Below are 138,470 nucleotides of genomic sequence, written 5' to 3' on the forward strand. Positions count from 1 at the left end.
GGGAGTTGGACTTTCTGAATGTTGTTTGTGAGAGTAACTCACTTGAAGCTATTGTGATGTTAAATTATCCCCCTTTGATGTCGCACTTGGGAGCTTTGTTCTTGGAAATTGTTGATATCTTGACTCGTCTGTGGCGTGTTAGTTTCCAACGTGTTACGTGTGTGACAAACATGGAAATTGTTGATATCTCGACTCGTCTGTGACGTGTTAGTTTCCAACGTGTTACGCTTTTAGTTTGGTCTTCAAAATTGTTCCTTGCCTATGACTGAGTTAAGTATGCTTCTTACTCTAGGCCAACATTGTTATTTCTTAATCTATTGCTTTCTTGTTTTTAATTAATTTCATCTATTAAAAAATTAATATCAAAATTTATTTTTATTTACTATGAAGCTTTATGGCTTATGACTTGTGAGAAAAAACAGTGTCAAATTAAAAATAGCGAGATTTTTTTTTTAATATCCTCACAATTCATAATCTTAGCCATCTTTCGCCCCATGAACGACACACAAGTAGAGAATTCATCAAAAGTTTTTATTTTTCATTTGTAAGAATTAAGAGAACCACTTACGTGAGAGGCAAAGAGCCAAAGACAACTCACTAACTGGTCACTACGCAGGGCATTTCCACCAACCTCGTAAGGTCATAGTCTCCGCAGCCAGCCATTGACCAAACCAAACATTTATGGAACAGAGAAACAATTTGAATAATCAAAGACGGCAAGTTTACCACACTCCACTCCAATCAGCTGCTCTTCCTATCCACCTTCGCATCGCATATAAATACCTATCTCCTCTCACAACTTTGCAAACCAACAACTACTGTCTACTGCAACTTATTGCATCACTTCTTCATTTGCTTCCCAAATCACTTGTATTACAAACCTAGTTTCAGACACAAAGATGGTGAGTGTAGCTGAGATTCGTAAGGCTCAAAGAGCTGAAGGCCCTGCAACCATCTTCGCTATTGGCACTGCAAACCCTTCCAACTGTGTTGATCAAAGCACTTACCCTGATTTCTACTTCAGAGTCACCAACAGTGAGCACAAAACTGAGCTCAAGGAGAAGTTTCAGCGCATGTGTAAGCATTCTGCATTTTTCTCTCTAAGCTCCATTTTTTCTATATTACTTTCATTTACATTGCTAGACAGACTAGTCATTATCAGATTGATTTTATTGTACTGATGTTGTTTCTCTATAATTGATTTCAGGTGACAAGTCTATGATCAAGAAGAGATACATGCACTTGACAGAAGATCTTTTGAAAGAGAACCCTAACATGTGCGCTTATATGGCACCTTCTCTGGATGCTAGGCAAGACATGGTGGTCGTAGAGGTACCTAGACTAGGCAAAGAAGCTGCTGTCAAGGCTATCAAAGAATGGGGTCAGCCTAAGTCCAAGATTACCCACTTAATCTTTTGCACCACAAGTGGTGTGGATATGCCCGGTGCTGATTATCAACTCACCAAACTCTTAGGTCTTCGCCCGTATGTGAAAAGGTACATGATGTACCAACAAGGGTGCTTTGCAGGTGGCACGGTGCTTCGTTTGGCTAAAGACTTGGCTGAGAACAACAAAGGTGCTCGTGTGCTAGTTGTTTGTTCTGAACTCACTGCAGTTACCTTCCGTGGCCCTAGTGACACTCACCTAGACAGCCTTGTTGGGCAAGCATTGTTTGGAGATGGAGCAGCTGCACTCATTGTTGGTTCTGATCCATTGCCTGAAATTGAGAAACCTTTGTTCGAGCTAGTATGGACTGCGCAAACTATTGCTCCAGATAGTGAAGGAGCCATTGATGGTCATCTTCGTGAAGTTGGATTGACCTTTCATCTCCTTAAAGATGTTCCAGGGATTGTTTCAAAGAACATTGAGAAAGCACTAATTGAGGCCTTCCAACCATTAGGCATATCTGATTACAACTCAATTTTTTGGATTGCACACCCAGGTGGCCCAGCAATTCTTGACCAAGTTGAGCAAAAGTTGGCCTTGAAACCTGAAAAGATGAGGGCCACTAGAGAAGTGCTAAGTGAATATGGTAATATGTCAAGTGCATGTGTCCTGTTCATCTTAGATGAAATGAGAAGGAAATCAGCTCAAGGTGGCCTCAAAACCACTGGTGAAGGACTCGAATGGGGTGTGTTATTTGGTTTTGGACCTGGACTTACCATTGAAACAGTCGTTTTGCGTAGTGTGGCTATTTAATATGCTTTTGATTATTTGATTATTTTGTAACACTCACAAACTCATTAGATTTTGGATCTATGAGAAAGAAAATAAACTCATATTGAGTTTGATTATGTATGTTCAAATTAAAATAATGAATGGCTAATTGCCTTATTCTTTTCATTTGTTTGATAAATGATTACCTTACAACTAAGAGATAAATGTTGCCTACATATAAAGATGATGAAGAAATAAAGATCCTAGCAACTAGTTTCTCTGTTTTTTTAGTAATGTAAGTCATGCTTCTGACTTGCAATATTTTTATTCTATTTACAATAGATGTATGTTTTATATCAATAAATGTATATCAAAACATTAAAACAGTACAATATAAGTTGCTCAACATGACTGATTTAATATATTTGAATAGCTTCATCAGCTACACTGGTGTTTTATTACATAATGCAACAGTTAATCTGATAGGTGAAAATTAGTGGTCTTGGCTCCTTGCTGTCATCATAGCTCAGGGTAGCAGCAGGGGAACTACAAGTATTTCTATAAGACATGAATATGGTGTTAATTTGGGGGCTTGAAATTTTTCAATGTCACAGCCACTACTTGAGGTCTATCCCCACTTACATCTTTGTTTTTCCTCTTTATTCCAGAGTTCTAACTAAGATTCTTATTTGAGGCCCCGAATATTGTATTCTGGTAAAAAAAAAAGTGGTTCGTTCTCCCACTTTTAGCTTTCCCCTTATCAGTTGATTTCTAGTTTCTGTATATGTATATGGTTCTTCCATATTGGTAATTGGTATTACTTCATGAACTTCAATTTCATGTATAAACAGCGAGCTAACTGGACTCATGACTTGTTATCTATAGATTGAGATTCAGATTAGGTGACCTTAATGCATGCCTTCGTTCAATGCTTGCTGCATATCCTCTTTCACGGCAAGTCATGGATTTCAAAACATTCTCTTTAATTAATGATTATGATGTTGCTTGCATATAGATTTCTGACTTGATACGGTGTTTTATTCTTCTACCATTGACCTGATTAATATTGTAATTTCAATATGCATTGTTTTGGGTATTCTTTCTGATGCGAGACTTAAAGTTTAGTATTTTCCCTATGATTTACTTTTGGAATATGAATATGAATATGAATTAACAGAATATTTCTTGCCTACTTGCTTTGAAAGCTTGATTCATATTACCAAACTAAGTCTGATGGAAAGTTCATTATATGTAGCTGAATGCATGATTCTGGAAAGCTTATGATTTTAGGCATTTTGTTTTTCAAGATTATCACTTGACTGATCGGTTTTTTTTTCAATAATAAAAAAATAGTTTAGAAACAATTTATCAATATGGGGTAGTTTATAAGGTTGTGAAGCAGAGAAATTGATTATTTGCGACGGAGAGAAGATCCGTCACAAAATCCTTGTCAACGTGTTTGCGACAGAATATAAATTCGTCATGGAATTTTGCGATGGAGAATAAGTCCGTCACAAAGTCCTTGACAGGGCTTTTGCGACGAAAGATAAATCCGTCATAAAAAAATTTGGCATGTTTTTGCGACGGAAATTAGATCCATCACAAGATCCTTGAAAGCGAGGTGAAGTTAGCGATGGAAAGTTAGAGAGGACTTATTCCGTCGCTAGTCCCATAGTTAAACAGGCTGTTTGTATACCTGTGACGGAATTTCTCTCTACAAGAGTCCGTCGTTAATTCCGATTCAAACCAAGGATTTTGTGACGAACTAATTTTCCGTCGCAAACATCCCAATTTGGTAAATTGATTTTAAACTATATTTTTTTGGTAAATTGTTTTATTTTTTACAATATTTAATAAAAAAAGAATCTGACAGATGACTCATTTGCATAGCCCCTGTCACTAGGTGATTGCATGACCTTAATTTCTAAAGTTAGAGGCAGATTTGCTTGAAGAATTTGCATCTTAAAATAGTACCTTTGAGGTTTTGAATTAATTAGCAAGAGTGACTGGTGCATGTGCCTGTATGCTTTCAAAACTGAAAGTAAAAAGCAGTTTGTTCCAACCTAAAATTCAGGATACCTTTATTGACTGTAGAGAGATCGAGATGAGATCAAAGTAGAAATTGAGCTCTCATAGTATATGAAACTGCAAATATAGCATGCTAAATAATAGTGATGTATTGCAGTCCTGTTATATTCAAATGCTGAAAAATTAGTTTCCATAAGATGAGCTGTTTACAGAAGGATATATACTGTTTAAGTGGATTGCAAACTGAACTCTGTCCCTCTCTACTTGTATGTGTAAATAACCAATTATCTCATAAACTGTTGGGTATAAGACACATGAATGATTATACTTCCAACCCCTTCATGCAAAAACTCATTTGGGTTTGGAGTGTGAACAATGCATAAACTCAATACAACCATTTAGCAATCAAATAACACAGCATGCACCAAAGAACAAATAAAACATGCAGGTTGATGAAATTAGTAAGCAAGATAATATCTATAAATGTATACTAGTTGAGTTCTTAGCACAAATATATTCTTGTACCTTAGTTTAACTAATTAATAAAAAATTATTAGGTTTCAACTTGAACTCTATGATAAAGAAATTATAGTTTTGTATCAGTGATAATAAACTAAAAATTCTAAATAGTGATTTTAAGTGCTGAAAATTTCTTGCGTAAATTTCTATTAGAGCAAATACTAAAATCTATAAGAGGGATGTGATTAATTTCTATACACTGATAGAAGTTTTACACAGTCATTCAATCACATCCATCTATTTCCTATTTTAAATATTATTAAATTTAAAATTAAAACTGGCAAAATGGAGGGATATGATTGAATAATTATGTAAAACTTATTTGCACTGTCAGTGCATAAAAATTAATCTCTCTATCTATAATGCATTGAAAAAAAATCTAAAATATTTGGATTTGGCATGAAATTTAGAATATTATGTTTTGTCATTCTATACTAAGAAATGCTTGTAGGTAAAAATATAAACTCTAAAAACATTAGTAACGTAAAACAAGTAGCTAAAAAATTATTTTATGAGCTCTTTAAAGTGTGTGATTATACATAAAGTAATTTTATCAAATTATATTTTGCTACGTTTATTAATTAGTTGAGACAATACTAAATTCCTTTTAATTTAAATCGTGTTATTTTCAACTACCAAAAAATTTAAAGCTCTTACGAAATTCATTTAATTTCACTTTCCTCTACCTAAAAGCCCTACCTAATGATCTGAGCCCCCTCAAATCAAATTTCAGGTGCTCTAGGAGTTGTCATTCTCATTCCTAGAATTAAACCACACTCTTTTCCTTTCTTTCTTCTATAACCGCAGAAACCACCTTCACAAACCTCACCCCCCTCAGTTTTGTTTGTGTTATGAGGAGGGTGAAGAGAGTAAGAAAAGTAAAGTCAAAGAAAAGAGACGTTCTATTTTAATTCAAATGTTTATTCAGCAGCCAAAACAAATTTACTATGAACAATTTATAGTGGTAAGTATTATATTTTTCCTAATCATTCAGTGCTTTTGGTTTTGGTACCAAAGGCAATGAAATTGACACCGATATCATCTGACAAAGACCATTGTCCTGTCAAGGGGTTATACACAAATCCGGCCATCTCTTCCACCTGTGTGTGTGCAACCAGAAAGGTATAATTAGTGAACAAAATTACAAAAATAAAATTAAAAGTAATCAAGGTGTTTATTTGTGAATGCATGCATATCTTGCTTACATTGATACCAGCGCGTTGCAGGATCAGGACTAGTTCCCCTGGAGTGAGAAAACTTGACCAGTCATGCGTGCCTCTAGGAAGCTGCCAAGTTTCAAATGTAATGTTAATTGCAAATTTTTTCATTGGACATTGATTTTAGAGTACAAGGATCACTTCCTTTATTTCCTTCCAATTTTAAATGTGCATCATAGCAAGTGTAGTACTCTCTCTGTCGATATCTTATCAATGAGTTAACAATTTGCTCATGTCAATTGCAAGTGCAATGTTTTATAAATATAGTGTGCATGCCAACATGGATGTTATGGTATATGGTATAGATGATCCAACACAAGGAGCACCCTCAAATGAAAAGGAGTAAACTTCAGTGCATGATCTTAAACAGGATGTGAGGATAAAAAAAACTATGAAATGAAGTTAAGAATAATACCCAGCGGAGGATGTATTCTGCAGCAACAATGGCAGTTGCATAGGCTCTCATAGAGCGATTGATTGTCGATATGACAGTAGCTCCATCTGAAATTGTTAATGCTGACAAAGATTTGCAGAACTCTGCAGGATCTGCAACATGCTCAATTACCTGGTAAAATTCATGATAAACAATGTGGATATCAGAATTCAAAGAGCAAATGCTGGATAAACCTCTAAATGATCTTGATCAATTGTTACAATGTATCAGTGTCTAAATTAAATTTTAAAAAGAGCCTCTATTTGAGTTATTCTGTAAAAAAGGACGCCAACTCAACCAAGTATCTCAGTGATCCAGGAATATTAAGCATATTTCGTCTATAATGAGAGCATAGGAGAACTTAATCTTAACTAAATATCTAAAACTGAATGGTCAATATTAACTTCCCCCACCTCTCACTTCTTACACCCCCACCCCCCAAAACCCTTCTCCTCTCTCTCTTTACATGCATGTGTGTGTATCTCATATTTATGCAATACAATGTATAAGCACACAACCAGAGAGAGGGGGCAGAACGAGAGTACCTCCAAGGCCATAACTGCATCAAACTTTCTTCCTTCTTCAACTAGTGTCTCTGAACAGTCATTTAAAAGGCTGTTAAATTTTGTAGGTGATAAATACTACACATAATACGCAACAAAAACAAAAAGACTACTGTAAACAAACCATATAAATGCAAGCTACTTTAGCAATGATTACTGAAGTCATCATAGATGTACAAGGCAATCAATTTTTTACAAGCATGCTACGTTATTGACAAGCAAAGAAATTGGATGAACGTTACAAGAAAAATCAAGGATAGATCCAAAATGTTGAAAGAAACAAAGTAATAGGAATATGCGAGAAAAACAACTATCGTTCTGATTGAAAACTTATTCTCCCACTTCAGTCAGTGGTTTAGTTTGTAGAAGTATGACACATTGTTTAATGATAAGCATTTGAGGGATAGAGGAAAATATTTTTCCACCATAAGAACCTACAGCGACAATTCAGATCAAAGCTTAAAAATAGGGTTTGCCAAAAAATCATAATTCTGTTTTGATCTCTCCTCAGCCAAAGATAAACTATAACAATTACCAGAACTAGAAAAGGTAACATAAAGTGAAAATAATTTTTAATATAATATTGAAACATTTTCATGCCAAGCATCATAATGTCATAACTTCTTGAATAACTATCCAGAAAAGAAGGTCTACAATCCATGGAAAGACTACCTAGAAAATTATGTAAAAGGAAATTATGCTGGTGAGGCTTGTACTTCTAATCAAGCATGTGTCCCAAACTGTGAGAGCATTTAGTAGGAAAAGTAAGGCACTTCTGCAATAGTCACAGGTGGGATAGTTTCCAAATTGAAACAGGTTAACAGACTATGCATGTCAAGGACGTGAAACAGTACACCGCAGAGGAAATGAATTAAGATTTGCATACCAGCTGTTGTGCAACAATACTCAATAGTTGAAGTTGTTGGATCCAAATCCTGTAGATGAGAAATAATAAGTTGTCCAGCAAAAAGTGAAGGATGTAATGTACTCAGTTTACTTAATACTAGTAAGAATTCAACAACTGCTTCCACCAATAAACAGTACAGTAAACTAATCAATTTGGTACGACCATACTGATAACTTTCAAATTTGAAACAACTATTGCAAAATAAAAATAGTAAACATAAGATAAACATACAGCATGAAGTCGAGCAATCTTGATATTCTTCTCTACAGCATCAACGCCCGTCACTGTAGCTCCCAATCGAGCTAAGGGCTGAAGAACAATAGAGAAGTATAACTATAAATAACAATAAAAAGAGCATTCATTTGCAATTAAAAACAAATAACATTCTTAATGCTCTAGAGATGCAGGGGAATATGCACCAAAGAATTTAGGTTTCCATATTTCTAGCTAACAAATATCCTCCAAACCAATTTTAATGCTACAAATTCAAATGAGGATTATGATTAAAAGTGATATCGTCAACAAATTTAGATTTCATCATTTCTACCCAACAAATATAGTCACCACTGAACCTAAAGTTAATAATCAGCTAGAAGATATAAGGAAAAGGGTTATTTTTCCAAACAAAAAGGATAAACGACATACCTCAGAAAGAATTCCACCTCCACAACCTACATCAGCAATTTTAAGTCCTTCAAGCGGTTTAGCACTATAAGGGTCCTTCCTGACACAAGGGACATCTGATTATTATCCCAATAGTAGCCCCAGAGAATAAATAAATACATAAATGGACCTGATTATTGCACATTCTGCCCAAGTAACTTTACGCATAAACATCCAACAGACTCAAATGGATATCACAAGGCTAAATGGACTGGAAAAAGTAATAACTAAATAGAAGAACATCAAAAGAGATGGCTTACTTAAAATGCCGACATAGCACAGACCGGACGAAAGCAAGTCTTGTAGGATTCATAGCATGCAATGGTTTAAACGGGCCTTCAGAATCCCACCTAATTACATCAAAAAAATGGCAAATAGATGTTATCCATAATTCCAGATTCTCAAACTAGGCACACATACATTGCTAACATCCTCTTACAGAAACTTAAATCCTCGAGGATATGGGAATCTAACAAATGGAACCAAGCAAACAGCAGAAAATTCAGTAGAATATAAATCAAAATCTTCTCACCTTGAACAACAATAACATTCAACATAGTATCTAATCTATAACAACAAAGTTCACATGCTTTCAACTCTCACTGTTCCAGTGCCAATATTATAAAAGATTGGAAATTTTGCAATCTCCAATTGCAAAAGCCAAAACCCAAATCCCAATTTCTCAATTTCCCCTCCCAACTGTAGTTGAGTCTGTGGCAGCAAACAGAGTCAAAATCAGGATTAAAAGCTCACCAGGTTTCAGCGATGGCAGCGAACTTGGCGAGCTCATTGCGGTTCAGGGAAGAGTGTTCTTTAGCTGCACCGGAGAAGCACCTAGCGTTGGAGAGAATGCGGCGGTTGGTGATTCCGTTCAGGTTCCGGAGATGATTCATGGTCCCGGTAAGCTTTGGATCTTCTTCTCTTGCTTTGCTATCAGCCTTCGGATATGGAGCTCCGACTTGAAGCTGGTGGCGCCGCCGCAGGAGCTACCGCGTTGTGGTCTCCGACGGTTCCCGGAATAATGAGTGAGAGAGGGAGTTGGGTTTTGGGGGCCCCTATGGGGCTCCGCGCCCCACTTAAAGTGGGGAAATTACTAAAAAAAACCCCTTTAAAAGAATACGGAATATTAAATTTCGTATTCAATACGGAATATAAAGTTCCGTATTATATTACTATGTAATTGACAGGGGTTTTTTCAAAACCCATTTCAGCGCTCCAAACCCATTTCCCAACCCTTGCTCTGCAATCTTCGAGACCGACGCTCTCCTTGCTTCAATCATCATCTGGACAGGGTACCATCGTCTCCATCATCAACCCCATTCTCCCCATTCATTGCATTGAACCTAGAGGTAAGTAAGTTTGGATTTCAACTTAATTCACCATTTAACTTGAAATTATGGAATCTTTCAACCCTAGGATAGTCGATTTATGCTTAAGTAGATGTTAGGTTGGCTGAAATTGTATAAATTGGTCTTTGGGGCGAGTTCCAATCATGCAATGTCGTTAATGGAGTTCTGGTTCGATACGGAACATAATATTCCGTATTCAATATGAAACTTAATGTTCCGTATTGGATATGAAACTTAATGTTCCGTATTGGATATGAAACTTAATGTTCCGTATTGGATATGAAACTTAATGTTCCGTATTTGGTGTCTGTTTAGAGTTATAAACTTAATTCATAAAATGTTTTTATAAAACTTAATATAATTAGCTTAGTTTATTTATAAAACCTAATCTAATTAGCTTAGTTAATTTATAAAATGTTTTTAAACTTATAATTAACATCGTGAATTATTTAGTGATTTTATTTAGAGATTTAATTGAGAAATTTAGTAATTGAGCGAGTATAATTTATTCAGTGAATTTATTTAGGAAATGTTTGCTCTGAATATATAGTGAGAATGAAGAACAGAAAGAGGTCTCGAGCTAGTGAGGATGCGGGGCCTACAGAGGATAGACACCGGCGATTACATGCTTCTAGCCGGCGCGGCGATCATGCTGCGACCTCTCAGGCGGTTGAGGCTTCAGCTCCAGCTCCAGTTGATTCTATGCAGTCACCCATGGTAGAGGGAGGAGTAATGGTGGAAAAGGTGATGACTGTCAGAGTTATAATACGGAATTTTAACTTCCGTATTCTATTTTATTGAATACGGAAGTTTAAGTTCCGTAGGGCATTTATGGGTTAAAAAAAAAGATGTGGGGCGCGGAGCCCCATAGGGGGGGCCCCAAACCCAACTCCCATGAGTGAGATGTAGTTTAGTTTCATGATTTTACAGAAATAATGTGACATGTTCATATGTAATTTTTAATTATTATTTATTTTACATGTGTGTAATTAAACATTAAATTAAATTAATAAAAATAACATAATAATCTCAAATCCCTAATCTCTAATCTTCTTCTCAAATCTCTATCTTCTTTGTACATATTTATTTCTACATAAATTCATCATGTTTCCATCATCTTCATCTTTACATATTATCACTAAAAATATTCATCAAGCCCGTACATTGTGTTTGGTTGAAGGAGAGTTTTTTCTTTTTATATTTATCTTGTTTGATCAATTTTTCATGGGAGAAGATTGCAAAATAAAAAGGGTCAAAACCTCTCATAACTCAATTTTGAGTTTGCTCCAAAATAGGGAGGAATTTGAGGAGAAATATCTCATTAGACAAAAATGTCATTCCTTATGCTTAGTTTTCAAAATAGATAATGGCTATAAAAGTAAATATATTTTATAATCTCTCATCTCTCATTCTGAACCAAATAAGAAATAAGTTATTTCTCCTCTCTTCATCTTCCCTCCCCTTCATTATAATCTCTCACTTTCTTTGAACCAAACATACCCATATGAGCAAAGGTAAGAAATACGAACTTAAACATTATCAATATAAAATGTACCCATATGAGCAAAGTAAGAAATACGAACTTAAACATTATCAATATAAAATGTATCTAGCTTCCTGCCTTAATAAAACAGTGTTAAATTTCTCACCCCATCAACATAAATTCGCACCTCTATTTTTACCTTCCAATATTTAACATGTTAGTGAGTGAGAAATTGAACACCCCAATACAATACTAAACCTCATAACAAGAAAAAAAAATCTCACAGGCCTAATCCATGTTTACATCCAAGCTCCCCTTGCAACATTAACCTTCCCCATTCTCTCTACCTTTAAGTTTTGATACATTCACACTTTTTTTTCAATCTCATTTTCATTCATTTTTCTTTATATCTCTCTTTGCATTTCTTTTCATATCACTCATTTATCTCTCTTTTCTTCACATCTCATTAAGGTGTACGTGTAATTGAATTATGAACATATTTTTTCCCTACCATTTCAACTCCCATACAAAACAAACTAATGCTAGAAAAAACTAAAAAACTTCATATTCTTCTATCAGACTCCCTAACTCAAATCCAGTTTTATTTGTAATTAACTAATTATCATCTACTTAAAGCATTAAAGTTGTCCATTAAAATAATTATCAGTTATAAATACGTTTATAAATAATTGATACTTAAGGAATTATTATAATGTAATGGAAGCTGGTAAGGTCTATCTGGTATACACTTAGAAGCCACATATTTTCAAACATAATCGTCAAAAACATGAGAGCAGATCGATGAAGATGTTGATCCATGTAAGAACACAATAAGAGTAAGTGACAAAAAAAGCCTTGGTCAGCAGACAGCTAAGATATGATCTCATTTCTGGAATTAAGTTCTAAACAAATTTCATAACCACAATAGACTAGACAGCATAACTTGAGTCCATTAAGCTATAGTAGCATTAAGATGTTGTAGAATCAAGAGACCAAAGAAAAAATAGAAAAAATAAAATGATTCATCTGGCAAAAATCATGGAAACTGGAATGAACCCCCAATTTGGTTAGAACCAGCAGGGGGGTTGATTGCCACCCACAAAAGAGAGATTGTGATGGCTATGAGGCCTGACCATACAAAAACAATGGTAGGTGTCCTCCCTCTTCTTCCCATCAAACCTTTTGCAAAAGGGTAGAGATGAGCCAACACCCAAAAACTAAAGAAAACACCACCTATCAGACGACTCCACTGTGGTATCACACTGTATATGGTTCGGCTAACGCCGACTGCGATCGCGATCAAGTTAACCATCATTATCGTGATTGGTGGTATCATGAGGGATGACCATTTCACAATATAGAGATCAGCAAACTCGTCGTCTACATCATCACCACCAGATTTTGAAGTCAAGGTGAATGAGATTTCAATCCCTGCTATGACTTTGAGCAAACCTTGAATCACAGCTGCTAGATGGGCACTGGTTCCTCCAATCAACCAAAACTGCTCATTTCTCCACCATTCTTCAAGCGCAATGCCTGACCACTTGATTTCGAGCACTGCAAGTATGCACAGAGTCAAAGTGATGCCCAACAGATAAGAAAGGAATGTGACGTTGAGGGTTTGGACAATGAACTGGCCAGAGAAGAGGGATAGGGCAGGGAGAAAGCAGTAGACAATTAGGAATATGGATGTAAAAGGGTAAATCCCAACATTAAGGTATGCAATTCTTTGAAGAAGTTTCATTCTTGGGCTAGCCAGAAGGGCATTGTTTCTTGAGAAGAATATTTCAACCGAGCCGGTAGCCCATCTAAGGACCTGATGGAGCCGGTCGGTGAGATTAATGGGAGCAGTTCCGCGGAAGGCATCGCGCTTTGTCACGCAGTAAACTGATTTCCACCCCCTATTGTGCATCCTATATCCAGTGACCACATCCTCAGTCACAGATCCATAGATCCACCCAACGCGCTGCCCCCACTCAGTCTTGTCCTCGTACCAACATGAGATGACACTGATGGCCTCTGCCACAGTTGATGCATCAAGATGCTCGCGGGGTATGGTGAGAGCACCAGGCGCGCGCCCATTTTTCACAGCCGGGTGATCAGCTAGTGGCCGGCCTTGGAACTCTGCCATTGGGATTGAGTCGACGAGGAAAGTTGAGTTTCCAAACTTCTTAGGGAATGTAGACAGATTCATTTCTTCATCATCAGAATCACCCATCCTCAGTGCACGATTCTCTTCAGCGGTGCTTGCCGTTGATGCATGCTTCTTCTTACGCCCAAAGCAACAAGTACAGAAACCAGGGCTGTGCTCTTTGGAGCGGGGTGGGTCAAAACCATAAAGTGCAACCCGTCTAAAAAGACACCCAGTTCCCACATAGACTGGCCCTTGAAGTCCATCGAGGGCTCGCATATTGACATCAAAGAAGACAGTATTATGATTAGCATACCTATCAGAGGGATCAATCCCTTCAAACCTCTGGGGGAACTGGACATAACAAAGGCGGTCACCTCCACGGTCCATCATAAAGCACATGCCCTCCCTCATTGCCTTGGAGTTGTAGATATAGTGGTCACAGTCAAGATTGAGTATAAATGGACCATTAGACATTACAGCCGAGGCTCGAACCAAGGCATTCATGGCCCCTGCCTTTTTATTGTGATCATAGCCCGGACGCTTCTCTCGAGAAACATAAACAAGAAGGGGAAGACGGATATCAATATCAGTCAGGTCAATCAATTTTGTATCATCAGCGCTCCCGATAAGAGGTTCATCACTGGGAGGTTTCAGCATCACCTGCATCATTTATGAAGAACAAATTATCAATCAAAACTTATCTGCCCGAGACTAATTTAAAACTCAAATAAAAAGTCTCTGATGAATTATTAAGTACCTGAATTATACCATTATGGTCACCCTTAGAGTGATCAGATGTCGGACTCAACCAAGTCCCTGGCCAGTAAGTTCCATCAGCCATCCATGTCGCTTTCGGAACCTTTACAGTTTCTAAAGGTTCATCATCCCTGTTTTGTCTCTCAACTTTCATGACCTTGATTTCCTCTCTTGCGTGATAGGCATCTGACCGGCGACGGATAGAGTCAGGCAAACTATTGATCCTAACCTTGAACTCATCATACTCACGCTTCAACCGTCTACGATCCTTGACGAAATCTGGCTTCACTTTGTTCTTGTAAGGGTCTCGTTTTAAGTTGAAGTATGATTCAGGATTCCTGGGCTCTATGTCATGCTTACGGCAGAAGGGAACCCATACATTAGCAAAGCTGGCAGCTTCAGCCATTGCCTCAAAAGTTAGAAGTGCGCCTCCATCATCAGAAACATAGCAAGAAAGTTTCTCAACAGGGTAATCAGCAGCTAAAATAGACAAGATAGTGTTTGCAGTGACAAGAGGTGGTTCCTTATCAGGATCAGCAGTAGAGACAAAGATATCTATGCCCGGAAGATCAGACTTCCCAGTTGGATTGCTAGGACTTGGTGTTTCAAATTTTTCTTTCAGAACATTAAGATCTGTGGAACGATTTATCGGACATAATTTCGGCAGCTGATCCAGAAGCCAGGAAAAAGCAAACCATAACTCACAAACAACAGACATGCCCCATAGCCAGACTGCATCACTATTTTGGTGGCTGACCCTCCATGTTAGGAACAGTGCCAGGACAACCAGACGAATAAAAATGATAAGGCTGTAAAAACAGGCACAACAGCGAGAACGATATTGTCAGATGACAAATGATTGATGCAGTGCGCATTATTTCATGTTCATGACTAGTATACTTGATACAATTAGAGGCAATTTTTAAAAGGCAAAACTGTGAAGGTAACATCAATTTTAAAAGCTAAAACAAGACCAAAAACATCCACACAAATAGAATCTGTAAACAAAAAATTGGACCAAACTATTATTAGTCTTCATTGTATTACAATTTTATATGTTGGAAATTGGAATGCTTGGACAAAGGAATACGGCCAGGTTCATATTGCTAAATTGCTATACCCCTCATGTAAACTGCATTCAATAATCTATCAAAATTCAAATCACAAGCATATTGTAAACTGTTATCTATTTTGTGCATGGACATAGCTATATATATATTAATCTTGATATGCTACATTCAACAAGGGTGGAAATACAATGATAGAAATACATGGCCATTCAGATTATTTTTTAAAATTATTTTTTTTAAAAAGCCCTTAGGGTTATTAACACTAAATAACTTCTTTTTTTACAAATATTACAGTATTTGAGAATAAAGGCTTTATACCGATATGGGCTCAGAATAGCAGCAGGTATCTTGAGTTTCCGTGTAAGTGGCCTCCACGGTCTGCTCATCAACTCAGTTGGCTCAACAGCATCATGCTCTTTTTCATTTCCAATACCTCCTTTTTTCGGCCAAATAGCATTGCCATAGCCATAGGTCCCCTTAGTCTCAAAGAGCCACCGATTATGATCAAAGTCTCCAGTTTGGCTCCTCATCAACGCTGACTTTGTTGACTTCATCAAGGACAGTCTCCTCTCCATTTTAGACATTCCATTCGGCGGAGGAAGCGGACGTCCATTATCCACAGCCGCTTCATCTAGTTCTGTGTTCTTATACAGGTCCTTGCATCCCGGGCATATCCCTCCTCCGCTTTTTACTGCATCTAAATAACAATCCCTACATATCTTAAAATCGCACTCACATGGAAGAATATCAGCACCACGCTCATCACTCATCACCTTGGAATCACAACCAGGAATGGCGCACGAAGATCCTTTCACACCAGCCATCTGCGGATGGTTTGCTTCAGATTCTATCACCTTATCCATTAGTTTGGCGCGAATGTCAGTGTTGAATCCACCTGTGAAGAGTGAGTTTGACACATATTGCTCCTCAACTTTCTGTGAGATTGAAGGATCCATAATTTGGCTATCAATTTGGTTATCAGGTGTCTGGGGCAATTGCACGATATAATTCATGAAGTCAGTACTCCCTAGCTCACTGTCAAGATCATCTCTAGAGTAACTGACATAGCGACCCGAGGAAGTTCTCCGGCCGAATGTTACAGTCGGAGGTAAAGGAGGCTTCTGGCTGTCGGTTACATCAGACACTGTTGACAGAGACGACCGGCTTCCCCTTAATGATTTTTTTGACGCCATATCTGATAACTAGACTAATTATAATATCCTGAAACTCAAATATAGATCTTCATCAGAATTACATTTAATTAAATTAGATAGAAGCCAACCTATAACATAAAAGTTAAGGGCTGATATCAAATATCAAAGATGAATCATAATACATAACTAAGAGTGGTATGATAATGAAGGAAACAATGAACCGAATTATATGAAACGGTGCCACATTATTCTAGTATGAAGCAAGTGAAAGGTTCAGAATTATGTGAAAAACTTCAATTATTCTAATAATCAGAATATAAAATGCGATTCTTCTGCAATCAAACACCCTTTTGATAAAACAAAGCCAGAACTCAGTATAATCTTCAAAAACAGGTTCCCATAAATATCAAAGAAATAGTTCTAGAAAAACATAGTAATCAAGGAATCATGGAACTTTTCATGTGCGGTGATTCTTCCCCACCCCACTCCTAAAGAAAAAGTTGAAAAAAAGAAAGAGGCTGCATATTCACCCAGAATCTGAACAGAGATGCAGATACTCAACAAAGGACATTTGGTAAAAGATCCCAAAATCTTCTTTTTCCATTGAACAACAAAAACAACTAAAATAACTCAGGGCTAGATTCTTCAGAGTTCAGATGAAAAGATATTCAATTTTTCTTACAGAAAAAAAGACAATCTGATGTGATAGTTGGTCATAGTTGGTAAACCCCTTTTGACTTCCCTGCCATGATAAACCTAAAAATCACCATAAATCTAAAAAAAAAAAAAAAAAACTCAAACCCCATTTTGCATTGCTTTCTCTCCTTTTTAATTTCATCCCGTTACACATGAAAGAAAAGGAATCATGTAAAGCTTACAACTTGAAGTAGAAAAGCACTAATGAGGGCATTTCTCAGTAAAGGGTAGTGAAGACAGTGGCCATCAGAAGATGAAAGAAGAAGAAGCAGCATACCTTTTTGTTTGTTTGAGTGTGAAAAACTAAATGGCACTCATGAGTGAGGGTTTGGTTTCAGATCTCTCTCTGTGTGTGTGATGATGATGATCTTATGAGAATGAGAAAGCGATGATTCTTGAAGTGATGTGTGTTTGAATGAATGGATGAATCTGATGGGAAGCTTCAAAAGAGTACTATGGAAGTGGCTCTACAACTGTATCCAGACAGAGACGCGTACACACACGCGCAGACAAGACACAGAAAGAGTCGTGACCAAAAGTACAAGAAACATAGAAAGAAAGAAAAACACTACTCACACCTTTTCATACTAAAAAACAATTGTTTTTTTTTTTTGTTTCATTAATCCGTATATTTTACTACTAATTATGTGTAAAACTATTTATTAACTTTCTTTATTTTTTACGTTTATTAAAATTACTAATTACACCTTTTATTGATTGTTTTAATCCATTTGTTCAGTTTTAGTTGTAAATAATATTTAATGGTTGTGTTTTATTAGGAAAAAAATCATATCATAATCGTAATAAATCTTTTATTTCACAGTTAACGCATTAAGGTCCCGTTTGGAAGAGCTTATTTGAGCTTATCTAATAGCATATGTGCTTATGCCAGTGTTTGGAAGAGCTTATGCAAACAGCTTATGACTTACCATAAGCTGTTTTGAGCTTATTTTCATAAGCTATTCAGGATAGCTTATGAAAAACAGTTTATGCTTATGTAGTTATGTATAGCTTATTTTCAATTTATTTCAATAAATTTTTTAAAATAGCTTATAAATAAGCGCGCCGGTCATAAGCGCTTAATTAAGTTATTTTCTCAAACAGGGCCTAAATGGTACTCCCTTCGTTAAGTATGTTTTCTCTATTCGGTCTATTGTTCTAATACTTTAAGTATGTTGTTTTTATAAACAATACATATTAAGTATTAAGTATGTGAAATCCTTTGAGTGAATTCAAATCGGATCCCTCCAACTACAGTGCATCTTGAATAGTTGAAAGTAATATCAATAAACTTTAACCTTAACCTTATGATTTCACTTTTACGGAAATCTCGTTTGTCTACCACTATACTAAATAAATTATTGGTTAATCCATATAAAGTGAAACCAATGAGAAAAACATATTAAAGTTATATTTAAGTGTATTTGTTAATTTTATTATTAACGGAGCAAAATGAGGTCGACTCTCAAAACTCAAAAATCATGGAGCGGGACGAGTGGGGCAGGCTCCCAATCAGAATTTTGGTGCAAGCTATCATATCATAATATTCGTCAACTTTTGATGGTGTAAATTAATGAGACGGTGCTGCATCCCGAACTAAATATGCAGATATATATCATCATCATTAATAGGAAATATGGCATTATAATTTAACAATTACCATCGTAAAATTAGAAAACTTGTGAATCATCTGTTATTTTAATTTCAAATCTCAATTATGGGATCGAAACTACTTCCACGTACACTACATTCTACTGGTTTTGATAATATATATACTCATGAGAAAATTGTTGGCGATTGATACCGGGTGGTTTATATTAAAAAAATCAAAAAATTGGCAGAATTTTTTCTGCAAAGTATGTTATTTAGAAAGTGACATGTAGTTTTATACTTCTCAGTGAAAACTGTTTTAGTTTGGGTACTAATTATCTACTTTATGTAAGCATCATTAACTTTTTGACCAAAACAAAACATGTATTTACTATTTAGGACGGTATTAACGTTGCAAAGCATGCGTGTTGATATTATAAACGGACCATAACAACAAAATAGTACTGGCTGTCATAATGCTGTAACATGTTTTACATTACAACATACACGCATTCTCTTCTCCTCTTCAAGACGTTACATGCTTTCTTCATCTTCTTTTTTGTATTTATTATTTATTTTATTCATTGCTTATTCAGTTTGCCAACTTTATCTGCATTATTCACACACTTTTTCATATGAAATGAATGATTAATGTGATTTGTGATATTCACTGGTATGAAACGTGCGTAGTCACATGCTTCTGAAATGATGTCTCTAAAGGAATTAAATACAACTTTTATAAATGAAGCATTCTTCATCGAGCAATCAAGATGCTCAGTCTCAGAGGATGAAGCACGTATGATGGATTACTTCTTCACATTGGTATGTATGCTTAATTTCAGGTGTTTAGTGTAACTGTTCCAATGAAGCACCCTTTGCTTTTAACCTCAACAATATAATCGATCGAAAAGAAGAAGAAGAAAACCTGAACAATATATTAATACAATTGAGCTGCATATAAATGGCAAGAAAACTTTATCAAATGCCAAATAGTAGTGGCTCAGGTAGTTGAACATGGTGGCAATTGACAAATACCAAACCAAGAAAAACTAGAACACGAAAAAAAAAAAAACATGCGAGAAGGAGAAAATGATTCGAATCTTAGAGCTCAGCAGGAGAGAAGGTAGATGAGTTGAGTTCTAAACGTGCTTCCATATGTAAAAACCAGAATCCCAGTCATCTGAATAATATGAATGAAACCCATTGATTTTACAGAAAGTCTCCCATCTATACCTTGTCAAGAACTTCTATACCATATCTCAAACATAAATTGCACAGAAAGTGCACAATAACAATCATTGAACGAGCAATCTGAAATTCTGAACAAAGTTCACAATCAACAACTACGTTTATAGGTAGCAAGACATTAAAAGGTAGTTCAAGGTCAATTAACAGTGTAGTTTAGAAGGAAATGAGATCATCTTTTGAAGACTGCTGCTTCTTTGTGTCATGCCCTGCATCTGATGCATCGCCACTTTTTTTCCCAAAAATCATCTCATCAAGATCATCCATCATGTCATCATTGCTCCCTCCCTGGACAACAGTTCTTGATCCGGCCGGCTTTCTGATCAAGGCATCCTCTTTAGTATGTCGAGGCGACTCATCTGGCTCAACGGCAACAGGTATCATAGCTGGTTCAGGTTGAAGGGGAGCAGTTGTAGGCTTCTTCACCTCTTCGTACTTGTCGAGGACCTTCTGAATCTCATCATTAACATTCAAGGCCTCAAAAAGTAGTGCTTCATTGTCCCCGGAAGTTTCAACAATACGCTGGACAGTAGATTGGGAGCGACGACACTGCTGTACAAGTGTGGTGGTCAAATCATCCTGCAGATTGAAGAAAATATTACATTTCTATTTCAGTAACTCACTGATGCCTGATATAAGACGTTTCTTCACCAATAATGGCATGGCTAAACTTGACACTCCTCATTTGAGGAACTTACAAGGGAATACAGTATAGCGCTCAAAACAATGCAAAACAGTTTCTATTTTGGGGGTGGGGTGGGATGAATGTACAGAAAGAAAATATACAAGGTCATGACCGTGTTAGCATTTAGCAATGACCACATGCCAAATTGAAATTGACTGCGTTCTTAAAGAAACTAGGATAACTGGATAAGCTCTTGCATGGCTGTTGTACACTTTAAGTGAATGAAGAACAAATAGCATATCTCACTTCAACACCCATCATTAGATCTTAATAAGCCCATAGGACCAACCCATATAAACATTAGCCCTTAGTATACTACCCTGGTCAGCGGGGCAACCACAGTACCAGAAACCAGAGAAGGTGTGGTTGTTATCAATAAAAAATTTATACAAAGACATAGCAATTATCAGTGGGCCATTTTTCTTCAAAACAAATATTAATACTATCGTAACAGAGAATATCGTAATTCGTTTCATCAACTGCCTCAAAGGAAGGCCAATTGTCAAGGGTGTAATTTTTTAAGAACAATTTTTTACGTTCACATATTTCAAAAATAAAATCATCTAAACGGAAAATAAATACAAGGTTCTTAATTTAGACGACACTGAAGAATTTCTATGTAACAATATCCATGTATTGTCTTGTAGACTATACAACTCAAGATCATGAAAGGGCCACCTGGTCAGGGCCTACTGACAAGTTTTTTAAGTTTTAAGACATTCAATGTCAACTAACTAGTGCGACTTGTAAGGAACTAAGGATAATTAGTAATTACTTTCAAAAAAAAAGGATAATTAGTAATTACAAAAAGCAAAGGGTTTGCAACAAAGACCTAATAAAGTTTAAAAACAAATCCTTCTCCCATTGAACTCTTAAGTGATGCTGTTACTTGTCAAATGACCCAAAAATTAGAGTAAATTCAATTTAACATCATAAAACTAGAGTAGAGAGTTTTACACCATAGTGTACATACTTTATAAGATCTGCTAACTAAGTGCATATACAATAAGCACAAAACCATAGGCCAAACAGTGGTCATAGTCAAGTGTAGAGCCTGTTTGGATACATACCAAAGAGTACTTATTGGAGCTCCTCAACTAAAACAATGCACTAAATAAGCTCGAATAAGTGCTCTTTGGTCCGCGTTCAAACGAACTCTTGAGTGATTTTGTCTCTAAATTGAGTAGGTAAAGCTACATCCACCATTGTTTACATACTTCATAACCTCTGCTAACTAAGTGCATATACTAAAAGCACAAAGTAAGGGATCAGTACCATAGGCCAAAACAGTGGCCACAATCAAGTGTATACAAAGTAAGGGATCATCACCATCTAAAGTGAGTTTGTCTCTACATTGAGTACTTCAAGCTATATCCACCATTGATCTAATTTAATGAGCATCCTAATCTTAGCCTACAAAAATCTAACCATAAAAAACCCTTACTTCTTCCTCACTTTACTGGCAACTTCACTTCATAGTAGTTTTTTTCCCTAAACTAAAATTTAATGACAAAACGGCCACTGCAACATACAGGCGACACCCAATAGCTGCAAGAGCAAATCATATTCTATTCTATCAGCAAGTAACACATTTCAGTCCACAGCATCCATTACTAACAGTCAAAATCAAAGTAGAGCATTGAAAACGGCACAGTAATAAAAAGAAAGACCTGCAAAACATCTTGTTGCGGTGAAGATGATAACACAGTAGAAAGTAGCTCAATGCTATTTCTGGCAACATCAAATGCTTCCTTTGTCTGCTCAGGTGTAAAACTCAGCACAGGAACCTCATGCTGAAACTGCTCCAACTGAAACTGCTCCACATCCTGCTGCTGCTCCGGAACAGAAACAGATGGCGGAGGAGTGAAAATCGGAGCCAAGCTTTCATTGTCACGACCAGGGAACCGAATCCCCCTCGATTTCAAACTCTACACAAATTCACAAAAAAAAATCAGAAAATCAACAAATTAAGCTAAATTAGAAGTGGAATTCATTCAATTGAAGGATCAAACGAACAAACCTTGTAAGTTTCTTCAAATACAGGAAGATAACGAAGCTCGCCGGTGGATTCACCCCAAGCTTCGATCATGATGAGAGCCTTGTTGCGGTTGTTGACGACGGTGTGGGGATCGTCGATGAGGCGGACCATCTCATCGAGCACCCTCTCGGCGGCGACTTCAGAGAAAGCCTTCTCGCAGTTCTTGACACAGGTTTCAAGGAGGACGAGTGCGAGGTACTGAACCCTAGGGCTTTTGTCCATGATCCGCTTCTTGATAGCGCGGATGAGGTCGATGCTGTTGACCTTATCGGTGTTGATGAGGTCGCAGAGGTGGAGATTGGTGGCCCAATCGGGTTCATCGAGGGCTTCGGAGGTGGCGTCTTCGACGAGCTTGTCGACCTGGTTTGGTCCTCCTTGGAAAAACTCCTTGACCTTGAAGCTCATGGAGGTCATTCCGGCGGTCATCTTACGGCCAACCTCCGTGCCGCTGATCTTCAGTCGCTCGCTGAGAGCGTTCACTTTCTCCATCAGATTGTTGTCAGTCATCGTTTCGTTCAGTCCCACCTCGAGTGAGTGGAGGAGTTGAGGAAGAAGAAGAAGAAGAAGGGTTTGGTGGAAAAGGAAAAAGGAAAAGGAAGAAACAAACAACAAACAAACGCGTATGGACTCGGTAAAGAGTCTATGTCTTGTGATGTATGCTTTTGCTCCTCCAAGCAAATCATATTTTTCAAACGAGCTCTAAGTCACAATGATTATATTAGAATACGAATCAGGGCTCGTAAGGATATGTCAGAAGAATAAATTTAGAAAAGTCATTTATTCAGTGAAACAACATTGTATCGTGAATAGAGTAACACGTGTCAAGGATAAAAAAAAAACGTCATTGAAAAAGTGTGTGGTTACATTCTTTAACTGAAAATAATAATGAATGTGAACAACTAATGATTTAATTATCTTTATAACGATGGTTTAGTTGCAGTGGATGAACCACTTTTCTTTAAAAGATTGTGTGTTTGGACTATGGCAGTTGCCGATAACCGCTTATATACTTAAAGTCCCTAAAATATGTTCTGATCTGATGCGGTGGGTGATTGGAGCTGAACCTACCTAAATTTTTCTTCATTAAAAAAGTTTAATTATCTTTACTTTATGTTCAAAATATATTATAAGTTAAAATTGTCATAAAATTTGAAGATGACGAGATGGATAGAAAAATAATTAAAGTACCTTCTTCTTAAGTTGTTTTGGAGGTACTTTTTTGTTCTGTTAACATTCCTTGATCTTCACTCTTTAGTTAAAAAGAAAAGAATTTTCCTTAATCTAATTGCGTAGCGTGTGGTGTGTAGCTGAATGAAGTGAGTACCGTGTATAATGAGTCAAATTATGAATTTTCATTGGTCCCCCAAGGTTGCTTTTTACCTTTTGAAATGTTTTTTTTTATGGAGTTTGAAATGTCATCTATTTAATTTCATACCGTCAATTTTACTCCAGAAATTCTTTATTTCACATTCAAAGGTTTTTTCATTTATTTCCTCATTGTACCAAAAAAAAAGGTTTTTTCATAATTATTTTTTAAAGAAACAAATGTATATGTAATTATGTATTGTTGGTGTCAACTTTGTTTGTACAGGTATATATACAATTGAACTTTGTAAAATCAGAAAATATATGTTTACTTTAATTAAAATTCAAAATAAATATAATCATTCATCCTACACAATATACTATGATTAGTTATCAGTTTAAAAGTGTTTTGCAACTGTGGTGCATCACAATTAAACTATTTTTTTAATATCAGAAAGTTAATTAAACTATTTCTTTTGAATACATAATGCTTTCAAAAACATTCTCACTTTCAATAAAAATACCATATTCTCTTCTTTTTTTCAAAGGGGTAAGTTGTTTCATTCAAAAACCATATTCTTTTTCTTTTGTCAGAAAGTCATGGATAGTATACCATGTAATATTCTGGGCTGGGCTGAGGTTTCGTCATGTGTTTTGCTGAATAAAGTTTTGCAGCCCAATACGTTGTATCAGCCCAAAGCAACAACAAAATATATGAGGTCACACCCACACCCTCAACGAAGCTAACTCTTATTGAACAGAAAAAAACGAAGCAACTCTAATAAAGTCCCTACACATAACATCCACTAATAGTTCGTTGGATAACTACCGTTTACAAAAAAAAATGAGAATTACACAAACTTATATTTCACCAAACTAGTACAATTTTCTTCTATCAACATGTTCATTTGGTACAAATTAAGGTGCAATCCAAACATCTTTATGCATGAAGAGAATCGCGTTTCCACACACAAACACACGTTTGGGTCAACGTGATCCACAACCAAACACACTATATCCTTTCGTACAATCGTACCTGGTAACTAGTAAGTGTGTCCTTTATGTGTTTTGCTTAGTAAGGCCACAATCTATTGATAGGTCTATATTAGAGTTCATAGTTTTTGTGGCTCAAAGTTATTGAAGAATGGAGAATGAAAAAGAGACAAAACTTTAACAGCGGTAGATCTTGGGTTATGATGTGAGTGTTTTTCACTTTGTTTTTATGTTGTTATATGTGTGAGCAAGTATTTTATGAGTTCCATTGTTTTATTTTAAGCATAACAATATTGCTTTGTGAGAAATTGTTGTTTCTCACTTCAATTTAATCTACCTTTAAAAAAAATAATGGGGCATATAATTTTTGTGAACCTACGTGGCCCAAGTCTAACAAAACAAACTACTCCCTTCTTAAAGGGTATCTATCTATCTATCTATCTATAATCTATAATCTATAATCTATAATCTATCTATCTATAATCTATAATCTATCTATCTATCTATAATCTATAATCTATATCTATCTATCTATAATATATATAAAAGCAAAGTTTTGCAGCCTTGAGGGCAATTTGGTACTTCAATATTTTATTATACAATATTTAAAATTTAAGTATGGTTATTTGGGTAAAAATACTAATTACTTCTTCTTGATTAAATCACAGCCGTTAGTTCCCTTTACAATCTTCCTGGCTTTTTGGCTTCTCAAACGTATCCGCTCACTCTTTTCGTTTTCTCCTACCGTTCGGATTCTTCTCTTTCGCACGGTTTCAGTTCTGTTGTACGCCTTCCATTTATTCTCTCTGCCTACTGCCTCATTTAATTCCTTTGTCGCCGCTGTTCACTAGATTCATCTCACCGTTGGATTTGGAACTGCCGCCGATGCTGACCGTACCGCTGCTTCCGCCTTGGATTTGTGGCTTCGCCGCTGCGGTTGGCCTTGGCTGGGTTTATCATGGTGTTAGGTTTCTTTATCTGCAACTCTTTGATTGTTCTTCTTTTTATCTTTCATTTGTTCATCTCAATAAACCTTATTATGTGATTTAGGGTCTCATCTTCTCTTTCATTTTTAATTTACTTGCAGTTCTGCTCTAGACAGGCCGAATTTGAGGGACTTTGATTCATTTGAACTGACGCCCATGCTCGCATTTTCTGGTTAGAATTGAATTGATGTTTTTTATGCATGTGTTTTTTTACTGTTATGGAGTTGTCAATCCCCATTGTAAGAATGGTTCTCTTTTTTCCTCCTACATAAATTATAGAACTAATTTTTTTTTTGAAAGGCTGCTGATTTTACATTCTTTGATATTTACTATGTAGGAGAAATGGCTGTTGAAATGGTGTCTGGGCTTCCACACGTAATGTGCAAGGAACATGATGCGTCAGTGTGAGAATAGCAGGTCCTATATTGTTTCTTGCATAGTGCCTTTTCAATGCCTTTTTATTAAATCAATGCTCTTTGGACTGGCTTCACAAATACTCTTCTATTTGATTGTTAGACAAGCTCTTAATTAAAGCTTCTTCTTTTCATATTTCTTATCCAATTTGTTCAGGTCTATGGTCTTAGAGATGGAAGACTTTTGGTTTTCCAAGCACATTAATATTTATCTATGCAGCTATGAACCAGGGCATAAGCAATTAATCAGACATGATAAAAATCAAGAAGGTAACTTGAAGAAAAAAAGGAAAGCGTGGTGGGCATGTGGTCTGGAAAAATAATCCTTATCATATTCCCTATCTGACCTAAAAAGAAATTCAAAATATTTCATACTACTTTGACATTCTTTTGATTGTTATGTTGCTGCCAAATATACTCCCACCTCTTTGTTTCTTTTATCCATGATTCTGATATATTTTATTCATTTTAATGTAGCAGCTAGAGCATGAAAACACTTAATTTTGGTAGTACCTGCTGGATTTACTTCAGAATCAGCTGCAACCACTGAGTAGCTTACAAGGTTTCGAACAACATATGGTAGGTGAAAGTTCTAAACCAATGGGAATCTAATTTTACATCTCAAAAAATGAATAGGTAAGTGTGCTCTGTCTTTGGCTTTGGCTTAATTCGCTTCACCCTTAAATTGCTTCATTTACATGCATTTTATAAATTTCTTTCTTTAATGCAGCAAGTTTGTTAATTTTTTTAACATCTAATGTTTGTTATGCAATTCGCTGATCTCATAACATGGGGAGTTTTAACAGGTTAGCACTTTCTATGTTGGGTGTGAGTGTGACCATGTTGGAGATGTAATGTTGTCAAAGAAAGTTCTTACATTAGCTGCAACTAATAAATTCCAATGCTAGACATATATCTTTCCTATAGCTGATTAAATTTTATTTCATCCTACTACTTTTTGTCTCCTTAATACAAAATCTGTTGTGTTTTTGGACTCTGAGACTTGCTGTTCTGGGACATTTGTGCACTTGATCTACATTTTCAAATAAATTGATTTAGATTCATACATATGTTTCCTCAACAAGCTCTTTCCTTCTTAGGTTAATGGTCCAACTTCACCTTCTTGCATTTATGCCTTTTCTTTTTTTCCCCTTTAACTTTCAAATTTAGCTCCTACCCCTTTCCCATGATCAACCTAAGTTACCATGATCTATTAGCAAACTTTTATCTTCATGTACATTGATTTATTCATTTACTGAAATAACTAGAGGCTGCTTGGTTGTTGCTTCAGATCTTTGGGAATTAAATTTGATCTAAGATATTGAGATTTGGCATGAAAGCTTGAAATAATTTACTGAAATAACTTGAGGCTGAAGGTGAAATAATTTTAGCATCAAGTGTACAAATTATTTTAGGTCTTAGTCAGTCAAGGGGCATTATTCTAGGTAACCTCTTCTTTACTATTATTGATCAAATTCTCTTTGCATGTAGGACATTGTGTAAGAAGCGGAAGAGGGACCTGCCTTGGTGAAAAAGCCGGAGCTTGAAGCTGCTAAGAAGAAAAGAGAGCCAAGAGTCGTAAGATTATGTACAACAGGACTAAGCAGTGCGCGAAGGAGTGCAATGAGCAGGAAATGGAATTGATTCCATTGAAATGTGAGGAAAAGCTGAAAGGTTGATTTTATGTAGATCCTAATGCTAAGCTCTCTCTTATTTATTATTCGTATCCTTGGCATTAATGCCATGCATCCTAAGACAAGGAGGATTCTACAGCTATTGAGATTGAGACAAATTTTGAATGGTGTTTTTCTTAAAGTTAACAAATCAACAATGAAAATGCTGCATAATACATAGTTGATCACGTATTTGAAGAGTTCATGTTTGGAAAGTTGAACCAACATAGAGGATACATAAAGTTGAACAAGCAGATATTTGCTCTGATTGATAACTCTGTCATTGAGGGGGCCCTGTTATTGTTCAATGTTTATACCTCTATTATACTTATAGCTCTGGATTTGGATGCCATGAGGAAGATGTAGCGTTGACTGAAGGCGCAAAGTGTTTGTTAATTAACCAAAATAGGCGTAGAAACATCCTTGATATATGTCTAAGTCATTACTTGATGGAATATCTAAGTCATTACAGGTACAATGAAACAAGAGATGTTGATGAAGATGATGCTAATGTTAATGGCTAATGCTACGGTCTCCTAAAATAAATGAACTTCAGCTTGAGAGTTTGTAATTATCCGGTTAGTCTTCATTTATATATATTTAGTTTTAGGTGATGCAATTTATTTCATGACGTGGTAGATGAGTGCACTTTACTAGAGTTTTATATCAATCATCTACTGTTTTTTGTGGTTTAACTGCAATATCTATTCTATGCAAGTAGGAGGCGGGGGTAATGTATTTGCACTATCAATCATTTAACATAGAAATTAAATATAATTTAGTGGTTAGTTATTAGGCATTCGGGGGGAAGGGTAACTCACTTGGTGAGCAAAGGGAAATGAAGAGATTTGCAAGGTGAAGAGTCAGGAATCAAATCTTGGCGAATGAACCAGTTATTAAACATTCATTTCAGTAAATCAGACACATTTATCAAAAAAATCAATTTTTTGTTTTTTTTTAATCTTATTTTTTTTTATTCATGAAATTTTTCTTAAAAAAGTAACAAAAAACACAGATTTTAATCAATTACATGCTATAAACTAAAATTAGTATCCCGTGCATCGCACGGGTAAAAGTACTAGTTGCAAAAATAAAAAAGAAGAGGAACAAAGCAAAAACAGAGCACTATCATAAATTCGCATAGGGTGGTTAGAATCATCCCTTTTTAGCAAATGCATCTATTGATGTACAATTGTATTGAGATTTAAGTTCCTTTTTTTTTTGTTAACAGATTTAAGTTCCTTTTGGTGACTGAGAGTGTTATTTAAAATCTAAAATTAAACTAAAAATAAGAAGTTCAAACTGTTGAATTGCCTCTTTAAACCTTTTATTCAATTCATACTAGATTTAATAGACAATTGGAAAGAGAACTAAAATTCATAGCACACAAAGGCACTTGTTATGGCTATCTTATTTAAACGGCCAACTACTATAACAGCATTAGACTTCTTTATTTCTATCTGCCCTAGCAAAGAACATTTCTTAAAAGAACTAACAAAATCAATAAGTGCATCACAAGTAAGCATCTGCATCCCATATCAGTCCCAAATTTAAATATCCTAGAAATAATGACTATCCAATAAATTTTTTTTCTCTATCTTTTTTATCACATAAATATTATGTTTGTCACTTATTTTTATTTTCTTCTTTATTCTCTCCCTTTGAAGCAGTCATTTGGATGTAGACACCCCCCTCTACCAACCAAACATTTTCCAGTTAATGACTTCTTTTGATTGGAATAACTCGCAAGGATTCATCTTTCTTCAAGGCAAGCCCATGTATTGCATCCTCCATGTTCATATCTTCTGGTTTCATACCATTCTCAAGCTTCCAATCATAAGCAATGATCAATGATCCGATCATCAGGGGCACCACCCTCATAGCTAATGGCAACCCAACACATATTCTCCTTCCACTTCCAAATGGTGTGATCTGAAAATTCTGACCCTTGACATCAATTTTGGACTCCAAAAACCTCTCTGGTGAGAACAAGTAGGGGTTTTCCCAATATTTTGGGTCTCTTCCAATAGCCCACTCATTAACCAAGATTTGTGCATCCTTTGGAATGGTGTAGCCATTGAGTACCACATCGGTTTTGGCTTTTCTAGGGAGCAAAAGTGGAGCAACCGGGTGCAAGCGCAGAGTTTCTTTCATTATTGCTTGTAAGTATGGGAGTCTAGCAATGTCTGATTCTTCAAGTGGGTTACCTTTTCCAATGATTTCATCAAGTTCTTTTTGAGCTTTTGACATGACGTTTGGGTTGTGAATTAGCTCTGCCATTGCCCATTCTAATGTGTATGTAGTTGTGTCAGTTCCCCCAACAATTAGATCCTGTAATAAACCACAGTTAGTAAAATTGGATAAGAATTTCTTTGTATTATCACATGCAAGTATAACTAGAGAATGAAATACAATACAACCAATAAAATTTTAATAGATTTATAATTGACTCCCTTATGTCTTTTTTAATTCACATAAATTTTTATTGAAACAATTTGGGGACAGAAAATCTTTATTGGTATAACTAGAGACTGAAATATATAGATGGAAGTCTTTGGCATTTTTTTTTGGTACATCCTTTGGCATTTGAGAGAACAAAATTATAATAGAACAATATTCAAATGTTTGTAAATAACTGAACATATAAGAGATAAAGGGATTAGAAAAAGTACATGCATCAAATGTTTAATCTTCTCAGTGTCCATCTCCTTGCTGTTCCCTTCAGAAAGGTCAAGCAGGGAATCTAACCAGTCATAGTTGGTGATGAAACCTGCACCATGCCTTAGCTTCAACCTCTTGTCAATTATGCTGTCAAACACACCAAACAACTTGCCAATGTAAACCACATAGTTCCTCTTGATGCTCTGTGGATCAATGAACCTCAACCAAGGGAAAAAGTCAGCCACGTTTGGTGATCCTGCAAATTTTGACATGCTCAACACAATATCTTTATGCTCCCCTGTTCCACCTGCAGATTTAGCAAAATCCACAGAGAAAATTGTGTTTGACAACAAGTTAATTGAAGCCTTAAACGCTGCTTTTCCAATATCAACCGCTTCACCGCTTAAAGAACTTTGTTGAACATCACTGAGAAGCTCTTGCACCTTCTTGCGCCTAAGGTCTTGGTTTGCATCAAGGGATTTTACTGAAAATAGTTGATTTTTACACACTCTTCTCATGTCTTTCCAAAGGGGTGACAGAGGGAGGAAACCAACACCAAATTGGTGGTGGTTGAAAGCGGTTAAGGCATGTGGAATGGTTCGGTCGGAAAGTGAGGAATCATGGGTTTGAAGCACTTCTTTGGCTGTGTCTGGTGAAGAGACAACTATGGTTGTGACATGTCCTAGCTTTAAATGAAGAACAGGGCCATAGATTTCTGCAAGTTTTGCTAGTGATTTGTATGGTTTGTCACCCATTGCAAAGAGGTTTCCAACGATTGGAAGAGGGGTAGGTCCTGGTGGAAGGTTTTTTTTGTTTCTTCCAGAAAAGAGTGAGTGAAAAGCTAGCATGACAACACATGTTAGCAGGAAGAGAAGTGCAGAACTTAGTGTATCCATGTTTGGTTGTGACAGGAACAAGAATAGAGGATAGGGAAAAGAATTGATTGTGTGTTGTGTTTGTGTGTTGGTTTGGGTTCAATGGTGCATCCAATTTATAATGGTACAGACTACAGAGTCAAACATAGAAGTGCAACCTCAAAGCATTAAAAGAATAACGATTCCTTGGACTTGAGTACTTGACGATGACCATTGAATAATTTCATTTCAGGTCAGGGGCGGCGCGGGTCCTCAGATAAAAACTGGTTCCTAGTTATATATAGATAGTAAGTCTTTGGTGATATATTATTTATTCCCTTAGTTTATCCAACAGGAATACAAGATATAGAATCGGTGGCAATGGTATAGAAGGAAGAGAAACCAGAACCAATAAAACGCACAGCAGAGAAGACGAACGGTGGGTGTGGAATTTGTAAGATAAACATTAAAAAGAGTCACGTGGATTTTCTAGACTGGAATTGATCCTAACTGTTTATCAAGATCAAAGGGTTATTATTGGGTCTCTCACCTCTCACAATAACACACTCCTCCCACCTGATATGCTCCATATATATATATATATATATTTATATTCACCAAAAAAAAGTCAAGTGTATATACGAGTTGTACATTAATTTATATGTATATCGTCATATCCATATTCTTTTATTATACGCCACTAGAAATTAAATGCAGGTAATTTCTTCACTGACGTGAGAGGTTTTCTTCGTTCAAAGTTGAAAGCCCATTGGAGGTGGAGATATGGTTACGTAGCTTGATATGAACCGTAGCCTTGACCGGTGACATCCCGTATACAATTACACAACATGTGCATTGAATCAATTAATCAACTACGAATAATAAACTTAATTCGGGACGATATACACCCTCCGGTCACATATATAAGCAAAAAAATACTTTTTAGGTTCATTCATTTAATGAATGTATCAAGTCAAGATACATTCATTAAATGAATGAACCTAAAAAGTGTTTTTTGCTTATATATGTGACCGGAGGGTGTATTATGAATTTGACCTCTGTATATTTAACATTTAATTATTTTGAATATTGATTCCGGTTTGAATCAAAACACTTTATAAAATTTGGTTCAATTAATTCATATTGACTTCATCATTCAAATTTGTATACCTTTGTTTCACGAGCAACCAATTTTTTTTTTTTAATTGTATAACTCTTTCCAATAGGGGCTGCAGACTCAATCTACATACCCATTTAGATATAACTATAAAGGGCAGCAGACAGCAGACAATCAATCCACACGATTTTTTAGATATAATTATAAGGATAAAACTTATATTAACTTATTTATTTCTATTTTATTAAAATTTTCAATCATATAACGAATGTGTTTAATTTTTTTGGTAACAAAAATGGTAGAACAGAAAGATAACACCTCCAGACTGCCGGGCAGAACATCAGTGGATGTGTTAATTTTTAAATTTTAACAACTAAGGCTAGCTTAATAAGTTTCATTTATTTTAAAAAATAAAATTCATTTGTCATGGATATAAGAAAATTGAAATAAGTTTTTTTTTCTACTAATCAGTTTATAGATTTATGTATTTGTTATGTTGTTTTTTATGTTCATTATTAAACTTTATGTTTCTTAAGATGTGGCCATGTATGAGCTATGACCAGCCTTAATACTAGGAAATTTCCAGTATTCATTTTTCCAAACATTCATTTCCGTAGCTCACCTCATTCTTTGGATCTTGGCTCTCGGTTATTTTGAAATTTGAATATTGACCACAGATTGCCCATTGGAAGCACATTTCTAGATGCAATTAATTTCCCTGTATCTGCAAGGGAAAGCCCTATCATGATGGTTCAAATTGTTGCATCACCAATTCCACTCATGGGAAAAAAATATCATTTTTTATTAAAAAAAAGTATTATATTTCCTTTATATTCAACCAAAAAGTGGATAGAAAGTACACATAGTTTTTTCTCTTTTTTTTTTATCTTCTATTTCTCTCGTAACCAAATAAAGTGTAAATGCATGCGATGTGTAATTCTTAATATATGTAACATCGTGTATGAAACTTAAACATCTATAATTTTTATTTATTGACATATTTTTTCACTTCCATTTAATTTTCTCTCTTTTTTCTTTCTATCCATATATTTTATCCCAATCACATCACCTATCAGATTTTTTTTGTCCAAATGTGGTCCGAGTGTATAGGGTTAAATATTGGAACATTTGTTTTTGGGCATAAGCTACGAGGTTGAATAACATGCACCATCGTTGCCTTTGAGGTATCATTCCAGCCATGGAAATTTTAATTCTATTATTTAACCCTATGCTAGATGGACCATATAATGTATAACATAGATGAGTTATGAATTTCACAATTTTTTGTATTTTACTTTTTATAAATAATGTTGTTGGTCCACTATAATGTGGTTAAATAATTTTTGGGTAAGTATTTTTCTTTTGTTATCAAAGACAAAAAAAAACTACACTATATATGATTGATCTAGGAAAGAACACTCTCATGCAATGAAAGAGACAAAGAAAAGTAAATTCCTATATCTAGAGAAGCAACCTTTAAGTGATTAATGCCAAACTCCAACTCATATTTGCCAAGAAGTTTGGTACTTAACTAATAATACTATAATAGTATCCCTCATCATATGAACACAACAGATCAACCAATTTTTAACTAGTCAAGGGTGATGGTTAGTAGTCACACCCTTCATTAACCAAGTTAAACAATCATGTGTTTGATTTTCAGTTCACACGTGTTCCAAGACAATTTCAATGGAAAAACATGAATTTCAATGTGTGAATATGAAAGTAACTTTTAGGTTCCGTTGGATTGAAAATACTTTCGAGTTGATCTCAACTACTGAAATCCAAACACACTCTTACTTTTACCAAATGCAAAGTAATGTCTTAAATCTTAATTGAAGTGTGACAAAACTTTATTGGAGTTTTTTCAAATAACAAAATTCACATTCACAATAAGAAAGAAGAAAAGAAAAGACTAGACTCTTATCCAGCACCGATGGTTGTGGCGGTTGTTCCTCTTCGTCCTCACTGCTCCTCCTTCCACCATTTCACCCTTTCAAGCTCCACTCCGTCCTCTCACCACTCCCCCAAATTCCGTCTACTCCGACCGAACGCCACCTTAATCTCCGACTCCAATTCCTTCCAGGTGGGAAAACCCATTGGCAGCTATGGCTTCATGAACGTCACCACGTACGTACCCCCTTTCATCACAAACCCTAACTAACATTTCACACCACCATTGTTCCTTCCTGTAATGTAATTCGCTTTCAATGTGATCTTCTTTCTTTCTCATTTGTTCACCAGTGTGTTTCCCTCCTCGGGACCAGGCTCTGAGTATTCGTATAGCGATTTCAAAGGACTCAAAACCCAAGATGTTGAAGAAGGCAGCGTCAAAATCAGGTATCAAAATGCTACTACCCCAAGATGTGTGTAATCTTCAATTACAATTTTCAAACTGATTAACTGTTTCAGGCTTTATGAAGGGAGAGTTTCCCAGGGTCCACTTAGAGGAACTCCTGTTGTTTTTAAGGTACTATATTAATGACATTTTTATAATCAATGTACTGAGCATTTGAGCTAGCTGTTCATGTTTAATCTGTTGTATTGATCATGGAAACTCTTAACAATGAAGGTTTATCCGGGAAGACGAGCTGCCGGGGCTGTTGCTGATATGATGGCTGCTAATGAGTTGAATTCCCACGTGTTTCTTCAAGTATGATGAATAATTGAATGTCTATGGATCATAGTTCAGTGTGTTTGGATACTAATTGAGTTCGACTTGAACTGACTCTTAACCCAATCTATAAGTGTGTGTTGGAATTGAATTCCCATTACTTTACTTAATCTATTGTTAGAGATGGATTCTGCTGAAAGTACTTTTAAATTTAATTATTGCTAACTATTAGTAGAGAATATAGTTAGTTACCAGCTGGTTGTTCCATCCAGCTATAGGTTAGTTGCTGAATTAGTTTGTGGCTGAAACAACCAGCTGGCACCATAGCTAATTAACTCTATTCTCTAATACTAATGAAAATCCGAACACACACTAAGAAGAGTACAATTCACTTTTTGTGTTGAAGTGCATGTGAATGTCCTTTTGTCATGATGCATATAGATACCCAAACACACCCTTAAGCATTTGAATTCCTTTTTATCACTCTTGCTGGATGGTTTACTTTTTTTTCTCTGCAGAGCAGTTCTAAAGGTATCAGTGAGCATCTTATGTTACTTGTAGGTGGGTTTGAAACAACTACTGGAGAGCAGGTTTGTCCTGTGAGATTGACATGAGTTCTTTCACTTCACGTGCCTTGGCTCCAATTCTGCTAATTATGTTGGAGAAATCTGTTTGATCCAGTGGCTTGCTTTCCGTGATGTTGGGAGATACACTGCGGCAGACTATGCAAAATTTGCTAGTGAGAAGGTATCAAGAGATCGAGCTTCAGGAGAACCTTCTTCTTGGAATCGCTATGAACGAGTACAAACAATCAAAAGAAGACAATTTTTCATTATAAAGCTGCTTCATGGCGCTATGAGAGGTCTAGCTTACATGCATGACCATGAAAGATTGCACCAGAGTCTAGGACCATTTTCTGTGGCTCTCAAGTATGCAACTAGCAAGCATTTTATGTTGTTCAAATTCCCATCTGTCTCATATTTCTTTCTCACTGATGTTTGTAATATGATGACAGCACAATTTCAGAAAGAGAAGCTCGCTATTTGATTCCAAGACTTCGGGATCTAGCCTTTTCTGTTGATATCAGGTAAGGTAATGAATAGCCAAACCTTTTTATCTTGAACTAACCAATTGCTGTTGTTACATTGATCAAATGTATATTGACATTAACATGGCATAATAAACTTTCTATTTACTTCCTCTGGTCTTTTCTGTAAGACCCCTTCAAAAAAAAAATCGATGGTCCTTGCCATAAGACCCTTTACAAAGTTTTAGAAGCATTTTTTTTCATATTTACCTTCATGACTATTAAACCTTCCTAACTCTCAAGTTTTGATTAATGTGGAGTTTTATTTTAGAAAAGTGCTAGCAACACTCTTTTTTACACACCCTTTCACAGACTCTCTATGATTGGACTAGTTTCAAAATAGTCAATGTATTTCTCTCACTTATTAAAATATGTGTTGACTTTTAAAAGAACAAACCAATCACATAAAGTGTGTTGAATAATGTGTCTAAAAGATGTGTTGTTAGCATTTCTCTTGATCTTAATTAGAACTGAACTTGGAATATTGCCATATATTTAAAAAAAACAATACATCAATTAATTTTAACATCATTCTTTAATTTGTGTGATTCAGTTGAAAGACCTTACAGATAGGATTTGTTTTTCTACTGTTTATTTTATAACACTTAAGACTTCCTAGAGATTGATTTAGTGAGGTAGGATTTAATTTGGAGGCTTGTGCTTGAAGTTGCTGCTTAATATGGTGTATGCTAGCTTTATGCAAACAAGCTGAAGAAGAATATAACATAAATATGCTTATAATTGTGTCATTCCAGGTACTCGGAACTAGAGAATTCAGGATCACTTGCAGATGGGCTTTGGGCACGAGCTTCACGTGCTGGTGCATTCACATATTTAGAGAAAAGAGCTTTTGGAATAGCTGATGACATGTGAGTTCTTAGAAACTTGGGTCAATGCAGAAGTTTGTTTCAACATCTTTTTCAAGTCACGTCTTTCTTTTATGGGTTCCGATGTAGATACGAAGCAGGCCTTCTTTTTGCATACCTAGCTTTTGTTCCATTTTGTGAAGCTGGTGTAACGGATGGCCTTTCCTTGCAAGTAAGCTGTGCTGTGAATCTGACCTTGTCTTTCGTAGCTGATAATTGTTTTCTATGAAAGCTTTTCCTTCTCATAAGATAATATCTACGTTGAATTTTACATTCTCCATGAACTTCAGAGGCTTTTGGAGAACACTTTCCGACTTGATCTTGAAGCAACGCGGGAGTAAGATATCTTCTAGTTAATTGTTCCAGTTTAACTAGTACAGGGTAGATATCTGTTATTTTGCAGTCTAATATTTCTTTTGTTGAGGTGTACTTATTATGGGCTTCAGACTTGAGTTGTTAATTAGATGAACAAATAGCTGAATTATAAAGACTTTGGAGGTGTGTGGTAATTTTGAAAACTAGTTTAAAATAGTATAAATTGGAACTGAAGTTTTTTTTTGCCTCAGAATGAGAGAAATTGTAAAGGAAAGAAACAGGCTCATATATCTCATCTAAAAATGACCCTAACTCTAGCTAAAAAGAGAGAAAAAGAGAATGAAAAGGAAGAGAGAGAAAGAAAGAGTATGGAAAGGGTTGGATTAGAAGAAAAAAACCAACTTAGGAATATGGTGGAAGGACAAAATGTCTTGGAGACTAATAACATTTTCATACATCATTACCCCCTAGTCAACCCAATGGCACCTGAAAGATGCTTTACATTAGATTAAATAATAAATCATTCCTCAATCAATTTACATGGTTTGAGGGTTTAATTAATTTATCCATGTTGAGATATTTATTAAGAGATATCTATTATGATATATCCAAATTCTAATAATCCAAAAGTGACTGATGTCGTGTTTATCTAGCATGTCTGAACTCTGAAAATACAACTGCCTAGTGACTGTATAATTTTCCCAAACTAAATTTGCATTTTATAGCATGTCTAAACTCTAAAGAAGCAACTGCTTGGTGGAAGTGTATATTTATGTTTTGAGGTCATTGGTTTGGTCTCACTATGTTTTATGCTTCCTTTGACAGGTATTGTATAGCAGATGATAGATTAGTAGATGGTGTCGAGTTCCTGGATCTAGGCAATGGCGCTGGCTGGGAGATACTTCAGGTGATACATGTCTGCTAGTGCGAAACTATTAGTGTGAATGGCTTTGAGGGAGTGTGTGCTACACAAAAGTGGGTTTTTAGAGGAAAAATCTACGGTTAAATACTCCTTTGAATATCTCTAAAAAGCTGTTTAAGGGAAACTAAGTTCAAGGGGTAACTATTTTCTCATGACAAAAGTTTTGTTATTATTTTCTATTAGTTAAATGCAAATGGTTATTTTCTAAAAATTGTTTATGGATGACTGAAAAAGCTCCTTCTGTTGGGATATAAATTGAAAGGGAAACATAGTTAGGAGGTAGGAGGATGTGAGATTGGGGAGGCATCAATTCAGTCGTATACTTGAGAAAAACCGAGCGGTGGCTTGGTTGTAAGGGTTTTACCCTTGGAGGAGATTTCTTTCCTATTATTTTCATTCAATATTAAAAGATTCTTTCAATTCAGACTCATGGGGTCCTAACACCTTCCGATGTAAACAATACTATTATAGCTTCTGGGGTTACATATCATGATTTAAATTGAGTCTACCAATCCAAACACGCTATTAATGTATTATCATAAAAATGTTATGCAATTAAACTAATTAGGATCTATATTAAATTTTGATGTTTTTTCTCATGAAATCCAGGCAATGCTTAATGCTGACTTTCGTAAGAGACCAACTGCTGAGGCTGTTCTCAATCATAGATTTATGAGTGGAGCAGTCCTTTGAACTTCAATGTCAAAGAATATGATAGTATGTGTTTTTGATCAAATATGTACACATGGCTCACCACGCCATTTATGTTTGTCTGTAAATAAAATATCTCATGCTTTTGGGAAGAAATATTTTGGTTTTGCATTGCTTCTCACCATTACCAATGCCAATACTCAAGTAGACATTACATCTTCCTGATATTTGCATCGTTCATATACAAGCCATAAGACAAAGCCAAACATATCTCATACATCTTAAGGTTCCAATATATTCAATTCGTTCGAATATTTTAAGCTTCCAATAGATCCCAAATCTGAATTCACTTTGATTTAGCTGCTATCTAATCCAATGATGTTATTGTTGGAGAATCTGGATTCGTTGATTGCAATATTATATGTTTCCTTTCAGATTTTTTATTCTTTTAGTTGCAAGTGAAGAAATCAGCATATTTATTAAATGATATTTTAATTAGTAAGTTAGTCCAAAAAAAAGTTAAATCCATAAAAAAGGAAGAAAAGTTAAAGAAAAAGTGATGTTAATTTTATAATTTGAAAAATGCTCTATTTAAAAACAAAATACAATAATTTTAAGTTTAAATATAGAAAATGTTTAATTTTAAAATAAGATAACTTTTTTTTTTGAAAGTTAAAATAAGATAACTTTATTCTTTCTCAAAATTTGATCTCTTAATTGATAAATTTTTTTATCTGATTTTCAACCAATAACAAATTCCAATAATATTTTGTTTATATAAAAAATATTTGGTTGATAAAATTTTATCTTTTAATTGAGTAATTTGATCTCTTAATTTAAAATCATTACATCCTAATATAAATTGATAAAAAGGAAGGGAAATTATTTGATCTGCACAAACGAGTAAAGCCTGCTGAATCTTTGATCTGCACAAACGAGTAAAGCCTGATGAATCCATCACTATCCAACATGGAGTGCCTCCCTCTTGCATATGCAGAGTCAAGTGCGTGTCCGATCACCAATTCGTGAAACTACACCTTCACCGATCTTCATCTAACGCTGCAAACTTGGCGTACATCCGATTAATGTACGATTTGTTCAATTCTCACATACCCACACATGTTGGGTCTCGTTCCCACATATAAGGTGGGGTTGTGGACTTTGATGTAGAGCACGAGCAAAGTGTGGTGCAGGGGCGGAACTATGAAGGGACATAGGGGGCCACGACCCCTCAAAATTCTTGAAAATTTTCATAGGGTATACATATACATTTTTTCCATATGAAATTTAAGATATATAAATAATGTTGCATACACTTTGTGAAAGACTTATGAAAAAATACGACATGAAGGGTAGTTGTTGGAGACCCATTACTTTTTTCATGGCCAGAGCAAGGAGTTTATCTGAGTGACACTTACACCCACTAGTTCAACATTGTTCAATATTGTTTCACTTGATTTGGGCTTGATTTGGGGAGTGAAGAGTATTCAGTTCACAAGTCTTCTTGGGCTCACTCTACCCCTTTGATTATGAAGATATTTATTCAAAGACTAATTTCTTTCGTCTTCAAGGGTTCATTTTGTCTGATTTCATGGTTTCTTTACCCTCTCCTTATTAAGCTTGAAACACTCATTTTAAGTAATAAGACTTAAAAAAAAATAACAAGTAAAATAATATAAAACAAAAATATTTATTTATTTTTTATTTAAAGAAATTTAAGATATTTTTTGGAAAGATTTTTACAATGTTTACTTTGAAACTGTTCATCCTTAAAAATATTGAAAGTAATAGACATAAAATAAAATTTAAACTTTTTTTAAAAGTAAATAAAATGTAAACATAACGCTCTTTGAATTAGATAACTATATATAATAAAGGAGCAGATAGTCATATGAATTACATGTCTAATTTACAGTCATGAGAATTTGTAAGTAAATTAATACTCATAAATTTTTCATTATTGAAACATGCAAATTATATGAACGAACATATATTGTACATATGGAATATAGGTGAGTTTGTTTTGAGATAAATTGTCTCTAGCTCTTTGGTGCTCTTCCATGTGGAAGAAACCTCTTGAATTGGAGTAATTACTTATCTACTATTATTCACGATAGTCTCTCGTTTGTTCGTCGTTTTGATTTCTTTTATGTTATTTTTGTTCGTCGTCCTAGCAATTCAGTTGCAGACTGTTTTGCCAGCAATACCTCCTCATCATGCATCGATTTAGTGTTGATTGAAGAGGTTCCTCCGGAGGTTGATTCTCTTGCAGTCGTTGGCATTTTGGCTTCTTTCCTGGTTTAATATCAGTATGGTGTTTCGTTAAAAAAAATCTAATAATAATAACAAAAGTTGAATTACTATAGATAGTAAAAAATGTCTACGCATTTATGCAATTATTGTTATAATTAAATATATATATATTTTTTCTAAGATATCCGACAACCGACAACCATAAAACTAATTTTCAAAGTCCTAAGATTACATTAAGTGAATACGTCTCTCCTACACATACTTGTTTCATATGCTCACCCCACACTAAAATGAAGACTGTTAAAGACACAAATTTATTTATAGAATAAAACATAGCAAAAGGGTTAATTTGAGGTACGTTCAACAAAACAAAAACAAAAAAAAACTTGAGGCGTGATTCGAGATTCAATTGGGTACTCTGATCCGACTCCGAGTGAGGACATTCCATTCGCGAGCAGAGAGAAGTAATTCTGGTATGCCAAATCCCAATCCCAATCCCGTGTTTGCTCAATCTTCTCTGTGAATTGCAGCGTTTTTTCTGTTCGTTTGTTTCCTTCATCATCGTTTCAATACTTGCTTTGCTTATCATTTCTGTGTGGGTTTTGGATTGTTCTTTAGGAAAACAGAATTTTCATATTACTCTGAAATTTGTTGAGTTGACCCTTTCCAATTCAGATGAGAATATGAGAGTTTGCAAATGCATGTATTTGTTATCTTCTTCATTTCTGTACTTGTGATCTTTAAAATATAGATGAAGAAATTCTGAAACTCTTGTTTAATTTGCAGTAATAGCAAGTATTAATGGCCTTTGTCATTGTTGCTGTGTAAATGGAAGCAGTTGTTGTTGTTGCGCGGATTTTCCGAGTGCATAAGATATTTGCTGGGGATTAAGTGCAAAAGACTCCATGGTAAACCCGAAAGTGTCCGGTCACTCAAAGATATGCTACAGGCCCATTAGACCTTCTGACATTGACATCTTAGAGCATATCCATGGCAGACTATTCCCTATCAGGTAAGATCGACGAAGTTGCTGTTTGATTTACTTGAAGTATGTATGAGTTATGGCAATTGTGTTCATTTAAAGTTGTTTACAATTCTCAGGTATGAAAATGCTTTTTTCCAAGATGTGGTAAATGGACAGGACATTGTGTCATGGGGAGCTGTTGACCGTAGTCGGCCAGATGGCCAAAGTGATGAACTCATTGGATTTGTAACAGCACGGGTTGTCCTTGCAAAAGAAAGCGAGGTAATCCTCTTTATGTAGAATTGAATAGTTTACCTTTTCTCTAACTGCTTGAAGAATACAATGAAAAACTTATCTATACATCATTGTTTGAACTTGCACTAAAAATGGAATTTGTGTTCTGTTTCTACTACTCTGTGGGTAGGCATCTTTTACGTGGAAATTGTGGCTATTTAATGCTTTCATGATTTATCTGTTCGCTGATAGGGGATGCGTTATGGAGCAAATTCTCGTTGGAAAATTTATTCAACAAGTGTCTAGTTAATTTTCTTAAGCCAAAGATAATATGTCTATGTCACATGTACAATAAACTTTATTGAATTTATATTAGTTCATATTCATAGTTTGATCCAACTAAGCATTTTGATCCCATGGCAACTATAACATGCTTGATGTAATATTGTATTCCTTAATATCCAGTGTGCTACATCGTTTGATTGTTTTATTGGTCTTATGTTCCCAACCTTTAGATATGACTTGCTTAATGTATTTTGCAAAAGATCTGTTCTAACTTTCCCATAGTCTAGGCCCTCGTTTAACTGAAACTATTTGAGAGCCTTTTGCTGATAATTGTGAATTATTTCCATGATATTCTTGTAGATAGTGGATATGCTTGGATATGACTCGGCCAAAACTGATCAAACTTTAGTCTACGTTTTAACTTTGGGAGTAGTGGAAGCATATAGAAGTCATGGAATAGGTAGCAGTTTATTTCACACTCTAATTTTGTTGAAGCCCTCCATTGTATAATTGGCTGTCTAATTTGTGCCTCATCTGCAGCTTCTTCTCTGATTCGGGAAGTCATAAACTATGCTTCAAGCATTCCAACCTGCCGAGCTGTTTACTTGCATGTAATTTCTTACAATATCGCAGCAATCAATTTGTACAAGAAAATGTCTTTCAAGTGTGTAAGAAGACTGCAGGGATTTTATCTAATCAACGGCCGACATTATGATTCATTTTTATTCCTTTACTATGTAAATGGGGGACGGTCTCCTTGCTCACCACTGTAAGTATAACACACCTTTCAACTTTTTTTGCCTTGATTTGTTCAGACTGGCCTTGATTTGTTCAGACTGGCCTTAGAATGTTATGTTTAAAATGAATTCTGTTGGTAGATAGTGTAAAAGTTTTGCACTGTTGCTCTTAACTGGAATTAGTTTCTAAAGCCTCTTGACCCAAATCCATGAGGTTGAACATGGACCAATATTTAAACATGTTTTGACTTGGATATATGAAAAATATTTCATTTGCATGCTGGAATAGTTGTTTTGGATGATATGATGTGGCAAAGAATGAAAAGGTAATTGGATGATGCAACTGTCAGAATGATTATTGACCCATTTTTAAAGTTAAGATTCAATACAATGATGCCTTCTAACTCTGCTTTAGTTTCTTATATGAATAACTTTTATTTGTGCCATATGCATCACTTTTTGTAGTTCCTTTTATCTAAAAAGGTAAATTCATTTTCAGAACTGTACTTTCCATTTCAAATTTCAGAGAGCTTCTCTCTGCAATAGTAAGCTACATGAGGAGTGGCTTTAAGTCAGTGACTGCCAGGCTATGTAAGAACGAAGGAAAGAAGATCTCAAGGCGGGCTAAGTGTAAAGAAAGTTATACTCTCATGTCAGCAACTCACAACAAAAGAAATGGGGCAGTTGAGTGTACTGGTTATGAGTGTGTTTGATTTTTTTTTTTAGTTTTCTGTATCATTCAACCTCACTCTTTTTTCTCTCTAGATTATTGAAGCCAAAAATTATATTTACTTCATGTAACTATGGTGTCTTAATAAACTTTTCATGTTTTGTGTCACCAACAAAGTGTTGCTCCGAGTGGAATATTTGCTCTGGTCTCTTAAGAATGTGGTATTGAATTCGATCCCTGAATTCATATATATGAAAAAAACTTTGTTGGGAAGGGTCACTACACTGATGTCTAAGAATATCTCAGGAGTATACTTTGCAAAACCAAAAAAATAAACTTATAATGTCTTGAAGGTGATGCTGATAATCTTTCAAGTTACAGCAATCAGTGAAAGTTGTGATTCTAGGTGGTTTCTATGTTAGAATCATAATTGGCAAGAGTACCAGGACACGCAGCTTTCATTTTCATATAGCAGTTTGTTGTAATTGGTAGCATCTAAGGCCATGCTCATATTCTTGACTGGATTAATGAAGCAAGAATGAAATCTGGATGAATGAAAGAATCATTGCATTAATCAACAAGTTTTTTTTTATAAGCACATTAATCAATAAGTGATAATATGGTAATTTTTGTTTTTCAAAATATAATATCACTTGGCCGGTGAGAGAATAATGAGATTTGGTCAAATGCCAAATGCAAAGGATATTTTCTATTCATATTTATTGTTTTCATATACAATTTAGCTTAGGACCACCTGCTTATTGCTTAACACATGTTTTGGTAAGTGATAATATGATAATTTACATTTTAGTTGTCACCAATACAAATACTGATGCAACTTTAGTACTATGTGTTTAATATTTCTCAAATAAACCCGAATTAACATATATAGTATAATTTAGTCTATAAACAATTTTTTCTCTAGTAAAACAATCATGTTCGACTCGAATGTGGTAAATGATAAAGATCTCTTAAGAGTGCGTCTCATGAGAACACTCGACTTTAAAGTTTCAAACAGTCACTTTTAACCACTGCGACCGACATCCATTCTCAGTAATTTATATTTTTTATTATATATTTTATTTATTTGAATATGTTAAAAAACATAAAATCCCACAGTTATTATTTGAATATCTAATTAAAATTTTGTCATTTTCTGTATAGCGTGTGTGTTTAAGGCTAAGAGAGAAAGAAATTCTTGTGAGGAAAGGAAAGAATCCTATAATTTCAACAAAAAGAAAGAAAAAATCTGAAAAATCAAGAGGCTGAGGCTGTGTGTGTGTTTTCGTGTCTAAGGAGGTGCTATGGCGGCTTCAACTTCAGCCTCTATCTCCGTCGTTGGAACTGGCCTCGCCCTCACTCCTCCTCCTCACCATCACCGCCACCGCCACCGTCACCCTCCGTCAACTATCTCCACTCGATTCCGCGCCAATCGTTCCTTCTTATCTTCTTCTTCTTCACTCGCCTTCTCTCCCCGACGGTACTTCCAATGATAACAATACCTAATTTCATAACTCAATTTCTTCATTCTAATTCATCAACAATCTTATCTATGTTTTCAGTGAAAGAAGACCGCTGCTTAAAGCTCTTCATCACGGTGGATTGGGGTGGCAGAGGAACAAGCCTGATGCCTGGAACCACCACACCTTCCTCCTCGGCGAACGAACTTGCACCTCTTGCTGCCTTGCTTCCGCCAGGAAACGCCGTGCAAATCTTGCTCCGGGAGCTTTCCTTGATAAATCCTCTTTCCCCTTACACAGCAATAGGCTCAGGGGGGTTCAACCTCCTCGAGCAACTGTTGGTCCGGATGAGCCACACGCAGCAAGTACAACCTGGCCGGAGGGTATTGCTGAGAAGCAAGAGTTAGGCCTCTTTGATTCTGAACTTGTAGAACGTGTAGAAGAGTTTCTAGGTGCTGAACTTCCATCTCACCCTAAGTTGCATCGAGGTCAACTAAAGAACGGGCTGCGTTATCTCATTCTGCCAAATAAAGTTCCACCGAATCGGTGAGCGAGTTCAATAAATAATACATAGATTGGCATTTAATTATATATATGGACTTTGAGATTGAATGCCTTATGATATGTTAAGAGAGGACATGCATGATGTCGAAAAACAGGTGTGTTTTAATATGGAATTGTGGATTTACTGATTTATCATCCTTGAGTTTATACACATAGGGCATTTACTTGCTTGAGGCAATTTTCTGTGTAGGTGCAAGGTGCAAGGTGCAATGTAGTGTGATACCCTTAAACAGTGGAATTTGTTTTGTATAAAATGTGATTGCGAAGAGTATCCTTACTTGAAATGTGTATATAATATAACATCAACACCTTTGAAGTCAATAGTTTTTGTGTGCGATCAAATGACTTGGAGAAAGATTTATTAATGAACTTAATGCACCCAGTATTTATTTTGTTTTATGTTTTCTCTTTTGAACATTGTTTGGCTGTAATATGCCAATCGCAAGAAATGTATAGTGGGGGCTGTGCAAATGTATAAGTTTCTCTAGAATGCTTTTGTCACTGACATAGTTGTATCGGCTGATTCTGTTTTAGGTTTGAAGCACATTTGGAAGTACATGCAGGAGCAATAGATGAAGAGGATGATGAGCAAGGAATTGCGCATATGATTGAACATGTTGCTTTCCTGGGAAGTAAAAAACGCGAGAAGCTTCTTGGAACAGGAGCCCGTTCAAATGCTTACACTGATTTCCACCATACAGTATTTCACATCCATGCTCCTACCAGTACCAAGGTATGGGCCATTTGATCTGTGGTTCTTTGTCACATTCATTATGAATATTGGATGTCTGAACATTGTTTTGTTACAAAATACTAATTCAAATAAAGCAGATGAGAATAGGACAAATGAAGTTTACTTTATTGTGAATCTATTCCCAAGCAATACTTGGAAATCATTAATGATGTGATGAATATGGGTTCTGTTTATATTTTGAAAGGCGTGGTGGTGTCCACTAATTTTTTACTTTAGTTGTAAGAAAAGATTGTCAGATATACACTCAAAGTTCCCGTGGTATTACTATGTGTTCAGCACTTAAAATCATTGTGACACGTGAAGGTGAATCCATATCAATGCCATGGAAGTAAATAGTGATACTTGATTCTTAAATGTAAATAGCATGTTTAATAAAAGGTTCAACAGGATTAAAAGTGATAGCCTTTAGAGACAACATTAGGCTCAATTTCTAGGAAAGAAAATCTTCTCCTGAGGGAAGAGGAAATATTTATAAATTCAGGAATCCAGTACTCCTGTTTACTAATATTTATTTTTGTGCTGAAATTCATCCTAACACATTCAAACTGCCTTTTATTTCCCAATATGTTCCTTGCACATTTCTTAATTCTGTTCGTGTCTTGCTGCTACCCATCATCACCATCTAAACCTATTGGAAAATAAACTTGTGATATCTTGCTTTAAATAGATGTACGTATGCAATGAATCATATTGAATTGTTTTATATCATATATTTCATATTTTATATATGTTCTTGATTATAAATGGATATATGTATGTCAGGATGATGATGATCTACTTCCATGTGTTTTGGATGCCTTGAATGAGGTATGCTTTACTGAAATTTGCCTTATTTTGAAAATACAAGCCACTTCTACTTTTTGAGACATATACTAGTATTGACATGGTGTTGCAGCTGGTCTATCTGTTACTTTGATGCTTCGGTCTGACCCTACCTGAGCCATCCCTAGATGGATTTGAGGGGACAATAATAGGGCATAACATGGATATAGTATTCTAGATCGGAATTATTCACACCTTATTGATGCATGCAGATAGCTTTCCACCCGAAGTTTCTTTCGTCTAGAATTGAAAAAGAACGGCGTGCCATACTCTCAGAACTTCAAATGATGAATACAATAGAGTATCGGGTTGATTGCCAGGTGTGGAACAGAATATCTCTTGGAATTTCAGGCCCCAACTTGATTTTTCTGCAGAATACTGACTCAATCTTTTTTTGTTTTGCTTTTACCTTTTGTAATTTCAGTTGTTACAGCACCTGCATTCTGAAAACAAGCTAAGCAAAAGATTTCCAATTGGATTAGAAGAACAGATAAAGAAGTGGGATGCAGATAAAATCAGAAAATTCCATGAGTGTTGGTATTTCCCTGCAAATGCTACCTTGTACATTGTGGGGGATGTTGATAACATCTCAAAGACTGTTTACCAGATCGAAGTACGCCTAACATACATTCGTGAAGTACTAGGTTTGATTATGATTATTGTTACAATATTTACGAGTCTTATGCAATAGCTGTTGTTGTCATGCAGGCTGTTTTTGGACAAACTGGTTTAGATAATGAGAAAGGTTCTGTAGCTACCCCAAGTGCATTTGGTGCGATGGCTAGTTTTCTTGTTCCTAAGCTCTCTGTTGGTCTGGGTGGAAATTCTATTGAAAGATCAGCCAATACAATGGATCAATCAAAAATATCTAAGAAGGAAAGACATGCTGTTCGTCCTCCTGTTAAACATAATTGGTATCTTCCTGGAAGCAGTACCAATTTGAAGCCACCACAAATATTCCAACACGAGTTGCTTCAAAATTTTTCAATTAATATGTTCTGCAAGGTACGAGGAGGTTTAATTTTGTGTTTTCTTAATTTTTAGTCTAGCGCTTTTAGTGAAGATTTTGCAATTGCTTTTGTTTATATACTTCCCAAAGGAAATTCCTTTCCTTTACCTTTTTTCCTTAGAGTGATTAAATTTTTTGGAGGTGATAGCTTAGTTGCAAGGATGATTTTAGAGACCTATTTGTGGTGGAAAAATGGTTAATGAGGATGTTGGGCGTAACATATGAAAGGGACAGGAATACATGAGTTTCTGTTTCATCAGGAGCTACTGGTCTAATGAACAATTATAAAATGAACAATTATAGGAAATATTACTATATTCTTATTAGCTGTCTAGTACTCTGGTTGATGTTGTTTTGATCTACCTATGACAAGCATAATATATTTAGTATTGAGCAATATGCTTAAGAGATAAGGTGAAATGCAAGTTGTCCCTATCTTAACGAAACAAAAAGCCTATAGGCACGTGTATAAAAGGGGTGTTTTGAAGAGCTTTTCTGGAGTTTATTTAATCTTAATCGTATAACATAAGCACTTAATCAATAGTTTATAACCTACAATAAGCTTTTTTGAGTTCTGACCTTATTTCAGTAACCTCATATAACTTATTAATCAGTTCCCACCTTCTTCCTCTCTCACATCACATAGCTCTGCATTTTTTTCTTAATTAGTGATAGGGGATATGCATTGTCATTTTTTCCCTTATATTCCTTGACATTTGTTGTTTTGACTTGTTAATCACGCCTTAGATTGATGGTGATTGTATGACTTACTAAAACTTTTATTATTAACTATAAACATGTCTCTAATTTTGGGTCATTCTTTTACTACTGAGCATTTATATGGGTGTTTAGCTTGTATGCATAATCATCAGTATATAGCAGCTATCCTGTTACAGTGTGGAATTGGCTGCACCGTGCTGCTGGATAGACAACAATGTTCCTTACTTTTATTTCCTTTGATACTTCTTTTTTAAACATTCATCCTCTCTGGTGTTTGAGTATTATTCTTCTGGCTAGATATGATAATTTATATGATCCCTCTCTTATTTTATTGAAATCTTATGCAGATTCCAGTGAATAAGGTTCGAACATACAGAGATTTGCGAAATGTCTTGATGAAAAGAATATTTTTGTCAGCTCTTCATTTTCGTATTAATACAAGATATAAGGTGAGATGAAGTCCTTTTTTATCTGCTACAGTTTTTTTTAAGAAACTAAATACATTTTTCCTATAATCCTATTTTTATTTGGCTACTATAAAAATCCATTATGTGCTTCTTTTGTGTTTAAAATCTTGATGCATTATTTTGGTCTGAGTTAAAAAATGATTCAGTTGCTCGGGGGCATGTTATCTGTTTTATGTCTTTGTTGTTAATAAATATTTCACCCTTCCAACAGTGCCACAAATGTTCTTAGTTTTCCAATAAGGCGTGATTTAAGGAAGTTAAAAAAACTTTGAAAAATTTGAGACAGATAACTAATCTTAACTAATTTTCTTAATCCATGTGAATTACTTAAAAATGACACGCATAGGACCGGAGGAAGTAGTTTTTGTAATTTGCTGGATAGTCTATCCCTTAGCATCTAAATGTTTCTGATGCTTGAAACAGAGTTCAAATCCACCATTCACTTCAGTTGAATTGGATCATAGTGATTCTGGAAGGGAAGGATGTACTGTGACCACTCTTACCATAACTGCAGAACCGAAGAATTGGCAAAATGCAATTAGAGTTGCCGTTCATGAGGTTTGTTTGTTCTTCTGTACTTCAACTATCTTTGCGATACTGCATTATTAAATTTTCTTACAATTGGTTGTTTCAGTTAGTTATTTAATGCCCCATGTTTATTCTTCTGTACTTCAACTATGTTGATTTAGGCTTCAAATTGCTTGAATTACTGCATTCATTCTGGTACGATAGTCTAACATAAATTTTGTGATGCAGGTTCGGAGACTCAAAGAATTTGGTGTTACCCAGGGTGAATTAACTCGATATTTAGATGCTCTTCTGAAGGATAGTGAACACCTAGCAGCCATGATTGATAATGTGTCTTCTGTTGATAACTTGGATTTTATCATGGAAAGTGATGCTCTGGGCCATAAAGTCATGGACCAGAGACAAGGGCATGAAAGTTTACTTTCTCTTGCTGGGACAGTTACCCTGGATGAGGTATTTGCTGTTGTTGGATCTTCTTACATAACAACTTATAAATGCAAGTCTCTGTTGGAGGCATGATTTGAATGAAAAATGGCATATCATTTCTGAGAAAATTGATGATAAAAAGCTGTACATGGCTACAATATTACATAACTTGTAAATGCAAGTCTCTGTTGGAGGCATAATTTAAATGAAAATGGCACATCTATTCTGAGAAAATTGATCGATAAAAAGCTGTGCATGGCTACAATATATTGGCTGTGATAAATAATTACTAAGTTAGTTCTTTTTCTAAAATTAGAATTAAACCGGAAACTAATAATCTCTCCTAAAAACAGAATAATTTGCAATGATTAGAAGGATTTTGATTTACTCACACCTAACTTTCTCTTCCATCTCATTTTCAACCACTTTCTCTTCGTATCTATATTTTCTTTTCCTATCCCATCATCTCTCATTTCTCTCTCATTGGGTGTGGGTGGAATGGGTGTGAATGAATTATTATTGTAATTGCAATGATTGCAGAAGCAAACAATGTAGGGCTTGTACAACAGCATGCACTGATGCAAAGTGCTTGTGTGAATATTTGTTTGCCTTAATTTAGAATTTTCACTACAACCTTTAATCCTGATAAGAGATGAATGGTTCTTCCCTTTTCGTAATGATTGCTGCATTTCTTGCTTGCTAAATATGAGGTTTTAGTTTCTTTCACAGTATCTTATAATTTTCTGTTCTTGTAGCTCATTTGTCTTCTAGTTAAAGAAATAAAATATTTGAAATACTTATTTGGTCGCTTTTAAATGTATTGAGTCTGATGACTGTTATTTGAAGAAGTTTTAAGATGGTTGTAATTCTTGTTCCATTATTATGCTATATTTTCAGTATTCTCTTTTTGGGCATTGTTTTCTCTTTTCTGTTGTGAAGTTAAACAAAATCATTTATTGTATTTGAATTAATATATTTAAAAAGTTACCTTAGAAGAGATTATTTACATATTTTTGCGTAAGTTGTTAAACATAGCTGGTAACTTGTATTTCTCTATTTTGAATTTCTTCTGGTACAGGTTAATTCTGTTGGTGCCAAGGTGTTAGAATTTATAGCTGATTTCGGAAAGCCCACTGCACCCGTTCCTGCAGCAATTGTTGCTTGTGTTCCCAAAAAATTTCATATTGAGGGAGCTGGTGAAACAGAATTCAAGATATCATCGACTGAAATTACAGATGCTATCAAAGCTGGATTGGATTATCCTATTCAGCCAGAACCGGAGGTACTTTTTTCTTTAACTTAATTCCTTGTCAGTTGATCTTGATTTGGCAATAGAAGTATTGATTAAAACCTAATAACTAATGACTTTTCAATCTGCACTGTTTACTGTATATTTGTTAATTTTTATTTGATTGCATTTAAAATATGTTTTTGTTTCATATGAGTTATAGCCCCAATTCGAGTGGTAATTTTATTTTTTATGTTCTATGTACGAATCTACCACACTGGTTATAATTTATTTCAGTATATATGGATGTTAAAATTCTAGTGATGATAGCCAATTCCATTTATGAGTTGGATGCATCTTGTCTATGACTCTATGTACATGATTGATGTTCAGCTAATTGCTTATATTACATGTGTAGCTTGAGGTGCCAAAAGAACTGATACCATCATCAAAGCTAGAAGAGTTGAAAGAGCAGCGCAATCCAACTTTTATTCCTGTAAGTCCTGAAACAAATGCTACGAAGCTTCATGACAAGGAAACTGGGATCACCCGGCGCCGTCTTGCAAATGGAATTCCTGTTAACTACAAGGTAGACTATGCGAGTTTATATTATGGTTCTTATGATATGATTACCTTGTTTTACTAACTATGTCATTGTACTGCATTCAATGCTCAAAGGTGTCTTGTTCTCCATCTTACATTCTAGAAATGATGACTTAGGTCTTCATGGATTCCAAATTCTAGTACTCTGTGCGGCTGCTACATTTTGTTCTTTATCTACAATCATGGGATTATAAGGAGACCTTTCAGTTTCATATTATGTTAGTAATGCCATTCAATGTCTAACTGATTCCATAAATACAATAGTATGGACTATGGACATTGTTTTGAGATTGCCATAAAGAACTCAGGACTTGTACTGCTTAAGAGGATGGAAGTGTATTTGGTTTTCTTGTACTTACACTTTTATTGTTGATAGATATCAAAATCTGAAACACAAAGTGGGGTGATGCGGCTGATTGTTGGTGGTGGACGAGCAGCTGAGACCCCTGAGTCAAGAGGATCTGTGATTGTAGGTGTTAGGACACTAAGTGAGGGAGGTCGTGTTGGAAACTTCTCAAGGGAGCAGGTAACTTTTCTTACTAACTGATGTTTTTCAAATGTTAATGTCTGGAATATGCTTATTTTCCATTGACTCACAGTAGAGTTACATGCATTCTTATTTAGAATATCTATAATCTATGTAGTTGCTTCTTTTTACTCTTGGCATTTTGAAGTTAATGGTTTTATTTCTATTTTCTTAACTAATTTATTTGGAACTTTTTTCCTCTAAACTACATGGTTTGTTGATATTGTAAGAGCAAGAGATCACATGTAGCATTTTAGATCTTTCTCATGTTTACATTTGTTGCACAGGACTATGAGAACATGATTATATAATACCCTTCCTTTCAGTTCTTTCAAATTGAAATATAAACGTCCATTCATGGTTAAATAAAAAATGTTGAAAATGCTTATACTGCAATGCTAGGTGTAAACCTTTTCATTCAAATACACACCAAAATTCAAGTGTAAATTCACGTTTTGTTTTCAAATTTACATTTGAAAAAATTGAAAACTCGCAACCATTCTGAACGGCCCAATAATCACTTGTGGATAGTTAATAACAGAGAATTGTAGAATAGTACATATCTGTTGAAGTTAAAAAAGTCCACTCTTATCATAGTAATAATCATGTGACAAATGTTATCCTGTCATTACAGTGGGAGCTCATGTCTGTCATATAAATGCACAGACTAGATCATTCCTTTCATGTTGTGAAATTTTGGTGGCAAATGCACTTGATGTCAGGAGAATATTACACATGTGAAGATTTCAGACTTTCAGTATATAAGAACTGATCTATACCTCCATTTACTGAATATCTTTGTATTTCCCACATAATACCAGGTTGAACTTTTCTGTGTAAATCACCTGATAAATTGCTCGTTGGAATCTACGGAGGAATTCATATCTATGGAGTTCCGTTTTACTTTAAGAGACAATGGGATGCGTGCCGCCTTTCAGTTGCTTCACATGGTGCTTGAGGTAAATGTCTTGCGGGTTGTAACTGTTTAGCCTTTTGGCTGAATTACTTTAACTGCATTTCATTTACTTGATTATAAATCTTTGTTAAATTTCCTATGTTGTTTCTGCCATGCAGAATAGTGTCTGGCTAGATGACGCTTTCGACAGAGCAAGACAGTTGTACTTGTCATATTATCGATCCATCCCCAAGAGCTTGGAACGCTCTACTGCTCACAAACTCATGGTGGCAATGTTGGATGGAGACGAGCGGTTTATTGAGCCTACTCCAAAATCACTAGAAAATTTAACCCTGCAAACTGTTAAGGATGCAGTTATGAATCAATTTGTTGGCGATAACATGGAGGTATGCTATTATTATATTCAATGCATAGTTCTTCTACCATCACATTAAAATACTAAAATACTTTTTGCATTCTTCAGGTATCCATTGTAGGTGACTTCACAGAGGAGGAAATTGAATCTTGTATTCTTGATTACCTTGGCACAGCTCAAGCTACAAGGAATTTTAAAAGAGAGCAAGAATTCTACCCACCCTCATTTCGATCATCTCCATCTGATTTACTGTCTCAAGAAGTGAGAAGCTATGCATAAATTACCTATATTCATGTGTTGTTTGTACTTTTTTTAACTAAATATCACAGTTTGATTTCCAGTACAATATTTGGTTGCACCGTCAACTTCTTTTCCCTTTAGACTTCTAGAATTAGTGGCAATACTTGAATGCATTAGGCTTCTGACTGGTATTTATCTGCTTTTGCCTTTTATTAGGTTTTTCTAAAGGACACCGATGAGAGGGCGTGTGCCTATATTGCAGGGCCAGCACCAAACCGTTGGGGTTTTACTGTTGATGGAAAAGACCTGTTAGAGTCAATTAATAATGCAGCAACAATCAATGGTGGGCTTTGTTGATTTTGTTTATTCTTGTGGGTTATGGCCATCATATCCGCATTGTCTATCAAAATTATCATTTCAGAATTACATTAATGGTTAAATGTCGGGATTGGCTTGTGCAGATGATGGGGCAAAATCTGATGCTCCACAGGCAGGTGGTCTGCAACGTAGCCTTCGTGGTCATCCTCTTTTCTTTGGTATAACAATGGGACTGCTTTCTGAGATTATAAATTCTAGGTAACTCTTTCTATTCTCCTGTAGAGATAGCTTAGTGTGGAAACTTTGGAAACCCTGCTGACTTCCAGGCTGAAAAATCAGGCCAGGCTGATCATCTTCGAGCTGTAAATGGGAAAATCCCACTACTTAGGCTGAAATCTGTAAAATATCTAGGAACTAGGATGTCTTCTACTAGGATCCTGAATATACAGATGTTATTTTCAAAAGGTTTTTACTGGGAGAAAACTCCAGCTATGCTTTACGTCTTATTACATTTTTTATGTACAGGCTCTTCACAAATGTCAGAGATTCACTGGGGTTGACCTATGACGTGTCATTTGAACTAAACTTGTTTGATAGGCTTAAACTAGGGTGGTATGTGATCTCAGTGACATCAACTCCAAGCAAGGTATGGGCTCCATTCTTAGAGCATTCACTTTTCCTATTTTTGCTGTCAAATTCCTTCTGTTCCGAAGTTTCAAGTCATATTGATTTGCAGGTGCACAAAGCTGTTGATGCTTGCAAGAATGTTCTGAGAGGTCTGCATAGCAACAAAATTACTGACAGGGAATTGGATAGGGTTAGTTATCGAATGTGCCGGACTTGTTTTTACATTACAATTTAGTGCCTGCTTTTTCCTGCTAGACAAGTGTTACCAGTGTTCATATTCAAGTTATTTTTTCCCTCTTGTCGTGTAAACCTGATCTTTCTGCTTTATATTCCATTTCTCCTAGATGATTTCTTCCTTTCTCCAAAAAATAAAGAGTACCTTTCTAGCTAAAAAGCATGCATTTGGTGGTCCTTTCATTCTAATTCCATATATAAATTTCTTGATATTGGTACAGATTTTATCATGACTTGAAAATTTTGAGAATTCCTTTGGTGCTCTTCTCTCTAATGTAGGCTAAACGGACCCTTCTTATGAGACATGAAGCTGAAATTAAGTCAAATGCATATTGGCTGGGATTGTTAGCTCATTTGCAAGCTTCTTCTGTTCCCAGGAAGGTGAGATAGAGATGTTTGAATCTTGCAGTTAGAATATTTTTTATTTTTATTTTCATGTGAATAAAACTTGGTTTAAGCCTTTTAGTCCTGCCAAAGTTAGAAGTGCCTGAAATTTTATATTATGTGTTTTATTATCAGTCACTCTACTTCTTCTAATTTATTGCATTATTGTGTTTTTGATTGTGCGATCCAGGACATATCATGTATCAAGGACCTAACGTTTCTGTATGATGCTGCTACTATTGAGGATATATACCGTGCATATGAGCAGTTGAAGGTGGATGAGAATTCTCTATATTCGTGCATTGGGATTGCTGGTGCTGAGGCTGTGCAAGACATAGCAGGTGCAGTGTATACTCGAAATGGTTAATATTGGGTATTTCTTTTCTAATTTCTGAGGTACATAGCTATCACAATTTTGAAAAAATCCTGTGTTCATCTTTTTCCAAATTTTAGCAGTAGTTTTGAAAATTGCTTCTTCAATTCCTAGGTTTGAGCATTAAAATTTGAACCTTAAAAAAATATTTCAAAAAAAAAGAGAAATGGGATCCCAATTCTGAAACTGGCCTTGTTCTCTGGCATGTTCCTTGGGTAAAAACACTTCGTTCCTTAAAAAGTTGGAATTCTGAACTGCAATTATGTATCTGAATTCTGAAGTTAACATTTTCCTTGGAGAAGTTGAAATTCTGAACTGCAATGATGTCTCCAAAGTAAACTAACCACGTTCAAGCATCCATGGACTGGCTTAATTCTGAATGAAAATAAAGTTTATCGCGAAACCTTTTTTTTCCAGAAAAAAAGGAAATCAATTTGATGTAGAGGCTTTTCTTTGCTTTATTGAACATTGCATTTATGTAGCTCCACATCGTTTTGAGAGAAGAAATCTGCCTCATCTGAACAAGTATAAATTATGTAAATAATGTCGCTTCAATTTTTCAATTTTTTACACTTGCTATGCAGCTCCATTAGTAGAGGAAGAACCTATTGATACATATCCAGGTGTTATCCCTGTCGGACGAGGTTTATCTACAATGACACGGCCTACTACCTGAAGTTTTTGGATGACTTTGTGTTGGCCTGTTTGGTTTAAGATCTGGGGTTAGTATGGCTTTGCTTATTTTCAGTTGAGGCCTATTTATTGACTTCTGCGGATATTATCCATATAATCCTTTTTATTAAATTTTGATGGTTAGTTTCCTCTCATATAATCTGGGTTGGGACAATATATCACTCAGTTTGTATTTTTTTCTTGTATCTGTTTTGCTGATGAAGTTTAAAACACATCTTTTGTATATCTTGACAGGAGTCGTGTGTGGAAGTTAAATTATGTTGTGGTTCAAAGAATAATCAGCATGTCTGCTAAGAAGCTGCTGCATTCATTTAACATTCAAACAAGTTGACAAGCAGTTCGACAAACCTGAGCAGAAGTGGATCCTGATTTGCCTGTGATTGATTTCTTAATAATCCTTTTATCTTCAGTTGATCCACTAATATAATGTTGTTGCTGCCTATACCTTTGTAAGATTAGAATAAAGAAAATATAGAATCTGCTAAAGATGTATAGGTGCCATTTTTATATTGGCCATTTTTTTGGGATAGGAAATTAGGCAGTCGCATAAATTGTAAATCATTGTTTTTCCGCACATGCAAAATTAGACTTTTCAAAACTTCACCTTTCTTCCCATGAAAACAGGGAACTTCAGTGGTCATTTCTTGTTTTCTATTATTGTCTTATTCTAGGAACCCTAGTAATGACAGGGTGGTTTTGCAAGCACGTTAGTAGTTTGAGGAGCCCTTCCATGTGATTAACCATTTTCTTCTAATTGCAGTATGAGATGAAGTGTTAGTAAATATATATAAACGTAATTTAGATAGTTAAGATTGTAGTATTGTCTGGAATGACATAATATATTAAAAAGTGGAAGTTCTTTGATATTTTAATAGCAACAGGAGTGTTTCTCGTTCAGTAGATATCTCGCTTTTACCTAATGTCTAATACTATGAAGACTTTACATTGCTCTAAACTTTGTATGCTTTCATAGTCATAATTCATTAGGTTGAGTGTTCATGCGTATATCTCTAGTGCATTTGCTCAACTTTTTTTTTTGATCAAATGCATTTGCTCAACATTTGCTCAACTTGAAAGTGTGTATTTAAATCTATTGGGAATTGAACTTTTTAATGTTTTTAAAAGTTTTTTTTTTGAATTCAAATATGAAGCATTTCATTAATGAGAAACATATGTGGCTGCGTAAATACTATTACCTCCATTTCTTATTAAATGTCAACTTTGAAGAAATTTTTTTGTTCCTATGTATCTGTTCACTTAGAGTTTTAAGGAAGTTTTCAGAAAAATTAACAAAATTAATTGCACTCCAGGTGTGTTTCTTCTCTTCCTGAACAATTATATAGGAACGGAAGGTAGTACTAAATAGCTTCAGCCAAAGCTCTTGGAGGATCATCCCACCAAATCTTTGATGGTAATTGAAAGCCAGAGATGCCAAAACATGAGCAGAAGACTTAAAACTTAAAACACATGTGGGTTCAAAACTAAAAACAAAATTAGAAAACGTATTTAAAATTTAAATTTTAAAAACTAAACATTATTGTACTATCAAATAAATATGAAGATTAAATTTCCGGAATACTAGTTTCTACTATCAAACAAATATTTTTGTAATTAAACACTCTATGAAGATGAGGTTCCTTGAAAAAAAAACTTTTGGGTTTATTGCTCAGTGTTATGGAATGAATAAATTTCTTTCCCATTCAGAAAAAAAATGAATGAATGCTTAGTTATTATTGTTTGAACGTTAAATGCTTAATTATCAATGTACCAGTAGTCATATTTTACTGTATGAAAAAATTGTTCTGGTCCATGATTGATGAAAAATCAATATATATGTATGTTAAACACTAAACTGAAAATAAATGTACGTAGAAGGAAAGTATTACATACATTAGTCTACATAAAAAAAAACGCACATAAATCGAATAAGTAGACACAAGATAAATCTTAAGCAATCGACTTAAAACGTAAAAAAAATCAAAGAAGTAATCCATTTAAATAATTTCTAGAACTGTTCTCTGTTTATATATACAGATGTGACGTTCAAAAAATATATACACATGTGAATGTCAAATGTAGAAGATGTAGAAGTGATGTTTTATAGTGTCTGATCACATTGAACAGAAAATCACTCATGTTGAGGTAATTGATTCAATACCTAAACATAAGTGATGGCTTAGACAAACAAGATCCAGAAGCAAAAGTAGCATTCTTGGACTCAAAGGCAAAGTTCAGATGTTGACAGTAAAAAATCATGCCGTGCTTATAAACCGTGGTCCCGCAAATTGGTCGACCAAATTGATTTGAATTGGGAGGGTGGTGTTGTTGTTGGTCCCGTTAAATTGCAAGAAAAGTGGTGCCATGTGATTGGAGGCAAGAACGGTGCCATGGTAATCGAGAGTGGCAACGATGGTATCAAAAGAGATGTTGTATGTCGTATTAAGGCTTGTGACGAGGAAAGTGATGTTCAATTTGGCTGTGAGATTAGGGCCAATGACATTGTCAAGTGAGGTGAAGGAAGTGTTGGGGTTGATTGCAATGTAAGTCCCACATTGCTAATGAAGGAGAAAAAAGATCAAGTTATGCATCTTGGAGAAGTCTCACATCGCTTAGATTAGTGAGGGGTGTGAGGGTCCAAGACTATATATAAGGATCTCAAGCTCCTTGTTTAAACACACCAAAACACCAAAGATGTAGCACCTGAAAATTCTTTAAGTTTATATTTGTGTTTTATTTTTCTCTTATGCTCTTATTTTAGAGCATTGTGAGATGTAGTTCAAATATTTACTTTGGAGAGTGTGGGTGTACTGGGGTCATGGAGTGGTTGAGAAACATAGTGTTTATTCTCTGGTTGTCGGTTTTGACAACGACTGTGATTTTTTCTCCGATTTTGGAGTTTCCACGTTATGTTGAGAAACATAGTGTTTATTCTCTGGTTGTCGGTTTTGACAACGACTGTGATTTTTTCTCCGATTTTGGAGTTTCCACGTTATATTATTTCCTAACAGTGGTAATCACTTTATGTTGTAGGTAATCACTTTATGTGGTATTGCGAAGGTGCTGAAAAAGTGTGACATTGTGAAGTGCTGTTTTGGGAGGTTCTTGTTAGGAACCAACCTGAGACACAGTTTACAGTCGGTCTACAGCTGCGATGCTGTGATTGAGGAGTTGATGCAATCATGATTACACAAGGCGTTTTGGGCATGAGATTGTCCAGGTGGCACACGGGCATTAATTGATATAGATGCAAGGTGTGTGGTGATAGCGTGCGGGATATAGATGCAAGGTGTGTGGTGATAGCGTGCGGGCATTGGTTGGCATTGATGCAAGGTATGTGGTTATGTCGATGGTTGATGAACTTCCGGAAAAAGCCAACATGGAAGTTGCACCATAAATTTTCAGCAAGGTTTCGGCATGTGGAAATTCTTGAATGGTTTAGTTCCAAGTGAAGAAAATTCTTGGGATGGTTTAGTTCCAAGTGTAGTGTACTCTTTTATGGTGGAGTATGATAATTTAATTTGTCGGTATATAGACAATGAAAATTATGTTTGTCGGTGAAGACAATGATTGTCGTGTAGACAATGAAGATTGAAGACCATTACAATTAAGGTGGAGATTGTTGGGGTTGATTGCAATGTAAGTCCCACATTCCTAATGAAGGAGAAAAAAGATCAAGTTATGCATCTTGGAGAAGTCTCACATCGCTTAGATTAGTGAGGGGTGGGAGGGTCCAAGACTATATATAAGGATCTCAAGCTCTTTGTTTAAAGACACCAAAACACAAAGATGTAGCACCTGAAAACCCTTTAAGTTTATATTTGTGTTTTCTTTTTCTCTTATGCTCTTGTTTTAGAGCATTATGAGATGTAGTTCAAATATTTACTTTGGAGAGTGTGGGTGTACTGGGGTCCTGGAGTGGTTGAGAGTGAAGTATATGTCTGGTTATCGGTCAGGAAGCTGAGTCGAATTCGAATCGGAAACCGGGGTATTTGGGACCGGGGAAAGTCCGGAAAGGGAGCATAAACACGGAAGTAACACACATGATGGTGAGGCAGTACATGATAATAAGGCACGGTGGGTAGCGAAGATCATCTTCATCAGGTGTTGTCTTCTTATCCATGTGAAACAATAAGGAGTGTTACAGAGAGTGAGTGTGCACGTAGTAGCTATGTCACTGAAGGGTAAGTTAGTTCTGGATTAGGTTGATAACTGTTCTATTTATAATAAGTAAAGTAATTTCAACTTTTATCTGAAATAGATTGCAAATTGAATCTATTCAAAATCTAAATCAATCTTTTTTGAAAAAAATCTAAATCAATCACTCAATTAATATATATCTTATACGTTAAAAAAATCAATATATATCTTATCGTTTTATTTTATTTTTTCTCATTTTCTTTATGAGTCCTTATCCTCGATTTTAAATATCTCAGATCATCATTCTCGATTATGATAGCCCTTTTAAAATTTTCAATTCTCATCTAGTCAGGTAATCAATAAAATAATAAAAGAAACAAAACTTGAAATGAATAAAAGATTAGTGATAACTAATTAACTACCACTACTTTTTCGGACTTTATCTGTTTATTGTTCGGGAAAAAAAAATCTATCACTACGTTTTTGTTGTTAAACATTCATATGTATAATTACTTGTTAAAATAGATGATATAATATTTGGTACATATTATCTATTTTTATTTGGTTTATCTTCAATATTTCTTTTTTTTTCTATTAAATTTCTCATTTACTATCTACCAATTTTTTTTCTCACTTACTTAATTCGAATTCAAATTTCTTTGCAGTCCACTCTTTTTTTTACGGTTATTCTTACTTGTTGTGCACTCATACTCAGATCTAACTTCCTTAGTTCCTAGTTTTTTTTTTTAAAAACTTTCTTAGCTCCTGACCACTAATTACTAAATAAATTAGTTAAAAAAATTACTAAATAAATAAATAGTTTATAGATTTGCAATCCAATCAAGTTAAAAAGTATTATTTTCCGTAAAAAAACTAATCTATTTTTTTAATTAACTAAACTGATTGAAATCCGTCCATCACATTATCACCCCCACTTGGTAAAAGAAAACTAATCTGATTTTAATTTTGCTTATTTTTTAAAATTTTATTTAAAGAAATACTAAACAATCACTCAATATATATATCTTATCGTTTAATTTTTTTTTGCTCAATTTTTTATAACTCACTATATGACAATATTATTAGTCCTTATCCTTGATTTCAAATATCTAATCAGATCGAAGAATGTGTAATAGTTGAGTACTTCATTTCTTAAACAAATAGTTAGGGTTCAATTTTCCAACGCTATTGTGAACACAAAATCTCTTTCATTGTATATCCAAGAAAAGAAAGTGTTCAGTCTCTTAAGTCAAAACTGAGCATATAATCATGTTAATATTTCTTTGCATGTTAAGACTTAAGACTATATTTACATAGTTATTAATGTATGGATTGACAGAATTATTCAAAGTTGTGTTGTATCGTCTTCTTAACTAACCTTCTAACCTTTGGTAAATCTTCTTATTCCGTGAATCCTTCCTTTTACCAACTCTTTTATTTAGTAATAATTTGCAATTGATTTGACTTTCTAAAGAGTAATAAGTTGAACAACTCCTAGTTTGAGAACAACGACCTATCCCTTTTACTTATTCTGTTGATAAATTTATTTCAATTTAACGAAATGAGTCTATTGTGGTAAGTGTAACATGTACCAAGCCCGCAAGTAAACCAGAGTTTTATTAAAAATGGTGTGATCAACTATTCAAAATCAAGTTCAGCAAGCAATTAACAAGGTAGATTTCTATAGTGTTGTTGGCAAAAAGTTCCACTATCACGAAATCTTTAGGAAAAATGAGTGCCATTTGTTAACGAAAATGAGATGAAGTGTTAGAAAACATTAAAACCTAAGCTAATTAAGTGGCTTGTAATAATGGATAATGATGCATGCAGTAAGTATCCTACGGAATAATAGAGCTAAAGCAAAATGGTTACACCTCCCTCGCACAACATTGTTAATTTTGCTGAATATGTGTTACATTTTCACCTGCAGCTTCCATCGCTGAGCTAAGCTTTTGGACACGTAACCAATGGCATTGTGATGTATAATAATTTCTTAGCAGTTGCAACTTTCCTAACCAACCCCTGAACTCACAAGTGGAAAAGGTTTCATATGCATTGGAAGATGTTCACGTTGCGTGGATTGAACACCACATTTTTTTTCTTATATATAAACAACTCAACACTTCTTTTATTATTTAATATGAGATTTTTACTCACAATTTACATTCCAACACATAAAGAAAAAAAGAGTGATAAATTAGTTAATGCTCAATTACATGCTGAGAATGGACAAAAAAACATCCTTAAATTTACATTGTCACTCTCGCCAAAATTCTTTGAATAGAACAAATTAATATATATGGTCATGTGGATTACACTAGAGAAATAATAGTGAAAAATACAGTGTTCGTGTTCCTCTGTTCCGTAAGTTTTTATGTGAGTTTTTTTTTTCTTTTAAATATGAGTTACTTTTAGGAATTTTTTCTTCTTTCAAATTTACCTTTATTTAATAGGTAAGAGATAACGGAATTAGAAATTTTACTAACAAAGTCTAGCATAGCTAATATATAGCTAAATTCCTTAAACATTTTATCCAAAGTTTAATACTTTTACGGTACATATGAAGATTTTTTTTAGGAAAAACCTATTTATTTGTTATCTTTAAATCTTAAAGGGATTAATCTCATATATATGATTGTGAGGATGTGAAGAGTATTTTATAATTTATTGTGGAATATATATGCAATTTTGTTTTTCGTTTTCCACGAGAGGTTTGACCATATAGTAGTCTAATGTCATGATTGTTTCATTTAAAATATGGTACCGTACACATACGGAAACAATTTTCACACTACCTAATAAGATTGAATAGAGGCTACCACTTGGTATTCTTATATAGATTTCATTAAACAAACGGCACTTCTAGCTATACTCATTTCGCAATCTCTTACACTTTGTTTGGTGGAGGGTGATTTGAATAGAGAGAGATAAAGAAGAGAGAGTTAGAGGGGATGGAGACAAATATATGTGTTTGGTATAGGGGAGAGAGAGGGGAGAGAGAGGAATGGAGGTGGAAATATTGCACTTTTTAACATCATCTCATTTTGAGAAGAAATAGTACGGCCATGCTTTTAAGTGTGTGTTTTTACAAAATTGAATTATTATTTTAAATGGTTTCTTGTCCTTATTTGGATAAAAGCGTATTTTTACTACAATTCACCACTATCTTTCTCTTCTATTTTTCTCATACCAAACAACCTCAAAATCTACTCTATTTCTCACCTATTTCTCTCTACTCAACTTCTCTCTTCTCTACTATCTCTTCTCTATCTCTCTCTACCCTACCAAACATAGTGTTATTGACAATGTTTCAATGTGTATGGAAATTTCAGACAATGCATGACATATATTTAAAATGTGCTTTAGCCTTTAGGTCATACCTATAGGATAATAAAGTTGTTCACTCATCCTAATTAACTCTTTCTATTTTATGAATTTACTAGTAGTGATTTCTTATATGAGTCCGGCTCATTTAAAGCGAGAGACAAAAGTGTTATGTATGTCAATTGCGTTACTTTATTGATTTTTCAAATTAAATATTAATAGTTGTAGTTATTTACTTTACATTTTAAAGTAAATTCAAATCCTTCTTAGATGTGGTCATATGAGGTAAATTAAGAACCCTCAAACAGAACGATTGAGATGTCCCAAAATGATGTTTCATTCTCTGTCTCAGCCAATGAAATTATGTCATTTCAATTAAAAAATACTGGATATCACATTTAAAATATTACATGTGTATTTCTTAATTGACATGACGTAATCTCATTAGTAAAATACTAAGAAATAAGACATCATTTGGGAATATAAGATCTTGATCCAAAAAGATAACCTTATGTCCCCATTTAGGGCTCATTTCCCACTAATTAAATTGTGTCTTTAAGTATACCTCTGAATTATAATTTTGTGTGAGTGGTTTTTTAATAAGATGACACAATTTAATTAATAGAAAATGAGACACAAATGAGGAGAATGGATTTCAATGCCAGTAAAAATTGGTAATTTGAGGAGTGTCTTGCGATGTCCTTGTAGGTCGTTACTATCTCTATGACTTTGAGTGTAATAGACATAAACAGGACAAAATTGAAATTTGCCTTGACAACACATGATGTACAAAGTCAGACATGGCACTGATATTTTCAAACATCACTACCTTATATATAAAATCCCTGGTAAATGGTTGTTTGTCCTCCACTTCACACAACAGTTCAATTCAAGGTTTGGATTCTTGTGCTGGTTCTCTTTCTTTCTTTTTGGTCATGTAACCTACTAACTGAATCAAACTAACTATTGTACTATATATTTCTTCTAGATACATATATGCAGTAATGATGAGAACACCAAGCATTGATGAAAGTGGTATGAAGAAGGGGCCTTGGAGCCAAGAAGAGGATAAGGTATTAGTGGATTACATTCAGAAACATGGTCATGGGAGTTGGAGAGCCCTTCCTCAGCTTGCAGGGTTGAACAGGTGTGGAAAGAGTTGCAGGCTAAGGTGGACTAATTATCTGAGGCCTGATATCAAGAGGGGGAAATTCTCTGATGAAGAGGAGCAACTCATCATCAATCTACATGCATCTCTTGGCAATAAGTATTAATCCCCAAACTTTATTATTCACAATATGACTCATTATGGTTTTGGTATTCTACATTTTGGTTTTATTACACTCTTCTCAAACCAGAATCAGTTCTAGTGGGAGAAGCTCTACGAGTAGCTTTCAGTGTGTTTGGTTCTACGTTGGTGGGTCTTGGATAATAATATTGAAGTTTGAATATTATTTTGGAGAATTGATTTCAGTCTCAAAATCAATTCTGCTAGAAGCTAGAAATAGTAACTTCAGCAATGAGCATAATTAATAATAGACTGTACAACTGAGTTTCACAACTTCACATTTACAAAAATCACTTTTTTTATAAATGTATACAAACATTAATCATTTTCAACTCATTTTTACTACAATTAGTCTAGCCAAAGTCAATTATGACAACGTTGATCAAAACACAATTTACTAGTCATTTCAAGTTATTGGTCATGGATTGATAGTTTTCCAAATTGATTGGTATATTTTCAAAAGCAATGCTTACAATGAAAATTATTGTTCACTTTCGTCTAGGACTATTTTGTTAAATTAATCTTGTAGTGTTCATAGCATGTAATTTATTTGATTATTTCCATTGTTGTAGATGGGCAACTATAGCATCTCATCTTCCAGGGAGGACTGATAATGAGATTAAGAATTTATGGAACACCCATTTGAAGAAAAAGCTTCTGCAAATGGGGTTAGACCCAGTGACTCACTGTCCAAGATCAGATCACATGAACATTCTCAGCAATCTTCAACAGATATTGGCTGCTGCAAACATTGTCAGCAGTTTCACAAACCCTTGTGACATGATCCATGCTCTGATGCTCCACTCAGATGCCACAAATCTTGCCAAACTCCACTTGCTGCAGAACATGCTTCAAAACAACAATTTCCAAAACATTTACAATGGTTCTGTTGCTTTTCCTTCTTTGCATCAAATTCAGCCCAGTTTCCAAAACTTTGAAGCCCCTCAACACTTGAGTGGTGGCAGAGATGATATTAGTAATTACAGGGAATGTCTAAAGTTTGATGAACAACTTGGTTTGTCGAACATTGCTGACCCAACACCATCAAATTCCCTTCCAAAGCTGGTTTCAGCTTCACCTGAATGTTCCCCAGTTAATCAAGAAGAAAACATGGCAAACCATAAGGAATGGTCTAACTTCGACCCTTCTTCCACCGCCTTTGAGACTTGGGGAGAATTCATGAGTGAAGATACAAGCGAAACTTATTGGAAAGATTTCATGGAGTAAGTGGTCTTAGACATTATTTTTTATTTGCTCTTCACACATTATATCTCTAGCTTCTCTACTTTCTATTTGAAGCATGTGGCATACTCATTCATTATCTTTCTATTTTTTATTTATTTGTAGGCAACATTCTAACCAGCCTTGGTCGACAGTCCCATGAAAGATCACTGCATTTGAGGGTTATATTATGCCAGCAATAATGGGAAGCTACTTAGTTTTCCAAATAATCAATTCTAACGCCTAGAAGCTACCTACATAAGTTTCTGCCCATAACTGATTTTGACTTTTGCAACGAAGGATTTCTGAACATAAACATAAGAAGGCACCATATGGTATATTAAAATATGAACTTTACACCATGGAGATTGTAATTAATATCACAGGCCACATATCACCCTATGATGTTCACATTCTTGTATAAAATGCAGTAGCAGGCTTTCCTTCTTAAATGCAGTCTTTATATGTTTACAAAACTTATGTGTGAATGGTTGGAACTGAGACATGATTAAGAAGATGCTTGAAATCCACTTGTGTCTCGGCTTCTTTTTTCCACATAGAGACCTCAGTTGAAACTTAAAGAATGGGCAAAAGTAAGTGAATATACTTGTACTGAAGACATTAAAATATATGTTCTTCATCAAAAAGTTACTTGGACCAGAAAGATGAAACAAACTCAAGTCCAACTTGTATAACAATGCCCTTAGACTATTTGTTTATGCAATAATTTCCACCTAGCTTGACAATAAATAAGCAACAACGAAAATCAAATGGTATAATTTACTCAAAAAGTGAAGTTAGTGTGTTCTTCTTTCAATAACTTATTCATAGTCTATCTTTTGATACAAAGTCAAGTGTTTTTGTTACCGGTTAGGTAAGACTACTTCTTTTCATTTGGACCCTACAAAGAAGGCAAATAGATTGAATAGTTTCTGAAAATAAAACTAAAAAAATTTGCTATTACTATTATTATTATTATTTCTACCACTTGTTCTGTTTCGGTTTATGCTACTACCACGGCTGCTACTGCTACTACTATTATTATTAGGAGCACACTTATGGCGCACCCAAGCACTACTCCATAGAAGGTTTAGGTTCCTCTGTTTTCAATTCAATGCAATGCTTTATCTCAGATAATTTTTCTTGCAAAATAATCAAATTTTTAGAAGCACATGTTATATATGATGTCTAAAGCCTAAATATGAATCTCACATGTGTATACAAAACTGTATATTAATATATATGCATAACGAGAGCTGGCAGGAGTAGCTTCTATGTCGAGCAAACAGAAATTTGATATCTTAGTTTGAGTAAAACTTCATGCGCTAAGAAGCATGGAGGTCACTGAAGAAAGCTTAAACTTTCTGACTTTAGAAGCATTTTCTGGCTGAAAAACGATCTCAGTGCTTGATCTTACATTTACTTCATTCAATTCTGGTGGTGTTGATGATCCTTCAGTTCTATAATCACGCAAGGAGTATAAGACTTGAAGCCTGGAAGGAGCTGCAAACAAATCGTCCCCAAGTTAATTCAAAAAAAAAAGAAACCACAAAACATAACAATGCAACAACAAAAAAGCTTCATTTCTTGATGTTTTCCCCTTCATCACAGACAGGTTATCAGTACACTAGATTTATACCACTGGTAATTATACGATATATCAACTAGATGTAAACTCAAGCTATAGATGGATTAATTTAGAAACAGCAAGAAATATGTATCAAGATTTTAATAAATAGTAAGTGACAACAAGGGAATTGTAAGTAAGTAAAATATTTGAAGTAATAACCATGAGTAATATGTATTATGAATTTCTGTTGAATACAACTAGAATGCAAAAGCATCATTTCTTCCCAGAAGATTACCTAGTCCAAACATGCTTGTCTTTTGGATTGTCACACGACCGACTTTTGATCTTCTAATATAGCTTAAAGCCTCAATATCTTCTTGCTTTCCCTTAAACTCAAGGAACTCTCCCAATACATACTTGCTGCCTTTCAGTTCCAGCCTGCAAGCCAAACAATCTGTTTTGTTAGGGAATATTCATGACACAGTAATATTAAATGATGCTAACAAAGCTCCAAAAGTACACAAATCTGAAGGCATGCACATCTCATTTGTAATTAAAATATTAAAAAGTCTTTTATCAGAATTGCAGAATCTGATTCACTGAAAAATTTATAGTTTTCCTGCAGTATGTTTATATATGGTTAGTTTTCCCTGATTTTTTTTTTAAAAAGAAAATGGAAAAATAGAAGAACTGTAAACTAGAACTACTTTTGTGAAGGAGTACTGAATTCTCAGTCCTCCCAAAGTACTAAAGATTTGTTCTTGATTCAGATGCAGAACAGAAGCAAAGAGTGTTCCTTCCTTTCAACAGGGTGCTCTCCTGATAAGCCTCAGTGCTTAGTAGGAAGAAATAATTCACACGAAGAGTTATGAAATTTAAGAAGAGCCCATCATGTTTCTGATAAAAGCCACACGATAAAATTAATAACCATACACTTGGGGTTAGTTTTTAAGAGAGGAAGCCACACATTTTTCGTTACCTTTCATGTATTTTAAAGTTGTACCAAAAATCATTACAGCCAGTTTTGTCATTTACTTTTAATTCCATAATTAAGGTTTCCAGTTTGAGATTAGATATTTTTATTTTCTACTTATGGCATTTTATTTTATTTAAGAATATCATATTCAAACTTAGAATGGAAATAATTCATTAGGATGTCTGGAAATAATTCAGTGCAAACATTTGAGGCAGTTCTGATAGTTATATGACGAGTTTTTATTCAATAAGAAAGTATCTAATATTTGAGTAGGTGGAGCACTACGCCCTTGTTGAGTAGGTGTGTTATTCTGTCACACATAAAAACCCACCATTGTGCCTTCACCTGCTGCTTTGAGGTTGAATTGGTTTTGACAGAAATCAAGCAAAGTCAAACCAAACTTTTAGCAAGCTAACATCAAATAGCTAACAAATGGATTGACAGATTTACTTCCCTAAGCCAAAGTTTTGACAAGGCCCCATTAGCAGAATTGAGTTGCAGGAAATTTTACTAATAGAAAAAAAAAATACAAGAAACGTGTCAAGTATAAAAGTTAACTAACCTATCCCATATTGGAGCTGTGCTGAGTACAAAATCAAGATTCTGAGTAGATTCTTGCATATCCTTCTTCCCAGCACCAAAGGCACTCTTTACCCAACTAGAAAACATACTCTTATGCCCTGGCTTAAGTTGAACCCATTGTTCATGGGTGATAACTTCAGGTGGAAAATCACTTGCAGGAAGGGTACTGCAAATACAAATAAAGAGATGAACTTTAACATACATTAGAAAACAGTTGAAAAAGAAAAACAAATTATCAGTACCTTTTAACTAGAGTAAAACTAGATAAGCATATATGTTTCTTCCTGTCATAAATCCTTCTAGTCAAGTGATCATTAAACTAACACTTACAATCTTGTCAACACACTCCCAACTTATGCATAACTTTAACTAGATATTGCACAGTATTTCATTTCTTCATATAGAATGCATGAAACATATAATGAGAAGAATGGCTATTTTATAGGTCAACCAACGAAGCCGGATTTGGCAAATTTGAAATCATGAATCAAAAGAGAGAAGCATAGAAACTGACACAGGTGACCCTATTTACAGCCAGTAATAATATAACCAGAAGATTCAAAATCATACCATAATTTAGGATTTGGAAGTATAACTTTATAGGATATGTATCCTTTAGGTAAATCGACCCCTCTTTGTTTGAGATACGATTCAAGGATAGAAACTTGCTTCCTAGCTTCTTCCACCTGTATAAAAGTCGAGAAAACAACTAATTCAGAAAATTACTTATTCCCATGTTCTTCCACATTTAATGCATCCTCAATTACAAAACTTGAACAGAATGAAAATCCAAATCTATGTCCATACATACTACATGATAAAAATTCGAAATTAGTGTCTAAATTCTAATCAATGCCATCTTACAAAACAACATTTAGCCAAAAGAAAAAGAAAAAGAAAAACAGCTAGTATTCTGCATTTATAAGAACAAAGAAACTCAAGCAGGTTCCTTACAGGATCAGGGTGAGTCTCTTGTTTATGCTTGCCTGGCTTTTCAGAGACCCAACTACCATCACGATGAACTGCCAAAATTCCTGAGAAATTCTTCACAGAAATCACTGCTAGCTCTCTGCAACATTAAATTGAAACTCAAAAAAAATACAAAAAATTGAAACAAAATTTTGATTAATTATCAATTGAAGAGAGATTAAGAGGGTGAAAATTGATACTGTTTGGTGACGAGAACTATATCAATGGTCTGTCGAGAAGCAGAATCAGCATCAGGAATTCGAAGACCCACATGCACCTTTCCTCCGTAAAGCTTCTTAAGCCTGCAAAAATGATAAACTGTAAGGGAAATTGTGTGCCCTAAAGAGAGAAGAGGGGTGAGAAATTGAACCTATCAGCGACGGAGAATAGAGCTGAAGAATCAGATCCTTCAATGTCAAGAATGTCATCATCGTACATGAAGCGTCTGAACAATTTGTAGATCACCAAACCGCAGATTATCGCTGCCCACATCTCTTTGCTCTCTGCAAACATGAATGAAAATTTCACTTGTGTTGTTTTTCTCTGGTTCTGTTCTGCTTCCTCACTCTAGTCAAAATCAGGGTATTGAATTGTGGAGAATCTAGCTAACTTGGTTATGTTATTCTTAAGCCTTAACCATTAAGGTTCTTTGCAATGCAAATAGTAAAGTAGGGACTAGGAACTACCCCTCCATTTAACATAACCCTATTTTATTTCGTGACTCTCTTCATTAACACAATCTTATTCGAGTCAGGTCATTTTATTAGAGTCGGGCATGATCATTATGAACGGTAAAACTCTCCATACTTATATTTGATGTAGTTGTATTAAAATGAGGCTTTTGAACGTGATATCTATTTAAGTTAAAACAATCACACACCAATTGATTAGAAGCTTGGTGATTTATCCTCAAATCTCAAGTATATGATATGATGAGCTTTATTATTTACTATTTAGTATTGAGAAAATGTAAACATTTATTATTATAAAAGTATATAAATGAATAATAAACATTGAAGAATTTAATTTGATATTGAAATTGGTAATCAAAATGTATGTATTATTATAAGGGGTTGTCTAAATGACCCATGAGAAAGTTTGGGTTAAATAACTCATCATCCAATCACAATAGAGATAAGTGGCTTGGAAATAAATTAATAAATAAAATATAGAAATTTCAACTAACTTATCTTCAATGTGATTGGATGATGAATTATTTAACCCAACTTTTTCATTGGTCATTTAGACATCCTATTATTATAAAATTGAAAAAGACATGAAGTTGATTATTTGCGACGGAAAATGTATCCGCCACAAAATGATTCCGTCACAAACCATATCAGCACAGTAAATCCGTCACTATATTTTGCGACGGAAGATAAGCCCGTCACACAATCCTTATCAGAGTGTTTGCGACGGAAAATACACCCGTCACAAAGCCCTTGTGGTAAAGGTGAATTTAGCAACAGAATATTAGAGAGGGATTTAATCGGTCGCCATCCATTGTTGAACGAAAGTTGTTGAAGTTGCAAAGTGAGTAACTTGTGGGAGACTGTTTTCACATTAACATCCCACTTAAATTGAGCAAACTCCATTCGGTGAAATATTATTCTTTCTTAGAATTTTTATCAAAAAGCCATTAAGGTATAGAAATTATTTTGGTTGATTAACAGAGTTGTAGCAAGTAAAGATAAACACTAATTTTGCACTATGTATCTATTGAGAAACATTAAAACTGAACTTTCATTAGAATAGGGGTGGCATGAAATTACAAGCCATCTTAGCCACTTTCTTCAAATCTATAAAGGAGGGTCAAAGCAATAAAAGGGGAAAAAAAATAGTAATTCCATTCCAGCACATACAATTTACTACCAACATGGAAAATCTCAACCCAAAAGAAGTGATTAGAGAAGAATCCTAAACAACATTACAAGCCTCATCATTCTTTAAAAGCTATTTCAAGAAGAAAAAATATAAAGCAAATAGATGCAAACAGTGTCATGTTCAAAGTACAGCACTTTTCTATTTGTGGTTGCTACCACCCTTTTTCTTCAGCAGGCTTCCAAACTTAACAAGCAAAGCCTTCTTCTTCTTCTTCACTTGTTGCTTAGAGGGTGAGCTACCACCATTATCAATGTTCTCGGTTACAGAGCCTCCATTTATCTGCTCAACGCCCACACTATCTTCTTTCTTTGACTCAACTTCCTCCTCTTCATAGGATACAGGCTTTGGTACTCTCTCTGGTGAGAACTCCTTTTTCTCTATCGTGCAGCTTTCCCACATTTTAAATTCCCCTTCTACTGAATCACTTTTTTCTCTGCTCTCATCTTCCTTCAGTTTTCCATTCACATTCTCAGGTTTGGGAGATTCAGTTTTTTCAGACTTGTCATTCAAGAGAATACTTTCTTCCAGCGAGCTTCGTCCGAGTCCGTTCTCTTCATTGGCGGAAACCTCTACTTTAGATATGTCCTCACCTCCATGTCCATTTTCTTCCGAGAATTCAACTACTTTAGGAAGCAAATCATAGTCCTTTTCACTGTCTGTATGATCCCCATTTTCTTCTTCAGCATGGTTTCTGATTGTAGCTTCTTCAAGCAGCTTAGATAACTCCTCAACCTTCTTAATAGATGTGGATTCCCTGGATCGGAGGTCCTCATTTTCTTGAAAAATGTTTTGAAACTCATTTTCTTTATCCAATAACCTCTCCTTCAATTTCATGCTCTGAGCACTTTCTTCTTTAAGTGCTTCCTGCAGGTGGATCACTTCAGCCTCAACTTCCTTCAGGTTTTCCTTCAGTTGAGCTTCTTCCTCCTTCTTGGCACTAGCTTCTTCCTCCGTTTTCTTGAGTGAATAAATCAATCTATTTATTTCTTTACCCAAGGATGAGTTTTCTTCTTCTGTTAGCTTTAAGCAATTGACAAGATGAAGTTCTTTCTGCTCCCACTCTGCCTTAGAGTTCTCGATGTCATTCTTATGGTTTTCAACACTACAAGTCAGAACATCAATCTCATGTCGCGCATCATTAAGCATGGACTCATATTTCTCGTCAGTAGCTTTCAAACCCGACTTTAAATCTTCAATCTTGGCCTCATAGAATTCATGTTCAGCTTGGTTGGCTAATAGCTTTTCTTTGGCATCTCTAGCCTCGGCAGATACTTCATGTAATGCAGAAGCTAAGCTTTCCATTGCATTTTTAGTCTTTTCTTCTTCATCTCTACAAATCTCCAATTCATTAATAAGTTTGTTTTTCTCGTCTATCAGGGACTGCACGCTTGAAGCTGCAACCCTTTCATTCTTCAAAGCCTGAGCCTTTTCTTCATTAACTGTCTCAAGTTCGGATTTGAGAAACTCAATCTTCTTTGACATTTCAAGACTTTCATCCTTAGCCACAAGAAGACGATGCTCTGAATCCTCAAGATCTGCTCTCTGTCTACCAATTGTCATTTCCAACAATCCCACCTTCTCTTTAAGACTAGAAATTTCAGATTCTGCATCGTGCAACAAATCATTATTTCCTTCTAGCTCTTTCATTACAGATTCCAAAGATAATGATGCAGATCTCTCTAACTTATTTGCTTCTTCAACCCTCATTTCTAGCTCCTCAACTTTTCTGGTCCACTCCTCTAGCATACAGTGTGCGTAAGATTCAGCCAACTTCGCGGCTTCAAACTCCACATTAAGCTGTTCAATATAAGTCTCTTTCTCCATCAACTTTTCATCATAACCCTTTGCCTTTTCAAGTTCTAGCTTTAGAGCTTCTATCTCAGCCTGCAGCTCCAATACAATCTTGTTCTCACTAGCCTCTGTTTCCAGCTTCGAATCTAGTAAGGCCTTCAACCGTGCTATTTCAGCAGAAAGAATCTCTACTTTTTCCATGTGAACCTCAGCAATTTTAGTTGCATCTTCAGCATGACTCAAAGCCTGGTTCTTTGCATCACAAGTCATGACAAGTTCTTGCTTAACGCGCTGAAGCTCCTGAGCGGTGGAGAGAAGAGAAGCCACATCCAAAGCATGCTGGTTCCTCACACTTTCAAGCTCTTTCTGCCATTCTTCATCCTTCTTCTGAACAGCTTCAAGTCCAGCCTGTTCCAATTCAACAGCTCGGAACTTCTCGATCTCAGAGTCCTCCTCAGCCCGCTTTTGAGCCACCATTGCCTCCCTGAGTTTCTCATTTGCTTCCTCAGCCACTCTCTGTGCTTCTTTTAGCTCATCAATTGCTTTTGCCTTTTCTTTCTCAGCCTGAATCAGCTGTTCCTTTGCTTTATTTAGATCTTCTTGAGCAAGATTTAACTGGATTTGCAATTCTGAACCCTTCGCAGCTTTTAGGGGTTGCTTCTGAACAATCAAAGAACATAATAAACACATATCAGAATACAGATAACCAAAGAAAAGCATGACAATAGATATTTTTTATTGTTGTATCGTCAACTATCAAGCATAATGAAGGAAACATCTTCAGCAGTTCACTACCACATACTGGACTGGATATTTAAAAACAGATATCGAAAAAAGTCGAACTATTCGAGTATTTAGTAACAGGGCTAAACATGACTGAATCTTAAAGTTAATGAGGAAACAAAGTGTATATACTATAACTTACATCAGGTGTGGTGGAGGTGGGCCTTGGTGATTTCCGCTCAGCAATGGGCTTTGAATTTAAAGATCGTGGCGATTTCTCTGCAGGAAGACGCGAATTCTGCAAAGGTGATGGCAATTTCTCTGCAGAAAGACGCGTACTCTGCAAAGGAGATATCGATTTCTCTGCAGAAATGCGAGAATTCTGCAAAGGCGATGGCGACTCGGAATCCGGTTTGGACACTCCTTTGCCGAGTTTACTAACTCTTGGAGTTGCAGGTGATCCTTTGTTGGGAGTTGACGGCCGTGCTTTGTTAGGAGTAGCTGGTGGTGCTTTGTTGGGAGTTTCAGATAAACCGGATCTATAAGATTCACAATGCCAATTCCATATCAAACAAAAGCATTAAATGAAACAGAAAAAAGACAAGATACTATATAAACTAGCAAAAATTCCATATTAGTATGCAATCGGATAAATGGATCTAAGCCTAATGAAACCAACTCATCACACCAAATTCAGTAATATCTAGAAGCATTGGCATTTGACAAGCCAAACTCATCAAACAATAAACACTCACCAGGCAAAACCAAAAGAAAAGAAGAGACATAGTAATTATCACCGAGAATTGAGAATTAGGGCCAGAATCACATATAGTGATGCAACCACAACTGTAAAAGCATGAAATAAGAAGAATGGAAAAAGATGAACACATGAAAATGAAGTGAACCTAGAACCCCATCTTAAAATTCTACGCATACCGTGTAGAAAACAAGAAAAAGCACCGAACTTTAGGCAGAAAATGCTTTTTTAAACCAGCAGATCAAACCCCATTAATCAAGAAATCTCACAATATGAAAAAGGAAAGTGTGAAGCAGTGCAGAGAGGAAGTTGAAGAAATCCAAATCAGATCTTAAAGCAAAACAAAAAAAGCACCAAGCTTTGAGTAACTAACCTGGACTTCGAAGCCATGGTGGTGGAGAAAACACCAGAGAGTGAAAAGGGTTTACTCAGTTGCAGAATTGGAAATGCTCAAGTTCCAGCATTATCAAAAAAACATGAAACAGAACAAATTTTAGATCAGAATAAGATCAAAATGTTTTCTTTTTCTCAAAAATTGGAGAGAGGTTACAAAACATAAATTTGGTTGGTTTTCTTGTCTCCAACAAACAAACCCACTTTGTGTTTGTGTTTCTCTCACTAACTGCTGTTAGTGTTAACCATTTTCTTCAGTATCTCTCTCACTCACTCTCACTTTCTCTCTCCCATTGCTATCTAGCAGAGTGTGGTTAGTTCGTGTGAGTATGTCTTCAGGTGGAGTATAGTGAATGGACGAAAGTAACCCTGGATTTGCATAAATCATCAATCTGTGAAAGCTAAAGGCATGTGTAACTTTATCAGGGGCAAAAGACATGTCTCTCTCTTCCAACCTTACCCTTCTTTTCATGAAACCCTCCAACTCTCTTTAAATTTTTTATACCAACTGGTACCATGTGCATGGCCCAAGAATTTCAAAAGATAAAACCTTTGGTCCCATATATATATATACGGGAGAATTAATAGAGAAAACAATAATAAAACAACTCTCTTTAAGATTGTTTACTTTCTTCATTTTACATTTTGACATTAAATTGACAATTAATTCACGGAATTAACTAATGTGAATGATTTTTTTAGGATTAGTTATGGGAGGAAATAAAGTGATTCAACTCTAGACCACATTTTTAACACTATTGCGGTTGAACCTAGTGATTGCCAAGAAAAAAAAATATCAACAACCACCTTTTCTTACTCTTACCTCTCTTCTCTCCAACACACTAACCAAGTAACCACCATAGCCTACCTTCCATGACACCAATGCAACCAACAACCCACCGCAAACCACCACATCGCTTCGCCTCACGCAACTAGCTTTCGCACTAGCTCCCCTCTCTCCGCCGCCCCTCGAAACCTATGTTGCTTCATCTTCCTCACTCCATAACCACACCTCTATAATTGCAACCCTGAAACTTCATATCATTAGTCACCCATTTCAACACTTAGCGCAATAGCTTCCAGATATAGGCATTACGTACAACATGCGCAAAGCGGAGTACGAAGGTCTTGGTTGTTCGTAGTGGTTCGCTGGATAGAGGTTTGAGCTTCGATTTGAGTATTTGGGTCATGGAGGTTGAGATTGGCATTTTAGGGTGTTGAAACATAATTTAATTTTAAGGTGAAGTTTGTTTGGCGTTCGATGGGGGAGAGAGTACGATGGTTTTGTGGGTGCTTCTAACTCGTGCATGTGGTGTATCTTCATGAGTGAGTTTGAGTCCTTGCATGAGATTCTCATCGATAATCTTCCTATAATGGAGATGTTCTTTTGTATAGCTACCACAGATATATTCGTGAAAAAAATATTCAAAAAAAATAAGATAGATAGAGTTAGTATTAGACCATGAGCAATGGTTGTTGAAAAATTGTGTTGAGGATTGTTGAGATGTTGTAGTGGTTGTTGAAGAATGTTGAGGGTGATGTGGAGGAGAGAGGGAGGGGAGAAATGTTGAGGAAGCTCAACAAAGTTGAGAGACCTGCGGAACGCCACGTGTCGAGCTCTAGTTGGCCACCGACAGGCGCGTGCAGGCTACGCGCAGACAAGGCGCGTGACGCGACTGCGAGAGGGAGAGAGAAACTGACATATTTAATGGGCTGCCACATGTCCGCTTCTGATTGGGTCGCCGGATTTCTTTTTCCCTTATCTTTTGAACTCAATTATTTCATCAAAAAAAAAATTCTGGAAAAAAAATTTATACCAAAATTCATGATTTTTTTTTCTCTATAAATAGAGACTTGGTTCGTTTGATTTGGACACAGAAAAAAAAAACCAAGTTTTTCACTCTCTTATTATCTCTCTCACCATCTTACTATCTTTCTATTTAGCCTTTGTTTTGAAATGGATCACAACAATCACCATTTCAACACCCAGAATTCATCTAACTACCCATATAACAACCAAAATCCCAACAATTATCAAGATCCAAATCAATTTCCCAACCAACGTCATCAAAATCCCAACAATTATCAAGATCCTGGTCAATTTCCCAACCAACGTCATCAAAATCCCAACAATTATCAAGATCCAAATCAATTTCCCAACCAACGTCCTCAAAATCCCAACAATTTTCAAGATCCAAAACAATTTTTCATTCAACGTCCTCAAAATCCCCATAATTTTGGTTTGGCACCAAATTTCAATCTGACATCCTTTGTATCGTACTAATTACGTTATTTGTGTGTTGTGTGCTTAGTTTGTTGTCTTGCATTTTAAGTTATTGTGTGCTTAGTTTGTTGTCTTGCATTTTATTTTAAGAAAATAAAATAAATTATGGTGTGCTTAGTTTGTTGTCTTGCATTTTAAGTTAAGAAAATAAAATAAATTATAGTCTATATTTAAAAAAAAATTTAAATTATTAAGTGTTTATTGTTTTAATTTAATTTAAATCGATAATTGTAATTTTATGTAATCATAAAAACAAAAATATAAAATTAAATAAAAAATGTGAAATAAAAAAGTGGTGGGGTAGGGTGTTGAGAGTTAAGTAAAACTATTAGAGTGGGTAAAAGTTGAATGAGTGTTGAATTGGAGAGAGAAGATGATGTGGAGTATTGGGAAGAGAAAAAGTGGGGTTGAGAAGAGGTAAACAAAACAAGATTCAACCAACCATTGCTCATGGTCTTAATGAGCAAAAGAGGGTCAAACTAGGTGTATATAAAATTAAATATAGACTTTATTCATTGGTACTTCCATGTACTCATCTTCAATGCTTTGAACTTCCACCATGTTGGTCGGAGATAGGAAAAAATAAGAAATGAATACATGGGAAGGATGTAAAAGGCTTCAAAGGTGAAGAGGAAGTGAGTGTGACTCATGAAAGCTCCATCCATAGCGGTGGATGAGGAGAACTCTGACACCCAAAAATGTAATGACAAAAAGGTTTCATGGAGAAATATATTGTACAGGTGGCTGGCAGTGATGTTGGTCCATGGTTCAGCTGGTGGCGAGGAAGAAGATGAATGAGAAAGATAGATGACATGTACTAGCAGGTAAAAACAAGGTGGTGTAACTTTACTCCATCTATTACTAATGCATATTAATCAAACCCTCATTATTTTAGATCTAAGTGTTTAGAAATCAAGTGTTAATAAGTCTCATTTGGTTAGAATTGGGTTAGCCAAAAAAAATTGTGACATATAAGTATCGAAAATAGTAATAAATTAAACAAGGTATTATCACGATAAAAGGCCAAAATTTGAGCTTTAGAAAAAGCAATTGTTAAAGAAAAAGCCCAAAAAAAAAATCCTCTAACTCAAAAATAAGACTAAGGATAAATCCAAACACTTAAATCACTTAACTCTTTGATACAATGGATATTTTGGCCTTTTGGGGAAAGTCATGATCATGTATTTACGTAAAAAACGAAACCAAGAAAAAACATCCAAGAACTATTCACCGTAAAATAATGCTAATAAGTGATTAAGCATGATTTTTTTTTTGAACGTGATTAAGCATGATTGTTAATTCCTGTCAAAAACAGCATGATTGTTAATTTGTTATTCTCGTGTATATTTGCTTAATTAGTACGTCAAGTGCATGATTATTTTTTGGTTGTTAGAAGTTGGACAATTCTTTTTTATAACATCAACTATTTTTTTTCCATATATAGTATGGGATCAACTCATACAATTAAATAATGTCAAATTTATTGTAAAAAAACTTATGATAGTTGATAAAAGTTGACTAAGAATTTAGATCTAACAATGTAGACAAAAACCTGTTGATAGAGATGTAGAATGTCAACTTACGCAATGATTTAAGATTTTCTGTTTAAAATATAGTGATAGTTGAACTAATTAATGCAGACAATTAATTTAAATAATTAAAAAGCGTCCAACATCAGGTCATGAAATTTCTAGTTGCTAGTTTTATTATAAATTAACGATGGTAAGGGTAACCACCAGCTTGATCACGAAATGGCGTAATAAACAAACAAATATAGTGAGTGTCATTGGATCAACTTTTGTATGGTGGGAAACTGACTGCCAACCTACTTAGCCTTCCTTTATCTTGTGACTGTGGCAAAATGGATCGATGTAATTATGTTATATATATATATACTAATAGAGCAATGCTATATGGTACGAAGAAAGAGGTACGACAGATGCACGAGAGGCATTTTGTGGCGGTTTTGAACCGCCACAAAACTACAACTGTCAAAAAAAAGATAAAAGCTACGGTTTCTAGCGGTTTTAAACCGCCAGAAAGTGCTTCGTGTGTGGTGCACGACGCCCAAGGTCGTGCCCCACAGCATTTTCCATACTAATATTACATATAACAGGTGCAGCTTGTGCTATTTTTTTAATAAATTGTTATCTCAATTTTAACTCATATGTGGTGAAGGATAAAAATTCTCTCAAAAGTGTCTGCTCTTTATGGGGTTGTCTAAATGACCCATGATAAAGTTTGGGTTAAATAACCCATCATCCAATCACATTAGAGATAAATGAGTTGGAAATAAATTAATAAATAAAATATAGAAATTCCAACTCACTTATCTCCACTGTGATTGGATGATGGGTTATTTAACCCAAACTTATCATGGGTCATTTAGACATCCCACTCTTTATAATCAAATTTTAAACTACTTAAATCAACAATTATTGGGCAACTTGAGCCATCTTTTAATTTGAAAGGGATATATAGCTACTATGGTATATGAATATGTCTCTAATAAGTAATTCCTATAAACTATAGCTAGTAGTAGTTACAATATTGAGTATATCTTTGTATACTTTAAATCAATGCGTGTGGTTGGTTAAAGTGATACATGTTTGATTTCTCTTAAATAAAATTTTGAGTTGAGTCTTATGGATGGAAAAATCTTCGTTGGAAAGTTAGCTCCACCATAATGTGGGTGTTTTTAACTTGAAGATAATTTACTTTCTATAGAAGATACTTGTAAACACAAAGAAAAACTCTCTATACTTTTAAACAATCTTTAAGTATTTATTCGAAATGTGTATTAACTTGTAAGAATATATATATATATATATATATATATATATATATATTACTCAAAAATTACATTATTTAAAGGAGAATCAAACATATACCACCCGAAGAAATGCAATTAAACATCGTATAATCTTGCATTTGAAAAATTAATAGTGAGTGAAACTAAATCATGACTTGCCCTGCTATATCTCATCATGACATATTTACACAATACTAGTGACTAGTGAGGAAGCCCTTCCTCCACAAAGATATTTAGCTAGATATTATTCTATACTATGCCTTGTGCTTGCCCAGTCCATTACTTCAAAATTCCTCCCCTATGTACCTGTTAGCAATCCCGAAAAAATATAATGAAAACAGATTGCAATTACAAAATGATATGTACTATCAAGCAATGGCAGAGCAGTAAACAACTCTTAGTAAAGAGATCACTTACCATAATTTTGGTGCACTTTGGTGAAGTTGTGAATAACTTTTATTAAAGAACCGTATCTCATTGAGTTCAATGGTCCCATATGCCTGAAATAAACATCCGTCAGGATAAAATCAAAGAAAGAATAGAAAAAAGAGGCTATGCACAAAATGGAACTTCTGACACTCACATCACAGACAACCAATGCAATGCATGGAAGTTCATTTCTTAACGTTTAAAGCTTCAGCACAGAACTTTGGAATAGCAATTCTAAGACAGATTTAATACCCAAGAAAGGAAACAAAAAAAGAGGGGGGGAGGAAAACATAAAGCAAATAAAGAGAAACTAAATCAGATCCAATGATATTCAGTATTCACTGACCACTCAAAGATTACTAATTTCATTAACATGGACTTCTATTTCAGCTTATTGTTAACAAACTAAGCCAAGTTGATAAGCCTAACGCAGAACAGAAAACACACATAACAGAGTCACTGGTTCTTTTAGCTTCTATGCATAATAAGCATTGTTGCACTTCATGAAAACAAACAAGCTAATTTCTTTTATTGCACTGAGATGATGATGATTTCCTTGAAACAACATACACAATCTCTGTATACCGAATTCTCCACGCAGGAAAACCGAGATGGCTCCTCACAGGTCCATAAACCAGTAAAATTTCAGGTTCTGGGCCTTTGCCACCTGACAGTAAAACAAGATTGTTGCTATTTGGATAAGAGCTATATTGAACCAGGAAATCAACTCTTTGAATAATTAGTAGGTTTAGGAAGCAAAAATACCAACAATTTGCAGTGCCTCATTCAGTTGCGACTCTAACAAGATTTGACCCTTAAGTCCTCCACCCAAGTTATGTTGTTTCAAATTATCCACAAAAATCAAGTTAGCTGCCTTGGCCAATGCCTCCTTCCCATCTACATAAGAAATAAATTCTAAAATCATGTGATCAGGAACATGGTGCGTGACAGCTCCATTAACTTCCTGCACTGAGTTAAAGTTAGATGAGATCAGATAAGTGGGAAAACAGAAGTGACTATCTATTGAGGCTTGTTAGGACAGCTAAATGAGAGTCCATACAATATACTAGCATATGTTTGGATGTGAGGAGAAAATGGAAAGAAAGCAAATAAAAAGAATTGCATTTCTTTCTCCCTCATTTTCAGGTGGTGTGTTTGTGTATCAATTTTCTCATGATTGGGGGAAGTGAAATTTTAAAAGATATGGCTGCTGCACTACAGAGTATGTTCTCTCCCATTTCACGTCATCTTCGATCAGATGGAATTTTCTTGTAGACTCAGGTACCTTTTCATCAATCCTATTTTCAAGCAACCATCCAAATACCTAAAATTTATAAATTACTTTATAGACTTTTCCCTTGTTTTTTCTCTCCCCTCATCTTACCAGATCATAACAAGTCTAGACAGAAACATGTTGCTTATATAATATATCAACAGAAACATGCATTTCATCTCCTCGTCAATAATTTTCTTAGATGGCAATTGGAAATGAGATAACATTCATTCAACAAATATCAGGTGTAAAAACATTTTAACTCCATCTTTGATGCATCATCTCCCATTGTCTAAATAAATGTTTGTCTATATCCTCCACCACCCCCGCACAGAAAAAATAACCAGACAATAGAAATGAGGTGCATGTGAGAAATACCCAAACTATGAGATTAACATTGGCAAACATATAAGATGAACTGCTTGGTCAAAAGCAGGTTAAAATCATGCACCAGGAAGAAAATTTATTAATATGTTAAAAAAGAATCAAAATGCCGTGGGAAAAATAAATCTACGGTACCTCTATGGATTTTGCATTCTTGAACTTTTGAAATATGGCTTCCTTAGACTTCTTCAACACTCCTAGAATGTAGAGTTCAGGGAAAAAATTAACAAGAAGTGGCCTAAATAAAAGAAAGTTGACAATCACTGCTTCTCCAAACCTTTCATACCATTCATGTCGTAGAGGCAGACATATTTCACACCAATAGAGTCCAGCCACTCCAGAAGTTTAACAACTTTTGACGTCTGGTTAGCATCTTCGCTTTCTATGACAATGGCAAGGTACCTAACCTTCCCTATATGAACAGACTTGTATTTCTTCAATACTCCATAAGAGATGAAATAGCTTTCAAACAAACTAACCATGGCTGATACAAAACACCATGTGCTGACAATTATTTGCAGAAAGTACCATAGAAGCTGAAGCCCAAGATTTCCAATCAGCACCACAATGAATGAAGTTTCAAATTTCAGATTGCATATAAAAATGTGCTATGTTGCATTTCATCCCCAAACCGAAATACTCGCCAAGCACATGCAATTCAAGGGTATAGAAAATTGAACACTTACAGTAACAAAGCAATTAGACAACTTGAGAGCTTCATCTCTAAAATTCACCATCCTAAAAGTAAGAAAACATCAAATCCATCAATTTGAAAACAAAAAAGAAGAAGAAGCTATCAGTCACTAGTAATGTCTAAGCCCAGTAAGGATAATTATCATGAGTAAATTGAACATAATATGATTATCACTAGTAATCCTGATTTTTCTAAAATCGAAATGAAAAATTGAACAGAACTAACTGGAAAGGAAAAAAGTGATTCCGTTACCTGCTGCTGCTTTTCACGTATTCCAATGGCCAGCAGCACCACCCTAATCGACGCTAATTGCTGCTGCAACTCTTGCGTTGATGACACAATAAGCACGAGAGAGAGAATGATTGGAATGTGGGAAAATAATTTACCAATATGGGAATTTTTGCGACGGAGAATATGTCCGTCACAATCTTGGTTCCATACGGAAACTAAGGCAGGGAAAATCCGTCACAGATAACAAACAACCACATCTGTTGGATGAGGAAATTGCGACGGAACAAAAATTCCTCTCTAATATTCTGTCGCTAAGTTCACCTCGTTTACATGGACTTGTGACGGATATATTTCCGTCGCAAAATCGCTGATTAGAACTTTGTGATAGATATAATTTCAGTCGCAAAACATTGTGACGGATACATTTCCGTCGCAAACTCTTATGCCGACAAAGATTTTGTGACGGATTTATTTTCCGTCGCAAAGTGCGGAAAGAATTTACTTTTTCGTCGCAAACTCAATGACAGATTTTGTGACGGCTTGTTTTCGTCGCAAACAAATAATAAATTGTTTTAAGGAACTTTTTTTGCCAAATAGGAGTACTAGTTTTGTTTTTTATATTATTTAAAAAAACAAATGGATCCACCGATATTATTGGCAGTTAAAAAAATTGAATGACACCGGAACTGAAGCTTCTAAGCCCATAGATAAGATCATACACCGGGCCGCAGAGAATAAATCATAACATGAAAACAAAAATTCTATGTAGCCGAGGCTAGCTTTTACATCAATTTACAGTGACAAAATACTGAATGAACTAGATGAAGCTCAGATACACCTTCACAAACTCGTCCTAAAGAGAGCATGATGTGGCTGTCCAAAACATAACATTTTCTGTAGAAAGAGCACAATGCCAAATCACAGTCCTTCTAATTTCCAGAGCCTCTACACAAGAATTGAGCCAAGGATACTTGGGAAACCCCTTGCTCCTCAAACATGTGAAAAAGCTGATTCCCTAGCTCCCTAGTTCTTCTGGATAATGAAAAATGCAGATGATTATCTGCCTCTGAACTTCAAAAACAGACAAGAAATATAACACAATAAGATTCCACTTAATATAAAATTTATCTCCTACTAGAATTTCAGTAAATAACAAAAACATTGTTGTGTTTGTAATTTTGCTCCAAAAGATAACAAGTCTCAACATTTAATTTTATATACCTTGGCATCAATTAGACCACAGAATCAATCATCAACCCCAGCATGATGTAATGATAGGTGAACAAATACACCGGATTCAGAAACTTGGAGATCAATGAAATATGAAGAGCATTTTTCTTCAAAATCCCTTGTTTCTGCTTCCATTATTGGTGTTGTTATTACCTTAACTGCAAAACCCCGCTTTTACAAATGAAGATCAAAATATAATAAATGGAAAGCATCATAAAACGAAAATACTAGAGATTAGAAGAGAGTTATCTTTTACCAGCTTGACCATTTCTTCCATGCTGCTTGCATTCGTTTTCCTTCAGTTACATTCACCTGTACAGCAGAAACCTACTTTATGCTGGTTGGCTCTTCATAAATCCAGTGGATATCCTGCAATATAGATAGGGAATGCAAAAGCAAAAATAAAAGAAGAAAGGTCAGAGTCAGAATACAGATGCCAAAATATTAAATCAATGGTCTAGCGCAGCTACGTCTACACAGCAGTTTGCTTAGGAATTATTGTAAGTTTGAAGCATATTTCTAACTACATGTGTAAAGGAAGCTTTAAATGTTGACAAATTTAAAATGACTGAGCAAAATGTCACTGGAAATTTTTGTACTTCAAAAAGTTAGAGAGAGCAAGTGTGACAAACCATCTGGCATATGCTGTCTGATAATTGTAGTGCTTCTTGCCACTTATCAACCCTAGTAAGGCCTTTGATGAGGTGGACAAATGTGCTGAGCTCCGGAACAACATTCTTACTTATCATGCTTGCGTACAGTTCCAAGGCTTTATCAACCTTATTTGCATATGACAAATTCTCAATTAAAGAAGTATACAGATACTTGTTTGCAACTGAAGGGCTTGGAGATGATGAAATCTCTTCAAGCAGATTCAGGGCAATTTCCAGTCTCCCAGCCTTGATAAAATTATCAATCAAAATTCTGTACAAAGAATCAACAGGAACTGATTCGTTCTCACTCAACTCATCTAACAGTCCAATCGAGGCTATAAATTCTCGATTAAAGCCCTCAATAACTTTACGGTGACTTGATAAATGCCTCGGCCAATATGTTTGTTTCATTTCATCTAAAAGTATGTAAGCTTCATCAAGAAGGCCATTGGAACAAAAATGATTTATCAAGACCCTATAGGTTATAAAGTTTGGAGCACAGCTCTTTGAGCACATATCTCTGAATAGCTCAAGGCACTGTTCAATTTTTCCTGCTTTCCCAAAGCCATCAATCATTGCAGTATACGTTACAACATTTGGATGACAACCCTTTTCTTCCATCTTAAGCATGAGCTTGTAAGCTTCATCTGTCTTTCCAACTTTACAGAGACCATCAATCATCTCTGTGTAAATAACAACATTGGGAATGCAAGAATTCTCTAGCATCTTGGACAACACTTTCATAACAAGATCCAGTCGTTTATCTTTAAACAGACAATCAATTAAAGAGCTGTAGGTATACAAATTTGGACTGTATCCACGCTCTGTCATCTTTGCAAACACCTCTTGTGCGTCCTGAAGCTTTCCGGTTTTGCAAAACCCATCTATAACAGCATCATACACTATTTGGTTAGGCTCACAACCATGAGCTGACATGGTATCCAATAATTCACGGGCCTCTTTCACCTTGTTCGCTTTGCATAAACCATCGACCAAAGCCCCATATGTAATGACATTTGGTCCTTCACAGTCGTTGTCATTTAACTTAAAATACATGTCTATGTCAGAGGATTCTATGTCACCTCGCATCCTGGCATAGATCTGGCAAGCTTTTTCGATCTGCCCAGCCTTACAATGACCATCAATTAAAGCTGTATACGTAACAACATTAGGCTTGCACTCTTCGCGCAACATCATCTCAAATAGCTCATTTGCATCAAACACCTTTCTTGCTTTCAGGTATGCATGAATAAGAGCAGTATAAGTCACCACGTTGGGGGCGCAACCATCCCTTGACATTTCATCAAACCATTTGCGAGCTTGTTGGATGAGCCCAGCTTTGCAAAAGCTATCAATTAAAATAGTATAGGTGTAAACACTTGGAACAATGCCATTCCTTTTCATTTCGTTGAACAACAAAAAAGCCTTCTCTACCTTGGAGGCATCACAGAGGAAACCAATCACTTTAGAATATGTGCTGTCATCGGGGATGAAACCCTTGCTCATCATTTCGCATATTATCTTAAAGGCTTTATCAAACTTCCCAGCTCCACAAAGACACCGCGCAAAGTTGCTGACATTGACCTTATTCAATACAGCCCCTGAATCGAGCATCTCACTGTAAGCCTTTTCCGCCAATTCTAACAAATCCGAGCTTGGCTGTTCCTCATTGCCACATAAACTACCAATGAGCATATTGTAAACCAGATATCCTGGCTGGCATCCACATTTTACCATTTTCTTAAACAACTTATAGGCATAAGAGTAATCCTTTGATTTACAATAAGCATGTACGAGAGAATTGAACATTTGGCGACTAGGATAACAGCCTTCCGTAATCATCATACTAAGAATTCTCTTACACCTGCCAAGCTGTCCTTTTCTCAAACACCCAGAAAGCAAAACCCTATAAGTGACAACATTAGGAATGCAAGAACTAGACCGCATTGTATCTAACATATCCATAGCTTCTTCAAAAAGCGAAGCTTCACATAACCCAGAAATCATCCTAGTATAAAAAACCGTATCAGGAACAAACTCCTCCTCCTCAATCAAAGCAAGAGCATCCCTGCACCTCCCTGCTTTGCAGAGAGAATACGCGAAACAACTCAGTGTATACCCGTCCACACCAAACCCATAACTCGACATCTCTTTCTTCACCAAATAAGCCGAATCCAACTTGCCAGCTTCAAGAAAAACCCGAACCAGAGCATTGTAAGTGGCTCGCGAAGGCTTGTACCCAAAATCCTTGAGCCTGCCCAGCTCCTCCAATGCCATATTCCACCACCCATTGCGGCAACACTTGTGAATCAAAACATCGAGCAACTTTCGAAGCAGCTCCTTATCACCATCATCCCTGATATCAAGCAAGAACTTCAACGGCACTCTATCATTACCATTGCATCCAAGTAGCTCAAGCAAAGCATCATACACTGGTGGAGTGTGGGTGTAACCAATTTGGCGACCAGCCCACAAGAAAAACTTGACACAGAGGTGAGGGTCTTTGACATGGTTCATGACCTGCACCACCAGAGACTCGCTTAACCTGCCCCGGAAGTGGCGAATGAAGCTCTGGGTTTCAGTGCTGAACCCGGTTCTGATTGCATTTGAGATGGAAACGACGTCGTTGGCGGAATCAAGGGTTTGCGTTTGCGATGAGGAATTGAGGAGGGAGTTGCGGAGGAATGCGTAGTCTTGTGACAAATCAGGGGTTGGGGTTGGGGAATCATGGGGAATAGGGTCGTCGGGGTGAACCAAACCTTGGAGGGTGTCGTCGGAGAAAGTGGTGGTGGAGAATCGGAGAGAGCGGAGAGAGCGACGGAGAGAGAGGAGAGTGTTGAAGTCCGTCTTCTTCATTTTGATTTAGGGTTTAAGAAAGAACCACACAGAACCCTGAACCTCCGAGAGAGACAACATAGTTTTGCTGTCATGTTCATTTTCTGCCTCAGCCCTCAAGTGTGTAATAGTGTTGAAAGCAAAAACTTCATCACCTTTCTCATAAGATACATCCCTAGGTGATCTTATGTGAGAAAATGAGAATAAATCACGACCGTTAGATCTAATCATGAATGGTTCAGATTAAATCAAATTAATGGTCATGTGATCATTTAAAAAAGTCATGTGACTTTTTTACTTTTTAAAAAAGTCACATGACTTCATGTTTTAATCCAGACTATTCATGATTAGATCTAACGGTCGTGATTTATTCTCATTTTCTCATGTAAGATCACATTTCTCATAAGATACATCCTCTATATATATATATCATGTTATATAACATTATGCATGCATATATGTTTCCATGGAACCATTGAGTCTAATTTGATAAAAAAAAAATACTCAATTTAGGTTGATTGGTTCTTATTGCGATTTTTTATCATTGATTAGTGTTGCTTCGTCATGACCTCTATTGAGATTGAGAGCTCAAGGCTCACATAGTCCAGAGATTGTTAAACTATTTCTAATTAAGGTGGTGTGATGCTTAATAGCCTAGTTCGAGTCCCGTTGTCATCACATCTAAAATATTAATATACAAAAATGTTAAATTTTTAAATTGAATATCTAATCTAACCATTAATATGTCCAAAAGAGAAAGGGTAGCATTGCATTGCATGAAAAGGAGATGAAAGAAGAGAAATGGAGAGTAGGGAGAAATAAATAGAAGAAAGTGAAAGAGAGAGGGGAATCTTGGTAGCATCATGAAATGCAGGAAAAAATTTGTAATTAGGTTTATTTGTTCCACATAAATTGACAAAAGATAAGGCATTTGACGAATGTTTATCAAATTTGTGATTTTGTCATTCTCACGACCTCACACTAGTTGTTTACAACATTGTTTAGAAATTTAGAGATTTCATTGATTTTGATAGTACAAAAGAATACTCTTATGTAGAATTTACACACTATTGATGACGAGGAACATGGACGATTGCTATTGATTTATCCATAACTCTTTCTCTTCTGAAAAATAAATCCATTTCCGTATGCTTTGTTTGCTTGCACCATCGTGCTCATCAAATTCTACAAGAATTCTTTGGTACAATGGTATTATGTTTATCATTTTTCCATTACCAAAATGCTTGTCCTTTCTTATGTTTAATAGATAGCTTTCTTTCATTAAAATGTAAAAATAGTGATTTATGTGGAGACTACTAATTTCCCTCCATTATCTTCTCAGCATAATTGCAAAACTCCAAAAGATATCTGTCACTCAGTCAGCTTTGTAAAACACGAGTGTTGTGATTTTGTTTTGGTACTTTCATTTGATTAGTCATAAGTAGTTTCCTAAATCTGAAATTTGAAATTTTGGCCTAATTAAAAGGGCTGCATCTACCGTGCTTCAGTTTTTATTTTTGTGTGAGTAGACACAAATACCCTTCATTACTAAAACAATTCCATACTTCTCCTTCACTGTGTTCTAGCACTTTTCCAGTTTTGTTTCTCTCACTGTCGGTGGCCACCAAAGTTGAAGTTGGATTTCAACAAACCAACAACATCATCCCCTTCACTCACTTTCTTCCTCCCTGTCTCACACACTGTTATTGCTGTTCCTCCCTTTCCACCCCAGCTCCTCCGCCACCGCAACCTCCACCCGTCAGTGCTGCCACCCTCCTCCGCCTTCACCACTCAAGATCGCACACCGTCGGTTTGAGCCACCGCTCCACCACCCTTGCCTCTCGACCACCATGGCGCCGATAGCATCTGCGACCGTTCATTCCCAACCACAACCGCCACCGCCACCCTCTACAGCCCCTCTTCTCTCCCACACCACTGCCTTTCTTCACCACATCTGTTTTTTCCGCAAATTGTAATCACAGGGGATGAGTGTTTGGTACCAGAGATTTGTTATGGATCTGAGTTTTGTTGTTGAAGCCATGCAATTTTGGGTCTGGGTTTTGCTATTGAAGAGATGCTATTTTGGATCTGGGTTTTTGGAGGGTTGGCTTTGGGTGGAGGCTTGAAGAGTGCAGCATCATATACCTTTCTCTGAACCCTATTCAACTGCGTCATTCCTTTGAAGGCGGGTTGTACCCAATCAGGCATTGAAGATATTTTCACAAGCTTCTCATAAGGACCAAAGGGTTCAGCGTTCAAAATCAAGCATATGGCGATACAGTGGTTCTGCAAAGGGAGGGCACGATGGTGGGGTGGAGGAAGCATGAGAAAGGAGAAGGGTTTTTTAGTAAAGTAATATATATTTAATAAATGATTTTTTAAAAATCTAATTAATCTGAACCGTTAAAACATAAAAACAATTAAATCAACGGATGTCTGTGAACTGAGGCACCGTGGGTCAGTTTCGGTAGATGACACCAATTAAAAGTTAAGATGAGAGATTAAATTCATTTGAAACACATTCTAGTAATCCAGGAGTTGTCAAGCATCAAAAGGAGACAGAGAATGAGAATCCAATCACATTCTGCTATTTGAACCACTCATTCACCGGCCTAACAAGATCACATCCCACTTTCAAGTCTTTCAAAGGACACTGACAATAGACATATACCAAGAGCACTGATACATCAACATACACTTTTCTTTTCAAGATACACTCAATTAATATACATTTTACCGGGGTTTTAATGACCACTAAAATGTATGTCTACCGAGTATCGTTGAAAAACATACATCTATAACTCATTTTTCTATACCAAATCTGAGGAATGTTTTAATAATCATGATAAACACTTTTATTGTCTAATCTTACAACATTTTACAAACCACTGCACATTCCGCATCTGATACCAACACATATCATTGCTATTCTAGCTTATACCAGCACAAAGCACTCCCACTATTCTATAAATATTTGATTTTTAACCTATGTTTTCCCTTTATCATTATTCTTGTTCTCTATGGAATTTTCCTCTTATTCTATATACAAGATAGAGCTGTAATTTCCAACACCGGCTTCAGTGAACAGGCTCAGGTATTGTAACTTCGTAAAATATAAAAAAAACATGTATCTAAAGATGCCAGATTGCCACTTGATGCAAGTGGGTGGAATTCTATCTAATACTTACTTTAATATTACTTTTCAAACACTAATTTTTCTCATTGATTGAAATCCATGTCGGTTCTGTCAAATTGAGACGGAGACTCGTCTAATTTAGCGGATCCTATATTGATTTTGATCAATAAAGAAAAGTGTTGAAAATATATCGTTAAAGTAAGTGTTGATAGCGTTTATCGTATTGTTTGTTAAGTGACGAAAATTACCCTTTAATGTCGCCATACCTATAACATTAGTATTCTATAATAATTCCTCCACCCATTGGAGCTCTATGTGGTACTCCCTTTCTCCTCTTAGCACTTCTGTAACTTACCATTATTGATGGTGGTGTTGACGGTGTAAAGCTATGGATTCTGTTTCTGGCACTTCCATTACTAATGCCACTAATTGATCCTTCGCCATCAGAACCATATGTCTCAACTAACTTATTCTTTTTCTGGAACTCCTTGGAGGTTCCAACTACCTGAAAAAAATTGGAATCTTGAAGATGTCATTTATGTTCACCTATAGTAATTTCTTACTTTTCCAAATTCCAAATGAAACACCATAGATAAATTTTAAAAGTTAACGGTGCCAAATACAAATTTCCCATTAACATATAAACTAACTACTTAAAAGTTAAATATTTAATATCTTATAAATATTGTTGAAACTAAGCCCACATTGAATGATTGGAAGGGACAATGAGTATTTATAAGTTTATGACTTTATGTGTTCTATGACCAATTACCTTAATATTTTTGAAGCCCATTACACTCACTCAAACTAGACTAACATTTTGGGTCTGCGCTTCCAAGTCTAACAAGTAGACTCAGAGTCTAAATATCTTAACCTTTTTAGACCACACATAACACTCATACTAACCCATTACACTCATCCCAAACTAGAGTAACGAGAAAGAAAAATAAAACAACTATCAACTAATATGATAAGTTATGGACCTTTGAGTCTCAGGTTAAGATGAAAGATGAAGAAGCACAGGTTCACAAGCGACTTTCGAGGTCCTGCTTGTATACTAAGCCAAATAAGAGGGGGAGTTTGAAACTAAGTCTCACATTAGATAATTAATTGGGACAATGAGTGTTTATAAACTTGGGTACTCTTTGACCTATTGCCATAAGGTTTTTTGGCCACACAACACACTTATACTAGCTCATTACGCTCACCACGAACTTGAGAAATATTTTGGGCCCATGCTTCCAAGTCTAATCAATATTTCATGTATTTCTCTTGACAACTTTGCAAATAGACGTTACCACGCATTTCAATTAAAATAAATAAAGGCTTAATTACAATTTTGGTCCCTGACGTTTACCAATGCCACGATTTTGGTCGCCCACCTAATTTAATTACATGGATGGTCCTCGACGTTGTAGGTCGTGTGCAACGTTAGTCCTACCGTTTATTTCTTAATGGAGGAGGCTTACGTGGACGTCTAGTTGGAGAGAAAAATGAGATCTGAGGAGAGAGGGAAGCACGTGAGTATCACGTGAACTCACGTGAACCTTATATGAACTCATTATACCCAAATCTGAAATCCTAGGGATCTAAATCGCGTTACCTTCTTCGTTCTAGGGAGGTCAGGGGTTTGGGTATAATGGGTTCAGATAAGGGTCACGAGATACTCACGTGCTTCCCTCTCTCCTCATACCTCCTTTCTCTCTTGAACTGGACGTCCACGAAAACCTCCTCCATTAAGAAATAAACGGTAGGACTAACGTTGCACACGACCTACAACGTCGGGGACCATCAATGTAATTAAATTAGGTGGGGGACCAAAATCGTGGCATTGGTAAACGTCGGGGACCACAGTTGCAATTAAGCCATAAATAAATTAATTAAATTCTTATGAATTGAAATGAAAATTCATTTATATTACACAAAAAGTAACTTGATGGAGAGTTGGGTTAACTATAAATACCTTACAACCAAGAGAGCAGAAGCTGAAGGAATCAAGAAGGCTGCGCTCACAGACCTGACAGGTATTGGTGACCCCTTTGCCTGGCCTAGGTTGAGGCCTTTCATTCAAGAACACAATCTTGGCACTGTTTATAATGTAAGTCTGGACCCCTGTTATGTCTACAAATTTCTGTATCTCGGATACCCTTATCACATCATGGTATGAAGACCTTCTTATCTATGAAAAGTACAAAACAATTAGCCAAAAAATTAACATAGTTGAAAAATAAGCCATCAGAGAATAATATATATCCACATATATTATTTATTCTAGCTTAAAATAAAATCTAAGATTTTCAAATAGTATAGATAATTTGTCTCACAGGGTGAACTAATTGGGCATTTAAATTGGACTATATTAATCAATTCTTGAATGGAAGAAAATTCAAAGTACAAGCTTTTTTATTGGCCAACCATAGTTGACTTTGTAATTGCAAATTGAGTATTGAATGACACACGTGTGTAGTCGATGAAACCAATACATGAAACAAATCTTTTTAGGATCAATTAACAGAGTAAAAATGCAGGAAGGTTATACGATCATTGAGTTTTAGTGCAGGTTTGCAAAATCAATCAATTTTTGGGAGAAGCCTAACTTAATGATGTCAGAATTGATTCTAAAAAAAAGAGAAACTGATCAAAAATATGTTTGATTTGAAATTCCCACAGGGGTGGATCAAACTGATTCTCAAAGACAATTAGTAGTTACTAATTAATTTTTCTCCTATAACTCTATAAGCTTTTACCTGAATAGCTCTGTGTTCTTTGTGAGAGGCAAGACATGCTGAGCAAAGTGCTCCATTCATACAGTCCAAGCAATACATATTGCATTCACTTTTGTGGGAATCTGAGTGGACTTTGCATTGAACAAAGAAGCTTGTTTGGAGAATTGGCCTCAGCCATGGTGGCCATTTGTTTCCTTCATCATGCTTCACAACATCATCTTCATTGAGAGCTCTCACACCAACTGCACCTTCTCCACCCCCCTAATTCCATATGAACAATAACAAATAACAATTTACAAACAAATGAGGAAGAGAAGAAAAAAGTAATAAAAGATTGAAAAACTAGAAAAAGAAATTCCCATGTGAGTGCATGTGTAAAGGGGTTGCATTGATTGTTGATACTAGTACTAACCATGATTCTTGGTAGTGTAAATTTGGCTATGATTTCTCTATGGTGTGTTAACAACCAAGTTTTGCTTTGGAGAAAAACAAAAAAGGGAACTTTCTCTCTAAATATTGTATGCTATCTTTGCAGAGAGACAAAAGAGAGAGGAGAGAAGTTTGCAACTTTAGAAGTGGGGTTATAAGATTGTAGTAGTGGGTGGAGGATGATGAAGGGAGAAAGTAAAGGTTGTGTTTATTATCTTTGCCTTCTTCAAAGTCCACAACCAAACCTCACTCCGAACCAAAACCAAATAGCATACCTTATTCATAAAGAACAATGACTTGACCAGGTGTAGTAACCTTCTGTTTTTTTTCCTTCTTATTATTTAATTTCTATTATTAATAGTGTGTTTGGTTAAGATTATTTTATGTTTGCAACAGTTTATGGCTGCGGAGGGTACTTTTGAGGAAAATTGTTTTTAAAGTTAATTTATTATCAATTTGCCATAAGTTTATGCAAATTTTATTCTAATTTAACATAGTCAAAGTAATTTAGTTTTTTTTTTTAATTAGAAGTTATAGAATTTTAATGTTATGAACTCCCACTTCAATTTTCAGTTCATGAATTATGCATAATTTATATAGACCTAGTTAAGTAGTGTTGCTCAATTTTGTTTGGCTTACTTTTTGTGGCTGAAAATTTTTGAAGCTGGGACATGGTAGGTTTGGATTTGGCAAGTTGGCTACAATGTTTGTTTCCTTGATGGACACTTGGAAGGTTGAGATGTTGATAGGTGGAGGAATATAAAGATTAGTCAGCATTTATTTATTTAATGGAATATAAATATTGGAAAGTGGATAGCCATCTGTTGGTTTGGTAACACAGCAAGTGGAGCCCTAATTAACACAAATATTTTAATTATAAAATGCATAAAAAACTTTTATTTCAATAAAATTTAAAAAATTAGAAAAATTAATTAAAGATAATTAAATTAGTTTAAAAAAGTATTTATTATTAGATTTTTTTTATAGATATTTATGAAAAAAAGGTTAAGAGTTAACCAAAATGTAGCCTATTTTTCATAGTAGATGAAACCAAGGAATGTTTTCCAGCTTGGGCAAACCAGACAGAAACCAGCTTCACTCTGATTCGAATCAACATTATAGGAGTGAGGTCCGTCATCTCTAATCTGATCTTATCAATATGTTTTTATATTTTCACTTTCTTTAAATGATTCTAGTGTTGCCACATTTTTCAATTATGAGTAGAATAATGAGTTGCTCTAAATTATTCTGGGTGGTTAAATGCAAGTGAACTGTGTTGCACGCTACATGTTTGATAAAATGTCTGAACTAAACTAGAGTATTATTTTTTGTGTGGCAAAATTGTATCTGTGATAAATTAAACATGTTAACAAATGTCAATGCTATTTGGCTTTCTTTATAACTGTTTACAGTTGTGAGTGGTTCATATTCTAAGCCAGCAAAACTTCATAACCTTTTATCTGACCCCTTATTTTCTGTCTTTTCAGATCATATCAGGCTCTATAACAAAAGAGATCAGATTGAATATTCAGATTGTTCATATATAGTTGGTGCTTGGGTTATTTGAGTGACTTCCCATCCATTGTCATCCTTATCATTGACTTGTTTTCTCAAGTTGGGTTCTCTTGTTGGATCTGAGAGCAAGGATACAAACAAGCTAAATGTACACAATAACTTGCCGGTGCTCTTGGGTACATTCCAATTCTTCAGTGGTGGCAGTAGCTAATGATAAAATTAATGATGTGAGACAGACTAATTTTGCAAAAATCCCTTCATGGATCTCTTTGAAATGCAGTCAGTCTTCTTTGAAAACCCATAAAAATCAACAAGGCCAAGTTGAAAACTTGCATTTGATTTCCTTAGCCAAAGCTGGTAAGCTTAGAGAAGTGCATGAATTCATCAGAAGCATGGATGAAGCATGTATTTCCATTGATCCCCGATCATACAAACACCTCTTTAAAATGTGTGGAATGTTGGGAGCTCTGTCTGATGGGAAATTATTTCATAATAGATTGCAGAGAATGGCTAATGGCAATAAGTTCATTGACAATTGTATACTTCAAATGTATTGCGACTGTAAGAGTTTCACAGCTGCAGAGAGAGTCTTTGATGAAATGGTTGATCGGGATTTGTTCTCTTGGGCCACCATCATATCTGCTTATGCTGAGGAAGGGCATATGATTGGAGCTATTAGATTGTTCTCGCGTATGCTGGATTTGGGAATCAAGCCGAGCTCTTCTATCTTCTGTACTCTTCTAGGGTCCTTTGCAGATCCTTCGGCGTTGGAGCTTGGTAAACAACTACATTCTCAGCTGATAAGGATTGGATTTACTGCTGATGTTTCAATTGAGACGACACTCTCCAATATGTACATCAAGTGTGGGTGGTTGGATGGTGCTGAAGTCGCCACCAATAAGATGACTACAAAAAATGCTGTGGCTTGCACAGGATTGATGGTAGGCTATACTCAAGCTTTAAGACACACAGATGCTCTGTTATTATTTGCCAAGATGATAAAAGAAGGTGTGAAGTTGGATGAGTTTGTCTTCTCAATTGTGCTAAAAGCGTGTGCTGCTTTAAAAGACATAAACACTGGAAGGCAGATTCATAGTTACAGTGTAAAACTTGGCTTGGAATCTGAGGTCTCAGTTGGTACTCCACTAGTGGACTTTTATTCTAAGTGTGGAAGGTTTGAAGCTGCATGTCAAGCTTTTGAGAGCATACGTGAACCAAATGATTTTTCATGGAGTGCTATAATCACTGGATACTGCCAAAGTGGTAGATTTGATAAGGCTCTTGAAACTTTTAAAAATATAAGAAGTAAAGGAGTGATATTGAATTCATTCGTCTATACCAACATTTTTCAAGCATGCTCTGCTATCTCAGATTTAGTTTATGGTGCTCAGGTTCACGCAGATGCAATAAAAAAGGGGCTAGTTCAATACCTTTCCGGGGAGAGTGCTATGATCACGATGTACTCAAAATGCGGAAAATTGGACTATGCATATCAAGCATTCTTGACTATAGAGAAACCTGATACTATTGCATGGACTGCTATCATATGTGCTTATGCTTACCATGGAAAATCTGAAGCTGTGAAGCTTTTCCACAAGATGCTGAGGTCTGGTGTAAGGCCAAATGCTGTCACATTCATTGGTTTGTTAAATGCTTGTAGTCATTCAGGTTTAGTTAAAGAAGGAAAGCAGTTTTTAGATTCAATGAGTGTGAAATACGGCGTCGACCCAACAATTGATCATTACAATTGCATGATTGGTGTATACTCTCGTGCTGGATTATTACAGGAGGCTCTGGAGATGATAAGGAGTATGCCATTTGAACCTGATACATTAAGTTGGAAAACTTTACTAGGAGGATGTTGGAGCCATCGGAATCTCGAGACCGCGTCGATTGCAGCTGGAAAAATCTTTCACCTTGACCCACTTGACTCTGCTACTTATGTGACCATGTTCAACTTACATGCTTTGGCTGGGAACTGGGATGAAGCAGCCCAATATAGAAAGATGATGGCTGAAAGGAACTTGAGGAAGGAAGTGAGCTGCAGTTGGATTATTGTGAAGGGTAAAGTGCACCGTTTCGTGGTAGGTGATAGGCACCATCCTCAAACAGAAGAGATATACTCTAAACTAAAACAGCTATATTCTGCTGTCAAAATGGGTGAGGAGAGCCTTCTTAATACAGAGGATGCACTATGCGGCTTTACAGAACGGAAAGAGCAGCTTCTTGATCATAGTGAGAGACTTGCTATAGCCTATGGTCTGATATGCACGGAAGCTGAGACCCCCATTTTGGTGTTCAAGAATACTAGATCATGCAAAGACTGCCATGATTTTGCAAAAAGAGTTTCAACTATAACTGGTCGTGAATTAGTTGTGAGAGATGCCAATAGGTTCCATCATATTAAGTCAGGGGAATGTTCTTGTAATGACTATTGGTAATTTTTAGCTTATTTCTTAAAGCTGCATCAGTTTATGAAATAACAAGGAGATTCGAAGGATTTCATCAGTGAAGTGCGGGCAAAATCCATTAAGTTAATGTTGTTCCCTTGCTTATATTTTATATGTGAACGCATGTAAACAAACTTTCATTTTTAATCCATCATGCGACAATGATTTTTTTTTCTAGGTTGGGAGAAGTTGCAACAGATTGCTCTTGGTGTTGGCACAGGGGATCGACTATCTCCATTATAGTTGTGTGATCATAATTCCAACCAGTTTTTCAAATTTAAAAGTAAAATTGTCAATTTAACAACTAGTTATCGGTATCAACATTGTCTCAACATATCGGTATCAAATGTTGATACTGTGTTCATATCCATATCGTAGTTATCCATATTAGGAAGAGAGAAAAACAAAAGAAAAAATATGGGGATATATGATATAATGTGATAAGGAGTAAGATAAAGAGAAAATTGTGTGAGTGTCTAGTGTCTACTATTTGGTTGTCTAAGAAATCAGTATTCATTCCAGCACGTATGGGATAAAATGCACCAGAATCCAAACGGCATCATACTATCATGCACAGGACAAAAATATCCATTGAAGAAAAAAAAAGTAATAACTTGACACCATTCTCACTATATTAGTCCAACACCCAAGACTTTTACCCTTCAAACCGTGAAAAAAAATCCAATTATCATTTCATTATATTTCGCTACTTCATGGCTGGAGTCAGAATCAAATTGGATGTGCCTTACATGGTAGCTTCCACTTCAGGATCATTTTCTATCTGTGCAGCAGGCGCGTTATTGTTACCCCTCAAACGTGAAGATACATTATCAATGGCCGAATTTAGTTGGCTTATCTTTTCGTTCAAAGTCTCCCTGGTCCTCTGCTTTTGGGAACAACATAACAAAATCATAACAAACTCAGCATATTCCAATTCAAATGAAATAGAATATTAAATCTAAAACCAATGGAAGCAAGCCTAATTACCTCTAGTCCTTCGTCATAATATATTGGTCTCTTGGCCTTGCGGAATCCATATTCATCTTCATTTAGCAGAGACCTTCTGATCTGCATCAAAAAATAAAGTCAATACCTAAACTTACAAGTATTTTAAGAGCCTTTAATATGGAGTCAATGATATCTTTAGAGTAAATAGTGATAAAAATAACAGCAATACAACAATAAGATGGATAATGCAAAGATGAATCTTTGCTAAGAGAAAAATATGTGTCTATGTGATGATAATATGACTATAATTTTAAGCCATTTAAGTGTTTCTAAGAGAACGCTCTTTGGACTTAAGATATGATGATAAGCCTACATTCAGCAATGGAATACTTAGTAGCATACTTTGTACTTCAATATCATTAACCATATTCCAAATAAAAGCAAAAAGTCCACTCATTCTAGTCCTCTCTTAGAAAAAACAAATTGCGTCCTCAGATTAAAAGTAGTTAATGAAATGAAACAAAGTGATGTAGCGAATAATGAGGACTCCATTGTAGACTCAGTCATGTAATGACTGGTCACTGCATCTCTTTATTAAAAGTAGTCATCTCTCACATGGTTAATCTGTCTTCCTTTTTCTTTTTGAATATTATAATCAAGCTTATTCATCATACAATAATTTCAGTTAAGCTTGCTAGACATAATAAATTTAAAATTAAGAAAGGAAGAAATCACCTGGGGAGCAAAGACGTAAGCTAGAGTTCCAAAAACAGCACCACCCAGAAGAAAGCCAGCAACAAAATCCCCACCTCCACCTCCTTTACTATCACTGCACAAAGGATACTGTGGATAAAAGGAACTATAAAGCTTTACATAATCTTCCAAAATAAGCAACCAATAAGATGAAGTAACGTTCAAACTCCAACCATTACTCTTAGCATTTAAAAGACAATTAGCACTAAAATTTCCCCAAATATCATGAAATGAATCACTAGTGTCCCTATTTTTCTTTTGATTCATTATACAGAGAAAGCAGCTTCAAATGCCCATCTATCATTTGTTTTAAAATTCATAATATAATCTACATCGAAAAAATGAGAAGCGCCTAAATTGCAATAAAATAAGGTGAAATCAGAACATTTTAGTGCAACAGACAATGGAAAGAAACTTGAACAACATCATTCCTTCCTCACTTCTGGTCTTTCATTGACAAAATGCAACCCAAAAAACTAGGGTCCACAAGATTATTCTATGATTCATTAAGCATCAAAGATAAACTAGAACTACATAAGGTTAAAAAGACTTGAATGAAATATTCTGATTGATTATTCCATGAAGCTGAGTACATATATATATACAAGAGTTTAGGGATAGCTAAATAAGGAAAAGATCTATCCTAATAAAAGATAAAATATACTAAATATATTTATTCCCTATTTATTTTATCTACATATCTCAACACTCCCCCTCAAGTTGGAGCATATAAATCGTATGCATCCAGTTTGTCACATATATATTTTATCCGGGGACCTCGTAAAGACTTGGTAAAAATATCAGCCAGCTGATCTTGAGAGCAAACAGAAGAAGTCTTGATAGTACCACAAAGAATCTTCTCCCTAATAAAATGACAATCAACTTCTATATGTTTTGTTCGTTCATGAAAAACCGGATTAGAAGAAAGATGTAAAGCTGACTGATTGTCACATACTAAGTTCATAGGAGTAATCGCACAAAACTTCAACTCCTGAAGTAAGTGCTTCAACCACAAGAGCTCACACGTAGTATGAGCCATAGCACGATACTCAGCTTCGGTGCTTGATCTAGCAACAACACTTTGTTTCTTACTCTTCCAAGAGATGAGATTTCCACCAATAAAAACACAATAACCAGAGGTGGATCTCCTATCACCTGCATCACCTGCCCAATCCGCATCTGAATATCCAGTAATACTAGTATGACCTCTATCAGTATAAACAAGACCTTTTCCAGGCGACCCTTTTATGTATTGAAGTATCCGAATAACAGCCTGCCAATGACTCTTACAAGGAGAGTTTAAAAACTGACTGACAACACTAACAGAGAATGATATATCAGGCCTGGTCATTGTGAGATAATTCAACTTTCCTACTAACCTCCTATATCTTCCTGGATCAGAATAAGGCTCCCCCTGGTTAGGCAGAAGCTTCACATTAGGGTCCATAGGAGTATCCGCAGGCTTGCAGTTAAGAAGGCCTGTTTCTTCCAAAATATCAAGCGCATACTTTCTTTGACAAATAGCAATGCCAGACTTTGACTGAGCTACCTCAATCCCAAGAAAGTAATGCAAAGATCCAAGATCCTTAGTCTGAAAATGCTGAAACAGGTGCTGCTTAAGAGCTTGTATGCCCTCTTGGTCATCACCGGTGATTACAATATCATCCACATAGACAACAAGATAAATGAACGTCTTTGAGGATGAACACCTAAAGAAGACTGAGTGATCCGCTTCACAACGAACTAACCCAAACTGCTGAATAACATTGCTGAAACGGCCAAACCAAGCTCGGGGTGATTGTTTCAGACCATACAGAGACTTTTGCAATTTACAAACTAGTCCTGACTCCCCCTGAGCAATAAACCCCGGTGGTTGCTCCATATAGATCTCTTCTTCCAAATCACCATGTAAGAAAGCATTTTTAATATCCAGCTGAAACAAGGGCCAATGTCGCATAGCAGCCATGGCCAAAAATAAACGGACAGATGCCATCTTTGCAACTGGTGAAAAAGTATCACTATAATCCAAGCCATAAACCTGAGTGTACCCTTTGGCAGCAAGACGAGCCTTCAATCGATCAATATGTCCATCAGGGCCTACTTTAACATTAAAGACCCAACGACACCCAACAATAGATTTCCCTGCAGGAAGAGGAACAAGCTCCCATGTATTATTAGACTCTAAAGCTGTCATCTCGTCAATCATCGCTTGACGCCAACCTTTGTGAGATAGGGCCTCCTGTATAGTCTTAGGTACAATAATGGAAGATATGGTAGAAACAAAAGCGTAGTATGCAGGGGACAAGCGATGATATGAGAGAAAATTATAAATAGGATGAGGATTACGAGTAGAACGACTACCTTTCCGAAGGGCAATGGGCAAGTCAACAGGATCCGAAGCAGGAGAGGAGGCTGGATGAGGAACCAAATCACATGTCTCATTTCCTGCAGAAACTGAGTCGTGGGGCTCATCCGTTACAGTACGTCGTGGGCGACGCTCATAAGTAATGCGATAACGAGACATATCAGGAGCTGGCGCTGATGGAGTGGAAGTGTCTGCTTGAGGAGTAACGACCGAAGATGGTGACATAGACACTTGAGGAACAGGTAAAACCACAGGAAAGATATCTAGATCAGATTGTTGACCAGTTGTAACAAAGTAAGGTGTATCTTCAAAGAACGTGACATCTGCAGAAGTGTAGAACTTATGTGTGGATGGAGAGTAACACTTATACCCTTTTTGAACACGAGAGTAACCTAAAAAGACACATTTGACAGCCCGAGCAGACATCTTATCACGACCTGGTGAAAGATCATGAACAAAGCAAGTACAACCAAAGACACGAGGCAGAACACAAAATGAAGATTCCCTAGGATACAACATGGAATGAGGAATCTGATTACCCAAAACAGATGATGGCATCCGATTTATCAAATATCCTGCAGTCAAAACAGCTTCACCCCAAAACTTTAAAGGTGCATTAGCATTGATCAATAAAGTACGAGCCGTATCCACAATATGTCTATGTTTTCTCTCAGCTACCCCATTTTGTTGGGGTGTATGTGGACAACTAGACTGATGTATAATGCCATGAGACTTCATAAAAGAGTTAAAGGAATCAGAAAAATACTCTTTAGCATTATCACTTCGCAGAACACGAATTTTCTTATCAAATTGAGTTTCAATTTCATGACAAAAATTTTAAAAGATACTAAACAACTCAGATCTATCTTTCATTAAAAATATCCAAGTACACCTGGAGAAATCATCAATAAAACTGACATAATACCTATATCCTAAGATAGAAGAAACACGACTTGGACCCCAAACATCAGAATGAATGACATCAAATGGATGTAGGGCCCTTTTATTGACACTACTAGGAAAAGACGACCTAACATGCTTCCCAAGCTGACATGACTCGCATTCCAAAGACTCTAACTGCGACAAGTAAGGCACCATCTTCTTTAATTTGTCCAAACTCGGATGTCCCAGACGACGATGAAGTAAACTCGGAGACTCAGCAGCAGCCGCACAAATTGCAGAAGATGGTTGTTGTAGATAATAGAGACCATGTGATTCAGATCCTGCTCCAATCATCCGTCCCGTACTCCAGTCCTGTATAAAGAAGGAATCAGAGGTAAAAGTTATGGCACAACCTAATGATTTGGTTAATTTACTGATAGAAATAAGATTAAAAGCACATCCCGGAACTAATAGAACAGAACTCAAAGGTAGTGTAGGAAGAGGAGATGTCTGCCCAACACCGGTGGCTTGTACTTTCGAGCCATTTGCAAGGGTAACATGGTGTGTAGTTTTGGGTGAAGATAAGTTAGAGAAAAAGGAAGGATTACCAGTGAGATGATCTGAGGCACCGGAATCCAAAACCCAGGATCCAACAGGTGTAGAATGAGAGTAACAAATTGTAGAATTACCGGTTTGAGCAACAGTTGCTGACGAAGATGATCGTTGAGCGCCCTTCAGCTGGAGATATTCCTTGTACTCATCAGCTGAGAATGAGTGGTTCTTTGCACCATCAGATTCAACCTTGGACTCCATAGACTGTGCGACATTAGCAGTTTTGTCTGGAAACCCAACTAGAGAGTAACAACGATCCTGTGTGTGTCCATCCCTCTTACAGTAAGAACAATGGAGATTTCCTCTACCTCCTCTTCCACGTCCACCACCTTTACGACCACGACCTCGACCCCCTGACTCAAAAGAATTTGATATGAGATTCAATCGAGCTGAAGTGGCAGATGAAGGAACACGAAGTAAACGATTAATAAGCTCCTCCGCTGTAGGAATATTGGGATTAGTAAGGGTCTGGTTTCGAACAGATTCCAGATCCTTATGGAGACCATGCAAAACAAACACCATGAACATATTGTCAAGTTTCTCCAGCACCTTCTTCAAATCGTCATTAACCAGCATTGACTTCAGCTCCACAATGGTAGATTGTGCCTTATTCAGGTAAGACGGCAAATTAAGATCAGTCATCTGGAGATTTGCCAAATTACGTACTGAATCATACAACCGCTGAATATCATTAGCATAGATGTCCTGTGCCTTTTTCCACACATCATAACATGTTTTGTAGGGACGAAAGTGAACAATCAGTCTAGGTTCAATTGCCTGGTATAATAAAGAAACAAGTTGATAATCAGCCTTCTCCCATTCCTTCTTCTCAGAAGCATCAATATCAGCACACTTTTTAGTAAGGTGCTCGGACAAACCTTGACCCAAAAACCAGATCTCAACAGCATTGGACCAATCTAGATAATTTGCCTCATTCAACTTCTCAGCATTGTAAGAGTTAGCCTTATTCAACTTCTCAGAAGTGATAACAGGAGTCCCAGAAAAAGCAAATGAGATGAGACTCTTCTTCTCACCCTTGGGAGACTTATCCTTCAGCAAATCCTCCATGAAGAAAAAGAACAAACAGAGACAGGGAAAACAACCGCAACCAAACAAATCCAAACACACTTCAAACGAAAGGCTCACTGACTGGAACAGGCCAAAAAACAGAAACAAGAGACCTCAAACACAGAAACGAACCACAGAAGAGGAATCCTGGAATAAAAACAAGCAAACCCAGAAAAATTGTCAGCGGCGACCGGCGGCGACGGCAGCAGCTGGCGGTGGCGGCTGATCACGACACAGTGGTGGCAGCAGCGGACTATGGTAGCAGCAGCCAACAGCAGTGGTGGCGGCCGGTGGTTGCTTCCGGAATTCTAACTGGTAAAAATAAGGGTTAGCCTACGATGGCTGAAACCCTAAACTAAACTAGTAAACCAGAGGGAGACTTGAATCAGAAAGCTCTGGTACCAACTTGAATGAAATATTCTGATTGATTATTCCATGAAGCTGAGTACATATATATATACAAGAGTTTAGGGATAGCTAAATAAGGAAAAGATCTATCCTAATAAAAGATAAAATATACTAAATATAGTTATTCCCTATTTATTTTATCTACATATCTCAACAAAAAGAAACACCCATCTGTGCACTCATGCACATACACAATAACACATGTCCCAAAGAATTTAAAGCATAATAACCAAAATATTGGACCTAATATTTTTGTTTTTTTAGCTTTTAACAATCATATAAATAAAAAGACATCTGGACAATCATATAAGTTTAGGATTGGGCAAGCCTCAGCACAACAGTAAGGTTGCTACCATGTGATTTTGAGATCACAGGTTCGAGCCGTGGAATCAGCCTCTTGCAACAATGCAAGGTAAGACTGCCAAAATTAGATCCGACCCCTCCTTGTTCCTCGCGCGTAGCGGGAGCGGGAGCTTAATTTGTCAGCTTGAAATTTCTAATAATCCCAAAAATAAAGTGATCTCAAAGTGGCAGCATACCCGTATTCTGCCCGAATCGATGAGCTGCGGTTCCTCCTGCTGACATGGTTTGATTTCCTTTGAAAAGTCAACTTAGGTCCAACTCCAGATGAATTATGTTTGGTTAACCACAACTCAGGTGGCTTAAGATGAGATCCACCTACTCATTAACATCATCAGAAACACAGATTAATCTAACACGTTTGCTCCGATATTACATTTCACAGTTTTGCTGAATTCGTTGATGGGAATATAAGCACACAACAAGAATCAAAGAAATGAAAATTAAGAAAACCATTTGAAATAATTGGGGGAATAAAACCTAGAAATGAAAGTGAGTACTAATGAGTGAAGTGCAAAATAGTTGATTATACCTGAAATCGAGAATGGCGCGAAAGAAGTCGCCATGAGAGAAACTGCGACAGTGTAAAGTTTGAAGAGAAGAGAGGGAGAGACAGCACTGGCGTGTAGTTATCGGGGAACAACGACGTTCATGACCACAATTTTATGTTTATTTATCTGCAGATTAATTAAATTAGACAAAAAATAGTATCGTTTTTAAATAATTTCCCAGTAGCATATTACATCATAAATTTGTTACTTTTTTCTTTTATTTAACATAGACTTATAATTAGAATTTAATCATTAGTATACATTGACCATTTTACACTTACATACAATATCTCTTCAATTTTTAGTATTTTTCATTTAAATATAGGATTTAATTTGTGTACATTGCGTTTTTTATAAGTGCATTTTATAATTGATCGTCACGTCAGAATATAAGCTTTTAATTTAATGAAAATAAAAAATTTAATTACTTTTAAATATGTGACATTAAATTATTGAATGTTGGTGTAAAAAAGTTCTATACTAAAAAGTACATTAAAATTAAACTCTAGCGAATTGTAATTAGATGACAGTGAGTATAATCATGGACGGGCCTAAAGTGTCTTAGAAATGAGGCGGTTCTCCTTGAAATTTTTTTTTCCTTAATAACATAGTATATTGATGTAATATTAGGGCCTTATAATTTTTTCTACTTTCTAATTTAACATTTTTTATTTTACTTAATATTAAAATTTTGCCCTTTTATCAATTTTCCTGGTTCCATCGTATAATTATTAAAACTAATGATTATTCATTGATAGACAATGTAAGTATGTTTACATGTATATCAAAGGTTGAATCGAATAGGCCGAGCTAGCTCGAAAATCAGGATTAAAATAGACAGAAGGTAAGTTAAATATTAAGAAAGCTGCATATATTACAAGAAAAATTGGTGCTATAGATATTTTATGCAATGGACGATTAGGATTTAGTTTTCCGTTTGGCTTTGGATGCTATTGGTATTGGGCACAGAAGGAATCAATTTGTAATCCATAATGATTCTGAGCGCTAGAAAATTTGTTTTATCGTGTGTTTTGCTCCATGGAAACGTTGTTGGAGAGATAAGGAGAATTAAGCATGAGACCGTGCACCAATTGTGCCAGCAGCACTGAAGACCAAGAGAGCCCAACACTATAATTTTATCAAAAATCTAAAGACATTGAGTTTATGAGTCATTAATCAATGTGAGACTCCAACTCACACTTAAATTCTCAACTTGGGTTACAAGCAGTGGCGGACCTACCACAGGGCTTGGTAGGTCCAATGCCCTGGCTCAAAGTAAAAAAAATACAAATTTCTTTGGACTAGGTAGGTTTTTTTGCCCAAAAAAAAATTAAAGAAAAGACAAATTTATAAGTAAATGCAAAGTTCAGGGACTTAATCATAAAATTTGCTTAGGCTTCCTAAAATTTCTAGTTCCGCCACTGGTTACAAGAGGTGATAGCATATCAGCATAATTCTTCTTTAATTGGTGCCTTAATCAACGACATTATATTATTAGGTAGTATCCTCCTCCTTCTTCCTGGGTGAAGGTTAATTGTGATGGTTCTTTGAAGTCAGAACAACAACAAAATCATTGTTAAAATTGTTTTCAATATTATTTAAGTTTTTATGGGTTGCAATGAGAATCACAAGATGGTCAAACAAATACTCCTCCTAACTCATTGTTCCATTTGAAAGTACAAGCCAACACCTAACCGTCCCATGTGATCAGCAAATCTGACAGCGTGAAGATTCTTCAAATTAGACAAAGAACAGCACTTTTGCATCCATCTTAATTGGAGAATAATCTTTTCAGCAACAAACAATTGATTAAGATTAGGAAAGACAATAGTTCTATTAGTTGTGTTCCACATTATTATGACCCATCTTGCAATGCAACATGTGCTCTTTTTTTTTGAAAGTAACATGCGTTCTTAATTGGTATTGTTAGTTATTATATTTTTGTATAATATTAGTCACTCTGATATTAATCCTGCTGAAATTAATATTCCTATATTCTTGAGGGGATCACGACTTGGAATGTAACAAGGTTTTTATGTGGCATGTTTATCAGCTAATTTGGGATGAGATGAACTTTACAGATGTGTAGGCCAGAAATCATGTTATAGGATGTAGCTAATGATAATAATGATATTGATAATTTTCGACCACACATTGGTAAATGGAAGTAAGGTTTCATTGAATTTTGATTACAAGAAAACTGGGGGTACGTAGTGGTTGGTTTGCAACAAACATAATTAATGAGAGTGCATGTGATTGCTACGGTAACTTGGGCAGGGAGGCAGAGCGAAGTTGTTGAATCAAAGCCGTCAAGTGAGAGTGAGATGATCCATTCTGTTGCACAACCGTCCTAGCCACCTGAGCAAGTTTGTGTGTTCTGTTTCTGATTGACTCTGCTTCTTCCCCCACCATTATACGATTGATTGCCCTCTCCACAGCAGAACTCGTTATGCTATCATCTCCCACCACTCTAGCCCATTTCTTAACCCCAACTGGGACCCCAATTTCAAGTATCTCAGTCACAAATTTTTCATTGTAAAATTGCTCTGCACACACAGGCCAAGTCACAATAGGTACACCAGCACACACTGCTTCTAGTGTGGAATTCCATCCGCAGTGTGTCACAAACCCCCCTACAGCTTCATGGTCCAGAATCAACACTTGTGGCGCCCAACCCCTGATAATTACTCCCCTGCCTTCCATTCTTCTCTCAAATCCTTCTGGCAACCACTCCACATCCTGGTCCTGAGAGTGCTTGCTTCTCCTCACAACCCATATGAATTGATGTCCAGAAGCTTCAAGTCCTGTTGCTAATTCTTTCAGCTGAGTTTCACTGAAGTTTGCAATACTTCCAAAGCAAACATACACCACTGAATTGGGTTTCTGAGAGTCAAGCCAATTGAAAAATACTCTTTCTTTCAACTCATCATCAATGGAACCTTGCTTTCCTCTCTTGTGCTTGTGCTTGTCCAAGTTGTCCTCATCCTCCCCACGGCTGCATAGAGAAACCGGTCCTACGTACCACGCTTTCCTTCCCAGCACTTGGTTGTAGTAATCTGCGTAGACCTGCTCAAGTTCATAAAAGCTGTTAACAACCACTCCGAAGCTTGTGACCTCTGATTCGATGATGGCATTCACTATTCTTGCCCTGGATTCAGCTTCGTCGTCGTTGCTTTTAATGTAATTAGGCAAAGACATCCTTGCCATTGTTATCTCCTTGCCGCCACCGCCAGAGGGTTTGGGAAGATGAGGAATGACAAAGGGATCTGCATCAGAAGAAACATTGTCCTTCTCGTGAGGCTGGTAAATGCGGACGCATTCAGCGGCGCACAATGCAAACACACCGGTGGCGTGAAAGACAAGCCTTGGGATGTTGAATTTAGCAGCAGAGTGAGTTGTCCAGGGGAATAAAGCGCTGGCAACAAGGCAATCTGGATGCTCTTGGAGGAGGAGGTGTTCCAAGGGCTGTTGTAGCATGGTGGCTGCTTTGTGGAAGTCAGGCATCATAGATGGGGAGGGGAGAGACTCTGGATTTTCACATCCTTCTGGTAACCCAGCCTCTTCACATGGGAATTTGATGATTCTGATTTGTATCTTGTTATTTGCATGAGCTCCTTCTCCCCATTGTATCGTCCTAGAAATAGTAGGTGCGTTCAGCGGGGTGGTCACTATGGTTGCCCTCACCCCTCTTCTACTAGCAAAGAGTGTGGCCATATCACACATTGGTATCAGATGTCCATGGCCCAGGAAGGAAAAAAACAATATGTGTAGTTCTCGATCCATCGACCTCTAATCAGATGTTGCACTTGCTTGCACACTATATATATTTATATACAACAACAAACAAATACACACCACATGCATTCTGATTAGGATTGAATTACTTTTGATATTTTTATCTATTTAGTTAAAAACAAAAAAGAGTTGGGGCTCTTCTCAGAACATGCACATGCTAATTATGGCAAGAGTTGGCCCTTGCGCCGTCATGCCAATTGTCAAGCCTTAAATATTGTTACCCCTTTGGACAAAACCGCAATAAGGTTGAAAATCACATCCCTTCACTAACCTAACTCATGGCCACATTTTAAAAGGAGAAAGGGTGTTATATTTTTCATAACATTGAAAGTGTGGTTAGTTGATTTCTTGTTGAATTGTAGATTTCTGAGCAAGCATATAGCACAGATATTACTTAATTGTACTACTCATAAAGTTTGTCTGCTTAATGTAAATCTCGTTTGGGCACCCTAGTGACATCACATCTTTGACAAAAAAATTGTGAAACACAGGGAAGGAAAACACAGCGGCGGCAGGGCAACAGTGCCATTCGGATTTGCCCTTCATAATCATATACAGTCATCTTGAGGACCAACCAAGCACTGAGATCATGGAACTTACTTTGATGAACTTTAACTTCTAGAATAAATTATAAACTTGTTTGATAATTAAGTACTTACCATTACCAAGAAGAACACAGACAAAGGAGCCAGGAACAGAGGAAACAATGCCATAAAAATAGTCATCCGCAAGTTCCTAGCAACATTTGTGAAATTATACCGGCTTGAATTCTCTCTATTTACAAACAGCCGTAACTATGCATTTTGAAATCAAAAAGCTAAAATAAAAACATGTATTTGACAGAGTTGGAAAAAAGAAAAAGAAAACTTATTGACCCTTGTTTGGACAAGGGCTCCTTTGCATAGAGGCAGGAAGATTATCTTTCATTCAGGATGGACTATCCTGAACAAGATAATTTACCTGACAGGAACTATATAGCAGCATATTTATTTGTCTGTGAATCTCCCAAAAAGGAGAAACGGGGTATTCACATGGTTACCATCAACTTTTTTGTGTTCCTTATTTGAAGATGGGAATGACAGAGAAAGAGAAAGAGATGCAGCATCCTCCTGCTCATCTGCCAAGCTATCTGCAGGGTTATTTTTTCTCTCTACTGCCCCAACTAGGAAAGGCAGCATGCCCTTAGGGGCAGGTGGCGGTGGTGGCGGAGGTTTTGTTTCACCGCCTAATGCAAGCTCTAGATTTGGAATCCCATCTCGAAATCGGTCAGCATGAAGCCCTTTCAATGGCATGCTATTCAACAACTTTGAGCCACTAATGTTCTGTGTATCAACAGGAAAGAAGGTTCTTTCCATCGTTCCCAAGTCCTCATGGATGATTTTTTCATAACAAGCTTCTTCACGTCCTTTATCCCCCCCAACTGAAGAACCGGAACCAAGATCATTTCCAAGAGATGTAAAACTTTCCTGGAAAGAGTCTCTGCCGCTATAAATCCCACCAGAAACCGTTTTAAGTTTCTTGCTAGAACTTTCTTCTAATTTGCCACCTACCTCATTTCCGTGCATTTTCTGACAACTTCCTGTTGAAGCCTGCATAGCTGTGTCAGACAGGTCACCCTGAAAAGTTGCCTCCAAGTCAATATAATGGTCATCTTCTTTCAATTTCCTCTTCAGCCCTTGCTTATTTTCTTCACCTTCTATATTCTCTGAAATTTTATCCTTACTAATATTGCTTGGAGCATCTAGTTCTTGGTCTTCAGCAGTTGCCTCCAAGTCAATATAGTAATCATCTTTTCGTTTACTCTTAGACCATTGCTGATCTTCATCACTGCTCATTCTTTCTGAAACTTTATCCTCACTAATAATGCTTGCTGAAACTGTTTCTTGAATGTCAATAATAGTTTCTTCCAAATCAATACAGCGAGCATCTTCTTTCTGTTTCCTTTCAGGCCTTTGTTGGTCTTCATCACAATTCATTTCCTCCAAAATTTCATCCTTACTAGCATCTCTTTCTTGGTTGCCAACAGAAGGAATTGTCGAAGATAGGACATTCTCTTGCTTGACAGAAACATCAAAATCAGAACTTGTTTCAACAGTCCTACTACTTAAGCTTGTCCCCATTGTTTCAGGAGGTGTAGCCTCTCTGCAGTGTCCGTGTTCTAGTACACGAGCTTCCTGCATAAAGCCAAAACATCTTTTAAGAAACCAAGAGATAATTGGCAGCAAAGATGACACCTAATCATTGTAAAAATGGTTTGTCAATAGTGATCTTAAGGAACGTGTAGTTCACAGCATAGCTAACTAGTAAAAAAAAGTTAGACACATGCGAGGGTATTCAACTCTGAGAATTCATCCTATACAGTATACACAAGCTTTCCACTAATTGGTTTCTCCCCCTCAAAGAAACGGTCAACTGGGCCTCATATCAGTATTAACTTACTACTATATTTATGTATTCAGCAACCCTGTTTATCTTCCCTTTGATATAAATTCATAAAATGTTAACATGGTAATATTGATACATAATAGCGTCAAAGCTACATTAATTTTAGACATAAAACTGAGCAGCGAGAAAATCTCATTCTAGAACCGTCAAAGTTGAATTAAAATTGAATAAAGTAACCTCCACATACTATTCAAGGAATAAAAATAGCTATCTTCTAACTACAATACTATTTGCTATTAGGGGGGAGGGGTGGACAATGATCAGATCACAATGTTGACACAACAAGTGCATGTATCATGTGTGTAGACTTTTTTCAAGTAAAAAAAATTAGCCAGCCAAATTATGCATTTAAGGATAAAAACATACCAGGGACGAAACAGTGGGTTTCATTTCTTGACACAACAGGTTGTTGCTTCTTGGAACCCTTGATGTTGACCCGGTGTCAACTCCATTATGTAGTTTCTCTAAGCTTAATCGGGAACCACCATGTATCTGGGGATTGCTAATATTCCTACTTACAGTAATCTGGCATTGGTCTGTGGGAGTGGATGGGAGAAGGGCATTGCATGCTTTATCACAATTAATTGATCCTTCATCCATGCACTTTGGTGAACAGTGCAATTCAGACAAGGTCAAAACAGCAGTTGAAGAAGTCACAACTGGCATTGCATTCAAACTGGGAATGCAAATCTTTTTTGCAGAATCTGAATGATTGATCTGCCTCCCCCTAAATACGCCCCATAAGAAAAACAACATGTTCCACCCTGTCAAAAGATAGGATTCTTAGCAGTCTAAACATAATGGACAATGCACTGGCTCACCTATTCTGTGCTAAAATTCTTCTTTTTAAGAAATAAAAATAAAAATTAGAACAGGGATAGCAAGAACCCAACTCATGACAACTTGGATACAAAGGCTTGATTCACCTATCAATACAAACATAAAGGAGAACTATAGCACAAAAGCTAGACATTGTGGTGTGACTTGTGAGAACCAAAATTCCACATCATAATCTCATACTTCCAATGTGGGACTCAACTCCCAAACCTTGAGATTGGATCCTAACATTCTACCACACTGCACAGTTCCCGCATCCACAAAGGCTGACTGTGTCACTGTGCACTTAATAGGTGAAGGCTCACGAATGATTCTATATGTAAACCTACTAATGATTAAAAGGTTGGCCAAAGGTTGGCCAAAACTTAGCACTAATGGCACACCAACGCTTACTGAATGCCTGGTCAAAATATTGGTTTTGACCAAGTCCAAATTTATTATAGCACAATCTCATTTTTGCAACCATAACACATTTCATTTAAATTGTTCTTACTCATAGTTCTGATATCTTATAGAGCAACATATAGAACTATAACCCTGAATCAAAATGAATGGGGAATGCCAATTGGGCATATGACCAAGACTTACCAAAAGGACACTGCAAAGTGCACTTAGACAGAAGCGTGCTACTCTTCGTAAGAGCATATTCTCAAACAGTATTTCCCCTAGACATTTCAAAATTGCATATGAACTGAATTTTGGCAGTCCATGAACACTGATCAAGTCATAAACTTCAACAACCCCAAACCCAGAAATATCAATTGCAAGTTGCTTACAATGTAAAAAAGTGTGGAATAACTTCTTACGTTGTGAATTTTCAGGAAGCTGATTGGACGGGAATATGAGCAGTTCAACACCATCAAAAAGTCCTTTAAGTGCTAAATCATTTCTAGCCATGTGATCCAATAGGCCCTTGTAGTGTCTCTCGTAACTGTATTAGAACATCACTAAAAGAGTCAATTATTACAACAAGGAAACAAAGACAAATTTGTGTTTCATGGCCTACTGCCAATATAAGAATGATATTCATACACTTGCCTTTCAACATCTCTGGCAAAGAAGTAAAGAGCAATATTATCTTCACTAACACCACCATGATGAAATTGTGAAGGCCATGTGCTCAACCGAGAAACTTCGCTGAGGGAAACTTTGGGTAGAAACTTGGTCACTACCTCAAGAACTTTGGGCGAAGCACAAGAGGATAAATGTGCCTGAACTCCTGTACATAAGTCAGGGGGCTTTTCATTTCTATGCACTTCAAAGACACCCCTGCATGCAAACAACAAGGCTCATGTGTAACACACTAGATAGCCAAACATGAAAAGTAATACAGCAAGGAAAATCCAGAACTAAAGACAAACTAATTCCTCAGACGATGTTTCTTACTGCCAGATGTATTGATATTCGGGAAAAGCCAACGTCTTTGAAAGAACACTTGAGGTTGCCATATCTTTATCAGATAAGTCTCTCACTGAAGACTTTCCAGCAGTAAGCCCAATAAAATCTGACTTTCCTATTTCGGTACAAAGATCAGATGGACAAGATTTAAGTTGCTTTAAATCATTGGCAGATGAACATTTGGAAGAGTCAGATGCAGAACTCTCAAGAATTTCCAGTTGCTCACGGGTTTCTTCAGCAGATATACTATTCTTTGGTGATCTAGAAACCAACACTTGGTCTTGCAAAGTCACTTCACAGTTTAACTCTCTTCCTGATGTGGAAACTTCATCAGTTTGATTAGGTACTTCTTTCTTTTTGTAAATTTCAGGCCTTCTACGCAAAGCAGCTTGGATTGCAGCTTTCAATCCATTGCCTTTATGCATCTCCTCTTTTAAACTACTTGAGGCAGTGACAGATTTTTCAGCACCAGATTCTTGTGTGGTACCAGCAGTGCAACATTCCAGAGAATGACCGACTTCCTTACATTTTTTACACAATAAGCTTTTTGAAGCAGCAGGAACAGCGGGCCTTACACGATCATTATAACTATTTCTGGTTTTCTCTACCTGATTTGCTGTTTCTCGTGATCGAGGCAGCACATTTTGTAGAGCTTCATCAACACTGGGCGATGTTCTCTCTGTCATTTTCAAAGTGAACAAAATAAGAAATATTTTTTACAGAAAGACACAATCTATTTCTGCAAGATTCCCTACCTGAAACTAATACAAGGGCACACATAGATGATGGATTTATTAAACTGAAACTAAGATATCAAGCGCAGCAAATTGACCCCCCAAAAAAGAAGTGAACAAGAAAATACTATAGCAGGAATGATATGTATTATGCTTATAGTTGAGATCGCACCTGCGCTAACTTGAGGATCCAAACTTCTACGGCTTAAATTACTCATTGACTTTGATAATGCACTTTTTCTTCCATCCTGATTAACCCTCAACTCTCGATTGTTGTTAACTGCTGAAGGGTTAGTGGTTTCACCACGAGGTGTAAGCTTTTCACCCTTAGTGGTGGAAACAGAACTAGCCACAGGTCGATCAGTTCGAGACAGAAATTTCCTCTCAAATGCACCTGATTCTTTTAACTGTCTAGATCCTTTTAATTCTTGAGCAGTTGCAGACTTGGGCAAAGGTGTTTTAACTTTTGATTCAGTTGAACTTGATCGGCCCAAACTTGGCGACTTGAGTAAAGTTGATTTGCTAGTCATCCGTGTAGGCATCTCCCCATTCTTAGAAGTATGTTCGTTAATCCCTTTCGTTTTTGGGGGAATAACTTCATCAACAAGTTTGACTCTAGGCTTGGAACTTAAGGTGTTGGATGAATTAGACTTCGACAATATACCTATTTATAAGAACAAAAAGTTGTGCTTTAAATGAATCAAATCACAAAAGACATGATGCCATGGAACAGCTACTTGAAAGATCATAAGGCACAAAGAATAAAAAAACAGCAGTGAAGTATTACACATGAAAGATAAACACATACTCTTTGGTGTTTGACCCCGGGGGACAATGGAAGGAGAACGAGTAATCGCTGCGTCATCAGCACCAGAGTGGTTCCGAATAGGCATTAGATGACCAAGCTTTGGTTTTAATTTATCTGAGCTCTTAAATGAAGGCTCACGTGAGAGTGGAACTAATTTCTTGGGGCTTGATGTCTTTGGCGATCCTGCGCTTAATTCAATAGCTTGCCTTTTGGTTGCTGGAGGGGCTACTAGTTCGATGTTATCTAAAAGTCTTTTGCCGGAAACTTGTGAAGTTGAACAAACTTTACTGATCTTTTTTCCTTCAACATCTGAACCACAAATTTCAATTCCACAAATATGTCAGCATACAATAGATATAGATATGGGTGCCTGAATGCTTATGCTACACTCAACACTCAACTCACTCTTACCTAGCTTCTTTTTTTCAGTCTCCTCTGCATCTTTGCATTCTTCACATAGCCAATCCCCTTCAGGGACTTTCTCTAGCATTTCTCGCATGCAGTACCTGGTTCAAAGATATAGTAATGGAAACACTCATTTAAGTGAAAGGGATTTGCAACAATATAATTGAAACTAAAAACAGATCAGGTGGAAGTTACTTATACATACGTGTGCTCTGCACCATCACTGCACCGACAACATATGGCAAGTAGATCCTCACGGCCAGCATCTCCACAGATGTCGCACACCTTTACCTATTTTCAGTCAATGCAATAAATAATAGAAGCTGAGGTTAATCATCTCCCCAGAAGCCATTACAGTCCACTCCTCCCATTTTCACCTCAATCAAGTTTAGTTTCAGCAAATAATACAAACTAACATAAATGAAAGGGAGGATACTTACATCATGTTCCACAACATCTGATTCATCACTCTCATTTTCAGATTGAGGTTCCTGCTTGTCAGGTGATTTAACCAGCTCTTCAGTTTCCTCATGCTTTCCATCATGGACTGAACTTTTATAATCTTCACCATTAGCATCACAGACATCATCATCATTTTCTGCCCCTGACTTTGGACATACGTTTGGTGAAACCTTGACAGTACTGTCAATATGGCTATCCTTATCGGCAATAGATTTTTCACCAGAAATAATAATAGGTGTCATCTCTTTAGTTAATGTTGAACTGAAATTCTCAACAGAGCATTCTGACAACTTTTCTGGGATACGAGAACACGAATCCCTTTCCACATGCATTAAGCTTGGATTAACTGAGAGAGATTTGCCACTTAGAGATTGTACATACTGCTTTTGTACCTTAGGTGAACTATGGCCAGTATCTGGATCTTTATAAGATGGAATCTCCAAGCCAGATGTGTCGACAGATGGAGCACTTCCAGATCCTTCTGGCTCTAAATGACTGACTGAAGCTGAACTATAAGATATATCTATTCTGTCCGCATTCCTTTGATGGCTATTATTCACTAAATTAGTATCACAGGATCTACTTATACAAGATGTGTTGTCATCATGACATTCTAAGTGCTTGGGATCCCGATACTTATTTGACAACAACTGTCTACTCTCAGCATTTTCAGACGGAGAATCATGACTTGAATTGACACTCAGCATATTGCTGGTTTCACTGACAGCATGCTGCAAGCTTTCACAAGCTCTGCTCCCAAGAGAGGAGGATACATTATCCTCATTTACAGAATACTGATTATTAGCCTCCCCTGAGCGACAGTTTTCATCAGAAAACTCTTCAGCCTTAGACCCCATGAGAGCACGGTTAAGATGCATACAAGATGAACAAGGAGCTGAGCACACGTTACAATTCCCTGATTCAAGCCTCATATCAGTATTCTGAATCATGTAGTGTTTTGACAAACTTCTTTCCAGATTCAGGTGATAGATACCTAATCAGAACAGAGCATAAGTTAAAGAGAGATAAACCTTTGTCTCAGACTCTGACTAATTCATTTTACAAGGTTAAGGATCCCTCCAATGTCAAAATTTTGCTATGTATGTCACTGCACATGACTAACAGTAACAAAAAAATATATATCACAAACTCAGAAGCTGCAACCGGGTTAATGTTATTATATTTGTGAAACATATCTTAGAAGTTCACTAAGTAGTCTTAATTTTTTTTCTATTATGTTATCGTGCCAGCCATGGATTTACACGAATATCTTCTCACATTTTCTCTAAGCACGTTTTAAGGTTTGGGCCAAAAAAAGAAGTGTATTTGAATATACTGTGATGCTGCACTTTATAGCCAGAGTTTCTAATCCATATTACTTTTATTAAGTCGGATTATTATTTAGGCTTGTGGATTTTTAGCTAATAAATTCTTAAGGAGGCTTCTTTGTCAATCACACAGAGAAAAGAGCACTCTCCTGGGCTAATGACCTTCATTTCTGTTTTTATTTTTCCTTTGAAATGCTTCCTCAGGGGAAATCCAAACTCTCAAACCAAAGCATTTGACAAGGTTCAAACAATGCCATGAAGTCCTGTTACGAATCATGTCAACTGATAGACCTTTAAATCTATTAATGGTTTGATCAATAGGTCCACTCTACACATTCCAAAACCACCTACGACAAGATTCTACTATCTTTTCTAAAATGGGATCCATCCTGACTAATTTTTTTCTGATAATCTCATTTTTAATCTTACCTTGTTTTGTATGATCACTCATCCGTTATAACACTCACATTTCTACAACATTGAGCTTACATACCTATCAGCTCTTTACTGCCCAACATTCGATCCATATTACATTGCAAGTTCTATATCTGTCCTGATTCTCAAGCAGAAAGAAAGATGAAGCCTATGACTAAAGCCAGAAACAAAATTTTGCCACCGTACAATTCGACATTGATCAGGCACTTCTCAGTTAGGAGAATATGAAATAATAAAACATATAAACCAAAATGGATACCAGGCCCAATACGCACACAGGAAACATGTATATTCGCATGTGATATATGACTATAATTCAGTTTAAAGATGACACTATAGAAGTGCCTCCAATCTTCCATTCTCATGACTTTTGCATTATCATTGCTAACAAAATCAAGATTGATGGCAACTTGTCATGAAAAATGTTAATAATAGGACAATAATGCAATTCATATGTGAATGCTCTTTCAGAGATTCAAAACAATAATGAATGGCGATAAAAGAAGAAAAGGAACATATTGTGAATTACCCTTGTTACATCAGAGCATGTAGTCCTGAAAATCATATCGATCGATCACTCTAGCCTGACTCCCTAGCATCTGGAAACTCCTGCTCAGTACTGATCTGATGCAGACAACACAATCAAACCATGTCAACAAATACAGCCCCAACTTTTTCAACAAAATTAAAGGAGCTATGCAAGTATCAAATCATAAAATGCTTCCATTAGTTAACAAAACCCCTTTCCATTGACAAAATCAAACCCTAACCTAGAGCAACACACTAGATGGATTAGAGAATGAATAAGTATCTAACTTTTCCATTGTATTCATCTCAAACAGCTGAATAAAAACTAAGAAACAAGTTGATTCCAAAAAACAAAATTGAAAATTAGAATGAATGATGGAATCAAAAACCCTAACTGGGAAAAAAATCACAATCCCCTAACATTGAAACCAACCAACCATCTCAGTGGCATTACCTTGCGATGGATCGTTTCCGATGGCAACAAAGAGAAAAGTAACCCCCTACGATTTGGTTTGGAGTCTGATGAGGAATTGAGAGAAGAAGCAGATGAGGAAGCAATAGCATGCACTCAAATCACACAGACACGGGATCTTATTCAACAAATCTCTCTGTAATTATTTCAATTTTAAGCACAAATAAAATAAAAATTACTACTCATCAATCATCAATCGTATGAATCAATTTTCTTCCTTCTTTTCTCTGTGATCTGAACAAATACAAAAAATCAAAATGGAGCATTTTTTTCATGAGAATCCAAATCCATCTAACCCAGCTGGCTTAAAACTGAAACTCACTGCTTTTTCAGTTTCAGTTTTTTTCTCTCTCTCTCTCTCTCTCTCTGCAATTTCAATTTCTGTCTATTGCTGAAAATTTCTATTACACTCCAAATTTTCCAAATTAAAATAATTATTTATTTATGGCTTGAATTTGAGGTTTTTTTTTCTGGATGAATTTTTTTTATGACGATTGGATCATTTACTACTATTTATTATTTCGTAGAACTTTGGGCTGCGAAGTCAAGCGGAATGAATGCAGCCTCCCGCACGTGTAAACTAGGTGATACGTGCGAGTTTAGTTTATAATCAACGCGTGAAAAAGGTGCGCGTGAGGATGACGTGGCTCTTTTACTAACGCCTCTCACTGCCAGGCGTCCGTGCTTCACATTTTAATTTTGTATTATATCCTTAAATTAAGTTTATTTTTTTAAACTGAACGGTTTGGATCGGTTCGTTCATCAGTTTAGTAATAAACATGTATATACGGTTCATATGAGACTACAATCACATGTGATTCACAACTTAACAACACATAAAAATTGCAAATGATCAATAACTCACTTAGTAATAACTTAATCACAAATCCAAACAATGCATAAATGTTTAAAGCAGTGTTTAATATTAGTATCATTGCAAATTAATAATAGAAAAGAGAAAAATAATAAGTCCAACGTAAACAATATTTCTTCAAAACATTTTTTCATTCTCAGCAATCTTCTTCAAAACACTTAACATGAGTATTTATTCATGTCCTACTTTTAATCTATTTTAATAAATATATATCATCAATTCGGTTGTTTGGTTCTTCGGTTTTTAATTTTTTGAACCGTGAGCCGAACTAATCTTATTTGGATCATTTTGAATTGAATATTAAAAAAACCGATCCAATTTAATTGGTTCGGTTTGGTTTGTTGGTTGAACACCCCTAGTTAGGATCAAAAATTATTTTAAAATACTAAAATAGTAAGATATCTGACCGGATAATAATAATTATTATTATTTATTTAATATTATGATTTGCTGAAAAAGTAAATATAGTACATGATAGAAAATAATCATTACTATTATTATAATTAATATGGACATATAACAATACTGATTTTGAATAATGAATTTATGGTTGAGCTTATCTCATTTGATGATATTTTCACTTTCGGCTGTTGAATATGAGTGGTTATCTTCTTTGTGACTTGTTTCAAAAAAAAATCTTCTTTGTGACTTCATTTCTCTCATATTCCATGATAGAAGATTTGACGACTTCGTGTACCCGAGTAAATGAAGTTCCTGTTGTGGTTGATCTTACAAAGGGGCCATTTCAACCAATGCTCATAGATTTCGTTGTTCTATTACTGCAACATGCATTAGGTGTTCTTCATCATTAGAGAGCTGAGCATTTTACAATGTCTAAGGGATGGTCCCTATTCCAACTTCGAATTTTGAGGTGACCCATGGTTCTTCATACGAGTTGCCACTAATCTCTTGATGTTAGATATAAATGTTGATGATCCGTGTCTTATGGGTGACACGTTTTTAATTATTGGTTGTGGAGGTGTCATTCATGAGCATGGTGGCTCTTGGATTGTTGGTTTTAGGGTAGGGGTGATGCTTTTTTTGGCTGTATATTGTTGGCAATGAGGTGACTTGGAAGCTTGGACCAAAACATTTGTTTTGTGAATTAGATTGCCAAGTTATGGTAGAATTGTTGAACAGTAGTAGGACGCTTGCCGATTTAAGCGCAAAAGATTTTTGAGGTGTTATAGATATGGCTGGCTCACTGTTCTTGATCGCTTGAATTTGTGCATGTGGAAAGAGAGCAAAATTCAGTTGTTAACAGGTTGTCATGGGAAGCTTTTCTTTTTGTCAAAGTTGTCATGGGAAGCTATTCAGGAACGTGGTATCAGGGCCGTGGAGCCCCTTAGACAAAAAAAGGTGGCTGCCTAATGCCAAAAAAATATTAAGCCCAACATATTTAGTGTTGTTTCAGTCTACATGCAAGCGTAGACTTGTTGGAACTACTTTGGACTTGTATATTTGTAGAATCTGCTTGTAACACTTGGGTTTTGTCTCTCCTTTAATACAACTTTCTTGACAAAGAAAAAAAAATTCCGAATTGAAAACTAATATATATCAAAACGGGTTTTGTCTCTCCTTTAATACAACTTTCTTGACAAAGAAAAAAAAATTCCGAATTGAAAACTAATATATATCAAAACAATCATAATATAATATAACACTATTAAGAGAAGTCTTAACAAAAGAAGTTAACATACCGATAAAAGTTCATAGTTATATTATGCAACTCGTGCTACGCCACTTACCGAATTACTCAAGCAAGGGTTTTTTATTGGGATGGCGTAGCATAGTAGGTCTTCTAGTCTCTGAGGACTCTGGTCACTCAATCTCCGATTATGGTGCTTTCGGATTTCCAACTGTCTTTCGTGGTGGAAACTGACGCCTTTGGTGCTGTTATGAAAAAGTAAATTAACTTTCTCTAGCAACAATGTTCACCCTACAATATAGATATACATCGGTGATATGTGAATTATCAAAAGTGTTGAGACAATCACTTTTATGATAGTTTAAAACCGCCATAAAATGAAAAAAAAATGGAAAAAAGTAATCAAACATGTTTTGTGGTAGGTGTTTTTTTACTTCAAAGTGGTTCAGTAGTCATTTTGATAGATACAATAAGAAGGACCGGTGGTGGAACTATGAAGGGTCATAGCCCCTAAAAATTCTAGAAAAATTTCTAAAATATATTACATATATTTTTTCATATAAATTTTGATATTTATAAATATTGTCGCAAATCTAAATAGTATATAAAAGAGAACCTAAAAGATGGCAAGTTTTGACACTTGGCATCCATTGAGAGATGTTTCAACTATTTTTCTAAGATTAAAAAAAATCAAAATGAAATTAGTATTACTACTTTAGGAAACTTGAGAATGGCTCAATTGCTATTTGATGTATTATTAAAGGATAAGCATGTAATAAGCCATGTAAGTTATTTTATTTTTGACTTTTTTTAATCTGAAATATATAAGCATTAATTAAAATGCACAAGTTTTCATCCCACTACCTACCTCTAAACCAATCAGTTTTTAGCATATTAATAAATTTAAAAAAATCTGATCATGTATCATTATGATTCGATGGTGCTCTTTAATGGATATGAGATATTATGGGTTGAAACTACGTGATTTCCTATGGTGCCTTTGAATCTTCTATTTTTTTAATTCTTTACAAAATGTTTTTTAATATATTGTCTCTTTATTGTCCAATTAAGAAGAGGAAAAATTAAGGAAAATCAACAATTAATGGCAACCGTATACATTGAACATTTGAATCATTAATTCTTATTAGTCCCAACACTTATTTTCTTGAACGTTTACATTAAAATTCATAGTGATGTCGTTGAAATTTTTCTTTTTTCTTTCTACAATTTCACTATCACTTAACCCAATTAACTTTGAATTCTCAAGTTATCACTTTGGGACTTTTGGTTGTGTTTACGAAAAAAAATTCATCAATTCCCATTAAAAAAAACTGCCTCATTCACTGATCAGTTAGATAATTCAAATTCAAAAAATCTGTTTTGATTCCCTTGAATGTCATTATTTGTGTTGATTACCTCTACAATTTACAACAACCTCAGTTTAAATATTTAGATTCTATCACATTTTATTTTGATTGGTTTATTTTGCCAACCCATTTTTACATATTTCATGAGGCTACACCTATAAATAAGACATGAGCTTTTGGTTCAAAACATCAATCCTTCTATCTTCTACCGTCTGCGTTTTCTTGACGGTGGCATTCGTAGCACTTGCTTGATTCATTCTTACTTATCTTTGTTTTTCAATTAATCATCTTTGTTTGTATTTATTTTGCTGAGAATCATGCTAGAGTTTTGCTCAGTTTTGATCAGCTATCTTTTTGTTTAAGGAAGTCGGTGTGACGTTTTTTCAGAATTGAAAGAATATGGTCTTTTGTGACCTGATTTTTTTGGAAGCAAATATTAAGCCAGATCCGTACCTTGATGTCTTCATGAAGGTGAGAAAGAAGCTATTATTTATCAATCTTTATTGCAATTACACCAGTTGTTTTCACAGCTATGGATATAGAGACTCAACATTTGAATGATTTTTTATACACTAGGCAGCTACAATCCGTTTGAAGATCCATTTAATTTTTGTTCATTTGTGCTAGAGGTTGCTTTCCCCTCTTTTTACCCAACTCAATTTGTTTTTACCATTGATATATGAATTGTCTAGGTTGTACTTTCCTTTCAGTTTCATTCATTTCTTTGGGTTGTTTTGTGAGAACCCATAGAGTTTTTTCTTTTGGTGTTTTCTGTAGTTTATCCAAGTTCATATTCTGGTGGTTTATTTGATGTTTCTTTTATGTGCAGGTTCTACTTTGTGATTCCTTCTTTTAATGGATGATAGAAAAGTCTTCCCTTCACCCCAACCATCATAGGCCCTATTGAAACACCTCAAAGTGCAGGAGATGATAAGAAATCACTTCCAGAAGTTTTCTTTGATAACTATATATGCAGATTTCAACAAACAATAATTGTTAATGTGTGATGTGTCCAACAATATAATTATAGATGAGTATGAATGTCCACAAGAAACATTTGTACAGTAAAACATTCGGCATGACACACTTGTGAATTAAGTTTTCCATTGTTTGCTATGCAAGAGCATGACTCCAATTGTATTGAGTAATTAAGATCAACAATTCAACATGCAACTTAATCTCCCTTATTTATTAAGATTAAGAAACATTTTCGTAAGGAAGATTAAGAAACATGATTTTGCCTCTGATTAAATTTCTTACAGTCAAATTTCTTTGATTGATTTATAGATCAAATTGAGTGACAACTGATAAATCAAGTTCCTTATATGCATCTAATCCACTTAGATTTGTCATAATACTCACCTATGTAGATTTAACAAGAAGACCCTTTGCTTTTGCAACTTATATTTTTTTTTTGAAACACAACTTATATTATATTAAACTTTGGAATGAACCATAAAAAAAAAACTTTCGAGCATTGAATATAGTCGACTACTCCCACTAATCTAGGGAAATTTACTACTCCTAATTTAGCACATGATAAATTTTTATGCACCGACGGTGTAAAAAATTTTACACCATCATTCAATCACAAACCTTCTATTTTCTATTTTAGATATTATTAAATTTAAAATTAATTGTGAGCTAACAAAATGGAGGGATGTGATTGAATGATGATGTAAAACTTATTTACATCATCGCTGCATAGAAATTAATCTCTTTTTTAACGAAATGGAAAAGTCGCATACCGATCGCTTTAAGTTGTATTGCACACTACATTTGAAATCAAAGACTATCCTCTTTTTTTAACGGAAATGCTCACCTCAGTTTATAATAAATTCAAAAGCTCAACTATATATATGTTCACATTTGTTTGTGAAAATAGAGATCCCACAAGAAAGAAAAATTACAGTAAAATATATCTCAGTTAAAAATTACAAAATATAAATTTTGATATAATTTTATATAACACAAATTTTGATACTAAAAATTTGTCCCACATGAATTGGAATAAATTAACAAATATAGTTTGTATTTATTTATGCTCAAGTTACATAGGAAAAATCTCCTACTGGAGGAACGTTTTTACATGAAAATAGTTTGAACTTAAAACTAATAGAAAATACGTTTTAATATAATTTTTGTACTTTTTAAGTCTTTTAAATAATATTTTGATAGATATATATATATAACAATTTTAATTTTATTGTGAAAATAAAGATTCTACGGGGGGAAAATATTTATATTAAAGTATTTTCAAGTTGAAAATAATAAACAATAAATTTCAATATAATTTTTAATTTTTTTCATAAGTTTAAAGGTAAATAATATATATATATATATGTATGTATATATATATATAAATATGAATCCTGTGAATTGAAATAAATGAACATAGCTTATATTTATTTATGTTTAAGGTATATATTAAAAATCTCATACGGGGAGGGATATTTTGCATGAATATGCTATCAAGTTGAAAATAATTGAAAATGTTTTGTTAGAATTTTATTATTTTTAAATAATTTGAAAGTAGATATACAAAAGCGTTATAATTTGATTGTGAATATAGGGTTCCCAAGGGGAATTCGAGAAAAATAAACATATTTAGTCTGTATTTATTAATTATATAGTAAAAAACTCCTACATGAGGAACATTTTGCATAAAAATACTTTCAAGTTGAAACTAATAGAAAATGTTTTAATATAATTTTAGTAATTTTCTCAGACTTTTAATTAATTTAAAGAGTAGATATACATAACCATTTAAAATTGATTGTAAAAATAAGGATTCCACGGGAAAGAACATTTAGAATAAAAAAATTCCTATTTGAAAATAACAAACAATAACTTTTGATATTATTTTAGTTTTTTTGTTCATAAGTTATAGAGTTAAATATATATAAAAAATATGAAATTTTGACGGGAATTAGAATAAATAAACATATATAGCTTTTATTGATTTATGTTTAAGTTATATATTAAAAAGCTCAACGGGTAGGAATATTTCACTAGAAAATACTTTCAAGTTGAAATTAGTAGAAAGTATGTTTTAATTTAATTTTAGTATTTTTCCCAAACTTTGTAAATAATTTAAGAGTAGATATACAAAAGCATTATAATTTAATTGCGAATATAGGGCTCCCACGGGGAATTAGAGAAGAACAAACATATTTAGTCTATATTTATCAATTATATATTAAAATGCCCCTACATGAGGAACAGTTTGCATGAAAATACTTTCAAGTTGAAACTAATAGAAAATGTTTTAATATAATTTTAGTAATTTATCAATTTAAAGAAGGATGTCCTTCCAATAGTCCTGTTAAGGAGAACAATAGCTTTCAAAGAAGCTCCGAGCGCCCGCTCTCTTATTCAAACAAAACCTATGCCCAACCTTAACTAGTTGTCTGGAACGAAGCGAAAGGGTTGAGCAGGCGGGTGACCAAGATCTTACCCTAGGGAATGGTCTCTTGAGCCTTAGTAGTTAGCCTACTTCGGATTTTTTAAATAATTTGAAGAGTAGATATTACATAAGCATTATATAGCTTTTATTTATTTATGTTTAAGTTGCGTATTAAAAAACTCAACGGGTAGGAACATTTTACAAGAAAATACTTTCAACTTAAAATTAGTAGAAAATACGCAACTTAGAGGGAGGGGGAGGGGGAGGGGGAGGGAGAGGGAGAGGGAGAGGGAGAGGGAGAGGGAGAGGGAGAGAGAGAGAGAGAGGGAGAGAGAGAGAGAGAGAGAGAGAGAGAGAGAGAACAATTTGTCACACGGGGATTGAAAATATATAGTCAAAATTTGTTGATGTTTAGGTTACATAAAAAAAAAAAAACTAATACGACGGGAAACATTTAGCATGAAGATACCTTCAAGTTGAAACTAATAGAAAATGTTTTAATATAATTTTTAAACTTTTTCTAGACTTTTTAAATATTTTAATGGAGTAGATATACAGAAGCATTACAACTTTTTTCTGCGAGATCATAAAACTTATAAAATATATGAGTCAATTATGGACTCCAATATTCACGTTATTCATGTTGGAGTCATGAACGAATTAATTTCGTGAAAAAATTCTCCAACCAAAAGTCAATTATGGAAAATTATTTATTGTGTTTTTTTATTTATCTTGGTGGTGAACAATTAGATAGATTGGATTTTAAATCCAAAAATTTTGTGTGCTTCACTGCAATGTGGTGTTTTTCCACTAGAGATATCTATTGCACTTTCTTATTAAATGTTCTTGCTTTATGATAAATATATTATAGTATTTTATATAAGAGAATTATTATTGCACCCTTTAAATTTTGAATACTCATCCATATTTAGTTAGAGTTTAGATTATCACAATAATATAATGTAAAACAATGTAATTTAATACGTAATACATATTTTCTATCAAGTTTTATAAGTTATAAATTTTGTAGACTTAATTGGAGATAGGAAAAACCAAAATAAAAGAAAAATACAAAAATCATACAATTTATTATATTAATATATCATAAATAAGTTAATCAAATAAATAATTATATTCATATTTATTTTTCATTTATACAAAATAAATAATTCTATATATATATTAAAAAAAATTATTATATATTCAGAAATATGCCCCCGTGCATCGGCACGGGTATACATACTAGTATTACATGAAAGGCCGCATAATTCAACTGGCGGCTACTGTGTTACATTGTACCATGAGGGTGAGGGTTCAAATCCAAAAAAAATAATCATTTTTAAAGTGAAAGACTTGTGAGAATAGTTATACAAATGTTATATAAAGGTAAAAATTACTTAAAAATCCCAAAAACTTTAAAACATGAAAAAAATAAGCTTTTTAATATTATTAATACAACTTAATTATAATAGCTTTTCAATATTCATGTAAATAAATTACTCTAATCTTTTATTTTTTATGTGTATTGAAATCTTATTTTATTTTGGTCTTCTCAATTTTTCTTTTCTAGTTCTACCACCGAGAAGGACATGCCTAAAACGATAGTAATCATAGTAAACTTAGAAATATCGAATGGTATGGTATGATCCTAATGTCAATGACTATGAAAGCTCCAATGTCAATGACAAGAACTCAAAGTTCCTCCATGCCAACAACCTTTCAAAATTGCCAAGATTTGATGCATACATCAACCAAACAACATTCTCCAAAAGATTACCAATTTATAAGCGGCTCGACCTGTTTTACGATACATTGATTCATGACCCCCCTAATATTTGGCTTGCTAATTTGGCCACCAATCTCACTGAATATAGTATAAGCATTGATTCTATGGTTAAACTTTCGAAATCAGGACATACTTGTACATATATGTTATGAAAATGCACTACATGAATTAATCTTAACTTAGCTTGAATAAGAAAACACATAATTCTTGAACAACACGTTTTTAATTTTCAAACAAAAATACGCAATCTTCCCCAATTCTTTTTATAAGGTATGTATTATCATAGTTGACAATCAAAGATCACACTAAATAAATAAGTCTTCTTATCGAATTATTCCTCATACGTACCACTTAAAAATTGAATTATTAACTAAATATTTAAGAAGTTCAACGATCTATCAATTATATATACCGGATGTTATTGTTAGTAATTTCACCAAAAGTTAGTAAATTATTTAATCCAAATCACATGCAAATTTGCTCACAGATTAGCTGGCAGAAAAAAAAATGAAAACAATGGGTTGAGGTAGCTGATTGGTGTGTGTGTGGATTGAATTATCCAGCTATTGCAATGAAAACAATGGATTGAATTTTATAAACGCGTGAAGCATCAAAATGGTGGATTTGCTTTACTTGGAATTTTGACACTTTTTATGTTTACCTATAAATATCTCTAACCCTCCAGTGTCGGTGTTCTTGTGCGTCACCGCTGAAATCTCGCTTCTCCCTCCTTCATATCATATTTTCCACACAAGTCCAACCCACACACACTTTCTGGTAGCTTCTCTTTCTCTTCCATTTCTGGATTTCACGTTTCTTTCTAATTAGGTTTTCTTCCTCTTGAATTTGATTCATTCATCGTTGATTTTCAATTTTATAGATTAATCGTTGATTGATTTGTTTTTGTTGTGTGACAGGGAAGCGCATTGAGCAAGCAATTTGCAGAGAAACAATGAGTTTGAGTAATGGAAATGGAAACGTTCCCTCGCCATTACCGAATGGTGATGGGAACACGAAACAACCGTTCAAGATCTTCGTAGGGTATGATCCGCGTGAGGACATTGCGTTTCAGGTATGCCGACACTCGATCTTGAAGCGGTCTACAGTTCCTGTTGAGATCATACCGATTAAGCAATCAGATCTGAGAAAAACTGGTTTGTATTGGCGTGAGAAAAACCAGTTCGAGAGCACTGAGTTCTCCTTCACCAGATTCCTCACACCTGAATTGGCCAATCATCAAGGTTGGGCCATGTTTGTGGATTGTGATTTCCTCTACTTGGCTGATATCAAGGAATTGATAGATCTCATTGAGGATAAGTATGCAATCATGTGTGTGCAGCATGATTATGCTCCTAAGGAGACAACAAAGATGGATGGTGCTGTGCAAACTGTGTATCCTAGGAAGAATTGGTCTTCTATGGTGTTGTATAACTGTGGCCATCCTAAGAATAGTGTTTTGACTCCTGATACTGTGAATTCTCAGACTGGTGCTTACCTTCATAGGTTTCAGTGGCTTGAGGATGGTGAAATTGGGTCAATCCCTTTTGTTTGGAACTTTCTTGAGGGGCATAACAAGGTTGTTGAGAATGATCCAACTACTTTGCCTAAGGCTATCCATTACACTCGTGGAGGGCCGTGGTTCGAGGCTTGGAAGCATTGTGAATTTGCTGATCTCTGGCTCAATGAGATGGATGAGTACCTGAAGCAAGCCACGAAAGAATCTACAGTTTAGATTGAATCAGGATACATTCGGGGATCGGGATCGAGATCTTCTGTACTCAAATGGTGTCATCGTGTCACGTCGGTCACTGATGAAATCTTGTCATGTCAATTGAAAACGACACGGGTGAGTGAGGTAGCTACAAACTTACATTGTGGTTTTTAATTGCCATGTCAAAATCTTATTGGCGGGACTTGAATTCGAGACACCCGGATAGAAGATTTGAATCCTGAATTCAGATATTGTAGGCTTGTAATGTTGTCTGTTAAGAGTCAATTATGGCCACGTACTATTCTTTTATTTCATATTCGTTATGCAAAATCTGCATCTGATGAAGATGCATGTTATGATGATAATGATAATAGGATAGTCCATATCCTTATGTAGTTAGTATTCTTACTGTATTACATTACATTTGCATTGGCATTTCAGAGTAAAAATGCCCTTCATTTTTTATTTATATAGTGACCTCTGTAGGTTCTTTCAAGAGGTAGCATTTGTGTATTGAATATTTTAATGGAAGCTTCACTTTTACTATTACAATCTGTTGTTGCCTTTTAATTTATGGTTGATCATAAGATGAGCTCCAATGTAGGCTCCAGCTTCTGCCTCTGATGTCTAAGGTTGTATTGAGAATGTAGAAAATAAAGGCCTTCTATGGCATGTTTGGTTCTACGGTCTGAAGCCCCATAATCATTTATGGGAGATTGTTGTAGCCTCTGGAGTTACCGACTTGCCGTGATTTGGATTGTGTGTCACCGCTAATCCAAACATACTAATAGGGAGATTGTGAAAGCACATGTATTGCAGAACTTGCTTGACAGTCATATTGGTTTTGTACTGACTGGAAGCACATGTATTGCAGAACTTGCTTGAGAATTTGTCGTGCTTGTTTTTATTCCAGATTACTAACTAGAAATAGTACAAGTTTTGACGATCTGTGGTGACTGGTGAGACACTCTGAAACATTAGTGGCATTATTTGGTGACTTCTCTGATTCATTGATGTCATGCTTGAAAAACATCGGAAAAATTCTAAACATGTTTGGATTTGGATTAACTTCTTTTTTTCAAAATCAATTTTGAACTATTCACAGTAGCTTTTCCTAAAATTGATTTTGCTTTTAAAATCAATTCTAGAATGATTTTCAAATATGCACGGGCCTATTGTTGGAATCACTTAAGAAATCAGCTACAGCCAGTAACAGTTATAGTTTCACCTGATGTGTATCACAAGGAAACGCGCAGAACCAAACTGGGATTAACAGGAGCTTCTTGCATGTTTGGAAAACTCATCCAGGATCCACGTTTAGCCCCGATCCACGTTTGCATAAGAAAGAAATAGTTGCTTTTGGATTTCTTGATCCATGTTTGGCTTATCCAGATTTGAAACCAAACACACACGTAGTAAAATATAACCCGTAAGTAAAATTTTCTCACATCTTACATCTTGTTCATATAACCCGTAAGAAAAATTTTCGCAATAAACTTTCTAATTGTTCTCATTCTTTCTGTTTCTTGGAAATTCTACTAGAAGTGTTTCAAAATTTAGGCCACGTGGGATTAATTTTTTTAATGTAAGATTCTATCTAATTAAAATTATTAAAATGTTAACGTGAGGCTCTATTAGCCACTTCATGACAGAGTCAACGAGAGTGACCAAAGTCATCAAAAGACTGAAATTAAAATAGGGGCGTCGGAGAAACTTATTAAATCAAAGCAAACTTACTTGCAATCATATTTAAGCCTTAACTTTACTACAGAATTTTTATAAAAAATATTTATTACATATTATATTTTTAATAGTAATAACTTGATTTTAATTTAAGATAATATTTGATTGATATATTATTTGCTAGTTAGAATTAATATTACTAAAAATTAATTTAGTTGAAAACATGAAATGAATTTGATTATTTTCTGGTGGATAAAAGATTGGGTAGGCTTGGCTCCGGTTACCACCACGAGTGATGACATGTCTCCCGAGATTATATGTTGCTAACACAAATTCTTACATATTGTCCACCAACATAGTCCCTACTCTATACATCAAGGGGAGATCGAACACACAATTTTCTAAAAAGAAGTGGTTTGTCCTTACTTCTTACTAATTGAGCTAACATGTACGTATTTGTTTGCATGATGTTGCTATTAGAAATGATGACTCATGCTATACAAATGCTATTTTTTATATATTATAATTGATTAATTGATGATTAATCCATTATTATGAATGATTGAAGAATTATATATATTTAGTGAAGTAAATTTAAGTGTTAAGACTAAAATGTCATGATTAGTTCGTCATATCTCTATTTTGGATTTTTGGTGTTAGAACTATGGCAAATATGATTCCATGTATTTTGAAGAAATTACATATTGCCATATATGTAAAATTTAACGATGTGTTAACCATGTTTTCAACACAAATCCAAACACTCTAAATATTTTATTTCTATCTCAAGTTTGAGTCCCTGCAGGAAAAAAACTCCAACTAAAATAGTTATCCCAATTCCCAACCAACGTGTGAATCTTCCCGGCTATATACGATAGGTTCAGTGAATAAAGAAGCAAGATATACTACTGCTACACTCTGCTAGTTAATTAATTCATGTCTCATAACGTGTAATGAATTATCACTGTACGATATTCAAGAGTTACCAATTATACGTGGGTAGTCGATCATTGGCAAAGAATGTCTCCACGTGGCAGATCATGAACCTCATGTAGCTGAATAACAGGTAAGCACCTTCATGTATCTGTTATGGCATGACGGCTGGCAGACATAACATGTCTTGCTACTGCTTGGTGCTTGCTATACTCCACTTTCTCTCTCTCACCACAATCTAAAAACGTTCTTTCTGCTCCACTTCCTCATATAGATAGTACTTGCCTCATCGTTTAGTGTGGATCAAACAAAACAGGTATGCATCATTTCTCACTCTCTTTTGTATTGCTACTGACCCTTTTGGAATGAATGACCTTTTCTATGTATGCCCAATGGAAGAAAGATTTTGACTTCATGTTATAGTCAATTTATCCTTAGAAGATAGATACCTTGTACAAGGTTTATCTGTAACACATGCTTGAGTTGGGTGTGGATGTGAGGGCTATAATAAGAAAACAGGCAGGGTAGAAACACTTTATGGTTGTTATTGGGGTCATGGGGTGTGGTTGATCCTAGGAAGAATCTATTGGCTTGTGTTATCTTTGAAGTTTGTAGGATGGCATACAAGTTTTACTCATATTATCGTTATCCAAGATATGCCAACGATGAATTCAGTCATGTTCATGTTTGGATACAGACTAAAGAGAATTACTTACTGAAGCTTATCTACTTGAAAAAGGTTCCTATTAGTGCTCTTTGGTGGGCTTCCGAACGGACTCGAAACCTTTAATACCAAGAATATGTTCCATAGTTTGTTATTTTTCTTTCTCTTGTGTTTTTGCTGTTATGGCAGTAGTCAAATGTGTACAGACAGGAACTGCTGCACCTTCCAACTTAACCTTTTGTACTGGTGGTCATTGTATTAGACTATCCTTGGTGAAATTATGTAGAATTGGATCCTCACTACTCCCATTCTTCTAATTGAATTAATTTCAATTTCAGCACTAGGTGATGGTGATCCTATTCTTTGTCCATGCCTAATATTGCTAGTAACTTGGTAATTTCAGCAGAAGGAAACATGTTAGAGATGCAAACCATTCATATGCCAGTGCCTAATAACTTGGTCTTTTGGTATGAATTGTCCTTGACACTGTTTTCAACTTCATCACATCCTGCATTTTTTATAATGCTTAAATTAACGCTAGTTGTTTTTCCCCATATAGGAGGAATAGGTAGAACAAATGTGTGTGTTCATGGTGTCTTCTAATAAGATGTATATCAGAAAACCAATTAATAAGTAACCCATAATTCGGTCAAATAATTTGATGCTGGGCTTAGTGTTATGGAATTAGTTTACTTAACTTTACATTTTTATATATGCCCTGCATTCCTAATTTTCATTTTAAGTGCTACATAGGAGGTTAATTCTGATTGTAATAACATTTCAGGAGTTTGTGAAGATTTTATCCCTCTGAAGATGAGTGAAGAAAACGAGTTTAAATCAAATACTGATAATGAACATTTTCAAAATAATGCTAACCACTGCATTTGGAAAATTTTGAAAAATGACCCGCGTGCAGGTGCAAATGCAGCTTCCAGGGTTGATCTGACATTTGCTGCCACTGATCCCCTATCTGAGATAGTTTGGTCTCCTAGTAAAGGTTTGAGAATTCAATGTGCTGATTCAAGCTTTGCTGATCAGAGTAGTTATCTTTTTCGGGATGTTGGACCAAGCTGTATGGTTCTTTCTCCACCACAAAGTGTAACTGGCGGCAGGCTTACCGCTGATGAACCTGTGGGTGATGTTCTTGTAAAACCTATAGCTGTCATATGTACCAACAGTGATATTGCTGCAACATATGCTTCTACTATGAATCCAACTACTGATTCAGGTGTCAACCCTGAGTGTAAAGTATATGAAGAAAATGATATAGGTAATGACAGAATCTTCTTGCTCATCCCCTATAGATGCATGGAAAGGGGGTTTACTGTAAACTTTTAGGCTTTAATAAACCTTATTGAAGGACAAAGAAATGCACCAGTTATCTTAATTAGTTGAATGGCTTATTGGGAATTATGATCTTGCTTAGTTTCTTACCAGTCACTTTTTCCTGGAATCATTTTTCTCAATCATACAGAACTCTTATCTGGCAGGAGCTGGATCTAGTGGTAATAAGGAGGAAATGAACACTTCAGAAAGAGCACCTAATTTGTCTAATGATCAAAATGAGAATCTAGCAAATGATTGGGAGAAGAGTACTGGTGGTGATCAAGCCAAGATTGGAACTGATCAAATATCTGGGACAACGGGAAACAAATTTTCTGCTATTTCAGGTATGTGTTGTCATCAAGGTAGTTAAGAGGCAAAATCCTCCCTTGTGGTACTGAGTTTTAATGCCTTAGGCAAGAGCTTCCAAAAAGCGAATGCATTAGTAAAGGTGTTAACGCTAAAAAATTAAAATAGTAAAATAATTGACTATTATGCATTGACTTTGCTTATAAGTTAACTATTCAAGCATAAAGTTTGTAGTAAAAATAGAAAAGGTTATGATGTTCAATTTACAAAGTCCTAAGCTGTTGGTAAGAGTTGACAACTAGTTATTCTTTTGACATGTAGATTACTTTTACACCCTTTAGTATCACAGGTGTCATGTTAGATTGCTGGTCTTAGACTTATTCAGTAGTTATTTAGCAAGGTGAGCTCCTGTAATATCACAGTTGGCTTAGTCTAACTTCTTGTCTCAGCACCTTTGGTGCATCCTTTGGCGCCTTTTAGTCCTGCAATGATATGAATTCAAGCATTTTAGGATGAGGAATGCTAGCAACACACTCTTTTGAACATGCTCTCCAACAAACTCCATGTGATTGGTTTATTTGTTCAAAAGTCTAACACATTTTCCGAACTTTTTAAAAAATGTGTTGACTTTTTTAAAAATAAGTCAATCACGTAGTGTGTTGAAAAGGCTGTGTTGCTAGGGCTCTTATCTCAGGATACCTTTTAGGCTCTTACTCATTGTTGGAAGTTGGAACACATTATAATTTGTTTGATATTTGTTACTTCTTTTTTATCTGTATAAAAGGAAAGAATAGCTGATAGTTTACAGGTTGTTAATCTAAATACATAGATTCCATAATTTAAAACATATCCTTTATGTTTAGAGCATAATTTATTGCACATTTTTTGTTTAAGAAAATTCTTCTTTTTGTGCATGCCTGAAATGTGTTATGCATCCTGATT

At 35.5% G+C, this 138,470-nt stretch overlaps 20 protein-coding genes and 1 pseudogene across 40 annotated transcripts in view; 9 read left to right on the forward strand and 12 right to left on the reverse strand.

Annotated features, from left to right (window-relative positions):
• Window positions 1–794: 794 nt before the first annotated feature.
• On the forward strand, window positions 795–2,343 carry LOC130741335 (chalcone synthase 4-like). Its single transcript, XM_057594198.1, has 2 exons — window positions 795–1,077; window positions 1,208–2,343. Exons 1-2 carry the CDS (start codon window positions 900–902, stop codon window positions 2,197–2,199), a joined length of 1,170 nt encoding a protein of 389 aa, XP_057450181.1. The 5' UTR covers window positions 795–899; the 3' UTR covers window positions 2,200–2,343.
• Window positions 2,344–5,583: 3,240 nt separating this feature from the next.
• LOC130741336 (ubiquinone biosynthesis O-methyltransferase, mitochondrial-like) lies at window positions 5,584–9,531 on the reverse strand. Its single transcript, XM_057594199.1, has 9 exons — window positions 9,241–9,531; window positions 8,748–8,837; window positions 8,470–8,548; window positions 8,056–8,133; window positions 7,804–7,852; window positions 6,900–6,949; window positions 6,337–6,486; window positions 5,910–5,990; window positions 5,584–5,804 (listed from the first exon to the last, which is right to left on the reverse strand). The coding sequence occupies exons 1-9, from the start codon at window positions 9,378–9,380 to the stop codon at window positions 5,691–5,693; spliced, it is 831 nt and encodes a 276-aa protein (XP_057450182.1). The 5' UTR covers window positions 9,381–9,531; the 3' UTR covers window positions 5,584–5,690.
• Window positions 9,532–12,174: 2,643 nt separating this feature from the next.
• Window positions 12,175–17,656, reverse strand: LOC130741337 (cellulose synthase-like protein D2). Its single transcript, XM_057594200.1, has 4 exons — window positions 17,407–17,656; window positions 15,598–16,500; window positions 14,211–15,018; window positions 12,175–14,113 (listed from the first exon to the last, which is right to left on the reverse strand). The coding sequence occupies exons 2-4, from the start codon at window positions 16,470–16,472 to the stop codon at window positions 12,356–12,358; spliced, it is 3,441 nt and encodes a 1,146-aa protein (XP_057450183.1). The 5' UTR covers window positions 16,473–16,500; window positions 17,407–17,656; the 3' UTR covers window positions 12,175–12,355.
• Window positions 17,657–19,851: 2,195 nt separating this feature from the next.
• LOC130741338 (TOM1-like protein 1) lies at window positions 19,852–23,376 on the reverse strand. The gene is made up of 3 exons (XM_057594201.1): window positions 22,670–23,376; window positions 22,320–22,577; window positions 19,852–20,543 (listed from the first exon to the last, which is right to left on the reverse strand). The coding sequence occupies exons 1-3, from the start codon at window positions 23,192–23,194 to the stop codon at window positions 20,121–20,123; spliced, it is 1,206 nt and encodes a 401-aa protein (XP_057450184.1). The 5' UTR covers window positions 23,195–23,376; the 3' UTR covers window positions 19,852–20,120.
• LOC130737332 (60S ribosomal protein L7-2-like) lies at window positions 23,222–28,581 on the forward strand (annotated as a pseudogene).
• A 779-nt stretch (window positions 28,582–29,360) lies between these two features.
• LOC130741340 (geraniol 8-hydroxylase-like) lies at window positions 29,361–31,842 on the reverse strand. The gene is made up of 2 exons (XM_057594202.1): window positions 30,730–31,842; window positions 29,361–30,388 (listed from the first exon to the last, which is right to left on the reverse strand). Exons 1-2 carry the CDS (start codon window positions 31,612–31,614, stop codon window positions 29,774–29,776), a joined length of 1,500 nt encoding a protein of 499 aa, XP_057450185.1. The 5' UTR covers window positions 31,615–31,842; the 3' UTR covers window positions 29,361–29,773.
• A 2,720-nt stretch (window positions 31,843–34,562) lies between these two features.
• Window positions 34,563–39,474, forward strand: LOC130741341 (uncharacterized). Of its 3 annotated transcripts, none has more exons than XR_009020357.1 (12): window positions 34,563–34,819; window positions 34,934–35,029; window positions 35,102–35,159; window positions 35,262–35,342; window positions 35,822–35,893; window positions 35,985–36,232; window positions 36,319–36,390; window positions 37,146–37,259; window positions 37,347–37,428; window positions 37,547–37,637; window positions 38,397–38,478; window positions 39,103–39,160. XR_009020357.1 is itself a non-coding variant. In XM_057594203.1 (12 exons), exons 1-12 carry the CDS (start codon window positions 34,626–34,628, stop codon window positions 39,184–39,186), a joined length of 1,230 nt encoding a protein of 409 aa, XP_057450186.1. In that variant the 5' UTR covers window positions 34,563–34,625; the 3' UTR covers window positions 39,187–39,474. The 3 variants fall into 3 exon arrangements, 2 of the variants coding, with proteins under 2 accessions (XP_057450186.1, XP_057450187.1); XM_057594203.1 differs by having other exon boundaries at window positions 37,547–37,593; window positions 39,103–39,474; XM_057594204.1 differs by having other exon boundaries at window positions 34,678–34,819; window positions 35,113–35,159; window positions 37,547–37,593; window positions 39,103–39,474.
• A 2,280-nt stretch (window positions 39,475–41,754) lies between these two features.
• Window positions 41,755–44,566, forward strand: LOC130741342 (histone acetyltransferase MCC1). 2 transcript variants are annotated; one of them, XM_057594206.1, is made up of 6 exons: window positions 41,755–41,870; window positions 42,184–42,409; window positions 42,499–42,643; window positions 43,241–43,340; window positions 43,421–43,649; window positions 44,117–44,566. In XM_057594206.1, the coding sequence occupies exons 2-6, from the start codon at window positions 42,303–42,305 to the stop codon at window positions 44,328–44,330; spliced, it is 795 nt and encodes a 264-aa protein (XP_057450189.1). In that variant the 5' UTR covers window positions 41,755–41,870; window positions 42,184–42,302; the 3' UTR covers window positions 44,331–44,566. The 2 variants fall into 2 exon arrangements, with proteins under 2 accessions (XP_057450189.1, XP_057450190.1); XM_057594207.1 differs by having other exon boundaries at window positions 44,144–44,566.
• Window positions 44,567–45,483: 917 nt separating this feature from the next.
• On the forward strand, window positions 45,484–58,174 carry LOC130741343 (stromal processing peptidase, chloroplastic). 2 transcript variants are annotated; one of them, XM_057594209.1, is made up of 24 exons: window positions 45,484–45,767; window positions 45,850–46,293; window positions 46,846–47,044; window positions 47,828–47,872; window positions 48,100–48,207; window positions 48,312–48,500; window positions 48,596–48,892; window positions 49,964–50,065; window positions 50,507–50,641; window positions 50,840–51,064; window positions 52,116–52,319; window positions 52,684–52,854; window positions 53,245–53,394; window positions 54,216–54,353; window positions 54,469–54,696; window positions 54,774–54,926; window positions 55,122–55,248; window positions 55,367–55,481; window positions 55,749–55,869; window positions 55,960–56,040; window positions 56,364–56,465; window positions 56,659–56,809; window positions 57,426–57,563; window positions 57,769–58,174. In XM_057594209.1, exons 1-23 carry the CDS (start codon window positions 45,592–45,594, stop codon window positions 57,515–57,517), a joined length of 3,753 nt encoding a protein of 1,250 aa, XP_057450192.1. In that variant the 5' UTR covers window positions 45,484–45,591; the 3' UTR covers window positions 57,518–57,563; window positions 57,769–58,174. The 2 variants fall into 2 exon arrangements, with proteins under 2 accessions (XP_057450192.1, XP_057450191.1); XM_057594208.1 differs by having other exon boundaries at window positions 55,749–56,040.
• A 7,825-nt stretch (window positions 58,175–65,999) lies between these two features.
• Window positions 66,000–68,677, forward strand: LOC130741346 (transcription factor MYB53-like). The gene is made up of 3 exons (XM_057594212.1): window positions 66,000–66,262; window positions 66,856–67,506; window positions 67,631–68,677. Exons 1-3 carry the CDS (start codon window positions 66,000–66,002, stop codon window positions 67,665–67,667), a joined length of 951 nt encoding a protein of 316 aa, XP_057450195.1. The 3' UTR covers window positions 67,668–68,677.
• Window positions 68,656–72,266, reverse strand: LOC130741345 (uncharacterized). Its single transcript, XM_057594211.1, has 7 exons — window positions 71,972–72,266; window positions 71,802–71,903; window positions 71,587–71,701; window positions 71,203–71,318; window positions 70,613–70,798; window positions 69,370–69,512; window positions 68,656–69,007 (listed from the first exon to the last, which is right to left on the reverse strand). The coding sequence occupies exons 1-7, from the start codon at window positions 72,112–72,114 to the stop codon at window positions 68,823–68,825; spliced, it is 990 nt and encodes a 329-aa protein (XP_057450194.1). The 5' UTR covers window positions 72,115–72,266; the 3' UTR covers window positions 68,656–68,822.
• Window positions 72,267–73,318: 1,052 nt separating this feature from the next.
• Window positions 73,319–77,487, reverse strand: LOC130741344 (WEB family protein At3g02930, chloroplastic-like). Its single transcript, XM_057594210.1, has 3 exons — window positions 77,130–77,487; window positions 76,202–76,538; window positions 73,319–75,936 (listed from the first exon to the last, which is right to left on the reverse strand). The coding sequence occupies exons 1-3, from the start codon at window positions 77,144–77,146 to the stop codon at window positions 73,624–73,626; spliced, it is 2,667 nt and encodes an 888-aa protein (XP_057450193.1). The 5' UTR covers window positions 77,147–77,487; the 3' UTR covers window positions 73,319–73,623.
• Window positions 77,488–82,348: 4,861 nt separating this feature from the next.
• On the reverse strand, window positions 82,349–85,415 carry LOC130741347 (uncharacterized). Of its 4 annotated transcripts, none has more exons than XM_057594214.1 (8): window positions 85,278–85,415; window positions 85,018–85,069; window positions 84,618–84,867; window positions 84,467–84,528; window positions 83,440–83,638; window positions 83,260–83,341; window positions 82,663–82,745; window positions 82,349–82,551 (listed from the first exon to the last, which is right to left on the reverse strand). In XM_057594214.1, the coding sequence occupies exons 2-8, from the start codon at window positions 85,066–85,068 to the stop codon at window positions 82,544–82,546; spliced, it is 735 nt and encodes a 244-aa protein (XP_057450197.1). In that variant the 5' UTR covers window position 85,069; window positions 85,278–85,415; the 3' UTR covers window positions 82,349–82,543. The 4 variants fall into 4 exon arrangements, with proteins under 4 accessions (XP_057450197.1, XP_057450196.1, XP_057450198.1 ...); XM_057594213.1 differs by having other exon boundaries at window positions 83,245–83,341; XM_057594215.1 differs by lacking the exon at window positions 83,260–83,341 and having other exon boundaries at window positions 83,444–83,638.
• A 528-nt stretch (window positions 85,416–85,943) lies between these two features.
• LOC130741348 (pentatricopeptide repeat-containing protein At1g06710, mitochondrial) lies at window positions 85,944–90,177 on the reverse strand. 3 transcript variants are annotated; one of them, XM_057594219.1, is made up of 4 exons: window positions 87,119–90,177; window positions 86,743–86,855; window positions 86,478–86,657; window positions 85,944–86,327 (listed from the first exon to the last, which is right to left on the reverse strand). In XM_057594219.1, the coding sequence occupies exons 1-2, from the start codon at window positions 89,993–89,995 to the stop codon at window positions 86,814–86,816; spliced, it is 2,919 nt and encodes a 972-aa protein (XP_057450202.1). In that variant the 5' UTR covers window positions 89,996–90,177; the 3' UTR covers window positions 85,944–86,327; window positions 86,478–86,657; window positions 86,743–86,813. The 3 variants fall into 3 exon arrangements, with proteins under 3 accessions (XP_057450202.1, XP_057450201.1, XP_057450200.1); XM_057594218.1 differs by having other exon boundaries at window positions 85,944–86,322; window positions 86,478–86,644; window positions 87,119–90,176; XM_057594217.1 differs by having other exon boundaries at window positions 86,478–86,644; window positions 87,119–90,176.
• A 2,628-nt stretch (window positions 90,178–92,805) lies between these two features.
• On the reverse strand, window positions 92,806–96,438 carry LOC130741350 (protein RGF1 INDUCIBLE TRANSCRIPTION FACTOR 1-like). Its single transcript, XM_057594222.1, has 4 exons — window positions 96,249–96,438; window positions 95,858–96,097; window positions 95,074–95,289; window positions 92,806–93,615 (listed from the first exon to the last, which is right to left on the reverse strand). Exons 1-4 carry the CDS (start codon window positions 96,249–96,251, stop codon window positions 93,385–93,387), a joined length of 690 nt encoding a protein of 229 aa, XP_057450205.1. The 5' UTR covers window positions 96,252–96,438; the 3' UTR covers window positions 92,806–93,384.
• Window positions 96,439–96,442: 4 nt separating this feature from the next.
• Window positions 96,443–100,385, forward strand: LOC130741349 (pentatricopeptide repeat-containing protein At5g13270, chloroplastic). 2 transcript variants are annotated; one of them, XM_057594220.1, is made up of 3 exons: window positions 96,443–96,570; window positions 97,310–97,394; window positions 97,753–100,385. In XM_057594220.1, exon 3 carries the CDS (start codon window positions 97,927–97,929, stop codon window positions 100,219–100,221), a length of 2,295 nt encoding a protein of 764 aa, XP_057450203.1. In that variant the 5' UTR covers window positions 96,443–96,570; window positions 97,310–97,394; window positions 97,753–97,926; the 3' UTR covers window positions 100,222–100,385. The 2 variants fall into 2 exon arrangements, with proteins under 2 accessions (XP_057450203.1, XP_057450204.1); XM_057594221.1 differs by lacking the exons at window positions 96,443–96,570; window positions 97,310–97,394 and adding an exon at window positions 97,488–97,566.
• A 334-nt stretch (window positions 100,386–100,719) lies between these two features.
• On the reverse strand, window positions 100,720–108,296 carry LOC130741351 (uncharacterized). 2 transcript variants are annotated; one of them, XM_057594224.1, is made up of 5 exons: window positions 108,159–108,296; window positions 107,806–107,944; window positions 101,914–102,007; window positions 101,218–101,298; window positions 100,720–101,113 (listed from the first exon to the last, which is right to left on the reverse strand). In XM_057594224.1, exons 1-5 carry the CDS (start codon window positions 108,190–108,192, stop codon window positions 100,976–100,978), a joined length of 486 nt encoding a protein of 161 aa, XP_057450207.1. In that variant the 5' UTR covers window positions 108,193–108,296; the 3' UTR covers window positions 100,720–100,975. The 2 variants fall into 2 exon arrangements, with proteins under 2 accessions (XP_057450207.1, XP_057450206.1); XM_057594223.1 differs by having other exon boundaries at window positions 101,914–102,037.
• Window positions 108,297–110,331: 2,035 nt separating this feature from the next.
• LOC130741354 (scopoletin glucosyltransferase-like) lies at window positions 110,332–112,521 on the reverse strand. The gene has a single exon (XM_057594227.1). It carries the CDS (start codon window positions 111,958–111,960, stop codon window positions 110,437–110,439), a length of 1,524 nt encoding a protein of 507 aa, XP_057450210.1. The 5' UTR covers window positions 111,961–112,521; the 3' UTR covers window positions 110,332–110,436.
• A 136-nt stretch (window positions 112,522–112,657) lies between these two features.
• Window positions 112,658–122,237, reverse strand: LOC130741353 (uncharacterized). 2 transcript variants are annotated; one of them, XM_057594226.1, is made up of 12 exons: window positions 121,807–122,237; window positions 121,354–121,448; window positions 119,040–119,977; window positions 118,805–118,890; window positions 118,606–118,700; window positions 118,195–118,503; window positions 117,559–118,050; window positions 116,641–117,331; window positions 116,293–116,523; window positions 116,061–116,185; window positions 114,784–115,181; window positions 112,658–114,146 (listed from the first exon to the last, which is right to left on the reverse strand). In XM_057594226.1, exons 3-12 carry the CDS (start codon window positions 119,937–119,939, stop codon window positions 112,959–112,961), a joined length of 4,515 nt encoding a protein of 1,504 aa, XP_057450209.1. In that variant the 5' UTR covers window positions 119,940–119,977; window positions 121,354–121,448; window positions 121,807–122,237; the 3' UTR covers window positions 112,658–112,958. The 2 variants fall into 2 exon arrangements, with proteins under 2 accessions (XP_057450209.1, XP_057450208.1); XM_057594225.1 differs by having other exon boundaries at window positions 119,040–120,055.
• A 9,286-nt stretch (window positions 122,238–131,523) lies between these two features.
• Window positions 131,524–133,168, forward strand: LOC130741355 (protein CDI). 2 transcript variants are annotated; one of them, XM_057594229.1, is made up of 2 exons: window positions 131,524–131,682; window positions 131,823–133,168. In XM_057594229.1, the coding sequence occupies exon 2, from the start codon at window positions 131,858–131,860 to the stop codon at window positions 132,635–132,637; it is 780 nt and encodes a 259-aa protein (XP_057450212.1). In that variant the 5' UTR covers window positions 131,524–131,682; window positions 131,823–131,857; the 3' UTR covers window positions 132,638–133,168. The 2 variants fall into 2 exon arrangements, with proteins under 2 accessions (XP_057450212.1, XP_057450213.1); XM_057594230.1 differs by having other exon boundaries at window positions 131,545–131,733.
• A 2,208-nt stretch (window positions 133,169–135,376) lies between these two features.
• LOC130741356 (uncharacterized) overlaps window positions 135,377–138,470 on the forward strand; it is a 7,745-nt gene continuing 4,651 nt past the window's right edge. For 3 of the 8 annotated variants that reach the window (XR_009020359.1, XR_009020358.1, XM_057594235.1), the window contains exons 1-4: window positions 135,377–135,548; window positions 136,235–136,363; window positions 136,681–137,166; window positions 137,387–137,566. Coding sequence is in view for 6 of the 8 variants with exons in the window: in XM_057594235.1 (XP_057450218.1) it covers window positions 136,710–137,166; window positions 137,387–137,566 (637 nt within the window). In the remaining 2 variants the exon portion in view is untranslated. Of the gene's footprint in view, window positions 135,549–136,234; window positions 136,364–136,680; window positions 137,167–137,370; window positions 137,567–138,470 lie in introns of those variants that run through there. The other 5 variants (XM_057594231.1, XM_057594233.1, XM_057594232.1 and 2 more) reach the window with 5 other exon arrangements.

Source organism: Lotus japonicus, chromosome 2, assembly GCF_012489685.1.
Source record: "Lotus japonicus ecotype B-129 chromosome 2, LjGifu_v1.2".
NCBI lineage: Eukaryota > Viridiplantae > Streptophyta > Magnoliopsida > Fabales > Fabaceae > Lotus > Lotus japonicus.

Coding starts and splice junctions, on each gene's coding strand:
- LOC130741341 (XM_057594203.1), top strand. CDS start 34,626: ATGGTTGTGGCGGTTGTTCCTCTTCGTCCTCACTGCTCCTCCTTCCAC. Junction 35,160..35,261: donor GAACTCCTGTTGTTTTTAAG/GTACTATATTAA, acceptor TTAACAATGAAG/GTTTATCCGGGAAGACGAGC. Junction 37,260..37,346: donor TTTGGAATAGCTGATGACAT/GTGAGTTCTTAG, acceptor GTTCCGATGTAG/ATACGAAGCAGGCCTTCTTT.
- LOC130741337 (XM_057594200.1), bottom strand. CDS start 16,472: ATGGCGTCAAAAAAATCATTAAGGGGAAGCCGGTCGTCTCTGTCAACA. Junction 15,019..15,597: donor GCTATTCTGAGCCCATATCG/GTATAAAGCCTT, acceptor CTGTTTTTACAG/CCTTATCATTTTTATTCGTC. Junction 14,114..14,210: donor ACCATAATGGTATAATTCAG/GTACTTAATAAT, acceptor TAAATGATGCAG/GTGATGCTGAAACCTCCCAG.
- LOC130741355 (XM_057594229.1), top strand. CDS start 131,858: ATGAGTTTGAGTAATGGAAATGGAAACGTTCCCTCGCCATTACCGAAT.
- LOC130741351 (XM_057594223.1), bottom strand. CDS start 108,192: ATGGCGACTTCTTTCGCGCCATTCTCGATTTCAG. Junction 107,945..108,158: donor CGCGCCATTCTCGATTTCAG/GTATAATCAACT, acceptor GTTAATGAGTAG/GTGGATCTCATCTTAAGCCA. Junction 102,038..107,805: donor TCGATTCGGGCAGAATACGG/GTATGCTGCCAC, acceptor AAAGCTTTATAG/TTCCTTTTATCCACAGTATC.
- LOC130741347 (XM_057594213.1), bottom strand. CDS start 85,068: ATGGTGAATTTTAGAGATGAAGCTCTCAAGTTGTCTAATTGCTTTGTT. Junction 83,639..84,466: donor AGAATGCAAAATCCATAGAG/GTACCGTAGATT, acceptor AACTCAGTGCAG/GAAGTTAATGGAGCTGTCAC. Junction 82,746..83,244: donor ATTCGGTATACAGAGATTGT/GTATGTTGTTTC, acceptor TGTTTATTTCAG/GCATATGGGACCATTGAACT.
- LOC130741338 (XM_057594201.1), bottom strand. CDS start 23,194: ATGACTGACAACAATCTGATGGAGAAAGTGAACGCTCTCAGCGAGCGA. Junction 22,578..22,669: donor TATTTGAAGAAACTTACAAG/GTTTGTTCGTTT, acceptor GAATTTGTGTAG/AGTTTGAAATCGAGGGGGAT. Junction 20,544..22,319: donor CGCAACAAGATGTTTTGCAG/GTCTTTCTTTTT, acceptor TTCAATCTGCAG/GATGATTTGACCACCACACT.
- LOC130741354 (XM_057594227.1), bottom strand. CDS start 111,960: ATGGATCGAGAACTACACATATTGTTTTTTTCCTTCCTGGGCCATGGA.
- LOC130741345 (XM_057594211.1), bottom strand. CDS start 72,114: ATGTTTGCAGAGAGCAAAGAGATGTGGGCAGCGATAATCTGCGGTTTG. Junction 71,702..71,801: donor ATAGTTCTCGTCACCAAACA/GTATCAATTTTC, acceptor TTAATGTTGCAG/AGAGCTAGCAGTGATTTCTG. Junction 69,513..70,612: donor ACAGCTCCAATATGGGATAG/GTTAGTTAACTT, acceptor TTTGGCTTGCAG/GCTGGAACTGAAAGGCAGCA.
- LOC130741335 (XM_057594198.1), top strand. CDS start 900: ATGGTGAGTGTAGCTGAGATTCGTAAGGCTCAAAGAGCTGAAGGCCCT. Junction 1,078..1,207: donor GGAGAAGTTTCAGCGCATGT/GTAAGCATTCTG, acceptor AATTGATTTCAG/GTGACAAGTCTATGATCAAG.
- LOC130741340 (XM_057594202.1), bottom strand. CDS start 31,614: ATGGATACACTAAGTTCTGCACTTCTCTTCCTGCTAACATGTGTTGTC. Junction 30,389..30,729: donor AGATTAAACATTTGATGCAT/GTACTTTTTCTA, acceptor GGTTTATTACAG/GATCTAATTGTTGGGGGAAC.
- LOC130741344 (XM_057594210.1), bottom strand. Junction 75,937..76,201: donor CCACCTCCACCACACCTGAT/GTAAGTTATAGT, acceptor TTGATTGTTCAG/AAGCAACCCCTAAAAGCTGC.
- LOC130741346 (XM_057594212.1), top strand. CDS start 66,000: ATGATGAGAACACCAAGCATTGATGAAAGTGGTATGAAGAAGGGGCCT. Junction 66,263..66,855: donor CATGCATCTCTTGGCAATAA/GTATTAATCCCC, acceptor CCATTGTTGTAG/ATGGGCAACTATAGCATCTC. Junction 67,507..67,630: donor TATTGGAAAGATTTCATGGA/GTAAGTGGTCTT, acceptor ATTTATTTGTAG/GCAACATTCTAACCAGCCTT.
- LOC130741349 (XM_057594220.1), top strand. CDS start 97,927: ATGTACACAATAACTTGCCGGTGCTCTTGGGTACATTCCAATTCTTCA.
- LOC130741336 (XM_057594199.1), bottom strand. CDS start 9,380: ATGAATCATCTCCGGAACCTGAACGGAATCACCAACCGCCGCATTCTC. Junction 8,838..9,240: donor GCTGCCATCGCTGAAACCTG/GTGAGCTTTTAA, acceptor TGATGTAATTAG/GTGGGATTCTGAAGGCCCGT. Junction 8,134..8,469: donor GAGGTGGAATTCTTTCTGAG/GTATGTCGTTTA, acceptor ATTGTTCTTCAG/CCCTTAGCTCGATTGGGAGC.
- LOC130741350 (XM_057594222.1), bottom strand. Junction 95,290..95,857: donor AAGAACACAGAGCTATTCAG/GTAAAAGCTTAT, acceptor TACTTTTCATAG/ATAAGAAGGTCTTCATACCA. Junction 93,616..95,073: donor TCTGCTCTCTTGGTTGTAAG/GTATTTATAGTT, acceptor AATTTTTTTCAG/GTAGTTGGAACCTCCAAGGA.
- LOC130741342 (XM_057594206.1), top strand. CDS start 42,303: ATGGTAAACCCGAAAGTGTCCGGTCACTCAAAGATATGCTACAGGCCC. Junction 42,410..42,498: donor GGCAGACTATTCCCTATCAG/GTAAGATCGACG, acceptor TACAATTCTCAG/GTATGAAAATGCTTTTTTCC. Junction 43,341..43,420: donor ATATAGAAGTCATGGAATAG/GTAGCAGTTTAT, acceptor CCTCATCTGCAG/CTTCTTCTCTGATTCGGGAA.
- LOC130741353 (XM_057594225.1), bottom strand. CDS start 120,011: ATGATTCAGAATACTGATATGAGGCTTGAATCAGGGAATTGTAACGTG. Junction 118,051..118,194: donor CCGGGGTCAAACACCAAAGA/GTATGTGTTTAT, acceptor TCTTATAAATAG/GTATATTGTCGAAGTCTAAT. Junction 117,332..117,558: donor GGATCCTCAAGTTAGCGCAG/GTGCGATCTCAA, acceptor TGAAAATGACAG/AGAGAACATCGCCCAGTGTT.
- LOC130741343 (XM_057594208.1), top strand. CDS start 45,592: ATGGCGGCTTCAACTTCAGCCTCTATCTCCGTCGTTGGAACTGGCCTC. Junction 53,395..54,215: donor GAAACTTCTCAAGGGAGCAG/GTAACTTTTCTT, acceptor ACATAATACCAG/GTTGAACTTTTCTGTGTAAA. Junction 55,249..55,366: donor TAATGCAGCAACAATCAATG/GTGGGCTTTGTT, acceptor TGGCTTGTGCAG/ATGATGGGGCAAAATCTGAT.
- LOC130741348 (XM_057594219.1), bottom strand. CDS start 89,995: ATGAAGAAGACGGACTTCAACACTCTCCTCTCTCTCCGTCGCTCTCTC. Junction 86,856..87,118: donor CAGACAGCATATGCCAGATG/GTTTGTCACACT, acceptor TCTATATTGCAG/GATATCCACTGGATTTATGA.